The sequence below is a fragment of the Clarias gariepinus genome, chromosome 9, assembly GCF_024256425.1.
Source record: "Clarias gariepinus isolate MV-2021 ecotype Netherlands chromosome 9, CGAR_prim_01v2, whole genome shotgun sequence".
Classification (NCBI taxonomy): domain Eukaryota; kingdom Metazoa; phylum Chordata; class Actinopteri; order Siluriformes; family Clariidae; genus Clarias; species Clarias gariepinus.
The window spans coordinates 10117633-10261811 of record NC_071108.1 but is presented as its reverse complement, the minus strand read 5'-3'; the positions used below and the strand labels follow the sequence as shown (position 1 = coordinate 10261811).

Here is a 144179-nt window from a genome sequence, read left to right as displayed (position 1 = left end):
ACTTTCAATTTTCAAAGGTGTCACATTCTTGCAATGTTATAACTTATTTTGGAAAGTGTGCCTGTGTGTTATTAACCTACATCAAAGTTTTTTTCTTAAACAGTGAGATCTTTAAAAAGTATTTCCTGACAAAGTCCAATCTTGATCTTGATAAGCTACTGTCTTAACACAATGTATCATGGACGAAATGGAAGTGGTATATTGCCTTTTTTTGCTAGCTGGCTTGTCATGCTAGCATGTAAATGCATCAATGTGGCCTCAGGCTTAATTTAATTGCTAAATCCTTTGATGGATATATATTTTTTTCTGTCCGAAAATATATGATGGATATATATATGGATATATTTTTTTTAACATTAAAAATGTTAAAAAAAAAATATATATATATATATATATATATATATATATATATATATATATATACAGTATATATATATATATATATTTTTTTTTTTTTTTTTTAACATTTTTAATCTAGGTTAAATGGGTTTAGCCACTTTAGATATCTTTATTATCTTTAACTTACACACTACACACATCAAAAGGCAAAAACAAGACTATTACTACTTAAAGCTAGCAATTAGTAAGCACTTTTGTTGTTTTTAGCTAAGTTTGGTGTTAGTTTTCTGTCTGTTGGTGGTGGTTTTATTTGCTCAGATCACCTATTTAAGTCCTTGTAAATATGAAAGTACTTTCCAACCAAGTGTAACTTAAAGCTCATGTATTTAGAATGGCTTTTGGCATTTAATAATTGTATGTGTTTTGTCTATTTTATTGCTATTTTATTGTTATTTATTTTAATGCTGTGAAGCACTTTGGTTCAACTTATGTTGCTGTAAGGTGCGACAGTATATAAATAAATGTTGATTGATTGATAGCGACACAGTCAACAACATCTTTCCTACTTACATGGGAAACTTATAATGCAGCACGTTCACATTTAATATTGGTTGTTTTTTTTCTATTCAGTACTCTGAGTCTTGAGTTACCTCTCATTCATTTAAATTTAATTAAATTATATTATATCGATTTAATTTTAAAAAAGGGAACCAGCTGTAAAGTCTCAAAGGGACAATTTAAGTGGATGTTTATGTATCAACCTCAGCAGCAACCCCATTTCCCCTCTCATCCGTTCCAACTGCTCAGCATTCAGCATCACAAGTATACTAATCCCTAGCCTGATCTGTTATCATCGGCACCTGTTTCTCGCTTGTTTATGATTTAAGTTAGATGGATTTTTTTTTTTTTTTAATGCTTAAATGATTCATAGGTTACTGTGTGGCTTAACATACAGAAGACATTCCTCTGAAACTGGACTGAAAATGAATCCTTCATGAAGCCTGAAGAACTGTTCCTCAAGACTATATGAAAAATGCAAGTTAGTCTGGTTCTTTGGAAGCAAAATATGAAAAAAGGCAGGTGGCTCAAGACTTTTGCACAATACATACATACAGTACGTTTTGCATAGTACTGTACACTAAACAACCATTATACACACAGAACTCAAAACTGTATACATGCACTTTAATGCAATTATCAAATAAGCCAAACATGCAGTCACAATGCAATGCATAAAATCATGAAGTTAAAGGTCTACAAAACCAAGCAGTTGATGACTGGACAAAAACAATACATTTTCCCAACACCACATGTTTCCAATACCACCCAACAAATTTTATTCAAATCAGTTAAATTAATTCAAATTTCCAATAATCAAATGCCCAATATCAATTTAGCCTTAGATTCTTGTCCTTGGCTCTCAGCTTGAGCCTGTCTGGCCATACTCCCCTAAACATACAGTAGTTATCAAAGGAACTTTTATTCCTGCAGTTTGGAATAATTTTTTCCCCTTACCATTCTCCTTTCTGTGTAAATCCAGAAATCCTTGGATCCTTCTAAATTTCCTCAAGCCCACTCATCTTTTACCAACAACCATGCCATGGACAAAGTCCCTGAGATTTCATTTGTTTTCCCTTGATTCAGTGTTTGATATGAACATTGACTGAAGCTCTTCATCTGACTCTGCATGATCGTAATGATTGATTATTGCAGTAAGTAATAAAGTACGGTAAGTAATTATTAGACATGTGAGGAATTATGTAACTCATGTAACAATCTACATGTACAGATATTTGGATAAAAGGTATCACTTTGGGAAGTGCCTTGAACTGCTTTGAATAAATGTGCAGTTATGCTAGACAGTAATCAAACTGTGGGACATAAGTATTCAGAGAGGACTGGTGTCAGACTCACAGTCCTCAATCTTATCAACTTTGATGAGCTTAGATTCCCAGAAAAAGCTTCATGCATCACATCTGGGTTGATTGCAAATCATTTTGCTTTATATGCTGGTTCAGATAAAACCAACCAGGTTTTATTCGGGGCAGATAAAAGTCCAGTTTTCACAGTGGATCTGGAACTACAGTTATATGTAAATGCAAACATCCCCAAAGAGATAATAATATTTTATGACACTAAATCTGTGGTATGTTAAATGCACATAATAAGATATTTGTTTAAAATACTTAGTGGTACATTAACTAATTTTTTTTTTTTTTTTTTTTTGCTATGTCAATCAGACAGATCTTATACATGATTGAAACTTCAGGATTTTTTTAATACTAGCCTACTGACACACATTCTAGAAACTCCAATGAAACTAAAACCTTTGTTCATTGATTTGTATGCTATATGTGTTACTTTGAATGAATAAGAATGGTTTAGGTAGAATTTGTACTACTAAAGGGAAACTGAGGTGTAAACCTTTTTCTCTATTTATTTACTCTCCACAAAGTCTGAATCAGAGATGACATAAAGGATGAGTGACTCTCAGCAAAGGAAATGCAATGAACTAGTTTCAGTCATTTGATTAGTTCAGGTCTAATAATAAAGCACTTATTTCCACCTTTTCATCAGTGTTGTATTAAATGTATAATGAACTGGAATCACTACTGTCATGTGAAAAGTGTCAGAATTCACTTACAGGAAACTGAATAGAGGGAAATCTCATTAATGCTGTCCAGCATGATCAGACAATAGTGTCCACAATGATTGTCGGCAATTGTAAAATGCTGTCTCTTGCAAAATTGCTGCATATTCAGCTTTCTGTTTTTTAACTAGCTAAGCTATTAGCAACGAAGAAGCTGAAAGACAAATCATGCTATGGGCAAAGTGGATTTGTAAGAATCTGCTTAGTCATTTCTGAGGTATGTGATTTGCATTCAAAAGTCAATTGAAAGCCATTTGATTAATTGAACAATGTTACGTCCCAAAATGGAAGAATGAAGGCTGCTTGGTGTGCAGCTAATCCAGCAGATAACACCGGGCATGAAAACTGAGACTGGAAAATGCTACAGACAATTCGGGTCTTCCATAGTTTGAAAGGCATGTAACAGCAGGCGCCTACGCACACAGTTTAAGCTCTTAAAAGCCCCTGGCACATTTTGTCGTTTTCTGCTAGACCTGACAACACAAATTACTCTTTGACTGTAATGGACAGGGAAAATGAGTAACCATAGTGAATGAATCATCTGCAAGGCTATCTTAAACTAAGCACCTTGTTTTTCAAGTCAATGCAGATGAATGCAGGTAATTGTGTCCAACATACTATACTAAAGACCTAATAAACCTGGAATAATAGTATTGAACCATCAGCTTTGAAACACCAAAATGTGCTGTGAAAAGTGATCAACAGGGATTGGACTTGCATCATAAATTTTTTGAGACTGTAGTGAAATCAAGAGCATTTCCACACACACACAACGTGATAAGAACTCATGGGATTGGAAATAAGCAGCTGTGTGGCTATAAGAAAATTACTTGTTAGTGAGCCCCATTTGCCAGTGAGCATAAAGATTGGACTTTGAAGCAATGGAAAAATGCCATGTGGTCTGATTAATTTGGATTGATCCTATTTCAGAGCAGAGGGTGCATCAGGATGAAAAGGGACATGCATGAAGCGATGCACCCATCATGCAAAGCCATCATGCACACTGTACAAGCCTCTGAAACCAGTGTTATGATCTTTGCTTGCTTCAGTTGGTAAGGTCCAGGCTTAGCAATGTTACATGGCAGTAAAATTAAGTCAGCTGATGACCTGTATGTACTGAGGTTTTTACACCAGTGGTCTTATTCTTTTCTAATGGCTTGGGCATGTTCCAGGACTCATGTTCTGATAGTATGAGAAATTATTTTCATAAATGAACTTTCATATGTAATCAAAGCTAATGGTGGTTAAATTAAATTTAACAGTGTGTGACCTTTTAGTTTTTGGCCACTTATGTAGGTATTTTATGATGATATGATATGATATCGTGAGGTATGTTGCAGTTGTCAGTAAATTAAATGTGTTGAGTGGTATTGGAAAAACAAATGCAAAACTGAAAACTGTCGCATATAGACAACTGTGCTCAAAACTCATGGCTGTTAGCTATTAAAACCTCTCACCATGATGAATAAGACCGTGTGTGTGTGACAGTTGTGTGTGACAGTTACCAGTAGGTGTAATGGTTTAAATGTGCTTTGGCAGAGGGTGGACTGCAAATAAGGTTGCATTGAATGTAACTTATATGTAATTCCAGCTACTCATGCAGGTACAGCCCAGACCTGTGTTATTTTCATAATTTGTTTGGAAAACTATATATATTTATATAAAATATATTTTCGTTTCTGATTAATTGAAATAACATTTGTCACATCCTTAAGGGATTAATGGACTTGAGCCTCATAGATTAAAGTTAGATAATATATGCAGATTTCTAATTTACTCATGTTATGTTCCAAGATGTAGAAGTGATTTCTTTTATTAAACATTTTTCATATCTGCTTGATGGACATCACTGTGATCCATGTTGCCAGTTGGAGAAGCTGGAGAAGCTTCATTCAAATTAGCCTGGGAAAAAAAATGAGCTATTTTATCTTAATACTCGTTTCAAGAATTTAAAAAAAGTAATGCCAAACCTAATTGCTCTGAGTTCTCGGCTTATTAAAGTGATTCTACTTGAATCCAGCCTCTGTGGAACAATAGAGTTAAAATGAAAACAGTTCCACCATAAGGAATCCATAAGGTTTCCACATAGAAACCTTATGGATTGCCCAAAGTGGGGCTATTAGGAATTTTTTTTATTGAGTGTATGAACTTAGTTTAGAGCTTGTTTATCTGCAGTAGATCTGAAGTCTGTCTGAAGCCTGAATATATACTTTATTGACTGCCAGTTAATCACAAACCACACACATACTGTATACACACACACACACACACACACTCATTCTCACCAATTCATCCAGTTGGGTGAAAAATAAAGGACTTGAAAAAGCCCACATAGGTATCCGGAGAACATGGGAAATGCCACACAGACTATAAGTCAAACCCGGGACCCTGAAGCTATGAGTTACTCTAGTAGCAATACTGGATGCATATTGGTATCACACTTCAACTGGAGTTAAAAAAAGAAGACAAATAAAAAAAAAACAAGGTGCAGCCCTTTTGAATTTAATATAACTTTTTTTGCCTAATGGTGCTAAGGGAGTTTTGTAATATTTTATTATTTTAGTTTAGTTAATACAATATAAGTTAAGCAGTTGGTGGTAATAACCTACATCAAATCTTTCTTTCTTGTTGCTAGTGTACTGTATGTGTGTGCATACTCTAAGATTTAGTGTTACCGATTTTGGCATTTATTGTTGCATGTAATTCATGTGTAAAAAATATTTCTCATGCTCCCAGAACCACATTTTGAGTCATGAAGTATGCCAGTGCCATCAGGAGAGAAAAGAATTAAGGGATATTATATGATTATTCAGTATATAGCATTGTTGAGCCAAGACCACAGATGATTATCCTCACCAACAAGTGGCTTTCCTTAAAAGCTGGTTAAGAGAGAGAGAGAGAGAGAGAGAGAGAGAGAGAGAGAGAGTGTGTGTGTGTGTGTGTGTGTGTGTGTGCAATGCAACTTCAAGCATTTTTTTTGCAATGCAACTTCAAGCATTTCTCCATTCATATTTTTTTTTACAAAGTTGACAGTTCAGCATTATCCTTCCAAGTTTTAATAAAGTGTTATACAGTCCTTAACCAGTATATGTCACACCTCCTTAGTGGTTTTCTTTGACCCTTCTGAAATGACACCTTTTTTGGCAGGGAATTTTATAACTGCAAGTACAGGGGTGGAGAAATGTCTTACATGGACATGCAAACAAGCAGACATTTTTGTTTTATTCCCAGAACCATGAATACTAAAAGACACAGAGTTTCTGATTCACTGTGTGATTCATGAAACTGTCATATGACATCAAAGCGATAGTGAGACACCATAGTGAGACTGAAATGATCATTTTAGAAGAGACACCATAGCTCATGACCAAAATGTTAGCCAAAGGCCTTCTGCCATTTTGTCAAGGGTGCAAAAGTGATGCTTCATCACGACCGGATTGAGACTGCTGCTACATTAAGTCACCCACTCTTGGGGAATCAGACAGTTGTTAATTTACCCTTGTCTGTATTAACACACATAATTAGATGGTCATATATTTGAGTTAAAATGTCAGGTGTTGCTTACGAGAATAGCTAATTGAACTGCTGATTAAGTATAGCATGGGACTGGGCAAGAAAATTACAGCATTCGTTCCTAAATTATTGCCAACTATGTATTTATTACTTGTTCACCCCTAAAATAGGTTTGTAACTTGGGGGGGCTTGAGACAACTCATATTTCAAGTGGAGATAATACCCTTAGAGACAAAATGTACTCTTTTACATGGCAGTATGACACGATTTGGAAAGCAGCCCAGTTTTATATGCCACAGGATGACCACCCCTCTGTGCGCTGCTAGCTTTCTGAATTCTTACATAAATTCCTAGTATACGCTTTCATCCAGCTTTAGGTCGCTTTTAAAAAAAGAAAAGAAAAAGACACTGATTACAGGTAATATAGCACCTGACTGACATTTGTTCTGCCCTTACAGCTGGTTTAAAATGGAAATCACTGCCCACAGCCTTGACGTCCAGCAGAGTCAGGACGGCAGGGACAAGTGAGGCTGAATTTCAGCTCCAGCTCGTTTTAGACAGCTCGGGGGCTTCACTCAAAAGACGTCGGTTCTGTCTTTCACCCTCTGTGTGTGATTTTCATAGATAAGTGAGGTGCCTGGTGAGATCTGGCTTCTTAATAATTCATTTTGGCACCTCCGAAAAAAGAAAGTGTTTATCTCGTTTATCATGTCCCTATGTCAAGCTGAGGCACAGAGGCAAACTTATTACAGTCTGCGTATGAATTATTAGCTTTAAACTCAGTTAGGATGTGAAACACACCCCCTGATATATATGCTTAATGTACTGGATTTTAAATACTGAATGAGAAACTCGGAAGGATTTTTTTTCATTACTCATAGATGTAGCCTTCAGTAAGCATATAAAAATAAAAAACAGCACAATGGGCTGCGAATTCTAGTGTGTAATGGGGCAATTCCAGTCTTATATGGATGTGACATTTGGAATCATTTTTATATATAAAATGTCTCAGAGCAAGCACAAGCTTAACATCGATATAACAGTCTGAATATATTTGTCTAGAATGAATGCTTGTGATTTAAATACAACTTTCAGAGCTACGGATGATGAATCAGAATCCAAAATTGCAGCAGTAAATAAGATTTTGAAAGAATTGGTATTAGACTGCAGTGCCATGTGGCCTGGAATCCCATCTACAGGACATAGCAAATGTATTTTTCATTAAAAAGTCTTACTTTATAATTAGTCAGTTCTGCTTCGTGCTGTTGGCTACTCGTCAACTTCATTTCAGGAACATATTCTCCTAATATTTCCAATACGTTATGTAAGAAAATTCGTTGCTAGCATTACCGTCGAATTAAAAGCAGCCCGCTTTATTTGTCAGTCATCTCTTTGGGCACTCAGCGCGCATGCTTGAGATGGAAATTGCTCTTATGTGTTGAAGGAGAAATCAGAATGAGTCAGTGAGACATGTGGCTCAGAGTTAATTCAGAGGGCAGGTTAATCATGCCGGCAGCTCTTCTACAGACGTGCACCTGCTCACTCAGCAACCTGTTCTCTTCCAAGAAACCTAGTCATTACCCTGTCTGTGTGGATGTATGTAGGTGTGTGGAGGTGTCTGTTGGTGTGTGTGTGGGTATGCATTTCGGTGTGTCTGGGAAGTCTGAGTTCATAATTCTTGTTGTTTCCCCCATGCACGCTTTTATTTCCTCCCTTTTGGCTTTATTATTTTGTAATCCTTTTGCTTTCTTTTTTTTTTTTTTACATGTCTCCTCTTTCTTTCCCCTCCTCTCTCTGTCTCGCTCTGTTTTTCTAGGGCAGGCAAAGCTCTTTTAGTGATTGTTGATCAGCTGACTGTGTGCCATCCTCCCACGTCACAGTCTCATTAAAGCTCCTGTGAGCGAGGGTCGCTCTTTCTCTGCCTTTTCCTTTTCTCATCGTCTTTGTTTTTCTTTTCAGCCAGCCAGGTGCTCCCAGCTAATGCGCACATCACAACACATACACACACACACACACACTTCTTCCTACCTCTGCTTCCAGCCTACCAGCCTGCCACAGTGCCAGTCTTATCACTTTGAGAAACTGCTGACATCTGATCCAACTCTGTCTTGGTGCAAAACTCCCTCATTATACTACATAACTGATGCATAAGTCCTGATCAGAGACAGATAAAGCCGGGCTTACAGCAGGTCTGTCCATTCTCTGTAAATTGTAACAGCATTTCGATCATGTTGTAGCCAGGCAAGCCACGATTTCTGATTTAACTGCATATTTAATTTTGAAGGCAAATTCCATAAGTACATCACTGCACTGTGGAAAATGTCACAGCATGACTGAATTAAAAACATGTTCTTATGGAATCGAGGTAACGGTTCCCAGAAACCATCTTCCCATTAATACCTGGTAATTTTAATGGATGATTGAAACAGTATATGATGAAATGTATAGTGCTATTTTTTAAGCAGACTCATAAACCATAAATCAGCCTAAACACCTTCTCTGAAGGCCATATTTATAAATTGTTATAACTGTGCTTCTCATTATTTATATATTGGTAATGATTCATTGTTTGCATGATTATAGACTTTAACATTGCCCTATTAAGCTTATAGTGTGCTATAAGTAATTCCTTGAGAATTTAATGTCATAATGCCAACGTTCATTATAATGCGTTGTGTTGCACTGCACAACCTTAATCATTTGTAAATAGTTATATAATCAACCGTAATACATATTAACAATTAACACATTTAAAAAACATGGTTTCTGATTAACTGCAAAAACACCCTGGCAAAATATGGCAGTTTGAATACTAAAGTCATGTTACAAAACATTTTTTTCCTAATGCTACATTCAGCGTAGCTTGGAAGTTGTAAATGGAAACTTAGAATTACATAATAGTCAACCTCTGTATTAGCACTTAAAGTGGAAAAAAAGTGGAAAAAACATGGACGTTTCTCTATATTTATCTTTTACTTCCACAATAACAGCAACCTCAGTGTTATGGATTTACCCATCTCTGAGCCACCCCTCATTTTTTCATATTTTGCCTCCAAAGAGCCAGACTTTCTTGTATTTTTAATGTAGTCTTGAGGAATAGTTCTCCAGGCTTCCTGAAGGACTTTTTTTGGCTCTCATTTTTTCTTTTTTGCTTGTTAAGCCACACAGTGACCTATGAATCATTTGGACATTATTTTTAAAAATGAAGGTATGAACCAGTAAGAAACAGGTGCAGATGATGACAGATGATCAGGCCAGTGATTATTATTCATTATACAGTACTGGTGATATTGAATGCTGGGTGGTTGGAAGAGACGAGTGGGGAAATGAGGTTGCTGTTGAAATTGTTACATAAACAACCAATTTTTTAATTGTATCTTCAGGCGCTTTGTAGTCTGTAGCAGGAAAAACCTTTGTTCCAATTTCTTTTATTTAATTGATTAATTTAATGTGGAGGCGGCATGGTAGCTTAGAGGTTAACACTGTTGCCGTGAACCGCCAGGGTCCTGTTTCGATTCGCACCTTAATTCTTTCTGCATGGAGTTTGTATGTTCTCCCTGTGCTTGTTGTGTTTCCTCCGGATGTTTCGGTTTCCTTCCACAGCAAAAAAACCTGCAGATTAGGCTTATCTGCATTCCCAAATTGCCATTAGTGTGTGAATGAGCATGTGAGTGTGTGCAAACAGTATGTGTGTGTGCCCAGAGATAGATTTGCACCCTGCTTCATGCCCCAAGTCTCCAGTGATAGGCTCCAGGCCCCCCGCAACCCTGCATACAGGATAAAATAAAAGTATAGACGATGTGAGTGAGTGAGTGAGTGAGTGAGTGAGTGAGTGAGTGAGCGAGTGAGCAAGTGAGTGAGTATAAGGAATGAGGGGTGGTTTAAGATTTCTGCTGTATGTGTATGAATGGTTTTTTAGCTATAAAGTTTTTGGAGTATTGTCTATTGTCATTGAATTACTTATGAGCCATGTACAGCGTTCAATAAATGTTTACAAGAAATTATTACCAACTTACAAAGAATAAGCACATTTCTTTTATGATGTTGATAATAATATATCATGAGACAGAGGAAGAGGTGTGTGGAGGGGGGGGATCGGTGGATTTCAACAGATAAAACCCTTAAACAGGAATATTTAAAAAAAAAAATATGGTACATTAGGATATATGTATCTGACTTCACACTGGCTGTATAGAATTCACCACAGTCTCATTCAGCTTCTCTGATTCAAAAACTGCTACAGTGAGGACTTTGAAAACAAGACTGTACTTATAGAGAGAGGAAGGAGAGTGTTTCATTATGTTTTATTGTTCTCAGGAGACACTGCTGCTTTTTTATTGCAAAGCAACACAGGGGAGAGAGAGGGAGAGAGAGAGAGAGAGAGAGATTACCAAGATGAGTACTGTGACAGTATAACACTGATAATAAGTCTCTGAGTGTGAGACTGAGTTGCTGGCAATTTCTTATTTTAAATAAATTAGTTTGTGTGAACATAAAAAAGAAGCATGGCAATAAGATATATGTTTTTATTCAAATTCACAACAGTTACACACCATAAAATACACACAACAATATGACACATTATCTCCAGTTAATCTTCATGTTACTGTACACCCATAGCCAAAAATTTTGAGTAGGTTTTGGATCTTTTTGTCAGATGGTACTTTGGTATACGAAAATATAATTACGAGCATTTTGCAAGTGTCACAGGCTTTTATTGACATTTTAATTTATGCAAAGAATCAATATTTACAGTGTTGACCCTTCTTTTTCAAGACCTCTGCAATTCACCCTGGCGTGCTATCAATCAGCTTCTGGGCCACATCCTGACTGATGGCAGCCCATTCTTGTATAATCAATGCTTTGAGTTGGTCAAAATTTGTGGGGTTTTGTTTGTCCACCTGTCTCTTGAGGATTGACCACAAGTTCTTAATGGGATTAAGGTCTGGGAAGTTTCTTGGCCATGGACCCAAGATTTAGATGTGTTGTTCCCCCTGCTACTTAGTTATCAATTTTGCCCTATGGCAAGGTGCGCCATCATGCTGGAAAAGACATTGTTCATCACCAAACTGTTCTTCGACATTTGCTCTCAAAGGATGTTTTTCTACCATTCTTTATTCATGGCTGTGTTCTTAGACAAAATTGTGAGTGAGCCTGCGCTCTTGGCTGAGAAGCAACTCCACACATGAATGGTCTCAGGATGCCAGAAAACTCCCTAGAACTTAATCCCATTGAGAACTTCTGATCAATCCTCAAGAGGCAGGGTGAAAAACAAAAACTCACAAACTCTAAGCACTGATTGTGCAAGAATGAACTGCTATCGGTCAGGATTTGGCCCAGAAGTTGATTGACAGCATGCCAGGACAAATTGCAGAGGTCTTAAAAAAATAGGAGTCAACACGGTAGTTATATTAAATTAGGAAAAGATTAATATTATATTGCAATTATACATTCACTATATTGAATTTTCACATAAACGTAATTTAATTGTTTATAAAAGGCCTTTGACACTTATGAAATGCTTGTAATTATACTTCACGATACCATAGTAACATCTGACAAAAAACCTAACCCTAACCCTAACCCAGTGGTCTAAAACCACTGAAGCAGCACACTTAGTAAAAAAAATATATATTTGTATCATTCTCAAAACGTTTTAGCCACGGCTGTATACCTGGACAGCAGATTTAAGGTAGTGTTTTTTAACCAAAATGTTGATCTTAGAGAATACTCTGTATAATAGAAATGATATATTGAGCCTGAGATCAGGTTCGCAAGATCTGACACTTTTTGAATATCTTCAGAAAAACACAATCTGCCTGATTCATGTTGTTCATAAAAGCTGTATGAACAGAGGGTTTTTGCAGCTCTTTAATCAACCCCATACAAAAAGAAATGTTCTATTTGTTGTTAGCAAGCATGTAATTGTGCCATGCCTGTCTTTTTTTTTTTTTTTTTTGCTTAAATAATATGCGAACACTGCCATCTTATGGTTTTTAACACTGCTGTCCAGTTCACATTCTTTTAAATAGGAGTTTTCAGGGATGTTAGAATATGTTTTAGAAATGTTTTGTTTTAAAAAAAAGCATATTGTAGTAAGTAAATATTTAATGTAATTAGTTTAAGTATAAATTAATAATTTGATTAAATGTTAATTATCAGTAAATAAAAATTTAAAATTCTAATATTTTTGGGTAAGCTAAAGTGACATTTCTGGTTAAACCTTAAGCAACAGCTTGTTGTGAACTGTATAAGAACTAATTTTATTTTCCTTTAATTGGAAATTATCTGTAATGGTTTGTACTGCCGCTTTGCACCTTCAGGGTCCAGGTTTGATTCCCGGCCAGGCTCGATTCCCGTCTCTGTGTGCATGGAGTTTGCAAGTTCTCCCCGTGCTTGGTGGGTTTCCTCCGGGTACTCCGGTTTCCTCCCACAGTCCAAAGACAAAGAGTAGGTTAATTGGCATTCCCAAATTCCCCTTTGTGTGAATGAGTGTGTAAGTGAGTGTATGTGTGTGTGCCCTGCGGTGGATTGGCACCCTGTCCAGGGTGTACAAGACTCCTGGGATAGGCTCCATGCCCTTATAATAATCTATACCTAATCAAAAGCTTGTTGTCTCTCATTACAAACTTAAAGTACACTTTCACTTGTATATATATATATATATATATATGTTTGTGTGTGTGTGTGTGTGTGTGTGTGTGTGTGTGTGTGTGTGTGTGTATACTGTATATATTAGTCCTATTTTTAAGCTTTAGGCAGCCTTTTATTTAAATAACAGAGAGCAACCAATTATTAGGTACGTAAATGTGAAATTTGAGCATTTAATAGAATATTTGTTTCATATTTTCCTGATTTAATTGGCTCTCTGTGGGTTTTGTTGTTATTGTTGTTGTTTGTCTGTTTTTGGCACAACTGTAATAAACCTCCAGGCAGTATATAATGAATAACACCTCAGAACCATACAGAAATAAATTGGCAAGAAAATGGAAAGTCCAATGAAAAAACTTTTTTTAATGGTTCTCTCTGTCTTATTCATTATATTGTATCAGGTTAGAAGGGCAGGTAAGAACAGTATTGGAAATGTTGGAACATCACAATGAAAAAAAAATGGAAAGCTTGGGATCACTTAGCTAGCACAATTCAATGTGAGGACATGATGACAGAAAGGGCTACTCTAAAGTGTTCCAAGATGTGACCCTCATGCCAGGTATTCCTAATCATTGACCTCAACACTGGGGGTTCCTGGAGATAAATGAATGAAATCGCAATATGTTGTGTAAAATTAAAATATTTGATTTTGTAATATGTTGGTAATGAAGAAATATAGCAACAGCAAAAATGAGGCCACGGTAACAAATAACTTCTTAACCTCTTTAGCAGATTTGGTTTAAAGCAAGTAAAACTTATCATGCCTTTCAACTGACAGCTGTTACTCACAGTAAAGAAGATTCTCACCTAATCTTAACCCGAACTTTACATCAAAATGTTCAACTTTCATTAATACTTAAATTTACCCCTTGGTGGCTAGAACCTGAAACTTCAAATCTTTCACCTTCAACTCTTTCTGTCTCTCTTTGAGGTTCATCAGGTGATCTTTCTCTCCCCCCAGGCCTGTGCAGCTCAAAGTGTACCACACCAATTCGGTACAGCTCTAGCATGACAATGAGGATATTTTTACATGTAAAGAAGATCATCAGCTGGTTTAGAACCTTTTCCCTAAGCATCAGATACAGGCGGTAAACCAGGAACGGGCCATCCTGAAGCCCAACAGTAAGAAGAAGGCTCCAGATTTCAGTGGAGCAGCAAGAGATATAGGGGCAGGGCAGTAACCCAGGTGTGTTGGGTTTAAGATTGATGTTTGTGTGGGATTTAGGGGGATTTGTTTGTGTCAGTACCAAAGGGAATTGCATTAAGGCCCAGGAGAAGAGACTCAGTCCTACAATAATTACAGCATGGTTGGTTTTCACTTCAGGCTCCTTGAAAGTGTCAAAAATGTCCAGGATGTCCGCACCCAGGCCCACATAGACCATAAGGAGCTGTGAGAGCTGGTCACGTGTCATGTCACCCTTGGGCATAAGCCAGCGTCCTAGTACCAGTACAATGAGCATGGTCTGCTCCAAACCGGCCACCCAGTTCTCAGGTTCCAAATCTGATAAGTCCTAAGACAAATATACATGTAGAGAACAATTATAAAACATGTTCTTGCAAGCAATTTGGCTGAAGTAGAAAACGCTCTTTTATTATATATATATTTTTCATTAATTATGTTATGGAATTCTCACTTACAAGCTATATATGGAAAAACAAGAAACACCAAACATTCTGAGCAACTTACATATTAATTGTTTTATACAATCTTTAGTGGTAACCACCATTTATTTTGTAGTGTAGTTTAAATTTACTTCCATTAAAATATTGATCTAGTCTCACTTTGGTTAAAAGTTTCCTACATAAATTTCAATGTGTTCACCTATGTGCAGAAAGTGGTGCCAGTGGGATTTAATTTAAGAACATAAGAGTTCTTTAGTCCTGGTCTAAGTGCATAAGTTCCTTTTTCCAGAAAGATTTTTTGGCTTTGAAAAAGCATCATGGTGACATTAACGTTATGAATATGGGGACAATAATGATATTAGGTTGTTTTTGTTTTGCTTTTGTAAAGTTAGAATTATTTTCATGAAATGACATCAGAATAACATTAAGCACATGATACTAGCATAACACTGAACGAATGCCAGTAACACAGTGCTGTAAATACGACTTCTAAACAATATTAATAGCAATCCTACCAGGATGAGCGGGATTCGAACTCCGGGCACTGTGGAAAGAGCACTGTATGATTATTACTGGACCACTAGAGAACATGTTGTTGATGCTACTAAATACATGTACACAATACAAAGACAACATTAATTTGCCAAAATATTACATTAGAAATCAGTATGTTATTACAGTAAAGTAAATTGGGAGCTAAGATGCACCTCACAGTAATACTTCTGATAAAAAAAGTGATGCGTGACATGAGATAGACACGCAGTGTGTGGGAAACTGTTATGTCCATTTCAATCCCTGGTCTAAAATATAAACCCTGTTAGAAACGTGAGAGACCTTGGATGTGGTTGGATATTGTAAAACAGGATCTTAATCAGAATAATGCTCCAAATAAAGTTTAAAATTTCCTTTTGTTGAGGTAGTATTTGCAGCACTGTGTTTGGGACATTCATTCAACATTGTGTCAAGGTCATTTTAACAAGTCATTCTAACTTTCAAAAACATAATTCGACGTCATTGCAATGTCATTACAATGATAGCATAATGCCTGTGCTGAACTGGGCTTCATGTTAATTTAAATAACTTCTGTTATATTACCTGCACAACACACATGGTGTTATATCATTTCTATTTGTTATCAACCAAATGAGGATGGGTTCCCTGATTGAGTCTGGTTCCTCTCAAGGTTTCTTCCTATTGCCATCTCAGGGAGTTTTTCCTTGCCACCGTCGCCGTCACCCTTGGCTTGCTCATCAGAGAAATTTCATTCATTCATCATTCATTCACCTCATTATTATCTAGGCACATTTTTCTCACACATACACACTTCCAAATATTTTATTTTCTAAAAAATTATTTCATTTTTGTGAAGCTGCTTTGAGACAATGACCATTGTTAAAAGCGCTATATAAATAAAATTAAATTGAAATAATGCTCATCCAGCATTACTGTTCTGCTGAGATAGTCTGTCCACTTGCTCACTTATTCATCTGTATTAAAGAGATAACCAAACAGACCAAATTCCAAAATTTAAAACTTTTTTGCCAATACCACCATCAATACTATCTTGTTCGTAATCTTTATAGATAGTGAAAACCACCCATATTGCACCAACAGAACTCCTGTTACATTAAACAATGCCTTTTTGGAATAGAATGAGACCTCGGCATACAAATGCCCCGCCTTAGGAATTTTCACCTTAGAAACTGAAATTTTGCAAGAAATTTGACTCAGCATGCCAAGCATTTTTATACAAAATACATAAAATGTCTAGTCCAATGTTAATCCATAGAATCCTAAATCCTTGATTTACATCTACAGGGCTTAAATTCTATGAGAGCTGACTGGCCTTTGCTTTAGCCATATCAGCACCAACATGCTAACCCCATCACACAGCAAGAGCCAAAAGGCCTGTGATGCCTCTCATTTAATCTCACGTTGACAGTTTCAGATCTTTCAGCTTCTGAAAAGAGATCAGAGGAAGGATTCGGAGGTTGGGAGCTCTGCTGCTTGAAGATATCAGCAGCTAAAGTGATTATTAGCTGCTTGTGAGAATAATGCAGGCTACAAGCAGCCCACAGGTTAATCAGACAAACTTAATTCTTCTAGGAAGAAAAAAAAAGTGCTAGGTGGGCATGGAAATGAGGTGAAATTATCACTTTAGCTCTAATCAAATTGCAGTGTTGACAACACAGAACAAAACACATACACTGTGTATATTTGATCCTGTTTTGTGATTCAAGTGTCATTGCTCTATGGCTGACAGACATCATCGAATATCCAAGAGCACTCTGTATCAGCTGCACCTGCTTTTTTTTTTTTTTTTTTTTTGAACTCCACTTTGCCTTTCATATCCAGGACCATAAGAGCACCTATGAGACTGGATAATCATTTTGAGATCACATGCCCATACAGCACATTTCAAACAAAATTGAAAACTGATCTTTTGCACTGTGAAACTTGACAACACCCACCACTGCTAAGGGGATATGAGACAGGAGGAGAAGATCAGGTGAAGATGAGTTGATTGGCAGGTTGAACTGCAGCAGGTTCAGCTCCAGGAACCAGATGGAGGGAATCACAGTACTGAGATAAAGAAAGACCATAGGAGAAAACCTGCAGAAAAGAACATCAGAGAGAGGGAGTCATTGGGGGGGTTTCAGCACAATCTTTCAGATTTAAGCATGGATTGATCTGTGCTTTTTTTTGACAAGGCATGCAGGCAAATTGCCAGATTCATATATATATATATATATATATATATATATATATATATATATATATATAGATAGATAGATAGATAGATAGATAGATAGATAGATAGATAATCGTGCTGTTATACTGAATATTGACATGGCTTTATTGCCTAGCCAATGGCATAACCAGTATTACCACACTCTTGCCTGTGTGATATGCCTTAGACAAATTTTTATTTCTATTTGTCAAAATAAACTGCCTGTTTTGCATCAAGCAAAGAAAACAAATAAGGAGTTTGCTGAAATTTTACAAAAGAATTGTGGTCAGAAAAAAATGATTGACTGTGATTAGAAGTCACGTAAATGTTGGTGAAGGTACATTGTAAAAAAGAAATAAAAAAAAACAGTCAAATCATAGCTACAGTATGTTTAATAGTGAGCATTTCTAGTAAGAACATTTAAGAATTCTATGGATTAGCACTAAACAGCTGTGTGTCCAAGAAAACCACTTGTTAGTGACAATCCGGAATTTGCCAGAGAGCATAAATATTGGACTTTATAGCAATAGAAAAAGATCAAGTGGTCTGATAAGTCCAAATTTACTCTATTCCAGAACAGTTGGTAATGGGACATAAAGTGATGTACTGATCATGCATAGTATCAACTGTTCATGCCTCTGAGGGCAGTATTATGATCATTGCTGTAGTTGCTCAGGTCTTGGCTCATTAACATCATGTGATAAATAAACTAAAGTCAGCTGATTACATAAATGTATGGAATGACCAGGCTTTCCCATTAAAGTGGTTCTGGGAGCATGAGGAATCACGTTCACACATGAATTACAGTATCTACCATTTTGCCACAAGGTGGTCAAACAAAATAATAAAACCTATAGCCTTAATAGACCTTTATAAATCTATGGGCAACTTGTAAGCACATTTGAACCACCACAACCCTGAACAAGCAGTTACATATGATGAATAAATGAATGCTAAATATCCTCTTCTATTCTTATCTTTATCAGTTTAAAAAGGATTTTATTATATTTTCATTAGAAATAATTAGACTACATGCAAGATAGATAGATAGATAGATAGATAGATAGATAGATAGATAGATAGATAGATAGATAGATAGCATTTTTTATTAAAACCTACGTACAACATAAAAACAGAAGAAAAAAAATTAAGGATTAACACTAAGTTAGACCACAGAGGCTCTTCTTGCCGCCAGAAGGGACTCAATTCAGACTGCAAATTATTCCCATCAGCTATGCAAATCCCTTTCGATATAGCCAAGCCTCTCTAGAGAAGAAAAGCAAGACTTCAAAGTGTGTATGGGAGAGAGAGAGAGAGAGAGAGAGAGAGAGAGAGAGAGAAATGGAGAGAAAGTGTCAAGAAACCAGAATGTAAATAAAAAAGAAAATGAGTAGGAATAGAGGAGCAAATGAAGGCCAAGAACATCATGAGCTATCAGTTGGTTACAGGCAAAAAGACAGTGGAGGCGGTTAGGATCTAGAAATATTTTACACTGAAATCTGCAGTGATTTGATTTTGCATGGCAGATTTTTAAAGGTGATCAAAGAAGATCATGAGCTGATTATGTAAATGTTGAGATTGTAAAGACATTGTGGGCTGAAATATTAATAGCAGTATTAAAAGTAGCATTACTTGGACAAAAAAAAGAAATCAAGAGAAAGGAATTCACAAGTCTGTATCAGAGAACAGGTACCAAGTGGGGAGGGTAAAGGGCAGTGTGCTTCCTCTGAGACATGAGAAACCATCCAGTGCATCCTTTTTGAAGTGCTGCTCATCTAGTGCTATATAACGAGGCATTTAAACACCCCCAGAGGAAAGGGCTATCTGCTCTCATCCATATACATGAGCCCACAGATGGCCATGATTGGCTAGTGTCACACTGATTGATAAGGAATACAGTAATCAGGCAGCATGGCCAATTTTGATCTTATAGATTCCTCACCACAAATGATTTGGGATTTAAACTCATGATCTCTTAAGCATTCAGCCATTTCTGACATCCAGGCGAGTATGTGGTACAGTTTAAAGCATTCAGTAAGATATGAAATGCTTTATTAACAAAATGTGGATTGTAGCTAAAGGTAGAGTTATTTAAATATAAAACAAAACTTAAATTAAATATCACCATTTCCACTCTGCGTTGCGAGTGCATTTGATAGTAACGGCCATCTCTACACCCAGCAATGCCACACCGATCAGAAGCAGCCAATAGCAGGGCTCTCCCTTCACCACCACAACACGCCACACAGTCACAATTCCATGCACCGCGAACAGAAAACGACTTAGCAGGGCCAGGAGGACGTCCAGAACTCGGCACATTGCCCCGTCTCTGCACTCTGGGAGGGGGAATACATTATTGTCTCTGAGATGCATTATGCCTAGTTAATACACTTCCAGCCAGAAGTTTTTGAACACTTTTATTGCAGTTTTAACATTATTAGTGACACATATAAAAAGAAAACTTTGCAGAATGGCAATTAAATAAGGGAATATATTAAATAAATGGTCAGCCAAACCTCTCATTCTTTAAAATATAAGACTAAAGGTCCACTCTAATGGGACTTTAAATTAGTGCTTTATTAAAAGGTGCACTTGGAGGGTAAAGCAGTCAAGCCTGTAGATGAAAAAAAAAAAACTTATAGACAGTGCTGGAATTAATTATTTTGCGTGTTTAATTAGAATGATCAAGATCTAGGGCTTTTACAATTACAGCCAGTTAATTACCAATTAAATCAAAAAGCCTTTTTGTTCACTTATACCTATTTTTCCTTACTTATTTTTGTCCAGAATAAATAAATACATAAAACCATCTCTAATAAACAAACAATGTATGTTGTATCATAGTAAAGACAAACTAATTAATGCCAAAAATGTATATAAGAACAATCTCCAAAACTTAATTAGCAAGAAAGTCTAATTAAATAATCATAGAATAGAATGAAAAAGTAGAAAAATACATAGAAGATATATATAATTGAATATTTTGTAGGTAATAGTTGAACAAACAGTATAGTAACTGGTCAATCAGAGGATTATCTTAACAATACCGTAAAAGAAAATGATAGACACCTGCCTTTGTCTATACTTTTTCATCTTTAGTTTATTAAATAATTGTAAATTAGCAGTTGAATATAAAATTCATTTACTCACCAAGTAGCTATCAGAAAAATATAACAGTAAGATTGTAAAATTGGGTCAAATTAAATAAGTAAGACTGAATACTCACCCAATAAACACTACACCCAAGAAACTAAGATCAGAAAGCAAGCAAATGTTCCTCTGAAAATGTCTCTTTCCTTTTACATCTGTCTACCTTTAAAACAACATACCCTATCTTACCCACAGTGAAGTGAAGTGCGTATGGTTGGAGGAAAGCATTATAGTGGTTCTGATAACATTTCCTATAGTTGAATGACCTCGTGTCATGATGTCATCTTTAAAAGCCACAAGAACAAAGTTATCATAGTATGGAGCTGGTTTGTAAGTAAGCATTATAAAATAGACATGTTTTCATAGCAGCATGACTGGGTGATAAATAAATAAATAAATGAGTCTGAATTTTAAAATGAGGCTATTCTGAGCTTCTTGTTTATTTTATGACTGGATTAATTACTTCTTGTGGTTACAATGTATGGAAGTATAATTGTACAAATAAAGGTTCAATACTATGTATTATATGCAGTATAAAGTACAAAATACTATTTATTATTAATATCACATAAGCATGTAGTACTTAAGCATATTTAAAGTACATATCCAAACTATATATATTAGAATATTTATTAAATATACAGAAATTAATCAGAAAATTATTATGAATTAGTTTAATGAAGTGAGTTTTTATTGTCATTTTATTACAGTACACAGACAATGCACAGAGTGTATAGCAACAATTCTTTTTGTGTTTCATAAAGGGTTTACCTTTTAAAGCATCTTTTTTAAACTGCTTTAATCAGCATTTTAAATCCCACTGTTAGGTGTTATTCTTACAGTTTTTAGTCATGCATTATATAATTATTATGTTTGTAACAAACAAATGCAATTACGGCCTATTTTGGAAGCTGTTATATCTGAAGAAATATCTGTTTATAACTAGTATAATGTAAGCAACTGACACTTAAACTGACTTCATTGCAAAATGTTAAATGTTGTTATATTCTGAGAAAAAGTATGTGTTGTTCTTTAATTAACAAAATGTATACCCTAAAGAATTAATGTAGTAGAAGAATAATGGGGGTGTGCTGTTACAGTAAAACTAAGTACATTTATTTTGTGTTAGGCTGCATCACAATACTTCGCTCTTGATTATTTTCCTATAACCTTATCTCCTGTTTTATTCTACACATAAATTCTGTGCAGTAAGACATCCTGTGAATCTAGTGTTCAAATTTCATTGGAAATGCATTTACAACATTATGTAACATAGACACATTCTAACATATTATTCATTATTCTGTATAAAGGCTCTAAAGGTATAATGTCAACTTAAAAATGCGCTGTACATATTAATAAAATGCAGTATAACACAATGTAGTTATGCATGTGCTTAATGACTTACTCATCTGGAGATACAGTATATATATATATATATATATATAAGTGTTTAGGTGTACAGGACAAAGTAATGCATTTAAAAAGTTGTTTGGTATAATCTAAAGGCAGGCACAACTGGCAGGATGTGATAAAAAGCTCTGCATTCAGCCCTAAAATGTAATGGAAAAATGGGTGGAGGACTTAAAAGAGAAGGAAAAAGGAGGAGATTTTTAGCAGAAAGAAGAAAGTTAAGTTAAAACTATACACCCTGATTATCTTAGGCTCTTGTTGTGATTTCCTATCAGATTTTACTATGTAACAGCTGTGTAACATGTCTATTAAGTAAATGAGCATTTTAGATCAGGTGCCTTAATTTGAGTTACCTTTTAATTCTTAATTCCTAATTATTAATTCATATAGCTATCAATAAGACAATATCACAGTGGCACTTCATGCTACCATTTTAATTAGCATGATGAATTTCACGTCTGTTTTTTTAAACCCTTTTCGACTGAAGCTTTGCCGAATCCCACCTTTTCCTGCAGTTATTATATTTGATTGTGCCCAGACATGAATTTTGTAACAAACTTAGCTCTGTTTCTTAAAATATTATTCTTTATTTTGTTCTTCTTATTATTAATATTCTTTAGCTGTAACCCAGATAAAGCACCTCTTTATATAACCGAACAAGTCTTTAAACTTTTATTTTAATTTTTAACTTTTTAAAATAATTTCATGTCATCATTTCACTAATCAGACTTCAACAGAGTAAGTAAAACAAACAAACATAAAAAGAACAAATAAAATGTTAAAATCAGAAAATGGTTTTAACAATTTACCACGTTATCATAGATGAGAAATCCAACTGTTAGATCATAATTCTGTTCTCAAAGTGACTGGCTTTTTTTTTAAAAAGAGCACAATTTAGTGTGGATGCCAAAAAATAAATAAATAAATCACATCAATAACCATGGACCAAACATTCTGATTGGCACAAATACATCATATTACATACATGCCAAACTGTAACAAATGTCTTTAAACCTTCTTTATACTGTATGAGAGAGTCAACCAATATAGAAATTCCTGTCAGTTAAATTCATCCATATACTGAAGCAGTGGTGCAGAAAGATTAAGCTTTAAATTGCTAGCCAATTACTTCCACAGTAATTCATCCACAAAAAAGAAAACTACCTTAAATTAGGTGTAAATTGAGCGTTCTGATAGTACGCCATCTACGGGAGTGTGGGGCACATTCGAGTTTATAACTCTGCAGTGCTGCTGGCTTCACGTGGGAACATTAGTTCAGGAAAAGACTGAGTGTCAGGAGAAATTTCAAGAGAGGACAAATGGTGTTTGCGCAGCGGTTTGAGTGGCCATTAATTCTGTCCATTAAGAAGCCCTTTGCTTTCCCACCCAGTCACCTCCAACTGCCTCTGCTGTTAACAGGCTCTGCATAAAATGGGGCAGTCACATCGTGGATAGAGTCATCAGCATTTTTATGAAGTAAGAGAATGGGAAATACCAACGTCATTATAACTGACTGGCAGACAGGCAGATATCTCTCTATGGATTTGAGGTGGTGCTTAAATTGGTCTTTCTACTACCACTGGAGCGGTTGTGGAAAGTTTTTGTCTATATGTGAGGTAAAGGTCCAAAGGTATGTGTTTTACTGGGTATTTGCACACATTTGTTACAGAGAATGGGTTTGTAAGAGGTTTTAAAATAAATTTCACCCAGTGCAAATGAGTCGTACAAGACAAAATTGGCATTCCTTTGCGTAAATCTGCTTAAACTGCTTTTATGTTTCGGGCTGTGCATAGTCCCCATACGTAAATAATGCAAAAGTAACCCAAACATGCTCATTCAAACTATTATAAATCACATATGCAGGACAGAAATCCAAGGGCTATCTGGAGATCCACTCATACACACATTCATATTACAGAATATTGTAACTACATATACAAAATTATAAAACACTCATGAGGCAAATACATACAATAAATGTATATTTGTTCATAATAAACCCTTAATAGGCATTTTCAGACAAAAATGGAATTATCCATGCCTTTATTAAAAGGCTAGTGTGTCTAATCTGTAAATGTGAATTATGTCATGAGAAGTAGGCATTAAAATTCTTCTCTCTATGTACTGATGTCTCTCTACGTCTCTCTAAGTTACCATGTATTTTAAATTGATCAATTACTGGATCAAATCTAGCATCGACTTAGTGCAACCAATCCAACTACTCTTTTTTTTTTTTTTTTAAACTGGAAAAGGCCACATAGACACAAAGAGAACACGCAAACAGACATTTAGCTGCACTCAGGATCAAACAGGGACCCTGGAGCTGTAAAGTGGCGAAGCTATCCGATGTACCAGCTCATGAAATATCCTTTCCTTTTATATTTTTCATGTAAATTTCCAGGATGACAGGTTTTATTTTGCATGTTGTTACACATGATTTGTTGACCATTTGCATACCTATTTGCATATATTATCATTCCAAATAGGTAACTTGCTGAGAAAACGCCTGATGTGGTACATCAGCTCCGACCAACATGTATTTTAGATTGATGAGTTTTTATATACACAATGTGATGCTTCTCTAGATACTTTGTAAAAAAAAATATATTTGCATGCTTTCTTTAGCTACCAGAGAGTATACTTTAGTTACAGAACAAGAAACTTACAACAGAATCACTGTTTCATAAGGTGAAAGTGTTCTGACCCTGCGTCTGAGGGACACAATGCCTGGCTAAAATAAAAGTCCTATTTGGTGTGCATTGTTTTGACAAGCTTATGCACTATAAAATTTACTTCCATTACCTAAATTAAACAAATTGGCATTGTATTGATGGCAGGAGAGTTGAATCACTCCATCACAACTGAGAGACTTTTCCATTATTTAAAAGTCCAATCTTTATGGTCCTTAGCAAATTGCGGCCTTTCCTCTGATTAGCCACACTAACAAGTGGTTTTCTTATGTCCATGCAGCTGTACTTTTGGCACTGGCATTAACCATTTGTCATGATGCAACTTTAACAAGAGATTAAGTGTGTTTTGTGTTTTAAAGTGTTGTAATACATTAAATACTTTTCTATGACTATGATACTTCTTCCAATATTGTTGTATTAGAAATGGGAAGCTATTCACTGAACAACATGAGGACAAACCATACATGAGTGTGAACTGACTTAATGTTAGATCCAATGTCAAGTCCTTGGACCAAACAAAATACACAGTAAACAATCATTTGCATTCATGAACGTGTGGAAATTTGTCACAACCCGTCAAGCTACAGCTCTGCCATGATCATATAAGCACTCCTGCTCCACGTTCCCAACCACTCCTTGCTTCTTGCCACCTCACCTTCCGCTCTCAACACACCTGTGCATTATCTGCAATCATCCTCCTTACCTATTTAAACCACGCTCTGCCACAGTCACGTTGCCAGATTATTGTGTGCCTTTCTTAGCCCAATTTTCCAGCGTTAGTTTCATGTCTCGATTACCTGTTACCGACCACGCTTCGTTTCTTCTCGACCACGCCACTGTCTCACGTTTGGATTTCACGCTCACGGAGTTTTGTTATCGACCCTTGGATTTGCCTCAACGACCACGAATTCGGATCACGGACCTTCTCTTGTCTCTCTGGCTCTGAACCTTGCTCACCTTCGACCACGATAAAGCTTTGCAAAACCAGCCACCAACCTGTGCGGCGTCTCCATTCGCCCGCCGGTTCTCCACGTCTCTGCTACACTGCGCGAAGCGCGCTGCACACCAAGTTCCTCACCGGCTCCTTGCACTTCCGCATTCCTGCACAGGACACACAAGGCGCTCTCGCCGACTCGCGGCGCTTTAGCATTCCTCACAGGTCCACGCTGCACACAGAGCGCTCACACGCGCTTCCGCATTCCAGCGAGACTCTGCTCACGCCACAGCACAGAGCTAAACCGGCACTTTCTCTTTCATCCACTCGGCCGGCTCAGTCTGCTACACAAGCACTCCCACAAATCAGGTCTAACTCTGCGCTTGGATCCATCACGCCCTCTAGCGCCCCGTGACAGAATAATCTGGCCAAAAGGAATGGATCCAGCAGAGGCTGCTCGCCTGAGGGGGGCATTAGAGAGCCAAGGAACCCTCTTAGGTACACATCAGCAGGAAATCACACAAATCACTACTACACTTCAAACCATCACCGAAACCTTGCAGTCTCTTTCCATTCAGATTCAAAATCAGCCACCTCCTGCACCCGCTCTGCTACATCCCCCCCCGGTGCTCTCTCCAGTCCATGAGCCACGCCTCCCTGCTCCGCCTACCTATGACGGGAATCCAGCCACATGTCGCTCTTTTCTCTCCCAATGCTCGCTCGTTCTGGAACTGCAGGCCACGTCATTTCCCACAGAGCGCTCTAAGGTCGCCTACATCATCACTCTCCTCTCTGGAAAGGCGAGAGAGTGGGGAACGGCACTGTGGGATGCTCAAGTTTCATGTTGCTTCACTTATAGAACTTTTACTGAGGAAATGAGGAGGGTTTTTGATCGTTCCTTCACAGGACATCAGGCAGCTAACCAAATACTTCAGTTACGTCAGGGAGCACGTTCTGTCTCTGACTATGCCATTGATTTCCGGACTCTAGCTCCCTCTTGTGACTGGGACGAGAAAGCTCTTTTTGACTGTTTTCTCCATGGGCTTACAGACTCAGTGAAAGACGAGCTTGCAGCTCGTGAACTCCCCTCGGACCTGCAGGGACTCATTGACCTGGCAACACGTATTGACGCTCACAAGCGGATTCGACGGTCTGAACGGCAGCCTTGTTTCACACCATGCACCTCTGCACCAACCTTAGACACTTCCGAGGCACCCCCTGAACCCATGCAGATAGGCCGCACACGCATCTCACCCAAGGAACGCCAGCGCCGCAGAGATAACGGCGCCTGCTTCTATTGCGGCCAGACCGGTCACGCTGTGCGCTCCTGCCCACTAAAAGGGCAGGCCCCCCCGTAGTTCTGGGGATGCAGGGGGGCCCCGCATCTGTTTCTTCCCCGGACCAACGATCATGTTTTTCCGTGACTTTGACCCATGACGACCAATCCCACGTCACTCACGCACTAGTCGACTCCGGGGCCGATCAGAACTTAATCTCCTCTTGCACTGCCTCCAAGTTCAATATTCCTCTCACACCCCTGCATCAACCCTTCGTGGTTCAGGCTCTTGATGGCAGCAAATTAAACCCGATTACCCACCGTACTGCCCCCATCACCCTACAGTTTTCAGGAAACCACACAGAGCTCATTTCGCTCCTAATTGTTCATAATGCTCATGCACCCATTGTTTTAGGCCTCCCTTGGTTAAGGCTGCATAACCCACACATTGACTGGGTCAAAAGAAGGGTCCTGGATTGGAGTCCCACCTGCCTCTCTTCATGTCTACGCTCCGCCCCTATGGGCCAAACCTTGTCTACGCCACGAGAGGTGATCCCCGACCTAACCAGGGTTCCCACAGATTATCATGACCTAAGTCAGGTGTTCAGTAAGTCACGGGCTATCTCTTTACCTCCACACCGCCCTTATGATTGTGCGATTGACCTTCTTCCCGGCACCTCTCCCCCCAAGGGGCGACTTTACTCCCTCTCTCGCCCTGAGAGAGAGGCCATGGAACAGTACATAAGGGAGTCACTTGCCGCAGGGATCATCCGCCCATCCTCTTCGCCAGCAGGGGCAGGGTTCTTCTTTGTGGAAAAGAAGGACAAATCCCTCAGACCCTGCATTGATTACAGAGGGCTAAATGAGATCACGGTCAAGAACCGCTACCCCCTTCCTCTGATGTCATCAGCCTTCGAACTTCTCCAGGACGCCCGTGTCTTCACTAAGTTGGATCTGAGAAACGCCTACCACCTTGTCAGGATACGGGAGGGTGATGAGTGGAAGACTGCCTTCAACACACCCACCGGCCATTATGAGTATCTAGTGGTTCCTTTTGGCTTAACCAATGCGCCGGCAGTGTTTCAGACTCTCATAAATGATGTTCTCAGGGATTTTCTCAATGTCTTTGTCTTTGCCTACCTGGACGATATTTTAATTTTCTCACGCTCAGTCAAGGAACACAGATCCCACGTTCGCCAGGTCCTGCAACGGCTACTTGAAAATAAACTTTACGTCAAGGCAGAGAAATGCGAGTTTCATTGCTCGTCCACATCCTTTTTGGGATATTGCATCTCCCCTGAGGGCATCCAGATGGACCCCACCAAGGTGAGGGCAGTCACCGACTGGCCAGTACCGTCATCAAGACGCGAACTCCAACGCTTCTTAGGGTTCGCCAATTTTTATCGCCGTTTCATCCGGAGCTACAGCATGGTCGCGGCCCCACTTACGACCCTCACGTCGTCCAAGATCTCATTTAAATGGAACCACCAGGCAGACTTAGCTTTCAGGGATCTTAAACAGCGCTTCACCACTGCACCTATCCTCATCTTTCCCGACCCCTCTCTCCAGTTTGTCGTGGAAGTAGACGCGTCCGAAACTGGGGTGGGGGCCATCCTGTCCCAGAGGTCCACAGAGGACAACAAACTTCACCCATGCTCCTTCTTCTCCCGCAGACTCACACCCCCTGAACGCAACTACAACATTGGGGACCGTGAACTGTTGGCGGTCAAATTGGCCCTAGAAGAATGGAGGCATTGGCTGGAAGGGGCCGACCACCCCTTTCTTGTGTGGACTGACCATAAAAACCTAGAATACCTAAGAACGGCAAAAAGACTCAACTCACGCCAGGCACGGTGGTCGTTATTCTTTTCTCGTTTCCGCTTCACGCTGTCTTATCGCCCTGGTTCCAAGAACGCTAAACCTGACGCCCTCTCTCGCCAATTCTCCACTTCTCAGGACGCTTCCACAACGGAGACTATCCTTCCTCCCCAATGTCTTGTGGCAATAACCCGGCTTACTGTGGAGCAGCTTGTCCAGCAGACCCTCGAACGGGAACCAGGCCCAAGCACCGTCCCACCTGACAAGCTCTTTGTTCCAGTCTCTGTACGACCACAGGTGTTGGACTGGGCTCACAGTTCCAGACTGGCATGCCATCCTGGGGCAGCACGCACTCTCTTCCTCCTTCAACAGCGCTTCTGGTGGTCCACGATGAAGGAGGATGTCAAGAACTTTGTGGCGTCCTGTGACACCTGTGTCAGGAACAAGGTAACCAACCGCCCTCCAGAGGGCTTCCTTAGACCGCTCCCCATTCCCCACCGCCCTTGGTCCCACATCTCCATCGACTTCGTCACCGGCCTACCACCATCCCAAAACAATACCTGCATCCTGACCATTGTGGATCGCTTCTCTAAGTCTGCCCATTTCATACCACTACCGAAACTCCCGTCTGCGAAGGAAACGGCTGAACTGCTAATCAACCATGTCTTCCGACTTCACGGACTCCCAGTCGACATCGTCTCGGACAGAGGCCCCCAGTTTTCTGCCCAATTCTGGAAAGCCTTTTGCAACCTCGTCGGTGCTAACCCCAGCCTTTCTTCCGGTTTCCATCCCCAAACTAACGGCCAAACGGAACGAGTCAACCAGGAGCTGGAGAAATCTTTAAGATGCATGGCCACCCGGGATCCATCCTCCTGGAGCCGCTTTTTACCCTGGGTCGAGTACGCCCACAACTCGCTTCCTACCTCCTCCACAGGCATGTCCCCCTTCCACTGTTGCCTGGGCTATCAACCACCCCTCTTTCCGACCCAGGAAGAGGAGGTAGCCGTCCCCTCAGCCCAAACCTTTATCCGGCGCTGCAAGAGAACATGGCAGCGTGCCCGCAACCAACTACGGCGCACCGTAAGTGCCTTCCAAAGCCAGGCTAATCGTCATCGGTCACCAGCCCCTAGATATCTTGTCGGCCAAAGGGTCATGCTGTCTGCACGTGACCTCCCTCTCAAGACCACATCCAAGAAAATTTCACCAAGGTTCATCGGACCTTTCACCATCACCCGGATCATAAATCCATGCTCCGTCCGACTAGCTCTACCACTCTCTATGCGCAGAATCAATCCTACATTTCACGTTTCCCAGATCCGCCGACTGGTCCCCTGTCCACTATCTCCACCCATCCAACCCCCTCCCCCCCCTCGACTCATAGACGGAGGTGAAGCCTTCACAGTCCGTAGACTCCTCAGGTCTCGCCGCCGCGGTCGTGGTCTCCAGTACCTGGTGGACTGGGAGGGCTATGGCCCTGAGGAGCGGAGTTGGGTACCAGCCAAATTCATCCTGGACCGCTCCCTAATCGCTGACTTTCATAGACTTCACCCTGAGGCGCCTACTAGAACGCCAGGTGGCGTTCTTAGGGGGGGGGGTACTGTCACAACCCGTCAAGCTACAGCTCTGCCATGATCATATAAGCACTCCTGCTCCACGTTCCCAACCACTCCTTGCTTCTTGCCACCTCACCTTCCGCTCTCAACACACCTGTGCATTATCTGCAATCATCCTCCTTACCTATTTAAACCACGCTCTGCCACAGTCACGTTGCCAGATTATTGTGTGCCTTTCTTAGCCCAATTTTCCAGCGTTAGTTTCATGTCTCGATTACCTGTTACCGACCACGCTTCGTTTCTTCTCGACCACGCCACTGTCTCACGTTTGGATTTCACGCTCACGGAGTTTTGTTATCGACCCTTGGATTTGCCTCAACGACCACGAATTCGGATCACGGACCTTCTCTTGTCTCTCTGGCTCTGAACCTTGCTCACCTTCGACCACGATAAAGCTTTGCAAAACCAGCCACCAACCTGTGCGGCGTCTCCATTCGCCCGCCGGTTCTCCACGTCTCTGCTACACTGCGCGAAGCGCGCTGCACACCAAGTTCCTCACCGGCTCCTTGCACTTCCGCATTCCTGCACAGGACACACAAGGCGCTCTCGCCGACTCGCGGCGCTTTAGCATTCCTCACAGGTCCACGCTGCACACAGAGCGCTCACACGCGCTTCCGCATTCCAGCGAGACTCTGCTCACGCCACAGCACAGAGCTAAACCGGCACTTTCTCTTTCATCCACTCGGCCGGCTCAGTCTGCTACACAAGCACTCCCACAAATCAGGTCTAACTCTGCGCTTGGATCCATCACGCCCTCTAGCGCCCCGTGACAAAATTAAACATTTGGTCCGTAGTCATTGTACACGATGCATTATACATTATGCATTTCCATCATACAATAGACTGCAAAGAGGAAATGTGCTGTTTTTTAAATATGACACAACTAAAGCAAAGAACAAACAATATAGGAAAGAATTTCGGACCCAATACTGACCCCTGATACCTGCAGATTATAATTCCTCTTGCAAAGTAATTTTCAATTCAATATCATTTTCTGGCGCTTTTTAAAAAGCAGGTTTGCAGAATCAAAAGAAAATTATGGAAATGTGTATGAAAGGTCTAAGACAGTATATATCAATAAAAATTATAAGATTGTGCCTGATGAGCAAGCCGAGGAGGACAAAACTTCCTGAGAGAAACCAGACTCAACAAGGAACCTATCCTCATCTGGGTGATAAGAGAAGGAAATATTTTGTAGTCATACTGTGTGTTAGGCAGGTGGAAGTTCATATGGGTCTAGTTTGTAATTGGAGGCACATGTACAAAACTGTAGGAAATTCCAGTCCTGAACTATTGATTGACATGCAGTCACAAGTCTTTAAAGAACATCTGTCTGCATCAGCTGAGGCCAGGACCGTCTTCATGGTAAAATGGAGCCATCTCCAGTCGCCAGATAAATCCCAAGTAGACCACATGGGCCTCCATACAGTGAGATCTCCAACAAGTATCGGGGCACCAGGATGAGTCTGACAGGTCCAGAGGAAAGAGGGATCACTGGCAGCTTAGGTGTGGCATGTGTAGCTTGAGAGAGAGAGAGAGAGAGAGAGAGAGAGAGAAGCAGAAAAGAGAGCAGTTAGGCATGGTCACAGTCACATAATGTATAAGGTGAATGCATGTTTAGGGCAGAGTGCATTTAGGGACTCTGGCAGGACTAACTATGACAGCATAACTTGACACCATGACACCACCATAAAATGTGATTGGTCATATCCAGGTAACCGGGAAAAATCAGTGGTCATATTACAAACTAGGTTCAACCAAGAAAAAAGGCAAAGTGACATCTAGGATCTGACTCTTTAAAAAGGTCCTTGATTCCCAAGCCTAATACTTATGCCTACAACAGTGTCTGCCTAGAACTTTTTGTCCAATAGTTTTGTAGTGCAAATACTCATCAGGAATTTTAATTGGGTAAACTCTGCAGTCATATTTCTACCTTTCAGTCACTTGTTTATATAGAAATCTTTGTAAAACTGGAAATATTTGATTTCTTTATATATTGCTTTAGATTCTTTATCAACAGTGGAACCAAATTCAGATGTTTTGAAACTACACCACCACAAAATTTGACTTGTACATTCCGAGATGCTTTTCTGTTCACCATGTTTGTAATAAATAGTTTTCCAGTATATCCATTCTCCTTTGACACTTGTACATGAGCATGTATGTTAAAAGTGCAACATGAAATGAATGGCTAATTCAAAGTTTCAAGAACAACATTATTAATGAATATATAAAACACTAAACTGTAGTCATATCATTTCCACAAGTATTGATTTTAGTAATCAATACTATGTAGTCATATCATTTCCACAATTATTGATTTCCACAAGTATTTCTATTTTATTGTTTCCAGGAAAAGATTTGAAAGCTTTGAGTTATTTATCAATGTAATCAAAGTAATGTCAGAATAAGAAGCAGGCACCAACTAAAAATATATTGGTAAACACACTCAAAATTTTCACTTAACCCATTTCTTGAGGGGAAAAGATCCCTGCTCTTCAGGATTTTTGTCTAGCTGTGTCACTGGCGCGAAGCCATACATCTGAATAGAAAAATACTTTGTTTTATTCCTAACTCATTTTGTCTGGGGAAGGTTTTTAAACAGGGTAACTGGCTAAGCAAAAATATTTAAAATGTTTCCTACATTATCAATTTATTATAAAATTTTGCTAATATTAACTGCCTTGGTTTATGCCAGCAATTTGTTAATTAGGTTTATTTGCTAGTTATAATATCAGTACAGTGTGCCAACTAGCTAAGACATCATGATGCGCAACATGGCATCCACCCCCCCCCCCCCCCCGCCCCCCCATTTAACATTAAATACCTACCATAAAATGCATTTATCATGGATACCGTAAGTAGTATCAAAAAGTTTCGAGACTAGTTTTGTCGGTGTCACTGAAATACCATTTTTTTCTCAATTCCGTATCTTTGATGTGAACATTAACTGAAGCTATGTTCACATGACCATATTGTTGATGACCATATTGCTATAACATGATTCACTGATTGAATGATTGCCTGCAGTAGGTGTAAAGTGTTCCTAATAAAGTGGACTCTAAATGTGACATCTCATTGTAAATAAAAGCGTTATTTTGTAGGGTAACAAGGAAAATTGTCCAAGTAAAAGTTGTATAAACTCTAGTTCCCAGTAAATACTGTAATGTGACTCAGTAACAGTTGGTCACAAGCATCACAGTCTGGATATAAAATTTGAAAAAGGAATTAGACAGTCCACAGCCTAGAAGCAAATGTCTAAATACAGATTTAAGAAAATAATGGAGGGAATGGTAGGGCCTGTAGAGGAAGAGGTTGGAGACTGTAATGTTGCCAGACTCTCTGATTGGACTCAGGGGATTGGCTAAAGGGCTGAAACCTGAGCTCAGCTTTAGCTCCCTGACAGCAGCGCAAGTTAATTTCCAATTTTTTCCTCAGCCCAACTTCCTCTTTAATTCACTTTCATTAGACTGGGTTCCCTGAGAGCTTGTCTTACTGTCTACCCCGGCATGAGCGAATGCACCAGGGTCAAAAGACAAAAGACACGGCACATGCAACAACAGCGTATGCACTTCTGTGTAATATGTTCAATTAACTCTGGACAATGCAGCTTATTTGAGCACCCCACTACAGGAAGCACTCTGTCTTCACATATTTGTATTATAAATAAGGAGCAGGTGTAAAATATAATTATATGGTTGGAAATAAGCAGAAGGAAATAATGAACAAAGATTATGTTAGAATGAAAGAACGCTCCTGCAGTATCTGGTGTAATAGGGCTAAATCTGTGAAAAAAAAATTTAGTATTGTATGGGAACGTCAACCACGAGGCAAGGCCATGTTCTGAAAATTACATGATAAAACAAGGCTACTGCAGTCATGATTAGCTTCAAATGACTGGGATGGACAAACATGCTGAAACCTTTCAGGTGCTTTAACTGCAATGCTGTCAAGTTTTTATTATATATTTTAGTATTTATTTATTATGTTTATATCTACATAAAATAACTATGTTTTAGTCAAGATTTAGGATGTAGTAGGAATTAAGGGACCTTTCCACTCAGATTCAATTTGACCGATCGTTATCAGTTTGTAGATTTACAGTAAATTGTGACCATTCTGCATGTTCTCAAGTGGAGTTTGGTGTTCCACAGGGTTTAGTTTTAGGCCCACTGCTTTTTTTTCTTTTACATGCTTCTCTTTGCTCATTATAATTTGTAAGCATGGTATTAGTTTTTATTGTTATGCTGATGACACAGTTATATGTCTCAGCTAGGGTTACTTTAAATGGCCTTTCTGTTCCATCAAGTGCAAAGTGAGCAAAGACCTTGCTATGATTATCGATTCTAGACCTTCATTTGAAGCTCATGTAGATAATATTACCAGAATAGCATTCTTTCACAATTCTTTATATTGACAATAAGCGATACAGAAAAAACTAGTTCATGATTTTATCACTTCTAGGTGGGACTATTGTGACGCCTTACTGTCTGGTTGTTCAACTAGGTGCATAAACAAGCTTCAGTTAGTCCAGAATACAGCAGCAAGAGTCCTCACTAGAACCAGAAGATACAAGCACATCTTATTCACACCGCGTTGGCTCCCTGTGAAATTTCGCATGGATTTTAAAATACTACTATTGTATAAAACATTAAATGGTCTCGTGCCACAGTATGTGAAGTGGTAGTGTCTTATGATTCGCCACGACTATGCATTATGAAGACTACAGCTGGGGGCAGAGCTTTTTCTTACAAAGCCCCAAAGTTATGGAATAGCCTTCCAATGAATGTTCGGGACTCAGACACAGTCTCAGTGTTCAAGTCTAGGCTAAAAACCTATTTATTTAGCCAAGCATTTTTGCAAATAGATTTGCCTTGGGTAAAGAAGCAGATCTGGGGGACTCATGGACAAAGAGTATTATTGTGAACTGGCATGTTTTAATGCTGTCTTCCCCACTCTCATTGATCACTCAGGTTTGTTGACAGTGAAGTGATTAGTTGCTTTACATCTCAGGGAACTTTCATGTCTGTGATTCCTTCCGGCTCTTTCTTTTAGTTATGCGGTCATAGTCTTGCCGGAGCCCCTGCTTGCACTCTGCACTAAATATACATTCATTACACTGTACATTGTTTGACTGTGACCATACCTAACTGCCATCTCTCCTTCTCCTCTCCTTTCTTCTCTCCTCCTCTCTCTCACTCCCTCTCTCGCCTCTCCCTGTCTCTCTCTCACTACGCATATCGCTTCTGAGATGCCAGTGATCCAGACCCCCCTGTCCTCTGGCGCAGTCTGACTCGTCCTGGTGTCCTGCTTATGGTTGGAGATCTTGTCGCATGGATGAGAAAATAGTCTCACACAGTATGATGCAGATCGATCCTGCTATCCGTTATCACCCAAATGAGGATGGGTTCCCTGTTGAGTCTGGTTCCTCTCAAGTTTCTTCCTACTGCCATCTCAGGAAGTTTTTCCTTGCCACTGTTGCCATTTTCCTCGGCTTGCTCATTAGGGACAATCTTATCATATTAAGATTATGATCATATTATAACTCATATTATAACTTATATTAGGTTATACACATTCACATTTCATAAAAACTTTAATAATTCTTTTGATTGTGTAAAGCTGCTTTGTGACAATGTCGCTGGCAATGATTGGGCGAGCTCTCTAAGAGGAGAGGGATGAGAGGTACTTTGTGCTCCCATATTAATCACAGCTCTACAGCTAATCAGGGGTGTCTAAATTCGTGCAAGCGGAAGGAGCGAATAACACTGTCCTACGAGTGAGTTACGCCACCCCCAACGGTGCGTGTTCAAAAAGATGCGGTCGGCTGGCGTCACGTGGTTCGGAGGAAACACGTGATAGTCTTTGGCCCTTCCAACTGAGTGGTAGTAGTAGCCTTAATGTGGGAGCCCCCTAGTGATGGTAAGAAATTGGACACGACTAAATTAGGGAGAAGATGGGGGGGGGGGGATTATATATATATATTCTATAGTACAAATGAATTTTTTTATTTGTAACGCGCTTTATATATATATATATATATATATATATATATATATATATATATATATAAAGCGCGTTACAAATAAAAAAATTCATTTGTACTATATGCCAAAATTCTGTATCTCAGAGTTCAATATGGGAGACTCACGGTGTCATACTTTAATTAGCTAATTAACTTAAAACACCTGCAAAGGTTTCCTGAGCCTTTAAATGGGCTCTATGTCTGGTTCAGTAGGCTGGGTGTTCTTAGAGTGCTGTATCCAAGTACATTAATGGAAATTTTAATGGAAGGGGAAAAAAATGGGGTAGAAAAAGGTGCACAAGCAACAGGGATAACTGCTGCCAGGAGAGGTTTGTAAAAAACAAAGAATTTAGGGGAGATTGACAAGGAGTAGATTTCAGCTGGAGTCAGTGCTTCAAGAGCCAGAGACAACATCAGAGGCGTCTTACCTGGGCTAAAGACAAAAAGTACTCTACTGTTGCTCAGTGGGCCAAAGTCCTCTTTTTAGATGAAGGTAAAATTAGCATTTTGTTTGGAAATCAAGATCCCTATGTCTGGAGGAAGAGACATAGTCGCTTTAGGTCCAGTGTAAAGTGTGCACAGTCAGTGGTGGTTTGAGGAGCCACATCATTTGCTGGTGTTGGTCCACTGTGTCTTATCAGGTCCAAGGTCAGCACAGCTGTCTATCAGAAGGTTTTTAGAGCACTTCATGCTTCTCCTAACCAGCTTTATGGAGATGCTGATTTCATTTTTCAGCAGGACTTGAGACCCAGCAGTGTGAGAGCCTGCCCACATTGCCAAAAGTACTAATACCTGGTTTAAGGGCCATGATATCCCTGTGCTTGAATGGCCAGCAAACTCCCCTGTCCTAAACCCCATAGAGAAACACCAGACACAACAACACAAGAACTGAAAGATGCTATCAATGCCACGCTACATTGCTGCAGTAATTCATGCAAAGGAAGCCCCAACCAAGTATTGAGTGCTGTACATGTTCATACTTTTCGGTTGTCCAACATTTTTGTCTTAATAATCTTTTGTTTTATTGTTCTTAAGTAAAATACTGAATATGATATGACACTGAATTTATACTGCATATAAATGATACTGAATTTTTGGTTTTAATTAGCTGTAAGCCATAATCATCAAAATTCAAAGAAATAAACACTTGAAATATATATCAGTCTGTGTGTAATTCAATAAAATTTTATTTAAATAGCGCTTTTAACAATTGACATTGTCGCAAAGCAGCTTTACACAATTAAAAGATTTTTTTAAGTCTGTATGAAATAAATGATTGTAATGAATTTATACAATATATGAGTTTCACTTTTTAAATTGTTTTCCTGAAATAAATCAACTTTTCGATGATATTCTAATTTACTGAGATGCACCTAATATATTTTGTTCTTCTATCAAGCAACTAAAAATCTTTTAACATCAACGAAGACCAAGGCCTGGTAGAACATCACAATGCTACAATACAGCAGCTTCGCTTGAGTGCTTGCATCCAGCTTTTTAGTTGGCCCAGTGTCTGACAAATATTAAAAGACCTAACTGCTCATGTAAAAACTTTTAAACACTTTCAGAAACAAAGGCCATTGATTTTTGTGAATGTCCAGGATACAGAAATCGATGTCTCTTGAAATTCTCACAAGATTCATCCTAGATTTCACTCTACATTTACAATTGCAAGTGGGAACAAGAAACATTTGAGCTGAGATTCATTTCAGACAGGTTAGGTAAGATGTACTAAAGCAATAAATCCAAACAAATTATTCCTTTAAATAATAATATTGCAATAATCATATACTGCGTAAATGTTTCTTATTTCATCACTAACAATGCTTATAGTTAGTTTACTTTTTGCTGCACAAAAATTGAGGAAAAACATGCAGCGTTTATGGCCTCTAATTAAAAGTGTATAGAGACATTATGAAGTAAAATAAAGCTTCTAGTAATAGAGTAGAAATTGTTGGTTTTATTTTTAGTTTTATTAGCTTTTAGCACTGTAATTAGTTTCTTTAATTAGTACTAGCACTTTATTTAGTTTTTGCTGATTATATTTACCCATTATACGAGAGGGTATCAAAATGTCTTGAGATTACCTGTCTTGAGATTACCTTGTACGGTTTTTTCACCGTACAACCTCCCTCAGATGCTTGAAAAACTGACAGTTAAATTCGCTGTTGATGGTCTGGCCCCTGGGGACAATTTCTCAATGCACAATGCTGATGGTCATGCACTTTGTTGAGCTGTGGACCTGCCTCGCTTTTTTTGTTGTGGAGATGACGGGTTCTTCCATTGTAAAGACTTTTGCTTAGTCTCAGGGTCGCACCCATACACCCAAGTTTTGTCACGATTATCATGCGCAAGTTTCAGAATGCTTTCGTCATTTTCGCAGATTGAGTTTTTTGAAGATCTTCCTGATCGCTCATCGTCTTCCAGTGACGTTCTTTTGCTCTTTAGCATGCGAATGAGTCGAACGACTTATTGCTGCCAACTCTCTGGCAGATTTGCCTAGATTTACATAGAATTTCACATTCGCTCTTTCTTCCAACTTGTTGTCCATGATGAAATAGCATACGTGGTAACATACGTGGTCTCAGTAATACAAGTCGACCAATGTCATTTAGCACACTGACTTATGAAGATCTGTGCTCCCTGTGACTGTGTGTGCAGCCTTGTGCTGCCATCTATTGCCATGTTACAAAACTAGTCTTGAAACCTTTTGATATCACTTTGTAGTTTGCTTGCTTTGCTCATCTACCAACAAAGTACACAGCTTAGCATGTCACATTAAACAAGAAATTTTCTACTACTTACCTTTAAAAGGCTATATATATATATATATATATATATATATATATATATTGCGCTAGTGTCTAGATGCTCATCACTGCCTGGGATATTTAAAACTCACAAAGTTCCCCTGTGTGGAACAGAGCAGGTGAAAAGGAGTAATAATGACAAATATAGACATTTTTTGCAGGATAATTCTTGTTTGGAGCTTGAAAGCAATACATTACAAGTTTGTCATATTCAGAGGAACTCCAGCTGGATCATATCTGTCTACTGAATCCTGCTTCGCATAAGCTGTTAGTAAGATATGCTTCTCACAGTGAGGTACTCCCTTTCTTGTCTCTCTTTTCTCACTCTTTCTCTCTTTCAGCCCCTTACTGCGACACAGTCATCCATCTCCATCAATCAGCACCACCAGGAGGAGGTGGGGAGAACAAGAATTCTATGGTATTCTATGCTTCTAGGTATGGGCTATTGAAGAACGAATGAGCAAGAGACCCAGTTGGACAGATGGGGGTTGGATGGAGGGAGGGAGTGGGGGGGGGGGGCGGGGGGGGATGAAATAATGAAGGGAGGAAATGATAGAAGATTCAATTATTTGACAGGCACTGTCACAGCCGTTGTACATCTGCCTATGCAGAACAGAGCAATCAACCAAAACAAATACACACTTTTTTTGTCAGAATAATAAAACTCACTGCAAGTGATCGTAAGTTTGATGACGTCCAACTTTATTTAAAAAACTGCATAGATAAATAATGTATAAAATATTTCAGTAATCATTGGACTTTGTTTTATATTTTATTTTTCTACATATTTCAATCAAAATTATCCAAACCAAGTGGTATTACTGTTATGAGGGGGCGCTCCAATATGGCGCCACCGAATATGTTGTTAAGAGTGGGAGCACAAACACAGGAATTATAGCGAAGCATTAAAACATGGGGTAATTATGTGTGCTTTGGCGGAAATAAATCGATTAGGGCAAGCACCTCGCACTGCTAAGGAAATGGTGCTTCTACACCATTTTGTAACTCAACTAAAGAACGGGAGTGTCTTGTGAACCATGTGCATGTAAACCTAAATATTTGCTCCCCTTTCTTTTGTAAAAGGAAAAATGCTTATTTATTTGTTTATTTATTTATTCATTTTTCTCCAGACCTTTATTTCTATATCTCTAGCAGGATATATCGTTTATCTTTCAGGTTTCTTTTCAGTTTTCTTTTCACCTTTTTGCTCAGTTCTCTCCTTTCTCACTACTCTTCCCACTTCTCTTTTCTTTATCTTTTTATTTCTATTTTTAGCTTTCTCTTCTCTTTATCTTTTCATTCCTCTTTTCACTTTTCTGTTCTCCTTTTCTTTTCATTTTCCTCTTTTCTGTTCTCCTTTTCTTTTCATTTTCCTCTTTTCTGTTCTCTTGCCACTTTCACCCCCCTCTCTATACCAGATCACCACTCTCATACCTGGTGCTATTTAATGTTCGCACACAGTCCTGGTTTCTTGGGGGGGTTAAATAACCTGCCAGACAGGTGTAGCGCGTCTGCTTTGATTGGCAAGATGGAGAGGTTGCCTAGCAACCACAGCTGTCCGCTGCTCTGCCTGCCTATAAATCTGCCTAGTTGTCCGCTGATTTGCCCTTCACGCAGGTGGCCGTGGTACAATTACATTTATATTTACATTTTCATTTAGGCATTTGGTAGATGCTTTTATCCAGAGTGACTTCCATGATCATTAAATGATTTTTTTGCACTGAAAGATGTCCCTATATCTATAGGTCATCTATTAGCCATTTATCGAAAAACCAAAATTGTAAATGATTAAATGCTTACTATAAAGAAATCCTATTACTCATCATGTCATCTCCATTTACTCCTATGTGTTTTTTATTTTTTTGGTTTAAACCCTATCCATGTCCCATTTGTTTTGACTCTTATGTCTTTTTCACTGTCTTTTCATTAGTTTGTTACGCTTTTGTGCCCTACCTTCCATCAGTATCTCCATATACTGTAAGCCTGTCTGCTTCTAACAGTATTTAACCTGTAGGAAAATCTGGTCGAATGACCAGTAACTCTAAGCCTCTTTTTTTTTCTTGATTCCACATTTCTTTATCCAAGTTTCCTGGTATTGACCCTCACTGTTTATTCTGTTATTATTTTTCTGGTACTTGATTATGGATTATTTCTGTGTTGTGTTACATGTGATTGCCCTTTGATTATCACCAGTCTCTGTCTCATGATATGAGATAAAAGCCACTTGTGGTGTAACACAAGCCCCCTCATCCTCATTTCTTCATTCAAGTGACCTCTGTTCACACTAACAGAAATATTTCTGTGGAAATAATCACTGATTAATCTAGTCTGTTCTGTTAAGAGCATGTTTCTTAGGAGCTTTTTTGGAAAAGGGTATGAGAATGCAGGCAGCATTTTAAATATGCATATCTATGGCTCAAACATGTACATGAAAAAGAGTCCAGTCAAAATTGATTATAATCCATTAGCAGTCTGCAGCAAGCTCGCAAATAAGTTATGCATTTATCAGAAATTGAGGCAACTTAAAGTATGGGCGTTAAATTCTAAAAACTTCAGTACTTTATATTGTAAACTGCTTCTCAAAAATAAAAAATAATATCACCAAGGTCAGGATAAATATAAAACAGAGAAAATTGGTTAATTGTTTTTTCTTCTGTGTAAAAAGGACAGGAAGCCACAGAAACCGGAGAATTTCCTAGAACATATCTTATTGGCAGCTACGAGGAGAATTTAACCAAGTGATTTTTCTGACTATGACCTCTGTGTGTGAGTGCATTTGGGAGAGAGAGAGAGAGAGAGAGAGAGAGTTGTTAATAACCATCCATTATATCCAATCTGTATTTAGTGTATTTTAATAACACTGTGATCTCGCGATAAAAGCCGGCTATTAAGTTTTGATTTAATAAAGAGTTGAACACTAATGAACGGTAATTGCAGAGCTACTAAATCAGCTTCACTGTGCCTGTGTTATCAGTGAAGTAGTGCAATTTGTTCAGTGTATGAGTAGATAATCTTATTCTGTAAATATTTTGGATTCATGATAATTTTTTCCATTAACTGATTAAATCAGCATTAATAAAAGGGTGAATCTGAACACATTTGAAGGGAATTTGCTCATGCATCTGCAAATACACTCACCTAAAGGATTATTAGGAACACCTGTTCAATTTCTCTTTGCAATTATCTAATCAACCAATCACATGGTAGTTCCTTCAATGCATTTAGGGGTGTGGTCCTGGTCAAGACAATCTCCTGAACTTCAAACTGAATGTCAGAATGAGAAAGAAAGGTGATTTAAGCAATTTTGAGCGTGGCATGTTTGTTGGTGCCAGACGGGCCGGTCTGAGTATTTCACAATCTGCTCAGTTACTGAGATTTTCACGCACAACCATTTCTAGGGTTTACAAAGAATGGTGTCAAAAGGGAAAAACATCCAGTATGCGGCAGTGCTGTGGGCGAAAATGCCTTGTTGATGCTAGAGCAACTCTGACTGAAATAACCACTGGTTACAACCGAGGTATGCAGCAAAGCATTTGTGAAGCCACAACACGCACAACCTTGAGGCGGATGGACTACAACAGCAGAAGACCCCACCGGGTACCACTCATCTCCACTACAAATAGGAAAAAGAGGCTACAATTTGCACGAGCTCACCAAAATTGGACAGTTAAAGACTGGAAAAATGTTGCTTGGTCTGATGAGTCTAGATTTCTGTTGAGACATTCAAATGGTAGAGTCAGAATTTGGTGTAAACAGAATGAGAACATGGATCCATCCATGCCTTGTTACCAATGTGAAGGCTGGTGGCGGTGGTATAATAGTGTGGGGGATGTTTTCTTGGCACACTTTAGGCCCCTTAGTGGCAATTGGGCATCGTTTAAATGCCACGGGCTACCTGAGCAGTGTTTCTGACCATGTTCATCCCTTTATTACCACCATGTACCCATCCTCTGATGGCTACTTCCAGCAGGATAATGCACCATGTCACAAAGCTCAAATTATTTCAAATTGGTTTCTTGAACATGACAATGAGTTCACTGTACTAAAATGGCCCCCACAGTCACCAGATCTCAACCCAATAGAGCATCTTTGGGATGTGGTGGAACAGGAGCTTCGTGCCCTGGATGTGCATCCCACAAATCTCCATCAACTGCAACATGCTATCCTATCAATATGGGCCAACATTTCTAAAGAATGCTTACAGCACCTTGTTAAATCAATGCCACGTAGAATTGAGGCAGTTCTGAAGGCGAAAGGGGGTCAAACACCATATTAGTATTGTGTTCCTAATAATCCTTTAGGTGAGTGTATTATGAAACAAAAACAATAATAAAATATATGGGATGGATGTAAACTAAAAAGATGCATTACATGGAATAAACAGTTGTTCTAAAAACAGATACTCTAGATATAGAGATAAGAGTAGGTAAATACTCAGTTTGGTTGTTTTTGAAAGCTTGCAGGCTTTATCAGGCATCTGTCACTGAAGCTGAGTGTAGGGACCGGAATCTTAAGAGACACCAGCAAAAAGTCACTCAAATTAAAGTTTTAGAGAGTATAAGGTTTTTACTCATAAATAGTTTTTAATTTCAATTTTCCAGTCATGCCCCGTGGGGAGTGGGGTGGGGGGAGGGTGAATTTCAGTTTAGGCCATTCCAGAATACAAATCTACTTTTAAAATTTTTTTAAACATATTTTGACACAAATATTCATTTTTACAAAGTCTGTCACTTCAGTGTTTTTAGATCTTTTTATTAGATGCTACTGTGGGATAATGACGTATAATTACGAGCCTTTAATAAATGTAAAAGGCTTTTATTTACAATTACTTTAAGTTGTTTTTTTTTTTTTTAAGATTTAAAGAATATTTGCAGATTAACCTTATTCCTTCTTAACCCTTTTCAAGACCTCTGCACTTCACCCTGGCATTCTATCAATCAACTTCTGGGCCACATCCTGACTGATGGCAGCCCATTCTTGCATAATCAGTGCTTGGAATTTGTCAGAATTTTGTGGGGTATTGTTTGTCCACCTCCTTTTTGAGGATTGACCACAAGTTCTGAATGGGATTAAGGTCTAGGGAGTTTCCTGGCCATGGACTCAAAATTTTTATGTTTTGTTTCCCAAGCCACTTAGTTGTCACTTTTTCTTTGGCATCATGCTGGACAAGGCATTATTCGTCACCAAATTGTTCTTGGATGGTTGGGAGAAGTTGCTCTCTAAGGATGTTTTTGCACCATTCTTTATTCATGGCTGTGTTTTTAGGCACAATTGTGAGTGAGCCCACTCTGTTGTCTGAGAAGCAACTCCACACATGAGTGGTTTCAGGTTGCTTTACTGCTGGCATAACACAGGAATGATGGCATTTCCACCCACAGTCCAAAACCAAAAGAAGGATTGGCACCCTGTCCAGAAATTGTACCCCAAATTGTGTCCAAAATTCAGTGACCTTGTTTGATTTAAGAGAAATGCAGCTGAAAATCTGAGAATTTTAAATATTAGATAGATAGATAGATAGATAGATAGATATGACCTTTCACAATTTACACAATTACGTGAGAATAACGTGCATCACAAAATTTTTACTACATTTCCCAGCAGCCTTTGTGCCGAGCTGCCGTAAAGCGCCGCCGTTGTGGGCCGACGGTGACGTTTGCAAATCTGGCGTTTGTGCTTATCGCAGTGTTGGGTACAGCTGGGAGTGCCTTGCAGCAGAGCAAGCGTATTTTCCTTACACGTCAACGTGTAGCTTACGGAATATATATATACGGATGTATAGTCGTTGAGACATTGGACTGACACGTTGGACGGGTGTTTCGTGTTTCACGGACGTCCAAATCGATCAAAATTCTTTCTCGAGGCCTAGTGGAAGAAGTAAATCCTCGGGCTAACCTGCGCGCTCCGGTCGGGATGACAGGACATGTTGCCGGTGAGAGCTGTTGAAGTATGTGGCTAATTTTGCCAATAAGTGGGCAAGTAGCTGAACTCAGACCGAGAGGTTGCTTGATAACTGATTGACTGTCAGCTGATAAAAGAATGAAGCAACATGTTTTAAACCTGGTTTGTGAGGGACAAAGTTCCCTGCTAGCTTGCTGGCTAATCAAACTAGCAGGCTAATAAATGGATTGAGTCATAGGCTGTTTTGTAAGTGTTACGTTTCTGTCGGACAAGCCTTATATTAAGACATATTAATTAATTAATTATCAGAGTGATTAAACCAGAAAGACGAAACCTGGTTCACTTTTTTAGCTAGCGAGTTCTAGTGACGTCTCTAGGGTTTCTACACTTTTCTGTTGCTTAATTTAGTACTATTTCGTATTTGTATTATATTCTCTCTCTACAAGTCAGTCAAGACAGAATTTTTGTCACTTGACTTAAAAGTCCTCTGCCATGAAGACTCTCCCACTGTGGGTTACTTTCTGTCAGAAACTGTCCCTGAAGACTCCTTCCATAGTGTTACATTTGTTTGATTCAAAATTTTCTAAGATGAGATCAGATTAGATTAATGATTAGATTTGTTTGTTTCCTATATTTCATTCGTTCTCAGTGATTTCACACTTAGTACTTAGTTACGCACCCGAATAGCCAGACTTTCTTTATTTTAATGTAGTCTTGATGAATAGTTCTCCAGGCTTCTTGGTTTCTGATAACTGTAAAACCACTGCCAAAATATGCAAATTTGAACCACCATTGCTAAACTTTTTTTTCCCTCTAATGCTGTGTACATGAAAGTTGTCAATGGAAACTTGGAATTACATTATAGTCAGCCTCTGTATTAGAGACCTAAAATGGGGGAGAAACATAAATGCCTAAATATTTATTTGGCAGCTAATGTTAGCAACAAAAAAAATAGTACATTTACTTCCACAAAAACAATATCCTCAGTGTTATCCTCATCTTTTGCAGTACTTTGTAGAAGCCGGCGCCACCCCTCATTTCCTCATATTTTTCTTCAAAACAGCCAGACTATTTTATTTTTTGTGTAGTTTTCTGGAATAATTCTCCAGACATCCTGAAGGATTTTTTCAGCCCCTTATTTTCACTCCAGTACCTGTACCCAAGCAGTTTCAGAGGAATGTTTTTTTTTTTGGTGTGTGTGTGTGTTAAGCCACAAATTGACCTATGAATCTTTTAAGCATAAAAATATCTTAAGTCTAACTTAATTTGTGAACCTGTGAGAAACAGGTGCAGATGATCAGGCCGGTGATTAGTATACTGGACTGGTGATGTTGAATGGTTGGAACTGACGAGAGGGAAAATGAGGTTGCTGCTGAGGATGTTGCATAAACAAAGGATTTTTCTTTTTTATTCTATCTTTAGGCACTGTCTTTGGCAGCAGAACATTTGTTCCTGTTTTTTAAAATTGGATGTAATATTATTTTATTTTGTTTAATATGAAGAAATGGGGAGTGAATCAAGATTTGTGCACACTACTGTATATAATTGTTTGTTTATAATGTTTGTTTGTTTGTTTGTTTGTTTGTGTGTTTTTTCTACACCACAGTGAAATATGTGTATAAATTTCTTGGTAATCACACATATCCTAGACCATAAGAAGTAGATAAAGGCTTAGGTTAAAAAAAAAAAAAAGTCTGTGGTGTTTTAAATATAGGATTAATTTTGCTTTATCTCCACCATACAGGAAAAGTATGCTGTTTTCTGACGGGGCTGTCATGCTGCTTATGGATGTCAGGGTTTAAACTCATTGCGCTCTCCTCTGCACCCTGTTGATAACCCTGCTCCTCTAAAAGGCGCACCCTTACAGCTGAAGACAAATCAAACCTGCCAAACATGAACCGATATTTGCCGGTGGCACGGCAGCACTTCCTGACTGCTCTAGCCAGCACGAGTGTGGTGGTGAAATGTATATGTGTCACCGTGTTTGTGCTTTACCTCATCTCGTGGCTGGCAGACACACACGTGGCTCTCGGAATCACGCCTGGATACCTCTTTCCCCCCAACTTCTGGATCTGGACTTTATTGACGCATGGCGTGGTGGAGCAGCACATGTGGGACGTAGTTTTAAATCTGGGAACCGTGATCATTGCGGGGAGACTGCTGGAGCCTCTCTGGGGTGCTCTGGAGTTACTTGTCTTCTTTGTGGTGGTGAACATTGCTGCTGGTTTGCTTTCAGGCCTCTCCTATGTTCTCGCCTATGCTGCCACCTTTGACCTAGGCTACCTGTTTGATGTCCACATCAGCGGCGCTCCGGCGTTTCTCGGCGCCGTCCTGGTAGCACTAAAGCAGACGTCAGGTGACACGACTGTGCTCCGAGTGCCTCAGATTCGTCTGAAGGCAGCCCCAGCACTGGTCCTGCTAGCCTTAGCTATCTTGCGGCTAGCTGGGCTGCTGGAGAACTCTGCGTCTGTGGTGGCCTGCAGCTATGGTGCATTAGTAGGCTGGGTATACTTGCGCTTCTACCAGAGGCACAGTCGTGGGCGTGGCGACATGTCGGACCACTTTGCCTTCGCTTCCTTCTTCCCAGAGGCACTTCAGCCTGCAGTGGGCTTCATTGCCAGCCTGGTGCATGCTGCCCTTGTCAAGATGAAGGTGTGTCGCAAGATGGTGAAGCGCTACGATGTCGGCGCACCGTCATCCATCACGATCAGCCTGCCTGGCACAGACCCACAGGATGCTGAGAGGAGACGGTAAGGGGCTCAAATAGTGCAACATGTAAACAGTGCCATATTCTGCCAATAGAAGGAAATTAAAAAAACACAGATAATTAAGAAGCAGTGACAAATATAGTATAAACTGCTAAATGTAGCAAAACTGGCTTTGTGCTTTTTTATAGTTGATCTGGGATCTTTGGTAGATGTTCACAACAAGCCTTGTTTGGCAAGAGGGCATGTTTGCATACAAAAATAAGTATTGTTCATCGGTGCATTAGTGCACATTCCTCAAAAGCTGCCACGGCACAAAGAGGGGTTTTCAGGGCAGAAGTGTAGCCTAAACAAACAGAAGAATTTTCGCTAATTTCGCTTAGATTATTAGGAAATGAATGGTTCATGTTTGGCTTGCAGGGGGAAAACATATAAATATCATTTATCTCATGTTTTATCAGAAAACAATTTTATTTTCATTGTGTTTATTATTATTATTATTATTATTTTTATTATTTTTTAAAAAGCAGTCACTATTTTTTTTTTATCAATAGTGTGGAATTCTCACACAGCATTTGTTTTTGATTTGTTTGCTTTTTCAAGGTCATATAAAATATAATTAACTTGAGATCTCGAAGTTTTTTACTTGTAGTAAAATAGTAAAACATAATAGTCAAACTTTTTAATTTTTTCTGATTTGATTTTTTTTATTTAAAATCATTTTAAAAAAGGAATTTAAAAAAATGGATCATGCCATCAGGAAAATAATAATTCCAGGACATTTATATAAGTTTCATTTAAGAATAGCACATGACTCTTTCTATTTGTACAGGGGTACCTCGGCATATGAACCTTGGGAACTTTGGCCTTAGCAACTGAAATTGTGCAAGAAATATTCCTCAGCATGCAGAGCATTTTCGGCATACGAGTGAACATATCGACCCAAAGGTGTAGGAGCCTTGCTCTTTTTTTTTTTTTTTGCTTTTTGTTTTTTGTGCAAGTTTTAGTGAATACAGCACCATGTTACAGTTGCATATCTTTTCTAAATATTGTAATTGTTTTTATGTGCAAAAATATGATTGTAGTGTTGGAAATGGGTAATATTGGTAACATTATTGGATGGTTGGAACAGATTGTTTGCATTTACATTATTTCCTATGGGAAAATGTGTAGAAGCATGAAATTCCCCCATAAGAACTTGCCTCCGGAACTGATTAAATTTGTATGCCGTGGTACCACTTTACATTAAATATCCAGTCCTACCTTTTACTTTTACAAAATTGCCATAAATCTGTGGATGTTCAAGCTGCCTCTTACTTGTGCGTGCTTGTGACAAAAAGCACAGCTTGTCTTGTTTCTGTCAAACAGCTAAGGACAAGTGCTAACCCTGAAGGAATGTTTAATAAACACTTCTTTACCAAGAACTTCACAGTCTCACTGATTTTAATTAACTGATTATTTATTTGTTAAATATGTCTATAGAAGAATATTTTTAAAAGTAACCATTAGTGTGAGAATGTGTAAAGATTTTGTCCCTGTGAATGATCTGTTACTATAGATACAATGACTTTATTTAAAAGTGCACTAGTATGAACCAGTGAAACTGCTCTCTTGAACATTTCCTTCTGTGTGATTGACATGCAGGCAGCTTGCGCTGAAGGCTCTGAACGAGCGTCTGAAGCGAGTGGAAGATCAGTCCGCTTGGCCCAGCATGGAGGACGAGGAAGACAACGACGAAGACGAAGTTCGGACAGATGCTCCCCTGCTCCCAACCCGTGACCCGTCGCCACCGACTCCCAGCACTACCCAGAATTCCACAGGGCAAGAGTCGAGCATCATAAGCTTTGAAGACGCCCCCACTCACTCCTAACAGACACGTGCGCGCGCGCACACACACACATGTACACAGGTACAGCAACTGTCGAGTGTGAATCGGACAAACAGGATCACAACGCCTGCCAAAGAGGCGGTGATGATTTACCTTTTGAGGGCAAGATGGCTTGCCATAGGTAGTTTATAAATCTTGCTCTGTTCTGATAAACGCTCTTACACAATCAAGACCACGCACACACTGATGTGTTCAGCTTAGACAGTGTACAGATGAACTTTTCTAAAAGTGTGGAACCGTGGCCCTCCTTTTTTTTTTTTTTTTTTTTTTTTGTTGCTATGTTCAAACAAGATCTTCACATCTGTGTGTGTGTGTGTGTTTATGCGAGTATGTGTGTGTTTGTACTTGTATGTGTGTGCATAAGGATTCAGGAAAGAGTTTGTTCTAATTAAGTATGTCATCTGCTGCTGGCAAAAACTACTAGGCTGTAGAGTTGGCTTATGGGTAACTCCTAGCTTTTTAAGCTTTTACCCCCTCCCCCCCTCACCCCAGCAGCAGGTTACAGTTAAGCACCCCCCCCCCCTTTTCTTCCCTTTTTTTTCTATTTTTTGGCTTGGAAAATGAGTCGAGATGCTATTTGTGCCTGTTTCTCACTGACGGAGACTTTCAAAACTCAATATAGACATCAGCTGGTTTGCCAAAGGTGGACACTTTTAGACTGATTTGACTTTGTCTGAAGAAAGGAACGATAAAACCAAGTTGTGCTTCGCATTCTATTGTTGATAAATTCCTTACATTGAGTTAATAATCACAGTGGCATCTTTATTTCTCGTGTTTAATTTTTTTGCTCATGACCACACAAATTCAAACTAGCCATAATTCAAGGTAATAGCTTATAAAGATAATTGGAAAGGCGTTAAGAGTTGCGCTTTCAGTTGCCTGAAAGTGTTTGCAAGCCTGTAGGATGCAGTACGTTTCAGTATGTGACATTTAGTCATGATAACCTAGGGTTTTTGTTGTTGTTGTACTTTTTGTTTCCCTGCAGCGAGGATTTCCCCTCTGAAGTGAGGATTAAAAATGAACATGTTGACATTTTACTGACATGAGGGGCCGAATTTCCAAAACCGACTATTTTGAAGCCACCAGCCATCCAAAAGCCTTAAATATAATTGCAATGATTGTGACCAGAGCAAGAAAAAACTGATTAAAGCATGTTTAATACGGTGTAACATGAGAAATGAGTAAGATATACTTTTTTATGTCCTCTGTCTGTGCTGTTATGTGTCTTGAGGCTCTTCGCTTCATCATCCATGGAAAAAGGAACACGCCAGCTGTGGTCCATGCACATGTTTGTAAAAGATGCACCTCTAGGCTACAACTCTATGATCGTCATCCATTTTCTGTGTGTACGTGTGTGTATAATTTGGATTGTAATAACTAATGATAGCAATACAGCCACATACTCCAGTTCTACTGTACCACCCTCCTTTTTTTCATTATTTATCAAGCTTAATACACTAAGAAATTATTTGAATATGCTGTTTTCTAATCTACATGGTGTAAAACTGATCCTGAATCAGTAATGTACACTATAACGCTTGGTATCTATTGTCATCATTCCCTATGTTGAGCTGCTTGATTTAATTTATTATTTTTCCCCCCAGTATTTTATTTTAACCCAACATTTAGATCGGGACCTTTCTGCTCTGTCAGCCTGAATGTGGGAAAGACGTTATTATGTTTGAATGAAAGTGAATGTATTTGAAACGGGTGGGAGTGGGGGAGTTGGGCCTGTTTTTATGAAGCAGTTTCTTTTCTTGACTGATTTGCCTGTGATGTACAGAGGCAGAATAGTAAAGGCTTTGGAAACAGTTTTGAAGTCTGGTTGTATTTGCTCACTAATTAACAGCAACAACCTGTAGAAGCAAAAAATAATCTGTCCCTCCTTTTCTTTCCAGCTGCAAGTTTCAAGTTTTGTCCTTTGTGGCCAAAACGCCATGTGTCCTGAGTTCCGCTTCAGTTTCTCTCTCTCTTTCTTTCTTTCTTTCTTTCTTTCTTTCTCTCGCTCTCTCTGTTTCCAATAAAAGGTTGTCTGGAGAACACTTCAAAGTTGTCAAATCATTCTGTGGTGAATTTAATTTTTATATGTTAATTGCTAAAACCTACCATGCGAAAGGCCTGGGGTCAATTCCCACCTAATGCCCAAGTTTGGATAAAGAGGGAAGGTTGTAAAAAGGGCATCAGGCATAAAACCTGTGCGGATCAGGTGGTATATGCCCCCCTGCCCCACGCACACATAATCGCTATCAAATATTATATATGACCATAAATTCATAGGTTTATTGTTATCAAATATGATATTACTATTATACTAAACCCTAGACACGAGACAGCCGTCAAGACCATTTATACAAATTCTTGTATAATGTTTATTTTGTAACATTTATTTTTTAGGGGTTTGTCATAAAAATATGCAAATAAATATTTATATATATTAAAAATAAATATTTTATAATGATTGGACGAAACTCATTTTATTATAAAATAAACAATATAAAAGTTTACATGTTGTATTTAAAAAATATATTAATATTTAAATGTTTTTATATACAACATTTATTTTCATATTGCTTATTTTATTTTATTGTCTCATGTAATTTGTAAACCATTAACCTATGAATTTATGTTCTAATATAATATTGCCATGGCAGGGGGCATTTCAGAGCATAACACGTGTTACAAAAAAAAGTTGAGCTGCTCTTTTTCCATTTCGTCAACCAATCGGAGGGCTTGTGATCAGTGTTTCTACTGTCGATGCATATCGCCTTAAACCAACGCACAAACGCACAATAATCCTAGACAACTCAATCCAGCTATACTAATCATTAACAATAGGTCTGCTCGAAGAACCAAATTGGCCGGATCGTAATTAGCACGATGATCTCATCTTAGATGTGTCAGTTTATCTCGGATGTGTCAAGCGACGTACGAAGAACGGACCCCAGGGTGCCAATATCACCAACAAAGATAATTTACAGTTTAAAAGCAGCATAAAACCTGATTGTGGTTGGAAAATTAGTTTGCTTGCATGAATCAGAAATCAGATGGTTCTGTAGTACAAAACTTTATGAATCAGTCTCTACAAAAAAGGGTGGTGATGGTACATTAAGTGTATGTGAGGATACACATAAATCCTGGAATACACCCGTGCCAACGTAAAAACAATGCGTAGATGTGATACCCTGGTCATTCAGTACATTAAGGTCATCGGCTGACTTCATTTTATTGCCAAATACCATTGCTAAGCCTAGACCCGCCAGCTAAAGCAACTCCGGATCATAACCCTGCCCCAGCGGGCGCTGTGCATCGCTACATGTGCTTCCCTTCTTACTCTCATTCGCCAATAGTTCTGGAATAGGGTCAACCTAAACTCCTTTTTCCATTGCCCTGAAGTCCAATCTTTATACTCCCTAGCAAATATAAGGCCTTTTTTTCTGATTATCCTCACTAACAAGTGGTTTTCTTTTTTTTATTATTAATATTATTATTATACTGAACATATAACACATAAAACAAAACAAAAAAAAACACAAGTAAAGAATATGACAATATTTAAATAAAGAAGCAATTTCAACATGTATACTGATATCTAATATTACAAGTGCATTCATGTAACAGTGTATGTATTTATGTGTCTGAGAACATTATAATCATGTGTGTATGCAAATGTCTGTGCATGTGAGCCAGTTATTGCATCTTGGGGTGGGAGAGATAGCACATAATTAAAATAATATCTACCAGATTATTAACAAATATAATAATAATAGTAATAACAAAACAATATATATATATATATATATATATATATATATATATATATATATTTTTTTTTTTTTTTTTTTTTTTTTTTTTTTAAGCCATTGGAGATATCATATATTAATAGCAATATTAATAACCATAATACCTACAACAACAACAACAATAATAATAATAATAATAATAATAATAATAACAAGTTGGGGATGTAGAGAGATTTGAAAAGATTTGGAAAGGGTGGAGAACAATGAGGAAGGCAAGTAAAATTAACAATTGTATTGAATTATAACTAAAAAATAATTCTAAATAATACTAAAAAATAATAAAAATAAAAAATAAAAAGAAATAATACTACTACTGATAATATTAATTATAGTAATTTTTAGGCTTGCCTCTGATCCCTTCATGGCCACCATGGTCTTATTATTAGTACTGGAGAAGAATGCAACAGGGCCCAAAGGAGGGTAAGAAGAGATGACCAAAAAGGGGAGTAATTCTTCTGTATTACTGTAAAATGAACTAGATAGATTTTCTATTGAAATATAATCAATTAATAGATTTTTCCTGGATGTAATATGTATAGAATTTCTAGATTTCCAGTTTATAAGGATAGTTTTCTTGGCGATAGCTAATGCCCCTAGGACTAACTGGCTGTTTATGTTATTTAAACTGATTACGGATATATCGCCTAGTAAACAGACTGATGGAGAAATTGGGATGTGATGTCCCATAGTGCTGGATAGTGATTTAAAGACATTTTCCCAAAAATATTTAATTGGAGTACAATACCAAAGGGGGTGTATATATGTGTCTGGGTTATTTTGAGTACAATGTGAACATGTTTCTGAGGTGAATCCCATTGTAAACTATTTTTGTCTGGTTAGGTGAGATCTGTGAAGTACCTTGTACTGTATAAGTTGCAAGTTTGGATTTTTTGTCATGAAATAGATATTTTTGCAGATCTGTGTCCAGAAATTGGCATCAGGAGTGATAGATAGGTCTGATTCCCATTTCGTATTTGGTAAACTTATTGTGTTGTCTGATTTTATTATTATTTTATATATTTTGGAGAGAAGCTTTTTTGAGGATGATATATTAATTAATTCCAAAGTTGATGGTGAAAGGTCAAGATTAACAGTCCAAATATAGATTTTTGATTGGATAGATGATTTGAGTTGTAGATATTCCAGGAAACTATTACTCCTGATGCCGTATCTCTGGACCAAGTATGAAAAGTAAGCCATATTATTACTATGAAAGATGTGTTGAAGTTGTGTGATGCCCTTCTCAGCCCATGTGCGCATGTTAAGTTGCTTTTTATTAATTGTAAAATCTGGGTTATTCCAAATGAGGGTGAATGAAGATGATACAAGTGGATTATTTGTAAACTGGTAAAATTTCCTCCAGTCTGTCAGAGCTGTTGCTATTGTTGGTGATTTAAAACAGGAGTGTTTTTTGATTGTCTGACTCAAAAACAGTAAATCTGTAGTGCCAGTGTCTTTACAGATTGTTTGCTCAATATTTAGTCATGTGTAATCTGATGTGTTTGGGTGAATCCATTTATATATGATACATGAGTATATATATATATATATATTGAAGCTGATTAGCCAGAAAGTAGTGGTAGACATGTGGTGCTTCCAATCCTCCTAGTGTTTTTGGTTTCTGTAGTCAATTTAATTCTTGGGGTCTTATTTTTCCAGTAGAATTTGGTGATGATTAAGTCCAGAGATTTAAACCAGATGAGGGTGGCTTGTATTGGTATGGAGAATAAGGAGTTTGGTTTAGGGAGTATAGTCATTTTAATTGCTGATATTCTGCCCATAATGGATAGTGGTAAGTTCATCCAGCGTTAAAGATCGTCATTTATTTTTTTGAGTAATGGGGTGAAATTCAGACTAACTAGGTCTGACAGCCTAGGGGAAATATTAATACCTAAATATGTGATATGATTGGTGCAGAGAGGGATAGGTGATATTTGGGTGGTTTTGGTAACAAGTGGTTTTCTAATGGACACAATGATTTTCACAGTTTAACACAGTTGTAATAATGTGATGGACAGTTCTTTACCCAATTCTACAATAGTAACTTAAACAACTCTCTCTTGATAGTTTGTTTGCTTGGTGAAAGCAAATAATTTGTCTTCTTTAATACTGATAAAGAGCTGTTAGTGATGAAAATTGCAAACCAGTGATTTCCATTGATTGATTGTTAGTAGGCGGCATGGTGACGTAGTGGTTAGCATTATGCAAATTATGTTATACAAATCTAAGCTTATTCCATTATAGTACAACATTTAACTGGGGACACACCAGGGGTGTTTTTAACTCAAGTTCTTTTCAATAATTTAATTTGTAGTGAAAGCTATTGTATTAGGTTAGAAAAGAATGCAAAATCAAGACACTCATGCTCTTGTTTTGGACCCCACTGTTTTTGTTTGTTAGTTAGTTAGTTAGTTAGTTAGTAATTGTAAGTAAAAATGTGAGGAGTACAAAATAAACCTTTTTAAATGAAATTAAGAATAAGAGTATTCATTTTTATTAATAAAGTATTACTACTGTATGGTGATATTTAAAATGTATTAACTAAGTACATTACTTAAGTATTTACTCCTAGTCACTTAAAATTTAAACCTCTATACAATACAGCAAATTATAAACAATGTCTCATATAACATACACCTTAACATAAAGTGTTCAATGGACACTTACTGTTCAGATGAAAAGGCTGTATGGGTCAAATAAAATAGTGAAATATTATTGTATACGTTTAAAAGCACTGTCAACTTGCATCTTCAGGTTCCGGTTCAATTCCTGCCTCAGGGTCTGTGTGCTTCAAGTTTGCATGTTCTCTCTGTTTCTGGTGGGTTTCCTCCCACAGTCCAAAAGCATGCTGATTAGGCTAGTTGCCATTCCCAATTTGCCCGTTGTGAGAGTGTGTGCCTAATGATGGATTGTCCAGGGATTGTACCCACCTTGTGCCCTAAGTCTGCTGTGGTGTCTGAGACTATGTATACAGGATAAAGCAACATAGATGATAAGTGAAAGAGTAAGTGAGAAATTCTGTGAAATTTTTAAAAGTAAGGATAAACTCTGCCCTTCTGTTTATATGACTGTAGTGCTAGTGGTTTAAGAGTGTAATGTCCCACCTCGGCCACTAGATGTCACCATTAACATGGCTAATGGTGGGAAGAGCTTAATACGAAGCCGTTGTTGGTCTGTTAGATACAGTGTTTTTGCTTTGGGGTGAAATCTTATTTTCTACAGGTTTTGAAATTTTTAAAGATAAATTTGTTAATATTGTTGATTTAAAAAACAATTCTACACACTAATGTCTCTATATTCAGACAACTTTTTCATTACTCAGACCCACCTGGTAGCTGATATAAATACATCACATGAATAATATGCAGTCATTAATGGCTACGAAAATGCAAATAAAATAGTATTTGTGTTTATGTAAAGTTCCGATGACGTTCTGTAAAGAGGAATAAAAAGGGTTAAATGAGGTAATTAGTCCGCGTGCACGCGCAGGCGTGGCCCTCGCACGTGCACGCGTCCCTTTGCTCCTTCTATGAGCGCCCGCCCTGTGCGCGTTCTCGAGATTAATTCATTGTATCTGGTAGGAGAAGAGGCTGGCGCAAGACTGCTGGGAAACGACGAACAGAAACTTAACCTTCAAGTAAGAATTGTTTGTTTTTAACAATATCTGTTTACTGTAAAGTTTCCTTTTTTGTTTTCTGATTCGGTGATGGTTTAAAACTTCTTATTTGAGAGCAGAAACAAGACTTATTTTAGTGAGCCAGACCGCAGGAGCGTTAGCCTGTTTTAGCTGACTAGCTAACGGTTATATTTCGGTCAAATAAATAGAACTCGCTTACTAGTTAGGCTTTTGGTTTACATGATATGAGTTATCATTGAAATATTTTTCTTAATAGTTGTTAAAACATGTATGTGAAATGTTTAAAAAGGGGTTCAGTGTTGTCTTTAGGGTTTGCTAGCATTTTAGCTAAAGTTCGTTCATTGTGAATGTAGCTGGATGCAGCAGTAGCGTTTGCGCCTCGCTATTGTTACCTCTGTTTGTGAAGACTGTACGTTATTTTTAACACCATTAGTTTAGACCTATGTGTGTATGTAAATTGGACCCAATTATCCAAAAGATAAACTGTTGTAAAAAAGCGAGTTAGCTACGAGTAATAACGTTCGTTAATCCGGACTGATAAAATGTCCGAGTCTGGTTTGATTTAATTTATTTAGTCCAGGAAGTTAAATTACTTCTTGTCGCGTCATTCTGGGAGGTGTTTCTCTTTTTACCGTAAAGGGACACTAAAACTTGTATCTAGACGTGTAATGTAACAAGGATTGGTTAGATCGCTGAATGTCGGCTAATTTCTTTGCTACGCATGAACGCGAAGATAAACACGTTTATTAGTTTTTAGTTGTGCAGAACAAAAAGCATTCGACTTCTGTGTGTGACTCGTACAATCACGCCACTGTGTCGGTTTGAGTTGAAATGCAGGTTAATGTTGTACTGCATCAGATCACCAGAGACACCGCCTTACTGACATTTGTGTATAACCGCTAATCATTTGTACACCATCGAGCTTGTTAAACTAAGCATTAAGTACAGCACAAGGTTTCAACCCGTTACTCACTACTAAAGCCCGGATAAGAAAAGGTGTGTGTGTTCGTTCGGTTAGCGGTAACACACAGGACAGCCATCTGTTGCGCCCTGACGCCATCTTACAGCCGGAGGGGTTTCTCAGACCCACCCAGTGTGCTTTAAACGCCTCAACGTCGATTTATTTTTCCGACTTCCCAATGTCAAATAGAGACACAACATGTACTCTGTTCATTCTTCAAACCATTAAACAGACCCGGTCTTGTTGAAGTACTCCACACTGAGCTGAATCTGAGTGTTTCTGGTCCTCAGTGAACAAACCTGCTCAGTCTCTCTCAGCTGACATCAGACTCTTTAGATCATATTTATTCTTAACAGTATATTAGTGTACACAGTATGCTGCTTTTTGTTTTTATTTCAAGTGCCTGCATTGAAATTTATTTTTGCAAAGCAAGGTTTAGCCGTTCATGCATTATTAATACTTTGTTGACTGTGCTGTAGCTGCTTTAAAGGGCAGCAGCTCGCCGGGGCATGGAACGAGAGTCGTCCTCAATAGATATTTAAACAGCACAAAAGTCTTTCAGAAGGCTCCGGTCATGACCCCAGTGATGTTTTACTCTTTTCTTTAAATTGAACTATAATTCTGGTAACAGTTTCATAGGGCTGTTTTAAGATTCTGAGGTGTTTGTCTCTTATTAACCAACAAGATGGTCTTCTTGGGAATCAGAATTTTTTGTTTCACTTCTTAAAGATGAGTCTATTCCAGTCTGAAAAGAAGGAAATGGTGCCGCGCAGTTAATCACACAAAAATAGCATAAAATTGAAATTGCTTTACGGACCAGTGCAAGTATTTAATTTTTTTAAAAAGTGCTAATTTATTTCAGGTAATATACAAGTAGTCTGAAATTTAAGTGGTTCAGATAAGTATGTTTTAATACAAAATGGTTCATCTAATAGTTAATTTTGTATTAAAACATATAGGGGTATAGAGTCATCTGGGACAACATGCCTGTATGTCTTCTGGGTTTTTTTTGTTTTTTTTTTTAGGTTAGGGTTTTGTTTACATGTAACATTGAAAATCTTCAGAAAGGCAACAGCTTGCATAAGCCTTCAGAACAGTGTGAGAATCCTGAGGCAGAAGATGAGGTGCGAAAGTGAACATTTTATTGTCGGATTAAATAAATCTGTTCAGCACAGAGGGTGATGTAAGCAGGATGATTACACAGGATCCCATCATCCAACAGATTTTTTATTTTTATTGAAAGCATAATTTGAGGCTTTGGACTTTTCTCAGGCCTATTAAATCCAAGTGCTTGTGTAAATTTTCTCCCAACAATAGACACTAATGGCCGGGCTCAAATTGGATATGTAGTTTGTTAAAATACATTGTCTATGAATGCTGATTACTTTTTTTTAATTTGAAATATGTCTTCAGCCAACCACATAGGTAAAATCATTTAAAATGCTTGGTCATTTAATTTCTAGAGACATCCATCCATTGGTAAACCATTTATTCATTAAGAAAAAGAAACAGTGTAGTACAAATTTTCACTTGTGTAATAAAAGTTTCACTATTAAGTGGCCGTTTTCTTTAAAATTAACACTTCTGTCCATCTGTGAAAAATGAACTTCATCTAATGCATTAGCTTCAGTCAATGCTTAGTGTGAAGAGGATGTGAGAAATGATTCTGAGGATCCTGCTGATTTCCACTTCTCTTTAATTTGCATATCTCTAGCAGCCAATCTCAGTAGAATAAAGTGGCTTCAGATTTGAAGAGCCACCTTTTAACACCATTGCATTCTGTCATACAGAGCTGAAGGGCTTGGAAGCCTGTGTGGAGTGCTTTTTATAAGTCTTGGTTTTGCCCATAATAAGAAGCTGTGTATGTACGATCTTGTCTTTCAAAATGGAAAATTTGAATGGCATTTGCACTTTAAAGTACAGAAAGATATTTGTTTTTGTGTCTATTATTCATACGTTGTATTGAAATGAGGTGTAGTCAAGGAAAAGTCCCATATTACGAACTACTTTCATGTTCCTCAAATATTACTGTTTAAAATTCTTTGCATCATCTTCAATGTTTTCCATTTAAGTTACTCATGGTTGATAGTTGACCTAATAAGATATGCTTCCATAAAAAGTTAGGTTGTATTTATGAGCTAAAGTTGTCCAATTTAAACCTCATAAATCAGTTGAAATGAATGAAAAAAGTTAATAAAATGTGTTCATTATAGGTTTTAAGTTTGTCATATGTACATTAAAGAAATGTCTCCCTTATACAGTAAAATTTTTTTTTTGCTGTCCACAATAAATGACACAAAAATAAACATAGATGTAAATAAACAATCAGTTTAAATAAAGTAATATTAATGTAATTGGTTACCCACCTGCTGCATAAAGAGTTAGGCTTTGTAAGATAAGTATATGTTCACCATGGTAAAGGTCATTATTGCATAGGTGGGTTTCTGATATTCACCCATCACGTTGGATGAAACAGACCTGGGTTTGTATTTTGTTGTCTTGTGTGTAACTATAGTGACTATCAGCAGTAAGATAACGCTACAGCATGTGCATGTAACCTATTTCTGTGTTGTAGGCATGGCAGCAATTCGTAAGAAGCTGGTGATCGTTGGTGATGGAGCATGTGGTAAAACCTGTTTACTGATCGTCTTCAGTAAAGATCAGTTTCCAGAGGTCTACGTCCCCACCGTGTTCGAGAACTATGTAGCAGACATTGAAGTGGATAGCAAACAGGTAAAAAGCAAACACACCCATGGACATTTAGCTTTACTTAAACTGAGTTCCTGCCACAAAATCCACTCTAAATAAGCACACACTACCCCTGAATATGGGCAAAGACCTCTTTATTGCACCTTTCCACATGTTAGGAACATGTGTGGTCTACTGTATGCACTCACAGGAAGAATTAATCAGTGTTGATAATTTTTTCAATTAATGAGGTCAGCATAAGACTAATTTATAATGGATGTGTAATAATTCTTGAAATGAGTCAAGGTTCATAGTGAATTGAGCATGTAGAAGGTATGGAAATAGATGCCGGTGTTCTGACCCACAAACCTAGTTTAATTAACCAGAACTGTTTTCTGGAACACTTTTTTTTTTTTTTTTTTAATATGAAATCATGTTCGTGTGCTTCCGTGGTTTAATAACCATGTTTCAAATTATGTTCTTATTTCCCTTTGCAGCAAGTCACTAATATCTTGAATGAGTGATGTAACAAATGTTCTAATATTTCATTACACTATTTGGCTAAAAGATCATAGACACCTGACACCCATACACACTGTCTGGGCCCTGATGCTTTCCTGATAATTGAGAATAATAAATATACCAGAAATCTGGTACTTGTTCCCTCAACAAAGCCAATCAACGTGATAGTTTACCACATATAGGCAAAGTGTGTGGAAGAAACAGAACTGAAAAGTGCGACAGAGCATGGCTTACTCCAAAAAAATGAAAGTAGACTATTAAAACTGAACCTGCAAAGATGAAAGGAAAGATCAAAATGTTTGTTTTTCCTGCAGGAAGCTTTAAAACAGTTTGTCTTATATGTTCCAAAAGCGGTCTGTGGTTAGAGCATGTAAAATACCTGAACTGAGCGGCTGATGTAGTTGAGCAACCAGATTTCTTTTACATTAATTTACAGCCCAGCTGCATACAAATAAAGATTCACTAAAATTGATTAAAATTTGCTGTTTGTGTTCCATACAAATGCAGGAAAACATCTGACTCAGAAAGATCAGACTATACACGCACTTAATGTAGTTACTGAAAATCGACAAATACTATTGAAATGCTATGAAAGGTTTTAAGACTTGCAATGACTGCATATATAGAGATCCATATCTGAAACTTAAGATCTAACATTTGAACATCAGCTTAAAGATGATGTTGATCATCCCTGGTATAGGATAATGCCTGATATGAGAACTAAACCTGTTTCAGCATTGCATGAGATGTCCTAAGCACCTATGGGTATTGTGCTTAGGTGTCCACAGACATTTGGCCATAAAGTTTAGAAACTGAGAACTAAATCCTGAAGAGACAGTATTCGTTAGGTAAACTGCAGAGTAAATTGTGTAAAACTTGTACAAAAGTGATTTATTTGTCTTAACAAAACAACACAAGCTAGCTCACTTTGTAATTTAAAGTAATATAAATTAAACAAAAAAGATGAAATTCAGTTATCTTATTTTAGGTTTTGAGCATCTTCTGCTATTTTCATGTTACTCTTCTCATTTGTTTAAGTGAACATGTAATACATTACAACCTAACCATTCACACAAGCATGTTGCACAAAAGGGGTTTTGTGGCAGAGAAACTGCAGAGAGACTGGCTGTTCATTTGTCTTCTATGTGATAGACTGTTAAAGCTAACCAAATCAAGTAAAAATGTCCCAACGCACATAAACGCTGTCAACATAAATTTGATCTCAATGTTGATTCAAGAACCATTTTGATTCATACACATTTTCTCACATTTCATACACATTTCCATAATTTTCTTTTGCTTCTGTAAAGCTGCTTTGTGACATTGACCATTGTTTAAAGCGCTATACAAATAAAACTGAGTTAATGTTTAAGATTGATAACCCAGTATATTGGTGTATAAGTATAAAAAATGCAGCTGTTCAGCGCTAATTAAGTAATCCTTCTATTTGGGTTTTGATTATTATTATTTTATTTTATTTTGATTCAAGGAATGTGCCAATAGTTTTACGTAATTTCTTTTTTGTATTTCAGGTGGAGCTTGCTCTTTGGGATACCGCAGGGCAGGAGGACTATGACAGGCTCCGCCCACTTTCCTATCCAGACACTGATGTCATTCTCATGTGCTTCTCTATTGACAGTCCAGACAGTTTAGGTAATTGTCTTCAGTTTCTCTCCTAACAGTGGTGTTAGAGATTCGCTTTAATGCTTGCTTTAACGCACAACTTATTTATTATGAACAGTCTAGGACAAAAGGATAATAGTTAATCTAGATAACTGGGTCCAGTAAGAGAATGTTTTTGTTGTTACAGCAGTAAGAATTTTTCCACCTAAGAAGCTATCCTTTATAGGAAGACTGCTTAGCTTGCTTATTTATTAATGTTTTAATGTTGAAGTCAGAGATTTGTTTTGCAAGTTTCGTTGCTTAAGGGAACTGTTTAACCTCACAGATTTAAATAAAAGTTTTATTTATTGTGTTCAGAGTTACACCCAGCAACCTTAAAACATTTTAGCATGAAGGGTTGTAAAGGTCTGTGTCTGACCTATGACCTCTGTCTGTACAGAAAACATTCCAGAAAAATGGACACCTGAGGTCAAACACTTCTGCCCAAATGTACCCATCATCCTTGTGGGCAACAAAAAGGATTTACGAAATGATGAGCACACACGCAGAGAGCTGGCCAAGATGAAACAGGTAAATTTCTATTGTTGGATGGTTACACTTACTACTACTAATGCAAACTCCACAAAACAATCCTGATTCAAATGGCATTTCAGATGTGTAAAAAAGCATGGGTCTTTACTAAAAACTATATATTGATGCAGGGGTGTAATGATTAGTATTTTGTAAATCTTCTTACTAAAGTCTGCCTTGGAGAAAGGAAAGTAACTGTTTTTCTGTCATTGAAATGTTTATACCCAGTCAAGAAACAGCAGAGGGTGGAATTGTCCAAAATTAGCCTTATATTTCCATGAAAAAGTGCTGAATACCTGATTCGCGTCAGTAAGATGTCACTGACACACTTCCTCTCAAACAGGAGCCAGTCAAAGCTGAGGAGGGACGGGACATGGCTAACCGGATCGGAGCCTTTGGATACATGGAATGCTCTGCAAAGACGAAGGATGGTGTGCGGGAGGTGTTTGAGATGGCTACCAGGGCAGCGCTGCAGGCACGCAGGGGCAAAAAGAACAGCAAATGCCTTCTCCTTTGAACATCCAGCACTGAACTCTAACCCCAAATGGGGTGCAAAATGTGTGGAGATGCACACTCATTCCTCAAACTCGCCAAACATTTTGGAAGAAAGAATAACTGCTCAGAAAATAGTTTTGTTTTGTTAATTTTATTTTTGAATTTTTTTGATTAGTCATGGAAGTGTTTTATCAGTATTTAAGAAGTTGCAAAGGACTTGGACTTTTGCCTGTTTTGTTTGTTTTTTGATGTTTTACCTGAGTTTTGTGATATTATCAAAGACACCCACCTGCTGTCATGTGACTCAAAAGCCTGCCAATCAAGTGCTCACCACAATTGCTGGGATTTCTTTTTAATTCTCCTCATAAAACAGGGCTGAAAAGTGAATGATTTTGTAATGTGCGTGAGTCATTTTTATGGTTAGTTTGAGCTTAAGAATTTAAACGTCAACTTTCTTTGGAAGCAAAAAAAAAGACGTGGGGTGGGGGTTAGATATGTATACATGTACATATGTAACACGTGTGTGGATGCACACAGTCATGACTGGAAATCCATTTGTAAACTAGACTTGGTTATCTTATGTAATAAAATACTTTATAAGGAAGAACATGAGTCCGAATTTGCTTTATTTGACTTTTATACTACAGGTTGTGTTTGGTGCTGAGTCATGCACATGTAGTGTGGAGCTGGTACTAAAACTTAATAGATCTTGAACTTGGAACTATGGAATGCCATTTAATGCCTACACATACACATGTTTTTGTGAACAATTCTATTAATAATGATATAATATGACCTTAATTGCATTATCCAGGAAAAAAGAACAGTTTTTTTTTTCGTCTCTCCATTTTAAAGGTGTGGTCCTCTAGGTGCTTTTGAATTCTCCAGCAGCCCCTTGGGATTTTACCAATTTGAATGGGCCACACAGAAAATCAGCATCTGTGCATTAATGCACATCTCTGCATTAATGTTGACAACTTATAAAGTTACGTACTCTGAATACCTCCATGTTCTTTCTTTTTTGATAATTTGAGCCAAGCATACAATAATACACTAATAATTACACAATAATTTGGTCTAGTCTGTACACCACTTTTTTTTTTTCTTTTTTTTTCTGGGTCATGTATTATTCTTAGAATATCAGTGCAGTGACATGGTGTATGTAACCTTGATATACCCAGCTGTACCCCTGAGGGTTATAAACAACTCAGTTAACAGCAATCCTTTGGTCAGAATGCTTATAGATAACACTTTAACATGTATGGAATAGTTTGTAGTCTTTGCTTATACAGATAAAATATTATGCCCACAATCCTGGTACCAATGGCACAACACAAAAGTCAGTCAATCAGAGCAAAGGTGTATTTGGTAACATGGAAGTATTCTAGTAATTGATCTGTTAAGATGTGTACATGATGTGGATCAGGATATTTTGAGCAACACTTGGCTGAATTGCAGAGCAGATGCAGGTACAGTACCAGTCAAATGTTTGGACAGAGGTTTGAATATTTTCTACATTCTATAACAATAGTGCTAGTATGAAATACAACTATGAAATAACATGGAATTAAATAAGTAAGTAACTACAACATTCATTTGTCAGCTGTTCTGGAGCAGTTCCTTCAAGAACAGTATTGCTCAGTGAAAACTCATCAAGCACCATGATGAAACTGGCTCTCATAAAGACCATTCCAAAAAAACTATGCTAATTAACAGCACCTTAGTTTAGAGCTGTTATAAAGGCCTTACAGAGCATAAGAAGCAGACACATCTTAGTATCAACTGTTCAAAGAAGAGTACTGCATATTTTGGATGCCTTTAGCATTGTTTTACGATGTAGGAAGTAATAAAAATCAGAAAAGACATGGATTTAGAAAGGAACCTGGACAGAATGTACACTACAGGCAATTTGGGAACACCAATCAGCCTAATCTGCATGTCTTTGGACTGTGGGGAGAAACCGGAGTAACTGAAGGAAACCCATCAAGCACGGGAAGAACATGCCATCAGCACACGACATGCACACGGAACACAAGCAGGAATCAAACTTTAATTTAGTTGGTAAGCACTGGGGTGGCACAGTGGTGTAGTGGTTAGCACTGTCGCCTTGCATCTCCAAGGTCCGCCCCAGCCGAGTTCAATTCTCACCTCTGTGGGCATGGAGTTAGCATGTTCTCACCGTGCTTGGTCCAAAGACATGTAGTTTAGGTTAATTAGTGTTCTCAAATTTCTCAAAAATGTGTGTGCCCTGTATGGATTAACACTGTCCAGGGTGTACCCCACCTCATGCCCTAATTCTCCTGAAATAACCTCCAGGCCCCCCTGCGAATCTAAATACAGGATAAGTGGTATATGAGTGAGTGGTTAGCACCTCCGGGTTCGATTCCTGCCTCTGTGCACATGGAGTTGTATTTGGTGGGTTTCCTCCAGTGCTCAAGGTTATCTCCCACAGTCTAATGACATGCTTATTGGGGTTCCCAAATTGCCCATAGTATATAAATGAGTGTGTGTGCCCCGCCATGGATTGGCACTCAGTCCAGGGCGACTCCAGGCCGCCCCCTGACCCTGTATACAGGATTAAACTGTATAGACGATGAGTGACTCACAAATGCAGTTCGTGGGACGAGCTTTGGATGAACAACGACCAATGATCTGAGTAATCTTAAACCTCGATGTGACAAAAGGATAAGAGACTGGTAACTTGCAAACACCTTGACTAAGATGTATGAGCTAACAGCAAACACTGAGCGGTGGACCACGCCTAAACCCACTGAAACCTTCTGCCTGTGTCTTAACAAGGCTTATAATTCATATTTCACACTGTCCTTATCCTTAAGTATTAACGCGAGTATGACTTTATTGTGAATGTGAGGGCTTGAAGTAGTTGTAGTCAGGCAGAACCGGGTCTTTTAGTAGTGACAAATAAAGGGGAACAAAAAAACACTTGAGGAAGGAAGTCGTCACGCTGCCGCCTGCGCAAGCGGCGTTAAAAAGCTGCTCGCGTTTACACACAGCGTCTTTCCTGAGCAAACCAGTGAGGACTAAGACCGACGCCCTTTCTCTCTGTCTCTGTAACCTCAAACCGCTCCAACAGCGGACTGCGGCGCGCCTCTGCGAAACTCTCAGCCTTTTATACGCGGCTATTTTTAGTCACCAGCGAGTGGAACTATTTTTAACCAATGAGCTCATGGGTTTCCGTCGCGGCCAATCAGAGAAGAGAACACGTGTTTATGAGCGCGAGAGGGATGAGCGGACAGCTGGTAGAGGGCGTGGGGGCCGGTGGCGGGCGCGCGCACGGCTCACTCACGTTAACGTCACGGATTTTCCTCGCGTGCCAGCGGAAACTAGCTTTTGGCGTGGCCCCGTTTCTCAGACAGAAGCCAGTTTGTGCTGTGTGTGTCCCTGTCAAATCTCTCCCCAGGTCACTGCACCGTTAATCTTCCATCAGTTCACCATTAATCAGTTGAAAAGTACAAAAAGGATGCGTCCTAAGCACGAGCTGTATAACGGCTCCAGATAGTCCTCATGATCTTGTGACAAGTTTCGTAACCGACGTGTTTCTGATTCCTTTGTCCTAAAGCGACACCTGGTGGTGAAATTTAACACTACAGTATCATACGCTACTCTATAGGGACGAAAGTATTTGGTCAAACTTGCAATTACGTTGTGTCTAAATACATGTACTTTTATATGGAGTTGGCCCACCTTTTGCATCTATAACAGATTCCACTCTTCTTGGAAGGCAGTACGCAAGATTTCGAAATGTTTCTTTAGGAATTCATGCCTATTCATTCTGTAAAGAATTTGTGAGGTCAGGTGCTGATGTTGGATGAGACGGTCTGGCTTGCAATCTCCATTCCGGTTCATCCCGAAGGTGCTCGATGGGGTTGAGGTTAGGGCTCTGTGTGGGGCCGGTCAGCTTCTTTCACACAGAACTCATCAAACCATGTCTTTATAGTCCTTGCTTTGTGCACTATGGCACAGTAATGTTGGAATAGGAAAGAGCCTTCTCCAAACAGTTGCAAAGCATTGTCCAAGATGTCTTGTCAGGCTAAAGCAGTAAGATTACCCTTCAATAGGGATATTCTCAGTACCGTGACTCTCATGTGTGCAAATACAGTACCTTCTTTGCTTTCCTTTAGATTTTGAATTTGTACCTGAAGAAATTTGGTCTCATTTGCGCGTTAGGGAGCTCAGGCAATAATGATGATAGTAAAGAGCTGAGTCAGCATTCTGTCATCCCAAAAGTGTTCAGTAAGGTTGAGGTCAGGACTATGACATTACTTTGACAAAGACAAATAAGACTAATGGTTCTGAAAATGGTCGTGGCTTGTTCCTGTGGTGCTGGAATGAACTTTAAATCTATAACATTTTATATGTTTATATGAAAACTGATCCTGTCTATTATTATTTTTAAAATAAGAGGTAACTAGTTAGTAGCAAACATTAAGTAAGTTAATAGTGGATCTATCCACATGTACACAATATTATATATACAGTACATGTATAATATTATATTTATATGCACATTTTCTTTGTTGTTTTCATTATAGACTACTATAACCTTAGTTTTTAGTGGACAAAAACAGTTTGGGTATTTTTCAGGGGAAATAAGAGATAACATGGACCCTGGTAATATTTTTTTAACGTTCAATGTCACTGAAGTTTAAAAAAAAAAATTCCTTTGCATTGTGTCTCTGCCATCCAGTGGTAAAGAAACATTGGTTTAATAGTTACCATGGCAAATATTTTTATGCTAAAATATTATACTGTAGATCCATTAATCCTATTTTTTCTATTAAAAAATTGTTTAAAAAAAAAACATATATTTGATTTTCTATATCACAATGTTTGCGCTTAATCAGGTGTCTTTTTCCCCATAGCTTTTTATACTTCACTGCATGTAAAGAGAACTTTATGCTACACCAGGTCTGTATCGGTATAGTAACAGTATAGTATAGGGATGATTTAGAGATGTGGCCTTAACATTAGAGGAAAGTTCTGCTTGGGTTATTGCAAGTTTCCAAATAGGTTTTTAATTATTTAAAGGTTATGAGAAATTGAAAGGTTATGAAAATTGTCAGAACCATGTTTAAGCAAAAACAACAGTTTCTAGATTATTCTGGCAACCAATAAGTCTTAGCTGGTTTCCCTTTTATCCAGTTAGCTTCCTTGAGCGTTATATTTTACATAAGTGCATGTGACAGAATTATGTTTTTTTTACTGCACCATCCTGAGTTAACTCTAAAGGCTGTTGTTGCACAGCCAAAAATCATTCCAGACAAATCCCTGAAATCTCTCCCCACCCCCTATTTAAATGGTCGATGTGAAGAAATGGTGGTATTGTGCATTACACTTCTGCCACAAGATTGGCTAATTACAACATTGCACGAATGAGTACGTGTACTGGTATTCCTAATAAACTGCTCTGAGTGTTTGTACATGCAGTGTCCCAGGGCTGTCCCTAGAGGGCGACATTGTCAAGCGTCAAATTTAGTCCTTAATAGTATTGTCTTTCTCACAAACTGTCTCACTCTAATTCAGATTAAATGTGTCCCCATTATAGATTGCCCCTTATTTTAAAAGAATTTTTAAATTTCTTTTTTAGTTTTTCTTTAGATTCTAGTGAATTAAGTTTCTCTGATTTACCTCAGGTGGCACAGTGGCTTAGTGGTTAGCACTGTCGCCTTGCACCTCCAGGGTCTGGGTTTGTTCCTGCTTCAGGGTCTGTGTGCATGGGGTTTGCCTGTACTCCCCGAGTTGGGTGGTTTCCCTCTGGGTGCTCCGGTTTCCCCCCACAAGTCCAAAGACATGCAGGACATTGTATCAAATGGGCATTTGGATGGTACCCACAGTGTGCTAAAGAGTGTCTGTATGTGTGTGTGTGTGGCCTGCGATGGATTAACGGCCTGTACAAGGTGTACCCTGCCCCATGCCATACATCTCCTGGGATAGCCCCCCTATATCGGCCCGAAAGGATAAAGCAGTTAAGACGATGAGTGAGTGAATGTGTGAGTGAGTGGTTTACCTCAAGCGATGTCTTTCTCTTGCCTGTCTTTCTGCTTACTCCCAAAGAACGTCCATTTACAAATGTGTCTGCATCATCTATTTTCCAAATTGTATTTTAAAGAGTCCTGCTAGAGATGTCTATCTCTCTAAACATGATTATTTATTTCCTCTATAAGACTTTTTTGACATCTGAGACGTTTCTCTCACTCTCTCCTTCTGTCCCTATCCCTCCCTCTCTCCCTCTCTCTCTTTCTTCTTTAGTTTCAGTTTCTCTGAAAGGTGTTTCTCTTAATAGTCTTAGTTGTTCCTCTCCAATATTCTTTAAAAGATGTCTCAATGATTGCTCTGAAATTGTCCCATCCTCATACTGTCTATCCAATTTCTCTGAAAGTGTTTCCCCTTTAGACTGCCTCTATGATTCCTCTGAAGACCTCACCCTCAGAAAGTCTTTCAGATTTTTCTCAAATTTTCACCCTCTTAGATTGTTTCTGATTCCTTAAAAAAAATACATATATTTCTTCCGACTTTAAAAGTCACTAGGATTGTTCCGTGGTCTGTCTCTTTGAACACTAAACCTGTCCAAAGGTGAAGATTAATCTCAGCACAACGCAGATTTTCAGGGGTGAGTTCCTATTGATGAGACATTTTAGTGGGAGATTAAGTTTAATCTGCAGCTGGACCTCCGCTTTAAATCTCTTTTCCTGTCGCCTCTGAGGAGCCGCACCACCCGCTGCCATGTGGCTCACTTCTCATGACTAATCTCTCTTTCAGAACCTGTTTGGGTATTAAACGCTCTCATTGTAAGTGCAGATGGGCTCACTGGAGTTTTGTGTTCGTACCAGGGAGTGATTTTGTGTGCTTAGTTCGTAAGTGCTTATGAAATTCCGATAAGAATACAAGGGAAATGAGCAGAGTGTCCAGAGACGTAATCAGTCAGAGAGGAGTCAGGAGCACAGGCAGACTGAGAGAAAGAGAGATGTGGAATGAGATGAAAGGCACACCAACTGTCATCTCCCTCTTTCTGAAAACACGCTGAGGCGGGAGAGAGGCGTGGAATAGGTCCCTCCTTCTTTACAGAAGAGTATTTGGATGTAAGGAGAGAGGAACGGCTGAAAGAGGAAAGAGAGAGAGAGAGGAGGAAACATCAACTGCAAATAGAGAATTAACCAACACCACTAGATATATAGACCAAGTGTGGGTGAAAGAGAAAGAAAGAGAGAGAGAGAGAGGAAGAGAGAGAGAGAGAGAGAGAGACTTATCTAGGAGCTGCTGATACTGTTAAATGAGAGACAAGAAGAAATAGCAGAGAGATATTTAATCAGGTTGGATTATATTTCTCTATCTCGTGGAGAAACACACACACACACACCGACACAGAGGGAGGTGTGTGATGCCCCCTGCATTAGCTGTATGCTGTTTGTTTGTGTTCAGGGTATTTAGAGTGTAAAGTGCACAGCCATGAAAAGGATATTATCTATCACCTTTGTGTCGCTGATGGCAATTTCTTTAACGGGAGCATGGAAACCAGCTCAGCCCAGACTGCAGTTCACACACGCAGGTAAGAACACACAGCTTGAACTCTCTCTCTCTCTCTCTCTCTCTCTCTCTCTCTCCTTGCACAGTTCTTCTTTACTGTTAATAAGTGTGTGTGCGTATGTGTGCATTAATGTGAGTTTAACAGTGAGAAATTTTATTTATAATTAGTGCAACTTTTAACCTTAAGGTCTTAATTACTTGTTCCATATGGTTATGGGTGTCCATGGTCTGTGTATGTATGAGTGAGCAAGCAAGTGAGTGAGTGTGTGCACGTGTGTATGTGGGGCTCTAGATTATTATCCAGGGCATTTTTGGCCTGATTTCCTAATTGATAAATGGCACCTTGTGGTTTGCGTTATGCCACACACACATACACACACATACACAGTCACACATGCTCAGAACACTCATTCATGCTGACAGCGTTTGGACGGATGGTTGTGTCATGACTAATCACAAGGGAACTCGTGGCTGTTATAAAGGATTTTCGTACCCCATGCAGTTGTCTCTGTCCCCGCAGCAGCAACGAGCACTACCTCTGATACTATTTCCAATTCTAATTCATGTTTGAAATCTAAAATACTGTTTTTGAATTTGAAGCTTGTATCAACAAACAATTGTAATTACTATCAACATACGTACATTGTGCAACAGTGTAAACTGAGTCTCATGTGATTCGGGCAGAGCAGATACTCGCACGGGATTCTCCGCAGCACCATCTTCTCAAAGGCACCTTGTATTCATGAATAGCGCAGCTGGACAAGTGAAGACACAGAGATGTGTTGACTTGATTCACTGTCTAGGAAAAGACATTATGTGCGCTGTTTTTTAATAAAACCATACCGTTTATGCCATTTGTGTTTACTGAAGAATGACACATCATACCTTTAATCTGTTTCTAGATCTGTGTAATAGCATGGAAGGTCCTCAGAACTAGTTAGTTTCTGTTATCCCTTATGTTATCATAGCGTTCCTCTTACTCATCCGATCCTATCCTATCTTACTCATCTGTTCCATCTTCTTCTCTCCTTACTCAATTACTCCTGTTTTTAATCAATGTGATTACTCAAACAGCTTTACAAGTTTCTGTCCATGCTGTTACTATAAAAATGATCATGTATGAACAAGCACGTAAGAACAAGCTGATGTTATGGGAAATGCATCAACACTTTCCAACCAATCAGATTCAAGGATTCAAAAACACGTTTTAACAGATAACGTCTTAATTCTGGTGGTATGGTGGTGTTGTGGTTAGCACTGTGGCCTCGCACCTCTGTGGATGAGGGTTTGATTCCTGCCGTGTGTGTGTGTGTGTGTTGAGTTTGCATGTGCTTGGTGGGTATCGTTTGGTTTATCCGGTTAATTCCCACACTGTGCAAAGACAAGCAGATTAGGCTAATTGGCATTCCCAAATTGCCTGTAGATTATGTGTGCCCTGTAATGGATTGGCACCCTGTCCAGGGTGTACCCTGCCTTGTGTCCAAAGTCTTCTGGGATAGGCTCCAGGCCCCCCACGACCTTGTACAGGATAAACACAATAACAGTGGAAAAAAAAAAAAAGAGAGCAATACTAAAGTAGATGTCCATCAGCAGTGAAACAGGTATGATCTCGTAACCATGATACGCTCTCACGGAAACAGAGTCCATAGCTTTATCACTGATTGACTGTTCATGATTAAGTGCAGACTATCGGTGTGGTGGATTTTTTAGCCATCAGTTTTTACCTAAGGGATGTCTAACATAATAATTATCAATTAAAGCAACACTCCTCATGTCATATCCTTCATATAAAAAGTCTTTCTAAATTTGTATTTTTTCCCCACTCCTGCACTGTGCATATCACTTGCTTTCCCACACATGGTGTAAACCTCTGCTCTGACTCCTCCATGCAATTACTGCTGATTATCCATCAAAAATCTTTCGTATTCCAAACCGGACATGATGCATCCCCCTAGACATTTCAGTAATGCTTTAATTAGCTCGGTTGTCTTTTATCAGTAAATCATTATATTCAGTTGCCTAGGTAGCTGTGGATAAGAGATTAAACTAGTCAGGTTGCTTTCCAGTTTCAAAATAATTGATTTATTTGTGTTTAAGTTGCTGGGCATTTCACTATTTATAAGCATTGCCGAGTGTTTGAGCCCACTCAGAGAGCTATTAAAGCTCAGTAACCCAACAGATGGATGATTTGCAGCTATGTGACAAAGTCACTGGGGAAGGTGCCAGGATGCCAGGGTTTACTGGCCAGCTGGCGAGAAGCCGAGTTCAGCTTTCCCAACTGCAGAGTTCAACAGCAGCACTTTTACAGAGTTCATGAAGCACTGAGGGAAGGAAACGAGAGCAAGCGAGCAAGAAACAACATAAATATATACCAATAATATAATGTATACATATTTCATGTAATACAGTATATGTATTGAGTTGTTTATGCTCCTTTCCATTTTTTATTAATAAAATTGTTTAAAAAAAGTTAGATAATTGATTATTTTCTATTATACAATTATTTTATATTATAATAGACACTTATTTTAGATTATCCATATCTTTGTGAAAATCTGTTGAATATAATAAAAATTAATCTCATTAGCAAAGTATGATAAATATTATGTTTATTTCTAAATATTTGTATGAAATGCAACTTTAAGGTTAGTATTATGTATTTTTATTTAATAGAAAATTATTTTAATATATTATATTTAATATTATTAGTTCTAAATGTAACAAGACCTGTTAATTCATAATATAGTAAATTCCATATTAGCTTTTTGTAATCGGTTCTTATAGCAGGCACCTATGTAGAAACAAATAAAAATCACTTGCAAAAAAAAGCTGATAATTTGTTTATTAAAAAAAGTTTACAAATTGAATTAATAATCTTATATTTTATATTGTAGGGTTTTTTTCTTCCAAGAATGAACACATTTATTTATTTATTTCTCTATATATTTATGTGTTTTACATTTAACATATTTTATCTAGAAAACGACCTGCAAAAAATAATGCAAGCTAAATTACATTGAATTTAATTTAATTAGCCCCATTCTATATAATGAAAATGAGGTTACACAAATGTGTTACCACATACAGTTTCAGAAGTAAATGCAATACTTGGGTGTGACAGATACCGAAATTTAACAGAGACCTCATTATCGTAATAATATGGTGTGTGGGTGTGTGGGTGTGAGGCTAGTGTGTGAGGACTATAATTATGATGTATGCTCATATTTAAGAAAGGTTGCAGGCAATGTTTAAGAGGTGTTAGTGAGTGACATTTGACAAATTCCAGACATGAGCAGTGTGTGTTATGATGTTTGCGTATCAGGATTTGTTTGTGGCTTATGCCTGGATATATTTGTGTAAGTGTGTGTGTGTGTGTGTGTGTGTGTGTGTGTGTGTGTGTGTGTGTGTGTGTGTGTGTGTGTGAGTGTGTGAGTTAGTGTGTCCCTTTCCCAGCCCTGCTAGCCAGACCTCTTTTCTCTAATTAGGCCATAATTGTGGAAATGATAACCCCATTTCCACAGGAAGTATGTGCCGCTTCTATTGCCCCCCTACTGCACAGGAGGGAAACTCTTCCCCAGGGGAACACTGCCCCAGACAGGGCTATCCATTCAGATACTCTCTCTCTCTCTCTCTCTCTCTCTCTCTCTCTTACAAACAAACACACCTACACACATGTTAAGCAGACGCACTAGTCCATTTCCACATAATGATATGCTTGAGAGTGACTGTGCCACAAACTGACTTGTGCTTTTTATTTATGTTCGTCTGTCCTTTTGGCTAGCAGATGACACTTGTGGTTGAATTAACTGTCAGGAGGATATCATCTAGGAGTTCATCTGGTTAAACAGTGACATTGTGTTTTTGTCAGATGTCTTGCATGCACGTACACAGGCATATTTTCCCCTTTGAATAAACTTAAGTCAAACAATGCATCTCTTCATGATAATATAATGTGCTTGTAGGTGTTCTTTGTGATTATGTGACAGTTTTTTTTCCCTGAAGACAAGAAAGAAATCAGTTCACTGAGGCCCTTCTGTCGAACACCATGTGTGTCTGTGTGTGTGTTTTCTCTGACACAGGAATGTCTTTAGCATTATCAAATATTTTAAAATGAGCACCTCCCTGATTATGATAATCTAATACACACACAAACATGCAGGCTGGATGTTGTATTAAAAGAACTGATAAATGCTTGATATGATAAAAGGACAAGTAGATAAGTTATGATGGATGGCTATGTAGTGGTGAATGAATGGATGGATTGATTAATGTCTGATTATGTAACATGGAGATGGATGGATGGATAGAAGAGAATGGATAAATGAACATATACTTTAGATAATAAATATAAAAGTGTTTGGATGGTAGATGGATGGATAAATAGGTGATGAACAGACAGATGGATGGATGGATGGATGGATGGATGGATGGATATGTGATGGACAGATGGATGATAGATGGATGAATGGATAGGTTGGTTGTGTAGGGATCAATAGGGGATGGATGAATGAATGGATGAATAGATGGATGGATGGATGGATGCATGGTTTATGAATGGATAGATGGATGGAAAGATAAATAGAATGTGTGTGGATGGATGGGTGGTAAATAAATGGATAGATAGATGGTTGTATGAATGGACAAGTAAGTAGTGTAGGGAAGAAGGATGGATGGATGGATGGATGGATACATGAGTATTACATGGAAAAGGTTACAAAGGTTAAACATGAAGCCATTGGGGGTCAAAGGTTAATTGGCTTTAGTAATTAGTCATTAAGGAGTAATATGAGACGGTGCCTAAATCCCAGGCGCCCCACACACACACAAACACACACACACACACACGCACATACACTAAGAGACAGGTGGAATACCAGTCCTAATCCTCTGGAGGGTGTTTTAGTTTACACACTCATGCAGGACTGAAATGTTCATTGTTGCTATAGCAACTGCCCCCCCATACCACCCCCCCAGACATGGGTGGAGTGGGCGCAGCTGGTGCTGTTCTGACTGAATCAGGACTCTGTGTGTGTGTGTGTGTGTGTGTGCGTGTGCGTGTGCGTGTGTGTGTGCGTGTGCGTGTGTGTGTGTGCGTGCAAATGTAAGAAAAGAAATTTATAAGGGCAATACAGTTCTGTGGGCACCCAAGAGTCTGGGAATAATTATAATTAAGGAACTATGTTTGTGCACTTTTAAGGTGTGTGTGTGTGTGTGTGTGTGTGTGTCTGAGTCTGAGAGAGAGAGAGAGAGAGCGAGACGATCTGCAAAGGTCATATTCATCAGCTTAACACAAACCTAAGGTGTGTGTGCATTTTGTATGTGCATTCTTATGCATATATACTGTAGGTTGCATTACTGCTGTCTAACTCTAAACTAAACTCACCACAGTTTTTTTTTTCTTTGTGTGTGTGAAATCCCAGTATTGTGCCATCTTTTTATCTTTTAGACTCATTAGTTTATCCTTGGGTCATCAGCAGCCAGAGTGAATCTGTAGATTCTTGTTTTTTTTATCTGGCCTGGCCGCCTGGCTTCAGCGTATGTGTTTGTCAGTGAGCATGTTAGTGATGTCTTCTTTTACCGTCACAAATCCATGTAGTGTTACAGGGAGACGTGGCACTGAAAAGATGCATGTTTTTGGAAGAGGTTCTCTCGGGTTCTGTCTTGTAACAAAGACTAAACAGATCCAGATTTTTTAACTGTCCACTTTTGATCTAACAATTATATTGTATTGATACATAAGCTCTGTGTTTTATAACTAGTCCAATTCTGGACATTTTTCCGACTCCACCTCAAATCTTCTTCATATTTCAGGAACATTTCCTTTGCTCAAACCATTTGTACTAGATAATATTGAGTTGTCTATGTGAAACATGTGTTAAATCTCTCCCTCTTCCTCGTTTTTCCTCCTTCCTGTCTTATGACACATGCATCTGGAGTGTATGGGTAATTTCCATGGACAAGAATTTTAACACATTTCTCTATGTTGCAAAAACCAGACAAAACCTGTTTATAATATTTAAGAGTAGTCAAATTCCTTCAATAAAGTAAAACACATGACTATTAAAATTCAAATCCAAATCTAAGACTTTAGAAGTTTTTGTTACACAATAACAGTAAATGCATGATCACGTCAGTGAGACGAAATCTTATCAACCTTGTTTCTGTGTAAATTTATTCAACTAGCGCAATAAGCTTTAATGATATCTGGTTTCTAAACACACAACCATTCTTATATTGTAAACTACAGGGTAAAAGAAAAAGAACAGCATGGTAGCAATGCGGTAAGCGAAGCGGTTAGCACTGTGGCCTCGTACCTCCTGGGTCGAGGGTTCGATTCCTGCTTTGAGTCTGTAAGTTTGCATGTTCTCCCCATGCTTGGTGGGTTTCCTCCCATGATCTGACTAATAAAATGATTGATGAAAAGATTAGGTTAACTTGCGTTCCCAAATTGGTCGATGAATACCTTACCTTCCTAATCCTTCAAAAGATTTCTGTAAAGTTTTAACTATATACATTATTTTAAAGAACTTAAATGAACACTAGCTGGTTACTCCAGTTGGAATAGACAAACATGCATTTTTCAATATAAACCCACTCTATTGGCGACATTATTTTCATTGATAGTAGGAAAAATTCTAGTGACAAAATGAGGCTGAGGGTTCCATCTTTCTTATTATATCACCAACTCCTTATATAAATATTCTAAAAATATGAGGCCCTCATCATCTGCAACCGGACCATATCACTGCAACCGGACATGATCCAGTAATAAGCTTGGTATCAAAATAAATTTATGGAACCAGGAATTTAAAAAATATGCTTAATATATGGACGAATCACCCAAAATGCAACACAGTCCCTGATTTGGTGTTATGGGTCAATTTTAGAACATAGACCATTACATTCCCAGCACCTAGGTGAGCATACTGTATATACAACTTGTAATATGCTTTAGTATTGATAAACAAAGCCTTTACAGGGGCTCATTTACAAATAACGAATAAAATCCATTTCCTACTTTTATGATTTTTGCTACCAGTAACTGTGATTTCAATATCAGGGCTTGCCGTTGCACTACAATGAAAAATTTGCTGTGTTTATGTAACACTCTCAACAGCAACTTCATTTTTCCTCTTGTATGTTCCAACTACTCAGCATTAACACTCAGCGTTAATCACCGGCCAGGTCATCTGTCATCATCTGCACCAGTTTCACACTGGTTCATGCTTTAAGAACGATGCTTGAATGATTCATAGATCACTGGGTGGCTTAACACACACACACACACACACACACACACACACACACACACACACACACACACAAAAAAAAAAAAACACAAACCACAAAAAAATATGAAACTGGTCAGGTACAGGGACTGGACTACAAATAATAACCAAAAAAGCCTAGAGAACTATTCCTCAAGATTATATTAAAAACACAAGAAAGTCTGGGTCTTTGGTAGCAAGTTTTGAAGAAATGAGCTCAAGACTTTTGCTCAGTTTTGTCCAACATTTAAGGTTGCAGTTGCATAGCTGTAAAAGGAAAGTAAAAAAAAAAAAAAAAAAACAGCTTTCACTTTTTTCTAAGTATACATTGATTTGTTGATTTTCTTGTATATAGTAATTGCATATTGCACAGTGACAATACTGTACATTACAACACTGAAGTGTTTCTTTAAAGGACTTTCTGAATTAGGGTGTCAGAAACATTAATTAGGTTTTTGCCCCAAAGCTTTTAACAAACTTTTCTAAACATCTTCCCTGATCTGTCTACGTCTCTCAGAGCTGGTCCGTAGCAGCAGATTGATGTCTCTGCCACTCCCCGCCGGGGACCTGAATTCTATGCTTCCTGATGAAGATGGCCGCCGTCTGTACATCAGCATGAAGGACTATTTACTGTCAGCCAGCCTGGATGATATTACACAACCCCATCGCAAGGTGATTACGTATTCTCACGTCCTCACTCTGTCTCACACACAGCTCTCAGTGATAATGAAAGGAGCATGACTTCAGGCTGTTGCTGTCACATTACATCAGTTTCACCACCTTGTGCTGGCCCTGTGTATGCGTCTGTATGAGGTGGCATTCACACAAACAGTACTGTTTACTATAGGGAAAGAACTCAGGCATCTTTGTCTGAAGAAATAAGAGTAATGTCAGTAAATGTGACATAATGTTTATCTAAATGGTTAAATCTAAATGAGATATTGTATAAATAAAGACGGAAACACCAGTTTACACTGCGGTATTTTGTTGTAAAATATTCACACAAGCACACACGTACACACATCCACACACAGACGTGGACACAGACATCTATCTTCATAAGCAGTCAAATATGTGCAGGAATCCAGAAGCAGAAACTGCTTTATCTTATCAAAACTGCCATATCAGACCAGCCCTTTCCATTTAAGTGTGTGTGTGTGTTTGTATGTCCCTACCCTACATGACTAACTGTACATTTATGCTGATTAAATCTGAAAGATGAAGGAATGCCAGTTCAATAAGGTCTCAAGAGTTTGAACTGTTCATTGTACACTGGCTCCTGTAGTTTTAATACATAATCCAACAAATATTTAACCAATCAAATTATTATTCTTATTATTAACATGAAAAACGTTGGACTGTGTGTATTATTTTTTTAACTTCTCTGTATACATGGTTGCATTGCAGATTTACTGGCCTGCAAATCCAGATCGAATCCAGGACTGTTTGATGGCTGGAAAAGACCTACAGGTAAAATACACACTTAATATATCACTAATAATAATAATAACTTACATGCAATATATTTGTAGACCTATTTTCTGTTTAATTATGCCTGGTCTAGCTGGAGTGTGCCAATTTCTTGCGTGTACTAGAGCCTTACAACCAAACGCACCTGTACGCCTGTGGGACAGGAGCCTTCAACCCTCGCTGCGCTTACATCCCTACACGCCTCTTTCTCAAGGTACTGAATGTTATATTATGGCTGTAAAATATACTGTATATGGTCATATACACTATACTGTATGTTATTAAACACTTTAGAATGTGTGTTATAGATGGTGTCAAACCTTATCAAGTGTTTTGAGATCTTCCTGTAGCACTTTAGCAATCATACCAACAACTACAATTTTGAAATTAATTAAGAAGAGCATGATATACGTTTAATTTGTTTATAATTACATTTATTTACAGTACATCCATAGATTTCATAGATTTTGCATGTGGTTTAAAATTTATAAAACAAAGTAGTTCCTTTTAATACATATGATTAATTTCCTCGCCTATATATACTTGCCTGCTATTTAATTGCTTAATATCTACTATAGTAACATTGGCAAAATCAGTGGTAGCAACTACAGTAACAGTATTATGACAAGTGTTAATGTAACTAGTGATTACTACTATAGCAAGAGTGGCCCCAGCATTGTAGCAATATTTTAACAAGTGGTACCTGCTATAGTAAGAGAAGTATAACTGGTGTTAAATACCACAGAGTGTAATGTAGTGCATGTGTGTGTGCTTGTTTGTTGCAGGGTGAGGATCAGACACTCCAGTATGAACAAACAGAGTCTGGAAAAGGAAAGTGTCCCTATGACCCAAACCAAAAGACTGCTACTGCCATGATTGGTACGTGTGTGCGTGTGCGTGTAAAACCTTTAACCCTCATTTTCAAGGTTTGTGCACTTTAACCTTAGTTTATGTATGTGTGCATTTGTGTTTTTACAGATGGAGAGCTTTATGCTGGTATCACATCAGATTTTATGAGTCGTGACTCTGCATTCTTTCGTAGTCTGGGAGAGCGTCATGTAATCCGCACAGAGCAATACGAGCCAACCTGGCTTCAAGGTACACATCCTCCCACACTTTCACATACACATAAAAACCGATAGATCAATATAAACTAATGCAGAGCTGCAGGTGGATGAAAAGGCAAACACACATCTCTTAGGAATAATCAAAAGTTGTTGTTTAGTCTGATGTCTGATGTTTGCTCTTGCACCAGAACTGTGAGAATGAACAAGAATTGTTATTGCACAATGCTAATCTGATGGCTACGCCTTCCTTCCTTGTAACTATAGTGTGTAAATAAAGAAGCAAACATTAGAGTCCAGACAGGTCTAGTATGACAAGTTACTCACTTTAATATTACTTTAATATATTTTATCATAATATTGTTAATTCTCAATATTGACTCCCCATCATCATTTTTGACAGTGACTTTATATATATTTTGATCATCAAAAGTGACTGTGTAGCTATTTCATTGGGAATGATAACAGGAGCATCAAATGAATCAAAACTGTATTGATCTAAAGGATAAAATATTGTTCCTTTAATTGTTCCTTTAAGTATTAGTGGTTCAAAAGAGACATTGGAATGTGCCGTGATAGTAAACATAATCACATTAAGCAATAACAGTTACCCCTTCTTCATATCCGACCTCATAACTGCACACCATCATCGATTATGTTTTTCTAAACCAGCACAGGCACCTTGTTTAATCCATGCATAAGTACTTCGACATACAAAGAATCTGCCATATCAAAAGTCCCGTTCCTGCTAAATCAATGAACCTTTTTATTTCTTTTTTTTTCTTCCCTTTATCTTTGTGTGTGTCTCACTCTCGCTATGCCTCAGATGCTGAGTTTGTGCGTGTGGCCATGATGAAGGAGAGTGATAATGAAGAAGATGATAAGGTCTACTTGTTCTTCACTGAGCGTGCTCAGGAGGCTGAGGGGCCCGCCGGCAAAGTCCTGTACACTCGAGTCGCCCGTGTCTGCAAGGTGTGTGTGTGCACATCTGTTCGCTTGCATGCCTACCTGCATGTGCAGAGGTGGACGTGCTCGTCTGGATTTCTGCCTGCTTGAGCCATACATCTCCGTACCTTAATCAAAGCTGAAAACATAGATTACATAACAAATGTGATTATCTGATCATCTGACTATGGTATGTATTTTATGAACTTCATGTGTCTGTCTATGTGCTTATGCAGAATGATATCGGTGGTCAGCGCAGTTTGGTGAATAAGTGGAGTACGTTTCAAAAGGCTCGGATGATCTGCTCTGTGCCTGGACCTGATGGCTTACAGACACACTTTGACCAACTGCGTAAGTAGTGTATATAAATAAGAATTAACATGACATCAAACTAATGTTAAGCGCAAAAAAATAAAAATCACGTTAAAGTGTATTTTTGTCTGAAAGAAACACCACTGATTCAGATAATGTTTGGAAAACATACCAAGGCGTATCAAAGCTCTGTGATCAGTGTTTACACACGCACGTGCATGCGCACACACATGCACATATATTCACACAAACGAGTTTCTTATCACTCGGCCTGTGTAAGCAAAAGCTGTCCAATGAATAAACAATTCTTCTGTGATTTGACTAAATGAACTATATCAATTATGTACACATATACAATCAAACACACAAACTCACACATGCAAAACACAAATAGACTCCCAGCAAAACTCTTTATTATGTCTTTACCAAACAAATAAGCTCTGGTTTGTTATCCAGAAACATCTCTCTATGTTTTCCACTTAAATGTAAAGGAATCATGTAGTTTGTGCAGAGGCATGGTGATTAGCATGAAAAGAATGTGACCATTTTCTAGCAGGTTCTAAATGAATGACCTGTTTTGTGTTTATTTTTCTGTTTCAAGTTTAGTACCACAATGTTTACAATATGCCAGAACCCATGAAAGTAGAAGCTAATTGTAATTAGCTTCAACACTCACAATATGGCAGAACCTATGAAAGTAGAAGCTAATTGTAATTACAGTGCTATTTTGGTCATGTAAAATCTTTTCTTAGTAATTTGCCAGCACATTTGAGGTAAATCTTAGTATTACCTATTATTTTGTTATGTTTTTATTGTTATTTTTCCTCTATTTAGCAGCTAAAAGCTACCTAGCTAATTCAATAACCTTAGGTGTTAGCTTTCTAACTCATTATCAGCTGCTGTATTTCCCCAGTTGTCTAGCATTAAGTGTTCTCACAACTTGATCCAACTGTATAACAACTTCAAGTCTTGCCAAGTTAAACACACAAATTTACTATTCGCAAATGCAAAATGATGCGTAGCCATTATGATTAATAGCCATTTGAAGGTATCCAAAAGACTAGCACATATGGAAACCCTAATTTCTTACAAGGTTGATGTCTGTGGTTGTCTGTTTAAACATTGTTGTACTTATCTCATGAAGGACCGTTTTTATTACTCATAAACCGCTGTAAGGAAATGGCAGTTTTAAACAATTGAAAAGGCTTCCAGGACGATGTATTAGCAATGTTCTAGCTATGTGTTAATTACATGAACTCTGTCAAGTCTTTCTGGTTTGGCTGATTGCGTACAGTAACACTGAGTAATGAGCACTGATCAGTCAAATAACGCCCAGTTACTAAGTAATATAACCAGCATTAAGTGATATAAACCTTTCAACTTTTTAAGCTTTTTAGCTTAAATTGCATTGTATAGGAACTTCCGATTTTATGAAACATGCTAAATCTTAGTGAATTTTATTTCCGACACACCAGCGTCTAGTATTCCTAAAAGCATTTGTTGTTTGCATGTGGTGAGTTTACTATAAGCCTGAACTAAACGATTTAGGGTTAAAGATCTTAAAGCAGGTCTGAGCAGCTTTGACATACCCTTTATGATGATAATATAAAGACTAAAGAACATCTCATAATCTTGCCAAAGTTTCCATGACCAAATAATCCAATCAAATCAACTCACAGATTCCAATCGCTTAATCTCATATAGCCATGACAACATTATTACAACCATCTTGTCCTCACGGCGCCATCAGCGGGTCTGTAAAAATTCCACCAGTGTGATATTTACACCATGCTCTGTTGCTTGGAACAACTACATCTCCCAGCAGGCCCTTGTGGCTCAGGGTCCCTTATGGAGAAGAGCTTGATGTGCAAAATAAAACCACACTATCCTCAGTGTGTGGGCTATGCTACTGTAATGACTGTTATGTATAATATAACATAATATGTCTATAACCATTTCCTTTTATTAATTAACACAAATCTATCAATGTAGTACACTTTAATGTAATTATTTTCATGTAAACCTAAACAACAGATACACCATCATCTAGCATATCCTAATAAAAATGAATAAATAATAAATACATTTGTTGAATGCGTTTTATAATAAAAAATAATAAATAAAGGAAAAATTTCCACATTTTTTAAACAAAGACTCTTACCACAGACAAGAAATGTAATGTTGTGTCTCTGTACTGAGAAAGAACGGAACATTTGTTAGAGTAGTCAACATCTGCCCTAAAATGTCTTGTGATTAAACATTGATTGAAATAAATAAAGTAGGTTTTGAGTAAACAGCCTAATCAGACTAATTTGCTCAGTACACGGAAGCAGATCACACATATTATAGACTATGTAGAAATGTAGTAAACAGAAATTTTTGGAAGTTTAAAGGTTGAAAGAGTTCTTTAATCTTGAGCCAAGTGTGCTATACAACCAGCTTTTCACTGAAAAATGTACTAAAAGGTCCCTTCAGTTCCCCTCAGCAACTTTATAAATAGTATTTTAAAATACATTTGCATGTATTTAGTATAGTATATATTTATGCCTGTAAGGAGGATTTATCAGAAAACCTACAGCATGGTTAGTAAAAGCCTCACTAAAATCAAATCTGCTTGGCCCCTGAAGCGGCATCTGTGGGCTGATTCTTTCTTAAGGATTTTTCTACTGTAACAGATTGTACCTACTTTATTTAGTTTCACAGATTCATTATTTCTCACTTGCATTTTTAATTAAATCATGATTGAGTGGACTCATTTTCTGCTCCAGTTTGTATAACAATGTTCTTGCTGATGCTATTAAAAGCAGAACCACGGTTTAGTGTGTGTGCTTCAGTGTCTGCACTTCAGTGCATATAGTGTTTCAGATTCTTGTTTCTGATTGGTCAGAAAGTGATAATTAGTTTTAATAACAGCACAGCTCTTCCATGGGTAAACAGATAGAAACACTGGAGCATAGTCATTTAAATGGTGAGGAAAAAAGCATAGTCATTTAAATGGTGTGGAAAAATTTGTTGAGCTTGTTTAGCATTTATAGAAGGAGTCTCCAGTGATATGGGACAGGTTTGAAGAATGAAGGTGCAGATTTTATCTATCTATCTATCTATCTATCTATCTATCTATCTATCTATCTATCTATCTATCTATCTATCTGGAGGCAGTGTCATGATCTGGGGTTGCTTCAGTTGGTCAGGTCTAGGCTCAGCAATGTTATGTACCTATAAAATTAAGTCAGCTGATGACCTGATTGTACTAAATGACCAGGTTATAACATTTATGGAGTCTGATAGTAACGGTTTATTCCCGGACTCCCGGAGAGTGTGAAAGTGTGGCCTCAGTGGGAGCATGAGAAATTGATTTTCACAATTGATCTGGCTACCACATTAAACAACATATTCAAAGCCAAAAGCCGGCCGATAAAAATCTACTAGAGTATGTGTCTTTTTGTTTTAATGTATTAATGTATTTAATGATAAAAATATAATTTATTGACTTATGACTTATTTATTTAGTTGTTTTTCATACAAAAAATGTTTTCAGTTTCTGTTTAAGGCCTTTAAGACTGGACACATGTGTAACATCTGTAAAATGTGCAAAACACATTTAAGGTTTCATTATTAGCCTAAAAAGTATGCACTTTGTCTGGCTAACTGTGAGACCTGTGGTGGCTTTGTGTTTTTGATATAGGTCCATAATATAAGTGAATATGTCAAGGACATTATTTAGCCTTAGCACAAAATAAATAAAATCTGCATGATGTGCTGCAAAATATGATTATGATTAGAAAACTGCAAAGAGATTTTCCATCTAAGAAAGTGATTTGAAAATATTACCCAAGTGAACCAGTTCTTATCATCTGCTCCTGCCAGCCCTCTATATTAAATTGTGAACAGAAAGAAAGAAAGAAAGAAAGAAAGAAAGAAAGGAAGAAATCATATTAAAATGAACTTTGCTTATTTTATCTGATCTCATTTTAAAGTTATTAGGTTTAACCTTTCCTTTTATTTATATTTTATTTTGCCTCATTTAAATGCTTATTTGAAGCCTAGTGTTTGTTGTGTGTGGTGTTGGTATGTGTCATGCAAGAATATTTGCCATTGTCTAAGTTCGCAGAGTTTACCCTGTTTGTGTATTTGAATATGTGTGGTTCACGATAGCACAAATGTTAGTGGCATTTAGTGGCTTGTGGTTTGGAAGTGGTGAGAGTTTTAGTTGTTTGTCTGAAACATGTCTGGGATTACTGCATTGTCAGAAGCGTTTGTGTCCGTGTGAAGGTTTGAAGCGATCGTGAAGGTTTTGCAACTGTTTTATTGTGTGTGCGTGTGTGTCTCTGTGTCTGTGCATGTGTGCAACCCTCATCCTGTCTCCAGTTTGCCTGGATGTGGGGCAGATAGATGAGCAAGGACGGGAGGGAGGGAGAAAGAGGGACGAGGGAGAGAGTGAGAGGATCGAGAGGGTTGTTTACAGCGACAGTAGAGAATAGGGGCATCCTGGAGGGGTAAATGAGTGCGGGTCAGACAAAACTATTTTACTTTTAGGAAGAACTGGGCTTTTTGTTTTAGAGAATCTGCCACAACTATAGCTTCCCAAGAAAAAATAATGGGTGAGAGAGGGGAAAGGAAGGAGGAGAGAAAAAAGAAGTTGAAAAAGTGGGAGAAGAGAAAGACAGCATTAACAATTGATTCATTTGCAAATGAAGCATGGAATTGAGGAGTCTCATGATTTGAATTATTTCGAAATACCAAGCCACCACTTTACAGCAAAATCCCCAGACTTGAATTACGACCCTACAGTGTCTATATACATCAGGTCAAGTTAGACTCATATGAACTCTATAAGTGTTAAATCAACATTGGGATTTTAATGGTTCTCATGATAAGAGAATAAAATAAAACAGTGGATACAAAAAGAAGAATGATGAAGAATGTGAAAGAAGGAGGATGAAAAAAAAGGAAGTGAGAGTTGTAAACTTGATAAATATATAAATCAATGCTATTTTTAAAGGGATAAAAATGAAATACATTTTTAAAGAAGAAGAAAAGCATGAGAGATCAGGAGGATCACAACTGTCAGCACCAATGAGCTAAAACTATAAGAATCATTGCACTTCAGTAGAAAAAGTGTTCACCATTCGTTTCAGTCTTATTTCAGGAAAGAATGAAAACACAGCTGTAAATGGTTTAGCCCATCTCCCGAGGATTTATCTGAGACCTATCTACTTTAATTACTTACAGCTCACCTGCATGCAGTTCACCTAAATCCATAATTAATGTGAAAGTGTTAAGCTTGGCATATATACACTACAGGTAATTTAGAAACATCAATCAGTCTACATCACATGTCAAAAACAAATCAAATTCAAATTTTATTTGTCACATTCACAGCCATACACACGTATGATACGCAGTGAAATGCTTATACGACCACCCAGGACCTAAAAAAAATAAAAATAAATAGAGTATTCAAATAGAGAAATAAAATATGAAAAAAAAATTTATACAAATCTATATAAACCTAATCAATGCATTCAATGTTGCTTATAAAATAGAGTTAAAATAGAAGTGTCTGAGATGTTTGGTGTATATGTTATACAGGATAAGTTACAAATGCTGAATGTCCTCATTTGTGTGAAAAATGTGCAATGTCCAAGCACGAGCAGGACAATCTACAAAGTCCCAGAGGTGTGCACCATGTAAGCCATGTGCAAATGTGCGTAGATGTGCAAATATGCAACGTGATTGATTAGAGTAAGCAGGAATGTAGGGAGAACAAAGGAAACATATCAGGTTGTTTAGTCCTATGAGGTGTTCTGGTTGAGAGCCTGTATAGCCTGCGGGAAGAAGCTCAGTCTCTCTGTGTTGGCCTTTAGTAAGCGGAAGCGCTTTTCTGACTGCAACAGAGAGAACAGTCCATTGTTGAAGTGACTTTACTATCTCCCTGGCCTTGGTCAGCACCACTAGCTCAGTGCGGATGATGTGCTCAGCCTCCCTCTGTACCACCTTCTGAAAGCTCGTCTGTCCTGCAGGTGGCTGTTCTCAAACCAGGTTGTGGTGTTTTCTCTTAAGGATGCTATCTATGGTGCAGGAGTAAAAGTTTCGAAATCTCTTAAACCTCTGAGGTGGTAGAGTTGCAGCTGGGACTTTTTTTTTACCAGGTCCTGGAGAAAACTCAAAAAGCATATGCATATATATAAATATATTTTTTATGTCATTATATCCCTACTTTATCCTATAATTAAAAGTAGGTTATGTTTGTTGAGGATAATGTTGATGAATTACTCTGATCTTTAAGCCATCAGGCCAATTCACACCATCCATTAGACATGTTTATCACCATGGATAGGCAGTTAAACATTGTCTAAAATGAGCCTCAGTATCAGTTTTTGAACAAACGAGGAAAACGGAACATTATGAGCCAAGTCTGTACAGTTTCTTTTGTAGTTTACATTGGTATGTAGGTGTGTTCGGTGTTTGAGGGAGGGAGAAAGAGAGAGAGAGAGAGAGAGAGAGAGAAGGTCTGATTACATCTAAAATGGCATCATCATGAGAATGTGGATATGTACCAACGTGCCTTCTGATCATACAAGTGTGTGTGGGTGCGTGTGTGTGTGCGTGATATACACCACAAGTATGTCAGATTGTGCATGTTTATTTGCAAAGAAAGAGAGTGTGACAGAGGCAAGAAAGCTTTGTTTTCCTTTCACATGCACTGTACATGCAGGAGAAATGTCTTTGCATTCAACCACATCCTACTGTCCTCTACTCTATTGTCCTCTACTGTCTTTCTCACACTGACTCATTCCATCGCACTTTTTTACACTTCCTTTTCATTCACTATACCTGCATTGAACACAGGATGTAATTTTTTTCTCCAATAGGGGTTCATTTAACAGAAAAGTATTAATATGGACTTTTATTTATTATTATTATAAGCATGTGTAATAATAATAATTATAATAATATTGCTAATATATTGTGACATAAAGACATTTTGCAGGAAATAATCTATATTTTTACAACTAAATCAAGTGTTTTTATTTTAATTATGCACTGTTTTTTTTTTTTTTTTACAGAGGACATTTTCATTCAGCCTGGCAAAGACGAGAAGCACCCACTGATATATGGCGTCTTTACTACCACCAGGTAAACTCAAAAACAACTTGAGCTCGAGCAAAATATAGAACGATTTGAACAAGGAGTGGCAATGTGGTCGGATTTCCTTTGATCTATTATGAATGACTTGTGTATATGCTAACCTTGTCTTTCACACTTACATTCAATTTTCATGCAAATTAAGTTTGGAACGCTTAGTAGGTGTTAAGCATGAGCCCTTGTTTTCTTTTTCTTTCCTCGGCTGCAAATCCCATAATTCACAAAAACAGGTGGCAGTGTTTTTGTGGCCCACATACAAAAACAGGACACTCTGACTCAATCCTTGTTTTTCACTCCGGTCTGTCAGAGGATTACAGCAGGCGTGTAACACAGTGCCATTATACGTAACTGTATCTCTTTATGCTTGAACTATCTGTATCTTAAGTTTCAGTTTGAACCCTGAACTGGGTGTGGCATCTACCAGGTTTCTTTCCTTGACATGTCATGCCTTAGGAAACACTGGATAAATGCCAAACCTTTCAGCATGGTGTGTAATTCTGGCTCGGGCAGTTCTTCAGTTTTAGCCCTCTTTTTTTTTGTTTTTGTTTTTTTACATTTTTTTTTACATTTATCATGGTTGTTTCCTCCCATGATAATGAATGAAGTTGGTTCTTGTTCACAAAGTACAGTACTGTTTAAAGGTCTTGAGCCACCCCTTGTTTCTTTCCATTTTTACACTTCTATTAGTCTTAAGGAATGGTTCTCTAGGCTTCCAGAAAGACTTTTTGACTCAACAAATTTTTGGCTTTTATTTTCAGTCCAGCCCCTGCACCTGACCAGTTTCAGAGTAATGTATTTTGTTTGTTAAGCCACACGATGACATATAAGCGATTTAAAGATTAAATAAACTACTTAAGCCTTGAACCAATAAAAAACGGGTGCGGATGATGACAGATTATCAGTTTGATGATTAATATGCTGAGGGGTTGGAACAGACGAGAGGGGAAATGAGGTTGGTGCTGAGGTTGATACTTAAGCAACCAATTTTTACATTTTAAACTCTTTGCAGTGGAACATTTGTTCCCATTTCTTTCATTTAATTTACATAATTGAATTTATTGTAATTTATTTTGAAGAAATTTTTGTACACTACTACACATACACTAGACAGTAAATAACCTAGGATAACCTATATAATAACCTTATTTAAACCACTGGAACCCTGAGAGTGCAGTTACTAAGGAGGCTGTAAATGCATTATATAGTGGAGTAGATTTGATTCAATAACATAGTTGTTGCCCTGCAAGCTTAATATCTACACATGTGACCATGTGTGCCTAAAGTGAATACTTTATGCTGCATATATAACTCTCATGTTATCTAGTCCCATCCCGAGAACCAGCAATATAAATAAATATATTAATAATTGATATATTAATTAATTAGTTAATTAAATTATTGATTATTCTTATACTTATTATTATTATTATTATTATTATTATTAACAACAACAACAATAATAATAATAATAATAATGCTATTATATAAATTATTAATTATTATATTAAACTAATAATGCTATTTGCTACTTTTAATTACTATAAAGTGTGTGTGTGTGTGTGTGTGTGTGTGTGTGTGTGTGTAGATGTAAGCTCAGCCACATAAATTTTGTGTGTGTGTGTGTGTGTGTGTGTGTGTGTGTGTGCGTGTGTGGTGTGTGTGCGTGTGTGGTGTGTGTGTGTAGATGTAAGCTCAGCCACATAAATTGTGTGTGTGTGTGTGTGTGTGTGTGTAGATGTAAGCTCAGCCACATAAATTGTGTGTGTGTGTGTGTGTGTGTGTGTGTGTGTGTGTGTGTGTGTGTGTGTGTGTGTGTGCATGTGCAAATGTTCCGCTTTGTTCTGGATCACCCAAGTCAGGCGATGGAATCAAGCAGCAGGGTGGAGTAAGGTTTTAAAATATAACTTCAGACTTAAGCAAATGGAAACAGTGAGTGTCGTAGTCAGACCGATGGTAAAACACACCAGACTCAAGTAACAGATGAAATAACTGACTACAATAGCAAAACTGTGTTTAAAACAACATGCTGTACTTTTTATAGAACAGAGTTGTTGAAGTCTCAAATCTGACTGGTCAGTGTTGATTTATTTTCTATAATAGCAGCTCTGGTACTAGTCCCAGCTGTCTGACAAATCGTAGGTTTTATTCCAATGTGCTTGTGCTTGTTCTAATATGGTATTGTTTTGATAATAACAGCTAATTCATGACTTGTCCGGCTTGTCCAGCAGAGTCTCCACATAATCTAAGACTAACACGAACACTAACACATAAGAAGAATAACTTAAGAATTTGCATATGATTAGAAAAAAAAAGATTTAAGAAACAAAAACATAGAATCATAGTGTTTATGTAAGGAACCTCCAGTATCCACACTTTCACACAGGCAGTAGGTTTTCAGCCTTGAGATAATCAAGAAGACTTTCCAGTTTTGTGGTAACATGATAATCTGCATGTTTGCAGCTGGTGAGAGACTATTTACATCTGATGCAGTGGAACTAATAAGAGGATTTAACTCATAATGTTGTGAATGCATAAAAAGTTGGATACTCTTAAATAAGAATTAATTCAAGAATTCAAAAATCGAATGTTCTAGAAGTCTAAAATATGCAATTTCCTGATTGTAATTCAGATCTTCCCATCTCTGGGGAGACTTGTGTCTATGTGTCGATGTGCATTTGTGCTATTCAGTCAAAACAGCATAAGTGAGGTCAGGCACTGATGTTAGCTGACATGTTATGAAGTGCAGTCCTGGTCTATGTGCAGGCCATGGGAGTTCTTCAACACCGCACATGGTATAACCATGTCTTGGTAGTAGCCCTTGCTTTGTTTGCAAGAGGACAGTCATGCATTCGAGAGAAGCAAGATGGAAGGTCCCCAGTTCAAACCCCAGACCCACCAAGTTGCCATTGGTGGGCCCTTAACCCTCACCTGTTCTTATGTGTAATAAGATAAATGTAAGTTGCTCTGGATAAGGGCCTCTGCCAAATGCCATGAATGTAAATGCTGGAGAAGGAAGTAGTATTTTCTAAACTGCTACTACAAGGCTAAAATGTTCTTGCATGCTGGTGCATTAACATTAGCTTTCACTGGAAAGCTAGTTTTTCCCTGAAAATCAGCCTATTATCTCTCTTCCACTAAACTTTCCTCTTTGCAATGTGCATTCCGATAGGTAGTGTTTTCCTGGCGTGCACCTAATCCAGATTCATCAATGAGACTGTCAGTGAAGCGTGACTCATCACTCCAGAGAGCACATTTCCACTGCTCCACAGTCCAGTGGCAGCATGCATCAACACAACTCAATCTGATGTTTATGATTCTTGGGCATGTGTGCATGTTCTTGGCCATGGAAACATATTTCATGCACACTGCAGCACGGATGTTGGTTTCAGAAGCAGCTTGGAACTAAATGATATAACAGAGGACAAGATTCAGTACTACAGGCCACACTGTTCTTTGAATTTGCTTGGGCTTCTCAAATACTATTTGTATTTGAGCTCCTAGACCCTTGCATTTCCCAATAATAGCACTTACAGCTGGCTGGGCAGCCCATTCTGCCAAGGTTTGCCTGTGGAGAATGCATAGGGGATATGTGCTTGAGTTTATGCACCTGTTAGTAGCGGACATAGTTGCGAACATGTGAAGTCAATAATTAGGACGTGTTATTCCTTTTATGTTTCACATTACAACTGCAGAGATTAACTTGGTGCAAATGTTTGGACACACCCTCTAACGCCATGGTCTTTCATGATTTGTATTTCTTCCTACATTGTAAACAATGCGGAAGGCATCCAAAATCTGCAATTATCTCCTTTGATATTAAGATGTGCTTATGCTCTGTAAAGTCTTCATAATTACTCTAATCTAAGGTGCTGTTAATTGGTGATTTAGAGGTAAGTTTTGGTCTTGAGCTCCTGGAATGGTCTTTAAGAAAGCCAGTGTCATCATGGTGCTTGATGGGTTTTGCACAATACTGTTTTTGCAAAAACTATTCCAGAACTGCTGGCCTTTGTGTCTTAAAATAACAGATGACTGTTATAGTTGTTACTTAATTACCTAAGGCCATAAGTGTTCATTCATAATTTTAAGAAAAAGATCTATAAATCCAAACTGGTGGCCTTGCACCTCCAGGGCCCGGGTTCAATCCCCAGCCAGGTTTGATTCCCACCTCATGGAGTGTGCATGGAGTTTGTATGTTCTTCCCGTGCTTGGTGGGTTTCCTCTGGGTGCTCAGTTTTTTCCAACAGTCCAATATGCAGATTATTTGGCTAATTGGCGTTCCCAAAGTTGCCTGTAGTGTATGTGTGTGTGTGCCCTGTGATGGATGGTCCAAGGTGTACCCTGCCTTGTGCCCTATGTTTCCTGGGATTGGCTCCAGGCCCTCTGCGACCCTTGTGAGTGAGTGTTCAAGTGAGTGAGGCTCCCAGTATTAGGCTGTAGTTTCATGAGTTTAAGGGGTTAACAACCAAGGTATTAGCTTACCCTAGACATTAATAGTCAGTAAGGAGCCATCTGTTAAAGCATATGTTTTCTGTCTCACACACAGCGACGTGTTAAATGGATCGGCAGTGTGCGTCTACCGCATGCAAGACATCATCCGGGCCTTCAAAGGAAACTTCTACCACAGGGAGGGGCCACAGTATAAGTGGACGGAGTTTACAGGCAGAGTGCCCTATCCCAGACCTGGAACAGTGAGTTCTCCTTCTTTCTTTCTTTGAAGATTAGAATAGTAAGACGTAATGTGACCATGATGTGCCTTTACTGGCCTTGTGGTTTACTCTTGATTTGTCATGTGTGACATTTGACTGCACCTAATTAAGAGACTCAGAGTCTGCTACTTTTCTTAACGCTCGTCATTCTTCGCGCTCCGTAACTGTGAAATGTTATGAAGTTAGATTTTTAGGTTATGAGGACAAATCCTTTTTTTTGCATAACAGTTCTCCATGCTCACAGTATATGCCAATAAATAACAGTTAAACCCTGGGGCCACCAAGCTGCCACTGTTGGGCCCTTAACCCTCTCTGCTTCAGAATCACTATATTATAGCTAACCATAGCACATTCTTCATGTCCCCATCTAGTGTCCAAGCAGCACGTACGGAAGTTTCCGTTCCACACGGGAGTATCCTGATGACGTCATCTTCTTTAGTCGCACCCATCCACTGCTGCAGGAAGTTGTGCGTCCTGTGGAGAGTCGACCTTTGCTAATTAGAGTTGGTGTTGACTACAAGTTGACACACATCGTTGTGGATAGAGTGGAGGCTGTGGACGGACAACATGATGTTCTGTTCATCGGGACAGGTGCGTGTGTGTTTGTATGTGTGTCTGTGAATGAGTGAAGGCTCCGTATGTTATTATATCGGGAAAAAAATCATTTGTTGTGTCTGTGCACGCATGTATTATGTAGATTCGGGCCTGGTGCTGAAGTCCATTCACGTCCCGAAAGATCAAGGACAAAGTCGAGAGGTCACCCTGGAACAGCTGCAGGTGTTTAAGGTACGGTGTGTGTTTGCATTCGTAATGTGATTGGATGACCTCAGTAATTTCAAACTCTTAACCTTTTCATCCGTCTCTCCTCATACAGCACAAGTCACCAGTCACCGCCTTGACGCTGTCCAAGAAGAAGGTACGGTTACTGTGGATTGTGGACAAACACACATACACAGAAGCACATACAGTACAATAGCCTATTTCCACTAGCTTTTAAACAGTGTTTCTATGGCAACGTGAGACTAGGCAGATGAGAGTCAATTCCAGAAGTGTGAGTTTTCACACATTTAAGTAAGGAATCACACACGGCAAGGCACTTGAGACAACACAAAGAGGCAGTGCATTTTCACTGGGTTAAGGTTAAACATGGAGAAAATGCTGCAGTGAGTCTGGCATTTGCAGCATATAATCCTTGTCTTATATTCTCTAAAATATTTCCCTAAGGTTGTGCACTGCAAAGCGAGGGTTAGGATTTGGCTGAGATGATAGCATGGAGATGTTGTGTGTGTGTGTGCGTGTGTGTGCATGATATATAACTGGGCACAGCATAAAAGCAGATAGCTTGAGTGACAGTAGATACTGTACATGTGCGGAGCATTAGCAGATGTACATATTTTGTCGATTTATGTGCACATTTTCATGTGTGTGTTCTCTTGAGCAGTGGCTGTTCGTGGGATCTGCAGAAGGCGTGTCTCAGTTGGCTCTCTATCAATGTGACCTATATGGTCAGGTGTGTGCAGAGTGCTGTTTAGCCAGAGACCCATACTGCAACTGGGATGGCCATGCATGCAGCCCTTATATACCAGTTGCACGCAGGTAAGCACGTAAACACATGCATACTGCATATAGTGCATGCATATACTTCTTTTTTCCTAATAACTCTGGTTTATATATCTGTTTATCTATCTATAGGAGGAATACTCGTCATGTTGGTGATTTTAGGAATCCTTTAACTGAGTGCGTCAGGCAGGGAGGTAAGAGACAGAAAGCTCTACAGGTCAAAAAAGCTGTTTTTGTGACAATGACTACTGTTACAAATACAATTCAAGTCAAACTGATTTGAGTTGTTTTATTTTAAGTTTTCAGCTGTTTAGATGTTCATTTGTTAATCCTAACCCCCAGTATCTAAATATGTGTGATGTAAATCAGACAGTTGGTTTGTACTAAAGAAAGCTTAGCAATAAGCAAAATGATGAAGTCTGATTCATAATTCACAAATGTATTTTATGGTTGGTTTTAGGTTTTGTTCACATTACAAGCCACATTGCTCGATTAAAATTTTTTGGTCAGATCTAATTTGCATGTCATGACGGTTCACGTTCATAATTACAAGTGACTTCTTTCTGACTCTAACGTGAATGAGTCTGTCCTCTGAAACTGCACCCATACGCACATCAATACATCTTTGCGTCGCGCACCATCTAGACTAAAACAGGTTATAAGTTTGTGCAATCCATTCATTTCAAACAATAGATGCAATTTTAGGAAAATATGCATGAGATTTTTTTGGGGGGGAGAATAGCAAGCAGTATGAATCACCATATGAATGAGCCTACAGTTCAATCAAATGCATTAATATATCAATTAAAGCTAGCCACCATAGCATTTTAGCTAAGTGCTTGTGGATGGTAACTGAATTAGGTAGTTGGGCTGCAAGCAACATCCAGTTTCAGTTTATAGATTGACCCATATTTAGGCGGAGTCAGATCCTGCCAGGGCAACCAGAGCTCCCAGAGTTGAGCTTCAAAACCGATCTTTGGAAAAACCTATGGGTGATGTCACAGAGGGTTTGTCCAGTTCTTTTTATACAGTCTACAACCACAAAACACAAAGACATTCCATTTCGGAGCAAATAACAAAAAAGTAAGCGGACAAAATAGTACTTGAAAAAAGTCAGATTGTTGTTGCATCATGATGATGGAAGCATTCGAATTTAGTATGAGGGGCATTTGTGGTATGGTTAATGTTTTCCAGGCAGACAGGCTGCCATTAAAGAGATTTTTTTTATAAAGCACAGGCAATCAGAAAAAAAATGTTACATGGCTAGTGTTTATCATCTCTAACATGGACATTTTAACAGTCTGTTAACTTGTGCAGACCCTGCATCTTTGGAATGAGATGGACAGAGCTATTATCAGAAACACATTGTGACTGTGCAAAGTGATCATTTCCACATGTTAAAATATTCCTGAAATAAATATTCATCTATTATAAGAAGAATCCATGCCTAGTCATATCCATGCTGCGAAAGCCGTAGCTGGCACAACATGTTATTAGACTGTAGTATGTAATAAACTGTCTATATGATCGTTAATATAATAATTAAAAAAATCTTAAAGCCCTTATCTAGTTTAGTATAATTATGATATCATTCCAATATTGTTGTAAGAGCCTTATATTAAAATATAATGCTGTTTATGATTATATGATTATATGATTATATAATTATATAATATTATATTAATTTCATTTTTATGTTTGTTTGCATAGCTGGCCTGGAGGTGCAATCAGAGGAAAAGGAAATAGTGGTGGCTGTGGGAAACAGTACCTACCTGGAGTGTCTGCCTAATTCACACCATGCCACAATCACCTGGTTTAAACAGATCGGAGAGAACAGTCTGGAACAATACGAGGTACAATCACACCTCATAAATGTGCTTGCATTATAATGAGGCCAAATGTTTCCATGCAAACCAGACTCAAGACGTTCAAACTCCAATTTTCCATTCTTCACACGTTTCATCTTACCATACACACAAATGGGCCATCTATTTCCTCTCACTAACAGGTACTTTCCAAGGAATAGCTAAGCAACAGATTTGTTTTCATTTACTACAGAAATGGTTCAAAATATAACATACGTTTTCATTAGTAATTTATAGCATTGCCTTTTAATTGTTTGAACATGTATCAAGATGTAATTTGATGTAATTTTCCACAACCTTCTCAGAACACTTTCCTCATTCCTTTTGATAGAACTTGTGTGAACTCCCATCAGGTTTATGGTTTTTCATGCTCATACATGCTTTTTTTTTAACTTCAGTCCAAAATCCAACTTTTAACTTGGCTGATTCCTTGAGATCTTGCTTCACGGTTTCAAGATAATCTTCCTTATTCACGATGACATGATGTGGAATGGATACCTTTTCAGTCAACCGTCTCCATAACACATTGCTGCCTACACAGTTTTCGTTTAATCTGGCCAGCGTACACTCGTCCAAAAGGCTGGTGATGACCTGCAAATCTCAGTATGGGTTGTATGCTGCTCTTAAAGTCTTGCGCAACAGTCTTCCAGACTTTGGACATGTAGAACTCTCTTAATGAATTCATACAATACTTGGCTACCTGATGCCTTCACCTGTTGTTGTTGTTGTTGTTGTTGTTGTTGTTTGGGATTCAGTCAAAACTTTCAGACCAGAGTTCATTCCTGGGATGTTTTATTCATTTCTTTGTGTTTCCATGATATTAATATTGGAATGCAATTGTTTTTACAGATGGTCATAAAACTTTCAGTGACTTCAACCTGAAATAAATCTATCTTTAATTGTGTGTTTTAAAACTCTCTCTGATTGCCTGTTTGACCTTCCAAAATGGTAGCATGAATGGTATCATTAAATGCAGTACCAGATGTAATCGAAATATATATAAATTATATAAATGATCTGCAAATGTGAAAAAACTGAATATTTTTCACATCACTGCATGCAAAATGTTGGTCTTATCTATATACATGTAGGCAGACAAAATACATGTGCATAAATACAAACAATATCTCCTTCTCTTATCTAGGTGACCTCAAGGGATCATCTGGTAGTAATTGACAGGGGCATTCTGATTCCGAGGGCGGAGCTTAACCATGGGGGGATTTATCACTGTCAGCTGGAGGAGCATGGGTTTCGCTGGACGGCCGTAACAATTCGATTGAGTGTGTGGAGTCCCAGCCAGCATTCCATCGCAGACTCCTCCCAGCCCTGGCACCAGGATGGAATGACTCTGATTCGCCACAAGGACTTGGAGCACTACTGCAAGGAACTCGGCAAACAGCGGCATGATCACAAAAGGTCCAGGGAAAAGGAGCAGGCGAAGGAGAAAAAAAAAGCAGACAGACAGAAACATGGAGGAGAACGAGGAGACAAGGAACGGGGAAAAGGCAGGAAGAACAGAAGCAAAATGGGGAGCTCTGCCCCAAGGGCTCCGAGGAGCACCTAGAGACATTCTACCAACAATACAATCAATACAATATCAATACAATAAGAAAATGAACTGAACACATCTTCACAAAATCAAGCATGAACTTGCATATACATGAACATAAACTGCTGACGATATTGTTTGTTAAGGCTAAATATGAGGACTGTTGCCAAGCAGCTGTGTATGAATGACAGGGGGCGTGGCTTTTATGATGGATGATCTCAAAGCCAAGGGACATATCCTGAATATACTAAATGGGGACTGAGCCCTGCCAAGCTGAAATTTGAAATATAAAATGTCTCAGACATTCTTTAGTTTGTGTAAATAGGGGGAAAAAAAGACTCCATTGTTTTTGGAGCACCTGTAAAGGCTCTTTGTTTTAAAAAGACTGTTGGCTTTAAAGCACAAATGTTACAGTTATTGCATATAAGCTGCATCTAAATGTATTGTTCTGAATGTTATTTCTCCCTTTTTTTCTTATTTATCTTTGTATTTATTTTCACTTCTTTCGAGTGAAGCAAAAAGCTGTATATTTGCAGTGATTATCTTCTTCAGTCATTACAAATGGACAAAATATATTCCTGAAAAGGCCCTTCTAAAGGGTTATGTTTTTAGATAAAGCTTGTTGTTGCAGAGCATCACCTTTAAGTACTAAGTCACGTACATGAAAACTCTTGCTTGATGTTTAGCGTAACGTTTCCTGTCATTGAGGCTTCTGTAAAATGGAGAAAACGTATAATTCATTTTCTACTTAACTGTGCATGAACTGTTTGGTGTAAGAGCACGCCATGCAAAACAAAACATATCTCATTGCAACCATGCATAATAGACATGATAACATCTAGCTGCATGATGACAGCAGGGCCAGCAACCGAACCATTTCACTAACAAAGGTTAAGCAGGGTCATCTCACACAGGTGCAGGCTGCTCTTATGAATCTTATGAATTTATAAATAATAGGATCCTGCTTTTCCAAGTTATCAGTTAACTGTTTTACTGCAAAACAACAGTGCATTCACATGCTTATAAAACAGGATTCATTTTTTATTCTTTTTAACAGCTTAAAATAACACTGAAGACATTTAAAGCTACATTTCATATTTTTTACACCATAAACGCATAAAGGAACCATGATCAAATCCCTTTATGAAGGAGCCATCATTCTGACAGTCTTAACAAACTTCTCATGTATGCATTCATCCATCTTTGTAAAGCACTTGATCCTGGTCAAGTTCAATCTGGAGTCTGTCGAGTGAGTGGGTGGGATGCCAAGCCATTGCAGAATAGAGCTACCAATCCACCTACTGGCATGTTTTTGGAAAGAAGAAGGAGGACTGGGCGGAGGATGTGTTTATTTAGCAGTACACTTATTATTCTTTTTTTTTTGATCCCCTGACCTTAATAGGGAGCTGAGGTCACAAAATAAGGTACCATGCTCAGCGGTCCAACAGTTGGCAGCCTGGCAGTGCTAGGGCTTGAATTCCCATCTTCTGTTCAGTAAACAGAAGCCTTAACCACTGAGCCACTACTGCCCCGACCTGCTATTTAGTTCTTTCCCCTTATAAGCAACAGGTACAAACTCACTTGATAGGAAGGATGGAAGGATGAGGGATAGCATACACTTTCCTTTGAGAAAGTCACTGTATCACGGAAAGGCTAAACACATTTGGAAGACATCACAAACCTTGCTAAAATGAGTGAATCAATTATTATTATTATTATTATTATTATTATTATTATTCATCCATCTTCTATACCACTTATCCTGTAAAGTTTTACTGGGGGCCTGGAACGTATCCCAGGAGACCTAGGGCACAAGGTGGGGTGCGACACACACATAAAAATTAATTGAATATCGACCATGAAGATGCAAGTCACTGTGCTAACCACTAAGTTACCATGCTGCCATTATTATTATTATTATTATTATTATTATTATTATTAAAATAAATTGATATCAAAATATCAAACAAATAAAAACATATGTACATATTTACATCCATACATACATGTATGTTAAAACTAAACACCACATCTGTTCTTTATCAAATCTATTCTTTAAACCCATAAAGGCATTAGTTTAATCCCTCCAAAAGAGGCTTCTTCAAGTACACCATCTGTAGAGAATGTTTATACAGTACTTGAGCTTGAAAACATTTTTAATTGACTATCTGTTCCATCAGATTTAGTCAAACATTTCATCCTGTAATTATGTCAAAATGTGTAAACACCATACAGATCCACTGTAACTATGGAAGTTTTGCTGTCTGTAATTTATATTAAACGTACAGTATTAATAAAATTGCACATTCAGCTTTGATTAAACCACATCACTGCTTGGTTAAAAAATAACCTTTTACTTCTTCCAGGTTTAAATTATTCCAGAAAAGTCGGTCAGGCTGCAACTCAGCCTCTCCCCAGCACTGGAATTCTCAGGCGTCATTGAGGTAGAACTGCTTTGTACAATAAACTGTTTTGTGGATTCATGAGTAGATTTGGTTGAACCTCCTTGTACATTTGGGCTGGGTGGCGTGTATCAAGTGTCTAAGTCAGAATACCAATGTTCGGCTCAGTTTTCACAAAGGTTATGGAAAAAGACATAAACTGGGCTTACATTCATGCTTTCAATGCAAACGCCAGGACAGACAAACAGTAATTTATTCATTCTCTTTCTTTTTCTCTGTCTTTCACTCTATCATGAATGTGATTTAAAATTGTTATGAATTGTGAAGTGTGTATAACGATGCCAGCCAAAAGAAACGTTTACGCCCTTAAACACACACACGAATCACAAAATATTAGGAATCATAGCGAGAAAAAAGCGAGTTATGAATTTTGATGTGTATAAACACACAGTGGGCCAGAGGAAATGAAAATGTGGTCAGAGGCACAAAGACAGATTTAAAGATAATATATGATAGATGGATGGCGGAGATCTTGTCCTTAAGCAAACTCTAAAGACAAATCATGCCAGTAATGGTGCATCATGATGTTATTATGTGTGGTTAGCACTGTCGCCTTGCACCCCCAGGGTCTGGGTTGAGATCCCGCCTCACGGTCTGTGCGCGTGGAGTTTGCATGTTCTTCCTGTGCTGGGTGGGTTTCCTCTAGGTACTCTGGTTTCCTCCCAAAATCCAAAGACATGCAGATTATTCTAACTGGCGTTCCCAAATTGCCCATAGCGTGTGAATGTTGGGAAAATGTTCCTAGATGGTTGTAATAAGGTGTCCAGGATTTGCGTTAAAAAAAGCAAAATAACAACAATTACTGCATACCAATCTCTAAAAAGACCAATTTAAGGCAGCTTCCCTTAATCTTTGGTTTGCTTCCTTGTAGGATGTTCAGTATGATGTACTTATTATGTGAGCAATCCTACTCAAACTCTTTTGTTCAAATAAACACACATTTTTTAAGCCTTTTTTAAACACACACACACATACACACACACAAACAGTTTGATCAGCCTAGATCACTGTGCGTCACCCACAGGATCCGCAGTGAGTGGTGTGTAAATGACCGGGTTGTGCCTGAGGAGGCAGACTTCCTTGAACTTTGTGTGACCTACCGGAATATGATGTGGGCTCAGCTTGCTGCAGTGAGATTATATTCTCCCGCCTTCAAAAGACAAGACTGTGAAATGAACTAGGCGTGTTGCCTTGGATACATAAGAACTCTATAGGAGCATGCGGACGGATGAATATTAACTGTAGTGCCAGGAAAAGAGAGAAAGGGAGGTTATTGCATCCAAACATACATAATACAGCATTATATCCAACCATCAACAACAATACAGTTTTAGAATAAATATAAATGTAAATATATATTTTTTTATTTAAAGTACCCTATCTATCCTATCTATAATCATATGTTAATTTTCAACTCTATCGCACCTGCCCACACCATATATCGTTGATGAAGTACTGCTGACACTTGTTAGCAGCTGAAACACACGAACACACAGTGCAGAAAGATGAAAAAGACTTACAGATCAAAAGGAACCTAAAGACGTGATGCCTCCTTTCATCTTCCTGCTCCAGTTTATTAAGTACAGTGTGTGTGTGTGTGTGTGTGAGTGTGTGTGTGTGTGTGTGTGTGTGCGCATGCCTGTGCGTACACCAATCAGCCATAATGTCTAATCATGGGCACTCAAGGCTCACCCATGCCAGCAGGGACCAAAGGCCATCCCATCCAGTCTGATCCCACAGAAAAGCAGCACAAATCGCTGTAAGAAAAAGAAAAAGTCAAGGCTGGCCACAATAGAAAGGCACAAAACCACCCAGAGCACCACAGCCCACCGTGCACAGGGCTCAGCAGGCAAAGGCACAAGGCCACTGCCGGATGCTCCCGACAAACAAGTCCGAATCGCAGAGGCCCCTCCCGATAACCCACATTACCCAAAGGATCTGGTGCCAATGTCCTGGTGCCAGACACCACAGCACACCATCAGAGACCCTGTGGAGCCACACCAGAGCAGAAGGAACCTAAAACCTACAGTTGGTAGGTTTAATGTTAACAGTTTAATGTTAATGTTATGACTGGTATGTGTGTGTGTGTGTGTGTGTGTGTGTGTGTGTGTGTGTGTGTGTGCGACGACCACAATTTGTGCAGTTTTTCAAGGAAGTTAGGTGTTTATTTTTACTAAACATCCTGCAGAACCAGCCCTAGTCCTTCTGAGGACTTTTGTCACACCTGCTTCTTTTTCTTTTCTTTTTTCATGAATGCAAAACCCAGAAGCTTTCTTTCTTTTTCTTTTTTTTTTTTTTTTTGGATGAACAATTGTCTTTTACATAACATGTTGCTTTTGTTTCAGGTCTAGAAATATTTTCCTGTAGGATTATTTCTTTATTAAAAATCAGATTTTTTTTTTATTTAATTTTTTTTTACTGAATAATGAAATTATTACATATAAAACAAATATATGTAACAAAGTTGCATCCAGGTTGCCGAAGACTTTTTAAAAAAATATATGTATACAGTACCAATATGGTGACGTTATCTCTGACTCTTTTGAATCTATGACCTATGAGGACATGGGGATGATCCCCAGTAAAAAGCCAGGGTTTCCTTTTGGTTATTGAGTTTAATATTGCACTTAGAATGAATTATTTTGATTAACAATTATCCTGTATCAATTAAAAGCCCTCACAAGAATTAAAAGGCAAACCTAGTTGTGTGGTCCATGGGTTACAGTCACCTTCTGTCTTCTACAGGAAGGATTAATGGTAAGAACAGTTTCCTTTTAAAGTTTATGGTCAGGTACAAGGATCTAGACTAAATACAAAACGGACCTATGGCTTGGAAAGACTGGGTAATGGGTCTAAAAATATCTCAAATGTTTTTTCCTCCTTTTTTTTGGTTTTAATTCTTGCCAGGAGCTGTAGAACCAACCAAAACACTCCCAGTTTAGTGCTTACACTATAGGTAGACACTGAGAATACTGAGTTTTAGGATAAGGCAAGTGGTTGCCGCCATCTTTGGCCAAATTATGATACTACAAGTAGAATATTAAATAATGTTTTAGGATACTATCTGTCTGTTTCTGCATAGAGTGTAATAAGTAAATTTGTGTGTGTGTGTGTGTGTGTGTGTGTGTGTTGGCGTATTTGTTGATAAGTGCCCAACATCCAGATGGCCACCCAGCAACCTGATTGGGATAAAAAACAACTAAATTAAATTTAGATTTTTCTTTTTTTAATTGACCAGGTTTGATTAAATGTGGAACATGCTGATGCAGCTGGTAACATTCCTGCCTCACAGCTCCAGACTCCATGGGTTTTGACTGCGTAGAGGTTTCTCTGGCTTTCTAACACTGTTTAAAACATTCCAGTTGGCAGACGTGCTAATCTCAATTGTCCTTAGCCAAGAGGGACAGTTGTCCCTAGACACAAGTGTGCATGTGTGCATGGTGCCTGGCAGGTCTGGCATCTCTTTCAGGGTGTATTCCTGACTTTTATCCCATGTTCCCAGAATAGGCTCCAGATCCTCTATAGCCCTGAGCAGGATGGAGCAGTTACAGAGGATGAATGAATAATACATTCATTTTCACATTGTTAATTTAAATGGTTAGAATCAGAAAACTTCAAACGGCAGTCATGTACAATATAGTGGGAATTTTACTTTTTTTTTTTTTTACTATTAACAAGGGTTGGCCATTTTGTGTAAATTTCAACCAAATATGTTTGGTTTTGTCTTGTTTACATGCTTGTATTTTGTACTGTTATGGAAGATTAATATATGACATCTAGCAGAGGTTTAAGCCACTCTGCCCAAAAAAAAAAAAAAACTAAGAGAATAAATACAGCCAAGTACAAACGTTTGCATACCTACAAAATATCAGGCAATCCTAAAGAAAACTTAGCACAAGAAAAACAGGAGAATATATAACAAATGGGGTTTTAAGTCCATGGCAGTGTACCTGGACACCTTCCTACCGTACATATACTATTTATTGTAACCAAATGGCCTGTAGTCATTTTGGGCAGGAGAAGAACCTGTGAATCTTTACAAAGAAAGTAACCTGAGCTTAGGAAACTAGGAACTGAGGAGCTGGCTAGCTAGACAGTCAGACGGACAGACAGACAGACAGACAGGCAAACAGACATAACCATAACAGTCATAATGTACTTGTTAAATCCCATTTCAGGTTTAGTCTGACTTCGCTTGCATGACATCCTCCAGTCTCCTGCAAAGGCTTTCCACTAGATTAAGGAACATGGCTGTGGGATTTTTTTTGCCCATTCAGGGACAATAGCATTAGTGATGCATGCTAAATCTTCTCAAAGGTGTTGTGGGGTTGAATTCAGGGCAGAGGTACCAGCAGCCATAAAAACATGCATTTTTTAAATATTTCTTGTTAGTTTAGTTAGTTCTAGTTAGATTAACATCAGTGGTGTCTGGTGGTCATTGCACATTTCTATGTTGTTTTTTTTTTTCACATTTAGCTGATAAAGAACAGCCTGGAAATGATGAAGCTAAACTGAACATTTTAAAGCTTTTAAAAATAATAAGCAACCTGTTGTACGCAGTAAATATTCTGCTAAGAGCAACAGTAGCACAGGGTCGGGTCTGAAACAGATCACCAGACAACTATTACATTTTTCTTATACAGCCGTTTTTATAGTACAGGTTACTCACCCATTATCCCCCCACCCCATCCGCAAAAGTTACTGTATTATAAGCATAAACACCAACATAGGTTCCTTCAAGTCCTTATGCTTCAGTCTTTTAAAATCTGTAATGTGCGGTCCAACAAAAATATTTTACAGATATAATATGCGTGTGTATATATATGCTATCCACTCATCCTTTGTTGGTGGAATCTCTTCCAACCATGTCTTGGTTATTGCTTTTTTACTAGCTACTAATAGTATTTTAGAAGGTATTTGTCTTGTGCATTAAAATCAGTTTGTATGTTTCCTAAATATATAGTACCAAAACTATGATCAATCTTAAAACCCAGTATTGATTCAATTTCAGTGATCACAATTAACCAATAAGATCGGATTGCTGGGCATCTCCAGAATATATGATAATAATCAGCCATAGAGTTGTTACATCGTCTCCAGCAACGTGCAGAATCTAAGTTACCATTTTGTGAGTATATAATATTTGGAGTAATAAAGAATCTAATCATATTTTTCCATGAGAATTCTCTTTATTGACCAGAACTGGAGGTAGTGTGTTGTGTTTTACAAATAATAGATGATTAATAGACTCTATTAATAGACTAGAGGGTACCTGCGACTACACATTCTACCATTACAGTACCTGTTGTATACGCCATCACTGTAGACGCTCTGCAGTTTGATCCGGGGATTCAGTAGCCCTGAGCCCGTCCTGTCGGGAACCTTGGATTACAAGTAACGCGGTTTACGAGTGTTCCGCAAGACTTTTTTAATACATTTTGACTTGAAAAATGAGCATTGTCTTGATTTACGTAGAATCATGTATCATGCATGCGCTTCTTGTTTTGACACTGAGCATCACGTAATCACAACTGAGACAATGGTTTTCTCTCTCTTGCGCTGTGGAATTGTAGGTAATCATCTCCTCTGTTGGGTGAATAAACACACACGCACGCGCGCATACTCTCTGCCTCTCTGGTGTGTGTGCGTCTCTCTTATGACGCACACACACTCTCTGTCTTACACAGAAACTCTGTTGTTGCGATTCTTTTCAAAGATAAAATGTGCAGGTTTATTTGTTGTTGTTTTTTTTACTTTACAGCAGTGATTCCATTAGTTTGCGCTCACGCGAGAGTGACTAGCGACGTTCCTTGCTAATTTTTCGGATTGCACGCACATTACACACACACAAACACACACACACACACAGAGCCTGTCTGCACAAAAGGAAACACTTATCTATCAGGATTTATTTTTCTTTTTCCTTTAAAGGTAAAGTGCAGGGTAATTTGTTTTGTTTTTACTTCATATTTTGCATAAATTATTTTTATGTATTATTTTTTTTTTTTGGCTGTAGAACGAATAATTTGAGTTTACATTATTTCTTATGGGAAAAATAAATGGAATACGAGCCTGCTTCCGGAACGAATTATGCTCGTAGTCCGAGGTTCCACTGTAGTAAGAACCGCCTGTGACGAAACGACAGTACTTGCGCAAACACACAAAGACACAAACAGAATTTCTGTTATAAATAGATAGACAGATTTCTTTATGATCCAATTCACAACCATATATTCATTACATATATAGACATCTTTTTTTAATCAAAACTAAATATTTTATATACCAGAGTACACAAACCTTTTTACAAAAAATAAAATAAATAATGACACTAGTTGTCAGTAACATGACCAAGACGGAACCAACGTTTCACACGGCGGGTTTTTGCACGACGGATATTTATAACGGACCTAGTTTCCTGGCAACCTTCATCCTCCGGAAAGAACTGAAGAGGTAAATATTTATCTGGTTTGTCTGTCACAACCCTGCGTATATGTAACGTTTTCCTAGTAAGTAGGGTTTAAATGTTTTATCTGGCAAAAGACAAACAGCCACTGAGTGTCTCATAAAGTTAAAGAGAAGAGAAGTTGCAGGCCCGCTTAGCGCGCTAGCTACCAGGAGCTATCCCTGCTGTACTCCCTCAGTCAGGAAGCGTTACTCAGCGTCAGGTGGCAACACTCACAGAATTCTCCTAATTCTACGTGAGGAAGTGAGTTTATGAAAACAAATACGTTTTTTATTTGTTTTGTTTGCTATTATTGGCCAGCTTGTGTGTTCTGTTAGCTCATGCTAGATGGCTAATGTCGTCATGTCGATTTCAGTTCCTCAATCTGGCTAACTGTAACCTTAGCTGATTAAGAAATCCCCAGTCACGTGAAATACTGTCGGAAAGCCCTGTCGGTGGGACTTGTTAAACATTTTTATCACAAATTTTGCTCTGATTCAAAGATCTCCCCATGGTGGATGATGTTAGCTGGCTGTGGTTGAGTGGATTTATGTGTCATAATGATGTGATTCAGAATTCATGTGATTCATCCTATTACACATAAGCTGTAGCAGGAATAGTGCAGTGTCATTCATATCACGTATGTTTTTCCAGGTTATCTGTATATACTAATTATACGGATCTAAAATTTTTGGGTCAGAAATTTGTCAACACCCCTCCTCTCTTTTTATCGATCAATATGGACAGATATAATTCGGGTGGATTGCAGTGGTCATATGTCATTCACATGTATGTCTCTTCTATTCAACTTGGAAATGCAGAAACCATCATGGAAGAGCTCAATCTGGACAAGACAATTATTTGATTTTAACATCACCAAACTGATACACAGATGACATTCTGCTGTCAGAAAGTGCCCAGGATCTGGAAAAAATTATCCACAGAATGAAGGAGGAAAATAAACCGATAAACCTGTATTTGAACGTAAAAAAAAAGACAGATCATGATAGCCAGCGATGGTTAAGTCCGTATTTAGATCACTGTCGAGGAAATCTAATCAGTCCAATATTACATTTTTGTTAGATCAATGATTGATTATCACAACGACTGCATGGGCAAGACATCGAAAAGGAAAGACATGAGCCTCACCATGAAGTCCATATTTAGGATATGAGCACGGGGTACACATTCACACATTACGGGGCGATTAGGGAATGCTAGTTAGTTTAATCTGCATGGTTGCACCCAGACATGCATGACACCCTGAGGAAACCCCCCGAGCACAGAGAGAACATGCAGACTCCATGGACACAGATCCGAGGCAGGAATTGAACCTCAACCCTGGAGGTGCAATGCGACAGTGATAAAAACCATGCCACAATGTAAAAATGTAGCTTTTAAAAATTTCAAGATATTTATGTAGCTGTGATGGTTACCGAATTGCGATACAAAATGAATTGGCACCTAGGTTTTGTGATTATATCGTTTCATTGTATATACCCATTTTACTGTTAACGCTGTCCACTATCCCTATGGTTCTGCCATATATTTGGTTGTCCTGCTTATGTTTTTTTTTATTTATTATTTTTTTTTAGTAAAATATATTAATTCTGACATATTGTGCAGAATATTTGTCTTTAGTCAGTGCTTGCACATATGGTAAGAGTATCTATTTTAAACCATTCCAGAAGGATGTTTCGTCTAAACTGGAAACTCTGTGTTGACAAAATATTTGCTTGTTTCACGTTTCTTGTGGTGTACATAAGCGAGATAAGGATTTTTCATACATTTGTTTCGAACATCCTAGTAAGGATGATAATGCGGATGTGCAGAAGTAAACTGATAGAAGAGAGAGAGAGAGAGAGACAGTGATTACGTTGATAGTCCACTGGTGATTTTATTTTTTTTCTGTAGCAGGTTAAGGGATGAGCCACTCCTCTGGGATTGGCCATGATGTGCTACAGGAGGCGACCGATGGGATGGACACCCCTGACTCTCCTGAGGCCCGTAGTTGGACAGCCGCTAATGGATCCGCCTCTCAGGTGCAGAAGTGTCAGGATGGAGTAGTTTGCCTGGAGCAAGGCAAACAAAAAGGAACTCGCACACAAAGAGGAACTCATCAGAGCATGGACCCCGCGTACAGACAAATACACACAAACTCGGCGCCTCACACCAACGCTCATGTCTGTGAAGATGGCCCAACACACACAGATAAACACTTTACTGCTGTAACCAAAGACAGTCTGTACATGGAAACTACCAACATGCCAAACGCAGGACCGAGCGATGGGTGGGGAGGAGCAGAGGACAAGGAAGTCAGAAATGAGAATAATGAAAGAGATGTTGCAGAAGTGGAAAACAGTGAGGAGAATCAGCAGATGGCTGTGCAGGTGAGAATTTACCAAACTTTGTCTGCTGAGTCTGATCTAATTTAAAAAGCCATATATATTACACATCTTTATTACCTAATGCATCTTCTGTTTACTATAGCACATTCGCTGCACAATATTGCACAGTTATACTGTACATCATAACTTTATTACCCAATGCATCTTCTGTTTGTATAACACATTGTATATATTTATTGTAAATAGGCCACTTATGCACTTATGGTCAGATGTTAACTGCATTTCATTGGCTCTGTACATGAACTTTGCACAATGACAATAAAATTAATCGAATCTATTCTAATCCAATCAAACTAAATCCCAACACTTAGAGTTTAAACGTTTATTTATCAGGGTCAAGAGAACACCTTGTATTTTTAGAGTTTTAACTTGTGCTCCAAGTCTCTTGGGATAAACTCCAGACCCCCCACAAGGGTAAAGCAGTATAAATGAGGAGTGAGTGAGAGCAAAGACCTATTTGTTTTTTAGGTATTTGGGTTAAGTCCCAACCTCCACCCGAAAAATAAATAAATAAATCCTTCCTAAAGTGTTTGACTGATGATGATTCTACTTAGTAACCTGATCTACCTGTTTATATAAGTAATGATAGAAACATATGGATAAGAGCGTCTGCCAAATACCTAGATGCTAATTCAGTACGCGTCACCTACTGCTATTGTTTGAAGCAGGAAAAAAACATCACATTGTATGCAACTTGACATTCACGCAATCAACAACACAGTTACACAGCATTTTAGTGCTTATAACATACTTATAATGGTTTTTAATACTTGTAACATTTACAGCTGGGGTGTGAAACTGGATTCAGAAAGGGCCATGTGGGGGCAAGCTTTCATCCCAACCAAGCAGAAGGCACGCCTGTTTAATTGGTTGTTCTTGGCTTTCAACAGGCTATCAGGTGTGGCGTCTGGTTGGTTTGAATGAAAGCCTGCCTCCACATGGCCTTTTCTGGATCCAATTTGACACCCCTGCTGTAAATAATATTATAGCTGCTTGAGACAAATCTGAAAATGAACATTAGTGTTATTGGATTTAATTTAATTGAATCGAATCGGAAAACACAAAGCCCAAAAATGTTTATAAAATGAAATTGACTGTATGTCTATAATTTCCTGCTTTACTTTCAATTAGTGTTGGCAAACCAGTGGTTGTCTAATTCTGTGTAGGAGGCCAATGGTATATAGAAGTTCTGACAAAGCAAACTTGGAAGAAATTGAATTATAACCATAATTACAAGGCTTAAGACAAAAACTCTTCCAGAGTACCGCAATACAAAATATTGATGAGACACCTTCTTGTCCTTTGTGGTGCACAAGATATATCAGTTTAATATTCGTTACGAGCTCTCATTCTTCTTACACGCAAGTCAGCAGCAGATGTAGTAGCCCACAGAGCATGAAGTTTGAGAGAGAGAGAGACGATCAGAAAATAACATTCTGGGTCATGGATCAAATGTAAGACCTGCAGATTCATCAAGAGAATAATACTGTATTGGATCATAATACACTAATGGTTAACATTTTTACTCTATGCAGAGATGGCCACCTGAAGGGCAGTCACTGTGAACTGGCTCACATACTGTACATGCACCCTGGTTTCGACGATAGCTGGGCTGACTCTCTGTAGTGTATCGCCTCTTGCCTAATATTTACTGTTATTTCGTGTCAGTCATGTACATTAAACACCAAAACATTGAGTCAGGTCGAGAAAAAATGGCGTCTATCTGTAAAGTCTTTTGTGCATTTAAACTTCATTGTCTCCTCAGCCAGTAAAAGAGATCAACAATGAAGACTCAACCACTTCACAGACCCCACCTACAGAGCCAGTCGACTGTAACTCTTGCGACGATGGCCATTTGTCTGGTTCCACGCCGCCTGACCAGGCCCCTCCTCTGGTCCCTGCTCCTCTTCCAAGTTTAGTCCCTCTGCCCGTGGTGCCAGCACCTGAGGATTGGCCACAGCCGACGCACGTGATGGCAGAAGTGCGGGTGCGTTCTGCTCCTGGACGCAAGCGGGTAGTGCGGGGTATTCAGGACAGTAAAAGTCTGGATGGCATCAGCGAGGCGTGTGGAGGCGCCGTGCGTGCCGTGGCAGGCGAGGGCCGCAGGGCAACTATCTCTAGCGCTCTGGAACTGGAGGGCACAGTGAGCCATGATGGAGATCTCACCCACTTTATCACCAAGAACTTGGAGCAGAAAATTAAAATGAGTTCACGGCCCAGCCTCGACACCGACTGTGAGTGTGTGACAGTCCCTTTTCCTTTCTGATTTTTCTTTATTGTTAAAGCATACTGCCTGCAATGTTATAGGGCTGTAGTGCCTCTTTCATGGTGTTGGTACAGTAGCATTTCGTCCTCCACAATACTTTTTTATTTCTCATTTAAAGCATAAATAATGAAGTAATAACAAAGTTTTTTTATTATTATTACATGGTAACATTTTAATCTGATTACTAAAGCTGTACTGATTAGTCAGTTCTCTGCATGCGTGTTGTGCACAGCGGACTGCTCAGGCCCAGTGGTACGAGGTCGTGGTTCATTGCGTCGGCCAGCTGACATCCCGCCCATAGACCCCAGTGTGCTGGTGGACCTTCACAAACACACGCAGGAGGTTGCACACAGTGTGGAAACGATGCTGCGCAGCCTCAATGGAACTATCCAGAATGTAAGCTCTAGCACATTTGAGCATAAACACAACCCTGATATGCACACACACACACACACACACACACACACACACACACGTCTTTCTGCTTAAACATAGGGGTTTATATTTCACTGACCTAGTTTGACAAATGGAAAACCAGCTGTGCTATACTACTCTTGCAAGATGACATCATTACTTGCACCCAGTCTAGACTGCACCTAGATAGATACATTATAGATCGTTCTCCACAACATGGTTTAGTCTCATGTAGCCCTACGGACGATATGGCAAAAATTTATAACACAATATATTTCTTAATTTTGGTCGATACGATATAGTTCCGATATCGATATGGACAATATTAAAAAGCCTCAGGAAAAAAGTGCAGAGGACACAAACAATGGATGTCAAACTGAATTTGCTAAGTCTATAATACCTCCAGGCTCCTCATATATAATTTTATTTTTTTTTTTTTTACTTAAAAAAACTTTTTTTTTTTTTTAAACTACAAAAAAAATAAGGTTCACTAATCAGGATGTTGATTATACCAGTGAGAGATGAGCACTAAGACCCAGCAGGGAAGACGATTTCCGCAGCGCAAGAGAGAGAAAAACCGTTGGCTCATATATTCAAATGTATATCGAAATATCGGAAATGTGTTTAAAAATCATATCACCGTTATTAAAAAAAATTCTATCGCAATATATATTGATATCGAATTATTGTCCAGCCCTAGTCTCATGGTTATTAATGCAATGCCAATAGCCTTCAAGGCTAAGACATTTTGCACAGCAATTTGAACTACATAAGGTGCCTTAAATAGGATTCCTAAATAGTTATGACACCAATGACATGCTGCTGGCATACTATTTAATACTGTAGCATCCCTGATGTTAGTAAATTTCATTATGATGATACAAGTAGAACATTAGCATGTCTGTCAAACTTACTGATTATTAACTCTGTATTAAGCTCACTTACTCTAACGAAAATGCAGTATACAGAATAAAAGCAGAAAAAAAGACAAACACAAGCCCACTATCTCTTTAGCTGAAACACATTTGCAACTGGGCATTGATGCGAATTCCTCTGTAAGGATGTTTTATATGAATATCCACTTGCAATCCACCAAATTAAAGAAGCCTCATCTGTTTGGCAAGAACAGAAGCCAAAAATCCATTTTCTCGCTAATGTGATTATATTAGACGATTTATTCGGTCATTTTCTTGCTTTCCCACTCTCTGTCTTCCCCAGTTTATTTGTACACTGCCAGGTCTTGATTATCGCTCTGTAGTCTGACTTATTTCTGTTGCTTGCATGCTAAACTGGCATATAATGTATTTATACAAACGTCCAAACATCATTTTATTAAAAATAGTTTTGTTTCCTGTCTAGATAATTCCTTTTATACAAATTTTACGCAATCTAGCATCCACAACAATAGCACTATTGGCTGCTCCACATTCTGGACTGGATTACAGTCACCCCTGTTTACTTACCTGACTCGTCTGACACCTTTCCTTGGTTTACCTCTGAACTGTGTGCCGTTAAATCTGCAAGTAGGCGTCTTGAGCACTGGTCTTACTGTACATGTATATGCCAAGACCTACTGCAACTGTCCAAGTGCAGCTTACTAAATCAAATCCCTTTATCTGACATCACCTGCTCATCTGTTATTTAATGCCCTTTTGCTACTTTATTTTTAAGCCTGTTGCTGTTAATTTCTACCTAGATTTCATTGTAAGAATGAGAGAGTTACTTTTTTGAGCATTTTGAGCCCTTTCAGTGACTGTGTTGCATCAAAAGGTCTTGCGTAAAAATCTATAGTGATTCTCACTCTGCTGAGATTATTTTTTTTAGAGCAGGCTTTGACACAGTAAATCATTTCTTATCTGTTGTCTTTTTTTCTAGTGGCATGTCAGACACAACCCTTACATAATTTCAATCTTATCTCAGTGGGAATCTTCACTTTGAATTCATGATGAACATAAATCCGTATTCCCCAATTACACAACGAGTCCCTCAAAGTTGTGTTTTCAGTCTGCTCACTTTGCTGAGACAGTTTGATGACCCTCTGGTCTTGAATCAGATGCAGTATTGATATCAGCTCACCACATCTGTAGGCTATTTAAAATGGTTGAATTCCAACATTCCTGAAGTAAAAATAAGATTTTCCTTGTCCATGCCAAAAATTTTGTGGATGATGGTTCGGACAGTCAGTTGTCCCAGCTGCCTGTAATATTCATGTAATTTTAAAGCACTGCATGCACTCCTTCTCCTTGTTTTTGCTGAGCATTTCTACCTCGTCAGCTTACCCTGTAAGGTCCAGTATGATTAAGGATGAGACTGGTCATAGTGGGCGGCAGATTGTTCAGTGGCATGGCCTGTGGATGTTGGAATTCCTTCCCACACGATCGCAATGACTGTTTCCTTGTCCTGCTTGAAACACTTCAGTGCATGCTGTTGTTAAAATAAAAAGACAAATTTATAGTCCGGTTACAATCATGAAATTGGCAACATTTTTTAATTAACTAAAGACTAACAATGTCTTACATTTTACACATCTACAGTATATTTCCGTTTATTGTTGTAACATGGGCGGCACAGTGGTGTAGTGGTTATCACTGTCACCTTGCACCTCCAGGGTTCGGGTTCGACCCCCGGCCAGGTTCGATTTCCATCGATGTGTGCATGGAGTTTGTATGTTCTTGTTGTGCTTGGGGTTCTTCGGTTTTCTCCGGCAGTCCAAAAACCTGCAGGTTAGGCTAAATGAACTGATTTTATTTTATTCATTTATTTCCTACTATTATTATTTTTTTTATTTGTTACAGTTGTAAACATCTTGACACAATTTTCTCATACCATGACCCACCAGTGTGTCAATAGTTTAGAGTGCACCACCTGTAGGATTACAAAGGAACTGCAACATTTTACCACCTTAAATGCAAACATACTGTACATAAATGAATAATAAGTTTTTTGTACAGTTAAAATAATGAAAATCACTGGGTTGATACTGCTAGTCCAAATATTGGTGTTGAAGCTGAACGCTGAAGTGTCCTACAACATGGTGTTGTTGTGCAGAGTTGTGCAGCTTTTAAAGTACTTTCCTTTCGGGGTTTTTAGGAAAAGGAAATGTAATATTACATGTAATTGTGCTTCAATCTCTATACTGCTTATCTGTTTAGGGTTGCAGGAAGCCTGGAGGCTATCCCAGGGGATGCGGGTTACACCCTGGACAGGGTGCCAGTCCATTGCAGGGCACAAGCACACACACACTGGCACACTTCGGGCAGTTTAGAAAGGATGAATAGCCTACCATGCATGTTTTTGAACAGTGGAAAGAAAAGATCCACCCAGAAGTAACCCACAAAGCCAAGGGAGAACATGCAGACTGTACATATTTCTATAAAGAAAGGGCATCCATTTTCCACCCATGTCAACTTTTAAAAGCCTCATCCCCCACGCAGTGGCTAAAGAAATAGTTCCACTTTTTATCCTCTTATCACAGAGCATACTTGTGTAGTGAGCACCCAGCTCTGCCATAAGGCAAAGCTGGTACAGGAGTACCGAAACTCCTTGAGTGCCTGTTGTGTATTAGCTATGGATAAAAATGTATTATAGTAATTGTATTATTTGTTAATTATTTTTACTGTAGCATGATGGCATTTAAATCAAAGACAGGACATCAGGATGCTATCAAATGTACTCTGTTTTCGACTCTAATGTTCCCCTCAAGCTTTATTGTGACCCTGTGGTAATTGAAAGTATTTGTTTAACCCTTTCTTTTTCCTTATATAGATGACAGCACTGAGTGTAGGTTATATTCAGACATACAGAGACTCTGTGGACAGTTTGGGGGAGTCAGTAGATATGAGCATAAAGGTATAGGAATTCTTTTTAAATTATCTATTACTCAACTCATTATCTATGGTTTGTTTTTGTTGATGACCTATTTTGTTGTGCTTGTGTATTTAGGGAATGTACACACTGATGGCACGTTGTGAGGAACTGGATCGCTCCATGCAGCCCATCCAGACGCTCGCGGCTCAGATCAGAGACATCAAGCGCACGCTGGACGCTCTGGAAGCCATCTGCAAGTAATGTCCTTGAGCATGACTACGCCCTGTAGCCCCAGGAGACAGTCTGTGACAGCTCCGCCCTCTGCTAGTTATCAAGCGACCGAATCACTTTGCTAACGATCATTTCTCCTAGAAACGCTCCGTGAGCGCTGCGCTCCTACCCTCTGATTCCTCTTAGTAGCAGTGATCCTCTTGTTGTGGCTCTGCACCTTTTTAATATTATTATTGAAAAAGAAACAGACTCCAGATTGTGAGCTCACACCGTCCAGCAGATTGACGTCACAACTATAGGAGGGCTCTCTCTGTCTTTCTTTTTCTCTCTTTCTCTTTCTCTCGTTCTCTTTCTCTCCCTGAATGCATGGTACTGGAATTATTTATAGTGTGTGTGTGTGTGCGTGTTAACAGATGAGTTGGTGATTGGTGGCATTAAAATCCTTAAATTAGTCCAGATGCGTCACATCTGTATTTGCCACTGTGAAAACGTGTTCTAGAAGCCATTCTCTGTTTCTATTTTCCTCCCTTTGGGTGTTTGTGTGTCTACAGATTGGATGCTATGTATCCCCTGTTTCTACCACTGATCAATTCTAACACGTGTGACCTATTAATCGTCCTGAGAGCTTTGGACCTTCTGTTGCCATGGTAACAGTCATGAGGGATATAGCACAGAGACTAAGCATACCGTCGTTTGGAAACGAGCTGTCGGACTGAAGAAGGGCGTAAGAGTATAATGAGATTTTTTTTTAAATTAAGAGGAGTGCTGGACAGTCCCTGATCTCCAGCCCTCGTCCGTTTCTTTTCTTGTCTGCTTCCAATGCACCCGATTTATTAAACTGTCTGGCAAATGTGTCTGTTTTAAAGAATGCAATATAACAATAAATTTACTAGAGTTATCCAGTGTAATTGTATGCTCATTGTATTTAAAGTGCACCAGCTGTTTGTTTTTAAAGTTTTTAAATAATTGATGCTTAAAACTAAATGTGTGAACAGGATTGGAGAATATAAAGCAAAGAACATTTATTGTGAGATGAAGTTTTCTACTTTTAACAGGGAACTGTGCTGTGAATGATGTTCTGCTTCCCCAATGCCATCCAGGTTGTACTCGTTTTTAAGAATGGTATGTTTTTGCACATGTATTTGGTGCAAGTATGGGGTGATGCGCAGGTAATTTTTTCAGATATAAGAAAGAGTCCTTAATGGAGTTCCTGGAAGGCCATTAGTATAGCAGGGGATTATATAGAGAAATTAAAGTAGTTCTCCTCATAACCATGTTCTGTTTTACCAAAAAAAAAGTCCCAGTTTTGACTTGAACGCCCTTCATATTTTCCCTTTTACTCCCTTTTTACTTTAATTTGTTCACTCGTCTTTAGTAACCACTTGGTCCTGGTTAGGCTCATGGTGCATCTGGAGTCTATTCTGGGTACACTTGGATGCATGCATGGAAAACACCCTGGATCGGATCCAAGTCCATCACAAAACATAAGTGGTGTTTTTTTATTTTTATTTTTATAATGTTTAAGATCATCACAACAATAATTGAAGTTGTATGTTTACTATATTGCACCTGTAAAGTTTCTCTGTCATTCATAGTTTCAGGAATCTGACACATGAGCACGCATTCCAGATGCACAATAAGGATGATGGTGTGTTATGAACACTATAAATAGTTGATCATTTGGGTTTGCCTCATTTTAATTTTAGCTACAAAACACCACGTGCATAGCAACAAGCTGTTCATAAGATTTGCAAACGAGAACAAGTATCATGGGAACTACAGTTGGAATTATATGATGTGGTTAGATGAGAACACAATTGGACCCTTTGGCCATGCAGCTGGCTCAACCAAACCAGCTTAGCTAACCTTTAAAAAACAAAAAAATATGAAGGTCTTATAAAACCGTAGCCCTGCAATGGACCGTCTTCTGCATGGTGGATTTCTCCTTTGTGCCAGTGACCTTGAGGAAAGGCTCTAAACTGGTTACTGAAGATGAATAAATAAAGCCATATATAGTGCCCTCATAAGTTAAACATTACAACTATTGCACAAGGCATGTTGTATATAGTTATGGGAGTTGGTAACCATTCCATAATCAATCATCCGTTTGAGTAAACCAATTGATGATCTAGTAATTGCTGGTACATTTCTTCCTACACCTCTAGTGTTTCCTGAAAATCAGTCCCACCACCACCATTGACTATTACTCTACCCAGAGTACATTACATTCACATACACCAAGTAGGATTACTCACATAAGACTCTTGTAATCAATATATTAACATTACAAACACGACACAGCTGTCAAAGCAGAAGTACATTGTCCATATTTCCCACTGTATGCATGCTCCTTCGGATAGATTTTGCATATTGCAATCTTTATGTTTTTGTTGGTGGTTTACTTGTATCGATTTTCCTAAAAACAAAGTACACACATCTGAAAGGGTTTTTTTTTTTTTTGTTTAAGAAAGCAATCACTTTGAGATCACCCTGATACCTGACAGAATACCTGTCGCTGCTGCTGTGAATATTTTACACTACGAACATTAAATATTGAATATTAATTGAAACAAAAATTATAACATAAAACATATACCATTGAAACACATAGAAGATAAATATTGATTAATGATAATAATCTGTCCTCAATAATAATAATGATAAATATAAAAAAAACAATTATTTATGGGAAATTTGTGAAGACCTGTTGTTGAGTTCTTCTGTACACCGTTTGCAGTTCCCTTTGTTGAACTGAACAATTTCGCTCTCTGCACTTTGGAATCACACTTAACATGGCTAAACACTCTGTGAAGTATACTCGCACAGTACTTCAGGCCGATCAGAACGCACCTATGATGTGTATATACAATAAAAGAGAAGTAACTCATGCCAGTTATACTCCAATCTGTCAAAGTTCACATTTGGAGGCTTTGTAATGTATGCATAATCAGGAATCTCAAGAGCTTTTGTTGCATATGAAGCTCAATTTCCATAAATATTATATTTTAATACTGTCGCGAATGAAAAGATTTGTATCGGGTTTGATAAATGAGGCCAGCTCTGTGTCTGGTCTTGATCAGGTGGCATGAAGCGCTACAGCTCAAATGACTCTACAGGCTGAAGTGAGACAACACAGACGGAACGCTCGTGGTGAATTTTAGCTGAGCGCTCTATACACGCAGCACATTCCTATCAGCTGACTACTGCTTCTGCCTCATGCTGCTCTGCATTATAATGTCTTAATTAGAGATGACCGTGCGTGTGTGATCGAGCGAGTGTGTGTTCTCACTTGGCCCCTGGATTTAAGGCAGGTGGAAGGCCACAAACTCCCAGTGAGAGAACAAACCTATGATTGAGAGTTTATATTTGAAAGCGTCATTGTGTTGCCTCCATATTGAAGCTGACAGCACTGTTAATCATCCACTTACTTTAACCCGGTTCACTTGCCGAATGCTCGTAATTTAACGTGACGTTTTATAATAAGGCACATATTTTGCCTTTGAGAAAGTGAGAGACTCGGCTGTATTTCTTTTCTGATTTTAACCCTCTGTTTATTGTTTACTATTGCTCAGTATTGTTTCCTGTTGTTTTGTGATGGTGTAGCAGATGGTTCAGATTTGCTGTAAACATGGCTGTCCCAGAATAGCGATAAGACGAAGACTAAACATGAGATTAGAGGTTAGTTTGGACAGCTTGGACGGATGAACTGATAGAGGTGATGGGACCAGCTGACCGGCCCTACAGCATTCTGTAAATCTGATGATGCACTTATCGTCCACCATATCCGGGTTTTACACTAGATCATGCACGTTTACATGCATCAAAGAGGTTTTTCATACGCGCAAACGTATGCTTGCGCTTACTTTCCGATCGTCAGAACAATCATGCATGAGCAATTGGAACATTATAAAAAAATAACTATTCAGTCGTAAAAAAAAAACACTTTAAAATGGCCAATATGAAAATAAAAAAATGATTTTTCCCCTGTATAATAAACTCTTTATGAAATTCTTCGACAGAGGTGCAGAGATGTGTGAGTGTACTGTATGTGCAAACTTATGGATGTATAAGTTATGCAATATTTGGTTACTTAAACACCTTTTAGGATATTTTTGTTCCCAAACTTTTAGAAAATCTTTTCCTAACCTGCATTCCTTCGCAGAACAGTTCCTTTGCAGTTCCTTCTGTAACTCTGTGTATCTTTTGCACAGATGGGATTTTATGACCCATGACCGTTATCACGTGATCACATGACTTTCATCTAGCTGAAATCAGCATTGCAGCCATACACTAAGTAAAGCAAGGTCATAATATAGATTGTCACTATGCAGATAATACAAAACCTAGTGCAGCAGTTGTTTATTATGCAAGCCAGTGCAGTTCTGCTGTTTATTGCTCCCAGACGTAGCCATAGATTAAACTGCTCTTTGAACACAAAACTCAACAGAAAATCACAATGCAGTTCAATAGACTGTGTAGTTTAAACTAAAGGTTCAATTTTAGTCTAAGGAAAGAAATGGGTCATTTGGACTATGCTGATAAATATGAATAGACAACAGTTACAAAAATGAAAGTTTCCAGGCTATATATATCCTTTTCCAAAGCAACTTAAATTTTGATCTCATTATACATCTGAGAAGTTGAAGTTGCTCAAGTTTCTAACAGCAGCAACTTCGTGGTGGTGGGGTTTTGAACTTAAGCCCCTTTCGAAGCGCCTTAACCACTAAACTACTATTTTAACTTGTCTATTTCTGGGCATGAATGATTACACAACATCCATCTTAAATAGACGAAAACACCAAGAATTTGGATCACAAAGTTTTATTTATTCCGGGTTTCCTGAAATCACCACAGGGTTAAAATTATACATACAGGATTAAAATTATGTATGCACCCACCTCAATTCAATGGTGCTAAAATGTCATTTAGTTTGCCAAGCCCAAATGCTCTCAACTTCCTGTTAGTGATCATGACTGGCTATAGCTAATAGCGTCTCTGTGCTAATGAGAAAGACAGCACTCATTTGATTGAAAACCATACAGTATAATGGAAAAGTCCAAAAAGCTCTATGGAGATCTGAGAAAGTTGAACAAGTCAGTGTAGCCACTTTGCCAAGGTCTGGATAAAGACCCAAACTGTCACCCTCAACTGGGAGGAAATTGGTTCTGATTGTCAGAACCAATCCAGGAACTACCAGGACACAGATCTGACATGAACTGGAAGTGTCTACAGTCAAACAAGACATGGACTGAAAGGCTTCTGCTCCAAAATCAACACAGTCAAGCTTGATTAAAGTATGCGTCTGAGCACATCGACAAGGAAAAAAAACCCTTATAGAGGAAAGTGGAAAGTTTTGACAAGAGATATGTGTGTGGAGGATTAAAGTTGAAGGATTTAACCCCAGGAACAACTGTTAACTGTTAATTATGGCAGGAGTTGTTTGGCTGACAGTGGAAAAGTGACTGAGATTATAAAGAAGGAAAAATGGCTCATCATTTTTTAGCAAAACCTTAAATCAGTTGAAACTACAAAAGAAATTGTGTTTCGACAGGACAACAACCCCATATATACTTTTTTTTTATAAGCTGGTTGTTGAACGCATAAAACACACTAACTTTAAGTTTTGGAGCTTCAACCTGAAAATTTGTGGACCATAGTCAATGTTAGTAATATTGAATAAAACTCAACCCATTCCCCCAAATATAGCAGTCAAATATTTAACAGATAAGATTTGCCAAGAGATATTCAACCAAATATTTGGTGTGCTTTATGTATATTTTTGATCCTGTACGTACAGTATAATTTTGATAAGTCTTTTATAAGAAATGCCAAATAAATTAAAACTTGAGCTCCAAATTCTTGGGGTTTTCTTCTATTGAAGACATATGTTAAATAATCATTCTGCCCTAGAAAAAGAGCAATTTTGTCATGACATTCACCTTCATGATCACATTTGAGTCTAGTTAAACCTCTAGCTGCAGCTGTAAATTTAAAGCAGTAATTTTGTTACTTTAATGCTGTGAGCCAAAGATAATAATTCTCATAGCTTAATGTTTTTTGTCTGTGGCATCTTTCATCATGGAGTAGTAAATTATGTAAAGTTGTTCAAAAAATTCTGGCTCCCTGAAGCATCATCACATCCTACAAATGTCTATGAATATTAAAATTCCCTATAATAAACAGACTGTTTACATGGATTCCTTATTTCATAGCCCTATATGTCTTCATGTAACAAATTTTCCAATGTGGTTAGCAGTGGGGCCTCCATGGATCATGGATATTTGTCCATTGCATCTTATGGATGCTTAATTAGATTGGGATATGGAGAGTTTGGAGGCCATATCAGCAGCCCTGGGCTCTTTCCTTACTGGTCCCTGTGTGCAGTGGGCTGTGGTATACTGGTTATTCTGGGGCCGTGCCCCGAGGTTTTTTTTTTGGCAATTTGTGTTGCATTGTCTTTTCATAGATGAGGCATAGATGAGCCTTGGGTGCTCATGATCCTGTCACCAGTTTACTGGTATATAATTGATAATCAATGTGAGTGTGTTAAAGTTATGGTGTATTATTATCTGACTAAATTACTGTATCTTAGACATGTATTATAAATGAAACATTACTTTCTATTCTCATATTCATGAGCCTACAGAAGATGAATGTTACTGTATTTGTTTCTTAATTTGCATACATTTTCAAGAATAACTCTACAAGCCTACCATTATCTAAACTCTATACTGGTGATACTGTGTGTGCCATCACAGGCTGTACAACCTGTTTATCTCCCAATGCTGATGGCTGACATGATCAGGACAGAGCAATTGCTGGAAAATTCATAATCACCATCCTAATTGTTCCTCTCCTTATTGAAAGCAATCTCTAAGTGACCAAAATCCATTAAAATATGAACAGGTCCATGATAATGTCTCACAAACACTGTTCTAAACAGCCATTAGTTACTGCTCACTGAGCAAAGCAATTTCTTTTAGCTTTTCAGGGCATACGTAACTGCATTTTTGTCTGGGTTTTGTCTATAACAAGCTTGTCTTGTCTAAGGTCAAACTTTGTGATACTCTGAATCCTGATTATGTCATAGCTACGTAGCTAGGGGGTCTTAGACAGCATAATTGGCCTTGCTCTCTGAGTGGTAAGGATTGGCTTTTTTCAAACATACAGAAATGGCAGCCGGTGTCACCTTTTTTGTGGCATTGCAAAGGGAGCTTTCTGTTTTCTTGCAATGTAATGTAAGGAATCACATGTTCCTAGATTAGTTGTTGACATGTAGTGGGGAGATCTGGATAGAGATTGGTAGGTGTAAAAGCTAAGTAAGAATACAATGGCAAAAACAAACAAGCTGATGGATCTTAAGCTAAATGGACCCGTTCAACATAAGCCATAATGTTCAATCCCTATTTTTTTGTTCTGATCAGATTGCATTCATAATTACAAGTGACGTTATCTGACTCTAATTTTGGATGCATCCGTCCTCTGAAATAACAAATGCGTACATTGGTAAATCTTTGCTCGTGCCATCCAGAGTAATAAGCATGCACAGATTTTAAAAAATCGTAATAATTCTGATCTGACCATCCTCATTCAAGTCCATGAACATGAAAATAAGATTTTTATGTCGCAGCTATTTTTAGTTTTGATAGACATTTTAAGTAAAACAAACACAATTAAGGCAAAATGATTCCTCTTGTATGCCCCATCTGACAAGAAGACCAATTTAGAAGTCTAGGTTTGTGGGGCTAAGGAATGGCAGAACACAAAAAAGCATGATGGTCACGAAGTGGGCAGGGCAGCCACTTTTTGACGGTTCTTGTCCATCTGGCATCATAGGAGCCTCTATCCCTTTAATTTTCTCCAGTGTTTTCTCCGTCCCTTCATTTTGTCCATGTGTTCCCACAGTATGAACAACAATACTGGGTGGCCTTTCAGTGGGCATGGACCACTGACCACCACTCTCGGTGCCAATTGACTCCTGATCAGCAGCTGCTCCTTCCAAAGCCTCAAACCAATGGCACTGAAAGTCTCTTCTCCACCCATCCAGGTAGTTTGGGGGGAGTTGCCCTGTTGCTCGGATGCTGTCTTCATCCTGGCGCTGCAGCAAAAAGTGAGCAGGAGGAAGGTGAAGGTATATAGGGTCTTCTGATTTCTTGCGTACACAGCGCCCCCGGCCCTTGCAAAGTGACATGCTGCAAAGACGTGTCGCTGTGGTTACGTTGACAGCATAGGGGCCAAGAACCTCTCGCACATACGAGGTAAGATCAGAGCACAACTTCTGGAGGACAAAAGACATGCATAGATGATGCATAGAATTAGAATATGCATGTTTGTGTAATAGAAAATTACTAATGACTGTTTAAACATCTACTTTGCACAAGGATAGAAAGGGGAGAACTCATAAGCATATTATCTAAATCATCGATTAGCTATACTAGATGTGTGGGGGTGCAACAATATATATATATATATCATGTGTCATATCTTTGTGTCTAACACTTAAGTTTTGTATTTTAATATAAAGAACCCATGAAGGTAGACATATTAGATAAAGAAACCAATGGAAAAACCAACTTTATATTGCTTTGATTACTGCTAAAGTAAAGTGCAGTATGCATGTCCTGTCTATGACTGGAGTTGAAACCCCATGGTATAATAATGGATGGATAAATGGATGGATTTATGGATGGATGGCCTAAACTAAGGGATGGATTGTGAGACTGGGGGACAGTGTTGGGTGTTACTTTGTAACGCATTCGAGTACTTGGAATATATATATTTTTTTATATAACGAGTAATCTAATGCGTTAGGTCTGCCATTTAAGTACTCAGTTATTTAGTTATATTTTCAAAAATGTAATCCGTTATTCAGACAATTTGTGTAATCCATGAGCAAGACAGCAGTCATTCCGTTATTGTGTGTGTGTAAAAGTCATTCTACAAGCCCCGCCCATAATAATCTTCCCCCCACTGTTATTCCAGCCGTTATACCCCTATCTCACCTATGCGGTTTGACTCGTAATGAAAAGTGGTATTAGGCACTGTAAGCCGCTGCAAGTGACCACCTGACGTTCTGCGAAGTTCAAGGATGGATAAATACCTGTGTTTTAGTTGTATGGAATCTGTCCCAGATAATGACTCCTGCTGCACCCATAGCAGCACTTTCTCCTACAGTATTCACCAAACAAGCCTGACACATATACAAACACACATTGTGACAACAGTGCTATATTGCATGTTCACAGTTACACCAAAGAATAACTAAGTGACCCATTAGCTTTAAAACATAAATCATATTAATTTACTCTCACTTATTACCTCAGAGAGAAAGTCACTGGAGGAGGTGTACATACTCTTGACCAGTGGAAAAACGGGAAGCTCAAATGTTGTCCCTGCTAGAGCAGCCACTCTTAATGCTTCCCTGATCTGATTGGATGCATACAGCCATGCACCCTTGGTTCCTTCAGGGAGTTTCTCCAGTGCAAGGATGGGGTAAAGTGCATTGCTTTGCTTCCATAACCACATTAGTTCATCGTTTAGTGCCATCTCTGCAGCAGGGCAGTGGCCTGTGTAATTAGCTAGCAGCATCTGAACAGGATTAGAGTTGTAGCAGCTTGGGTACGAAGCCATGCCCCACAGTCTCTGTGGGCGGAGTCTTTTTAGCTCTATCAGGGTCTCCATGAGAATAAATTGGGCTGCAGCTTGAAAGTCCACCTTTTAGGAAAGTACATCAATGTGTCAACTTTCTGCTCAAGACAAAATGCGTACACCATTTCAATGAGAAATATTGGCACAAGATATATAACTTTGTGTTTTATTTATGGTAGCAGTTTCACCTGAGCCCATTTCTCCACCTCGTCTGTGTTCCAGTCTGGGAAAAAACCCCGAAGCAATGCTCGCGATGTCTCCAAATACCTCCGCTGATTACCCCGGTTTCTGCTCCACTGCGGCTCCCACTCGTTCCACCTCAGCACCCCAAGGCCAGGCGCCCCAGCCTGCGGCAAAGTTGCTGTAAGGTCCCATTCCAATTTTTGCAGGTGGCGCTCCAGGCTGGTATGCTGGGGCAGCCCACCATTCATAGGCACTCCCTCTGAACTGAAATATGGGTATAGTCCCAATGAGTCCTCATTAAACTCAGCCACGCGATCCTCCAACTCCATCCCGAAAGCTGCTGGGTCAGGGCGACCAACACAGTCCTTGTTTGGTACAGCCCAAAGAATCAGGAAAGGCTGACCAGGCAGGAGAGGAGAGCGGGCTGGCCCATTAAGACACAAACAGGAGGCAAAGAGGAGCAGAATAAAAGGGATGAGGGGGTTGAAGGATCCTTTGTGATCCATTGGGATGAATGAGAAGTATCCGCAACCTCATCCACACTCCCCCTTCAACTCCACCTGAGACAGAGAGAAAAGGTCCAGGTATCTTTTAATTTTTTGAAGAAAAAAAACTCTTTATATTTACCAGATGACCTATCCAGAAGGACTTATAATTGCTTTGTAGTCTCCAGCCAAAACATATCCTAATGTTCATGGTTATTCTAAGAATACCATCAAACAAAAATTGGTACAACAATTGATACAACAAACGACAAAAACACATTTCATTATTGCTTATTTAATTATTTGATGAAAAGATTGATCTCAGTCATTATTTAAAGACTGCCTGCTTTCTGGGCAGACAAAGAAAAAATGTTGAGTTTTTATGCATGTCTTCATTAAGGACTGGTGGGTCAAGTCAAGCCTGGATTGTCTTTTGCAGGGAACATTTTTTGCGAGGGCAGGGGTAGCTCAGTGGTTAAGGCATTGGATTACGGTTCAGAAGATCCCAGGTTCAAACCCCACAACCACCAAGTTGCCACTGTTGGGCCCTTGAGCAAGGCCCTTAACCCTCAACTGCTCAGATGTACTGTATAATGAGACAAAAATGTAAGTTGCTCTGAATAAGAGCGTCTGCCTAAATGCCTAAATGTAAATGTAACATTGTGCTGTGTGGGGTCTTCAAGTAGGTGAGGGCTAGTCTGTTTTTGGCTTTATATGCGAGCATCAATGGTTTAAATCTGACCTGCAGCTACAGGAAAGCTTATTATATTTTTAGCAGCCACTATATATAAAAAAAAAATAAACACACCACAGGTGCTCCCTAGCAGCTTTTATCAAGCTAGGAAACAAACCTTTACTTTTAGGGACTTGATTGTTAAGACAAATATTGTGAAATATACGTATTTTGAAGGTTTGCTTGGCATGTGCTTGATGGGTTTCCTCCAAGTATTCCGGTTTCCTTCCCCAGTCCAAAGACATGCAGATTAGAAGAATTAGCATTCTCAAATTGCCTCAAGTGTGTAAATGAGCGTGTGTGTACTGTATGTGTGTCCTTCAATTAAAAATTGGTACTCTGTCCATGGTGTATTTAGCCTTGTGCCCTAAGTCTTCTTGGATATTCTTCGATATTCTTTACAGCAAAAGCACAGAAAAAGGAGCAAGCCTCTGACTTCTTGAGGATATTTTCCAGTACTTTGATGAGATTAATCAGAGCTAATGACTCTACAAAGATGTCCTTATGCTTAGGTGTTTGTTCACAGCTAGCTGTAGAGGGCAGCAATGTGCCACACAACATTGTATTATACACTAAGTCTTGAACTTTTACATACTGTATACTGCAGGGGAAACATTTTGTATGTAATGTATGTAATAGGTGTCATTAAAATTGGAGCATTCATAAAATTTGTCATTTTAATCCTCTGAAACATTAACCTCAACCCTATTCATCTAAATGCTGCATTCTTAATATAATTGTTTAAAACCATAGTATAATGCTAAATTAAAACCCAAAATGATTAAACATATAGGTTTTACCACTGAAATATCTCCTCTACTGTAAAAACAACCTCACTCATTCGTAATATTTATGTTCAGTAACCATCTGTCCTGGTCAAGGTCATAATAGATCCGGAGCCTATCCAGGGAACACTTGGTGCAAGATGGGAATGCACCCTAGATGAGATTTCTAATGTTTTCCAGAGCACCATCCACATGTTCATTCACCACAGGGCAAAACTACCTACAGGCTGTTTATACAAAGGGAAAGAAAACCAGGTGGATCTTTCTAAAACATGCAAATCTCTGAACAGACAGTAACTTAAGATCAGGGTCAAACTAGTGATCAGGTGTTATGCGCTAAACAGCCCCCCTGCCATGGATCGCCCCCCCCCATACATAATCGCTATCAAATATTATAGTAAAACATAAATTCATAGGTTTATTATTATCAAATATGATATTAATATTATAATAAACCCTAGTTATGTGACAGCCGTCAAGACCATGAATACAAATTCTTGTATAATGTTTATTTTGTGGCACATTTATTTTTAAGGGCTTTGTCATGAATATACAAATAAGCATTTATATACAATAAAAATAAATATTGTTCATGATGAAAAATTAGGGTAAACCATTTTTATTATAAAATAAACAATCCAAAAGTATACATGTTGTACAGTATATGAAAAAAAAAATCTATTTTTTCATATACAACATATTTTTTTTATATTGCTTATTTTATTTTATTGTCTCATGTAATTTGTAATTTGTAAACCATTAACCTATAAATGTATATTCTAATACAATATTTGATAGCGATTATGTAGGGGGGGCAATCCATGGCAGGGGGGCATTTTAGCGCATAACACCGTCAACATAACAACACATACTAATTCACATCTGGGGCACCTACTGTACCTGCATGTTTTTGTGAGAACCTAGAGGAAATCCCATTGTAAGATTTAATTCATTATTCCATTAATGGCATATTTCTAGGTCGTATCAGATGCCTTGGATAATTCCAGTGTACATATTACGTGCATATTTACTCTGCTTTTCTAATGCAGAAACTATTTCACAGACCTGTGTGAAAGGATCATATTCAGAAACGTAAGGTCATAAATCAGCATTGACTTCCAAACACTTGCTGGATGTTGTCACTAAATCTCACTCTGAGCCTCTCTTTCACGCTAACTTAAACCCCTGAGTTTAGAGCAAGAGAACTGAATCTAAAAACCATAAAATATTGCTAAATTTGGCGCACAAGACCCGATCCTCGAATCTTTTATGCTGAAGTAAGTTTTTTTTTTTTTTTAAACGTATGCCTAGAGGATTAAGTCTTATGAGGAAAGAGTAATAGAGCCAGCGCCTTTTGGTGCCAGCAAACCTAATGAACCAACTACAGACGCTGAATGAGGAAGATATGTGCATTGGGAACAGGATTTGATCTCTGTGGGCCAAACATCGTCTCTGTGAGCTGTCATGGCTTTTTTTTCTGGCATGCCCATTTTAAACTTGGCAGGCAGACTCGCTTTTGTTGATGCTAGTGATAGTTTTAGGTCACTTCCCTTGTCTGCTAGCAGAAAATCTAAAAAATAAAAAATAATAATAAAACTATCACAAATTCTGACTTAAAGCTTTGATCTAGACTGATATTAGTTTATTGCACAGTGCAAAGTATAGACTTTTATTACAAAAGTCACTTTTCTGCTGTAATGTTTCAAGACCAAATCCAGTCTCACTACATAAGCAATATTGTTAGTAAAGATCCTGTGAGGAAGAGGACGGTGAGGAACATTGCAAAGTTTGAAGGTCAAACTTACCTCCATGTCCGTACTCGGCTCTGGACCAAATCACACAATCTGTAGTAAGGATGATGACGATGATGATGATTGTAAAAGGTTCCTGTAGTTGAAGATGAGTACAGTAGATATCAAAAGAGAATGTGTGAAGTACGAATATGGATGGGTAGATGGAAGAGGTTGCCTCATTCGCTCCTGCATAATCTGGGTAATAAGCAGGGTCACTGCATGTCACATGACCAGTCTGATTGTAATCCCATAATCCAGGAAACAACCAAATGCTCAGATGCACTCTTTCGAATCTCACAGACACACAATGCTTGAAAATTGGGTTCCTTGTCCTCAGCAGCAGCAGTTGGTGACTATAGATTTTGGTACGTCGGAATGACATTAATGATGATTTAGCTTCAAATACAATTAAGTCAAGAGGCGATCTCAGTTAATAGAGGTCTAGCTATTACAGGCAGTTGTGAGTCGACGACCTACAGTCATCCATCATACAGTCTCTTAGTGTGTTTTATATGGTTTTATACTGGTGCCCCATACAGCAGCTGAATATCCTGTCACCAAGGAAGCACGCACAGAAGAGCTTATAACAAAACCCTTTTTTTTCCGAATTCAGCTAAATTTCCAGCCCAACTCCATCTCAAAAACCACATGAAATACAGTACATACAATATACATTGTCTATTCCTTAACATTAAAAAGCTAAATTAAAAAAAAAGATAAATCATTCTGGCATGGTGGCTTAGTAGTTAGCACTGCTTTCCTGAACATCCAAAGTTGGAGGTTCTCTGGTTTTGGTGAGAGGAGTTTGCATGTTCTCCTTGTGCTTTGTGGGTTTTCTCCCACGGGCCAGTTTCGTGCTGTAGGCCAGCTGGTGTAGTAGTGTGTGTGATGCATCTGTGAACTGAAATGGGTTGGCACCCCCATCCAGTGTGTGACCTGCTTTGTGCCCTGAGCTTCCCTCATCCATCTTCCTCCACCCCATTACCTTATGAATGAACACATGATATGGATGAATGTATCATAAAATAGCCCTGTGATGGATTGGGCCCACATCCAGGGTGTACCCTGCCTTGTGCTAATAGAAAGGTTAAGTACATTTAACTCCAATAAGAAAGTACACTCTTTTGATTGTAAACAGTGTGTAAAACCTGTTGTTGTTTTTTATTTTTTACGTTAACTGGTAATACTGGAAATTCTAGAGAGCGCCTAGGACCGTTTTGATCTTTGCGTGTCACCATTAAGATTGGAAAGTTTGAGTAAGATTCCTGCACAGCATTATTTATCTACACTAATGCACACGTTAATGAAAATGCCCCACAGTGATTGTGTGTGTGTGTATGTGCGTGTGTGTGTGTGTGTGTGTGTGAATTGATTTGAGATTATCTGCTTGAGGTATCTGAGATGATGCCTACTCCTCATGTCCTGTCGTCATAGAAACGGCTCAGATAAGCCTGACCGACACAGCGTTAGGGTCCACGGGATGGTGAGCGAGTGAGTGTGTGCCTGTGGTAGGGCAAGTCATAACTGATTTTATGTCCATGGACAGTGTGTGCAGTCATACCCAGTTTTGTGGCCTCTGTGGTAAAGTTAAGACACACATGGCGTGTGTATATCTTGCATTATCTTGGATTTGGGGTACGGGTGACGGACGTGCGGTTTGGCATCTCTGACTGATGCAAGCACAGATTGGGCCCGTACCTACGCGCAGAGTAGATAAGATTTATAACTGATTTATACAATGAAGGTAAATGGAACCCATTGTTGCAATATAAAGTCTGCTGAATTGAACCCTGTCACTGTAAATGGCCCATTTACTGATCATCAGATTATCAAAGAATGTTTCAATGTCATAGATTAAAACAACTCACACTCTCATTCTTGTGTGACAATTATGTGTGTTTATGATTGTATGCTTTATTACTAATAGTCCTGGGTCAGTCTGGAGTGTTTCTGGTGGGATTTGGGGTTTATGGAGCGTCCCCTTGGGTAATTTTACTTTACCATCTCAGATCAAACCGATTAAACTTCAAGCAGAAAAAAATATATATACAAGTGGCGTTCAAATCAAACCGGGACTTCAAGGCGTGCATGAAGGTGTAAAAAAACTATTGACAATTACAGAAGATTTCAAGCAAAGAACGGTGATGAGACTCTTACTGTAGCTCATCGTTCAGCGAGTGGAACGCCTGATCCTTGGAAATCGATGGATAACTTGTCACTAATTCGCGACCAAAGCACTACACAAGAATCCCCCATACAGTCCTGACCTTGACCTACATGTCTGGGCCATTAAAGGAATTCCTTGGAGGCCGGCATTTCAGACGTGAAGCAAACAGTCCGATCATGTCTCCAGCGCACTAAGAAAAATAAGTGCAATAGTGTAGCAGGGGCATTATATAGAGAAAAACAACTGTGGAAAGATAACTGTGTTCTCTTGTTCTGCACTATCAAAAGTCCCGGTTTGATTCGAACAACCCCTTGTAAATAGTTCTAGACTAGCGTTTTTGCCACATCTAGAAGAAATCCATGTAATTTGTATAAATTGTGGAATCATTTTAATAAATTGTGGACTCGTTGATTACAGCCTAGTTTTACTACTTTCGCCCGATACTAAAGTACTGATCTAGACCGTTCAACCGTGAGCCTGGGAGCAATAAAAGGCACAGCACCTCCCTCTTGTGGAAACAACGCTCACACCTGGAGCTATGAAGCCACTTCCCAGGATCCCAGGACCATGCACACAGATATACACACCTTCATGGATTCATTCACACTTTCAATGAAAACAATGGAAGAAAGTCACACGGCCATGTAAAACTCTGCACAGTAACCAGAGCTCAGGATCAAATCGGGGATGCTAGGGATGTGTGGTGGTAACACTGTCACCATGCCAGAAAGCAATTTCTGTATTAGAAAGAAAAAAAAAAGAATGAAAAAATATTTGCAATAAACCTACTTATAACTGATAAGTCTAGGTGTAGTTGTGACAGTTTTGGAACCAATAAAGTTTATGTCCTTTCTCAGACAGAAGTACTTTTTCAAAGGGAATAGCGCATGCATTTCTGTGCACGCTGAAAGTCACACACTCATATACAGTCATATTCATTCTTATGAGGTTATTCTATCTATGCCATGCATAATTTTATTTATTTTTTTCCTGCTAGGCCTAGTTAAAATTTGCACACATTACTATTTCATTCAACTGCCTTTAGCTTTAATTATGTGTTGGCCAATTTTTTTTCTTGGCCTTTTTTTCACAGGATTGCCAGAACAAATGACTTACTCACTCAGTCATCTTCTATACCGCTTTATCCTGTATACAGGGTCACCTGGGGCCTGGAGCCTATCCCAGGAGACGTAGGGAAAGAGGCGTGTTACACCCTGGACAGGGTGCCAAACATCACAGGGCACGCACATGTACACCCACTACGGGCAATTTGGGAACGTCAATTAGCCTGACCTGCATGTCTTTGGATAGTGGGAGGAAACAAGAGTACCCGGAGGAAACCCACCAAGCACATGCAAACACAGAGACCCGAATCAAACCTGGTTGGGAATCAAACCTGGACCCTGAAGGTGCAAGGCGTCAGTTGTAACCATTACACCACCATGCCGCCCACAACAGATTATTCAATCCAAATTACTGGCACAGTTTTTCCTGCAGGAACCCTCACACATTTGTTTAGGCTTGGGACTGGCACTGAGGATGTCCTGCATCTCCAGTTCATGGGTACTCTATATGAGCATAGGGTTAAGGTCCTTACCCAAGGGCCCATCAGTGGCAATTAGGTAGTGGTAGGGTTCAAACTCAATTAGCTGAGCCAAATGCTGTGGGCAGTTCATGTGTGAAAATGATTGGTCATGATCCCAAAACCACTCTTTTACAGTTTGAGTCATGGAATATGCAGGTGCCATCAGGGAAGAAACACTTAATTGATGTAATAACCTGTTCATTCAGTACATTCAGGTCGTCAGCTGACTTCATTTTATTGCCACATAACGTTGCTGAGCCTAGACCTGACCAACTGAAGCAAAGTTCATGCACTTCCCTTCTCAACTGATGCGCACATGGCTCTGCAATGTCATGTGACTCTTCAGATCACATGACATTTTTCCATTACTCCAATGTCCGATCTTTTTGCTGTATAAACAGATGTGTTCATGAAAACCAAACTAGTGGTCAGACAGCCAAACTTTCTCACTACTACTACTGAAGTCCTGACTGTTTCCCTCATCATCACTCAGGCTTTGAACTGTACCGCTGCTAATCCTCCTACTCCCCAGGTGGTTCGTCCCAGCGCTCTGTGTGTGTGTGTGTGTGTGTGTGTGTGTGTGTGTGTGTGTGTGTGTGTGTGTACTGGGCCAGATGACAATAGAAGAGTTTGGACGTGGCATGAAACCGGAAAGAGTTACACAAAGCGAGAGTGACAGAGTGAAGGGAACCATAGCGTCTGGAGGAGGCGGAGGTGGGGATGCTTTGATCTGTCCGTTACTGGAAGAGGAGGAGGAGGATCACAGAGGAGCAAAAGGAAGAGAGAGAGAGGGAGAGGAAGAGAGAGGGAGAGAGAGAGCAGCTATGGATTCCTTCATCAGGCTAGTGGACGGGATAGGCAGGTGAATCAGTCAGGTCTGTGAACAGTAGCCATGATAAGAGAGACACGGAGAGAGAGATGACGGTAAAGAAGTGCAGAGAAGAAATCTGTGGAATTTCCAAATGAAAGAGTTTTTTTTTTTTTCGACTTTAATGCGATTAAAGTTTTCCATCTCACTGCATCTCTTATGCACAATAATCTGAACTCTGAACAATCTGTGTGTGAGAGAGAGCGTGTGTGTGTGCGTGTATGTGTGTGTGTGTGCGATTTGAACTTGTTAAACCGAGTCTCTCAAAGTTCAGAAGGAACTTACAGTCAGTCATTTCTAAAGTCATCATTAAAAATATTTTTGACAAGGAGATGATCATGGTTCTAAAGCCTCTGTGATACCTTATGGGGTGGGGGGGGGGGGGGGGGGGGGGGGGGTAGTGCGGTGTGTTGGTGCATGGCATATGGCCTTTGCTTTGAGGTTGTTGGTCATTGCTAATTATATGCTGATCTGCTCTCCTCTCCAGCTGCTCTGAGACAACTCCTCTCACATACTACACAACACTGAGCAATTAATTAACACCAAGCACAGGCGACCAAGCTCCAGCTCCAGCAAGGGTTAATGTAGATTTTTGCAGGTTCTCCACTGCCTGTGTGTGTGTGTCTATGCTTCTAATGGCCTTACAGCCTCTCTATTTATTATTATACAACAAATTTAATACATACACTTGCCTGCCACTTCATTAGGTACATCTTGCTAGTACTGGGTTTGACCGCCTCTTTCCTTCAGAACTGCCTTATTTCTTTATGGCATAGATTTAACAAGATGCTTAAACCATCCCTTAGAGATTTCGGTCCATGTTAAAATTATTGCATCATGCAGTTGATGCAGATTTATCTGCTGCACATCCATGATGCAAATTTCCCGCCTCCACATTCCATAGATCTATTGGATTGAGAAGTGGTGACTGTGGAGGCCATCTGAGTACAGTGACCTTATTGCCATTTTTAAGAAAACAGATGATTTTAGTTTTGTGACATGGTTCATTATCCTGTGGTCATAAAGGGATGGACATAGTCGCAACAATACTCAGGTAAGCTGTGGCATTTAAATAAGGGGACAAAAGTGTGCCAAGGAAACCCCCCCCCCCCCCCCCCCCCCCCCCCCGCCCCCCGCACCAGTACAGCACCAGCAGCCTGAGCCGTTGCTACAAGGCAGGATGGATCCATCCTTTCATGTTGTTTACACCAAATTCTGCTTCAAAGCCCATCTGCTTCAAGGCTCGACGTGTTGTGCGTTCAGAGATGCTCTTTGGCATACCTCGATTGTAATGAGATGTTATTTTTGTTACTGTAGCCTTGCTATCAGCTCGAACCAGTCAGACCATTCTCATCTAAACCCTAAATATGGTGATGTGGGAAAATCCCAGCAGATCAGCAGTTTCGGAAATACTCAGACCAGCCCATCTGGCACCAACAACAATGCCACGTTCGAATTCTGACGCTAGGGTTGAACGTCAGCAGATCATCTTGACCATCTCTATATGCCTGAATGCATTGAGTTTGCTTCCATGCGATTGGTTGATTAGATGTCTGCGTTCTTGAGCAGTTGAACAGGTGTACCTTATGAAGTGAGTGTATTTACTAATATGAAACTTATATAAGTATTATATTTCATTGGCAGATTTTACTTCTTTAAAAAAAGGAAAAGAAAAAACAAAACACTTACAAGCTCAACGTCAGTGGGAACATCAGAAAAAAATTGAGTATTGAGTAATAATGAGTATTTATTTAAAAAAATCTAATTAAGAAAAATGTTAGGATTGGCTTAAATTTATGACCTTGTAACTTGCTAAGATGACTTTGGCGACAGTGCTAACCACTATGCCACCATATTTATATAAGGAAAAAAAAAAAATAAAAAATAAAAAAAAAATATATATATATATATATATATATATATATATATATATATAGAGAGAGAGAGAGAGAGAGAGAGAGCGTTTTAAAGTTTAATAGAGATATATATCAGCATAAGGCTTGACCATAATTGTGTTTAGCTGGATGTTTTTTTTTTGTGGTTGAGCGAGACCAGGTTGATGATTAGGGTGAATTGTTCCCGTTTCCTTTCCTTGCTTCCTTTCCTGGTTGCTTAGCTCCTCCCACTGAAGAACCGAGGGAAGGGTCAAGGAACGAAAACAAGGGCAGAAGAAGAGAACCAACGGATTAGCCAAATAAAACGTCCAAGTTCACTGAAGCGTCACTTCAAAGCAACCTCAGTGAATTCGTTCTTTTGCCCAGTGGTGTTAGGATAACTGTGAGCAAACCTGCAAATATACAACAGTGGTTACACTCTGAGTTTGCAACACACATCACACTGTTAGATCCTGATCAAACACTTAACTTACGACCATTTTTAAAGCAGTGCATATTTTAATTGACTTTTCTGTCCAGATTTTTTTTAGGTTGAGATTTGAGATGTTTAGTATTTATGCACATCATCTTTGTTAGAAATGTACTGCATATACAAGGGCTGTTTTAAAAGGAATGCAAAAGTGGACATAACTTTTATTTACTGACATACAGTAGATTGTAGAAAATGCACATGTTGGTAGAGTAACTCGTCCTTCATACTACTCAAGGTACTACTCAACATAATCTGCATCACAAGCCATGCATTTGCAACCTCGCTGAACCCAACTCTCAAATCTTTGTTGAAAATCACCTTTGTTTCAGATGATGGTCTCCCACTGCACTACGGAATATTTACGGAGGTGACACCATTGACAAGAGCAATGTGCAAAGATGGATGAAGAAGTTTAAATAAGGGAAACCAGCCATGAAGGCAAACCACACAGTGGGAGCCTGTCAAGTGTGCCGAAGGGGGGGTTTCAAAGTGGATTCGAGAGTTGGGTTCAACAATGGTGCGGAGCATGGATTGGGATTTGAACAACAAACTGATATACGGTAGGTCATATAAATTGCACATGTTCGTACAGAACCTCACCCACTATAAAAGATACTACTCAACATGGTGCTTAATGACACTGTGGTTTTTGTTCAGTGTTGAACTTCTCAATCCAGTCAAATGGAGACTAAATGCTGGTAAACAAATATCACAAAACCCTTTCCAAGGATTTCAAGTTATTCTAGCAGTAAAGAGGGGGTCAGGGATCGGGATGTTTACCAAACATATACAGTATCAGTGTGCTTCTCATGGATTTCTACAAACAAAGAGTTTGAGGTGTTGACTTGGCCTCCAGACTCCCCAGATCTTCATCTGATCATGTATTTGTTGCACATGCTCAACAAACAATGGAAATCCATGGAGGCCCAACCTCTTGACTTAGAAAACATCTGTTATTAGAAGATCTGTTACTTACGTCTTGGTGCCAGAAACCTTCAGATGTCTTGAGGAGTCCATGCCTTGGTGGGACAGAGCTCTTTTGGTGGCACAAGGGGGAGCTATAAAACATTAAGTAGGTGGTTTCAAAGTTATGGATGATTAGTGTGTAATGTAACGTTGCTAAATGCTGTGGCTGGAATCATGAGCTCTTTATTGGAAATGTGGTTCTCTGGCATTTTCTCCCTTGTTTGGGCCAATTGCAGTGGTCAAAATAGTGATATATTGTGTTGCTAAGGTATCTGACATATTGGCATAAAAAAAATGGTGTACTTGTTTCTGTCTATAGCATGTTTTTGTCTTTTGTTTACTTCCCCTGCTGGTTTATCTCCTAGCAAGTTAAGTAAATTGTGATTTCTCTATTGCTACTCACAGATGTTTAAGCAATATGGCCGCATGCAGCTGGTGCGAAAAGACTGAATGTAATAGTTCTGGTGTAAAATGGACAGAACTAAAGAATGCAGACGTGTATAATACAAAAAAATGATGATGGGATGAATAAATTTTTAAAAATGATATGCTTAATGATTCATGATTCATGTCAGATATACTTTTGGTAGTGAAATTACTTAGTAGTGACTTCACAGTTCATTTCTTACTGTGTTTGTGTATGTGTGTGTGTATGTGTCTATGTGAGATGGGCCATGTAGTAAATAAAGCTTGATGTGTGCTTTAATCTAACATGTGCGTAATTTATTTATTTTTTTCTCAACACTTCAGAAAACAGTCCCGGCCCTCGTTTCACCTCATTGTAACGGCAACATCATGACTCACACACTTACACGCTTACACACTCACACACACATTCACAGCGGGACTCTCCTCCCAGCATGCACCTCTGTGTGCAAACACATTCCTGTGGCCGCTGACCCCCGGCCCAGCGGTTGCCATGGAGACCACTGCCCCTCTCCATGGCGACGGTTCCCCCCTCCGTGCAGCTCGGCCCAGGCCAGGCCGGCATCTCCAGGTGACCGCCTCTCTCCTTGTGCTCTCTTCTTTTCTCTTTTTTTCTTTCTGTCTTTGTTTAAACCTCATTCCTGCTTCTCTGTGTGTGTGTGTGTGTGTGTGTGTGTGTGTGCGTGTGTGTAAGAAGGGGAAGCTTCTCTTCTCAAACAACTCTGATCACCACCCACACACCCTTTTTTTTTATCTTTGTTTCTTTCTCTCATGCTAGTGTCACTGATCTGAGTGCAAAAGTTTTGGCACTGCTTGTAAATATTAAGCAGGTTTCTTGCCCATGTGGGGTTTATTGTTTGTTTGTTTGTTTGTTGTTTATTTTTCAGTGACCTTGAGTTAAAAAATGTGTGAACACATCAATATTACAAAAGTTTGTAACAGTTGCAGTACGAGGATTACTTCCTTCTCTCTTTCTTCTTTCCTGTGTGGTATAAAGTGACCCAAAGGACACTTTAAGGTCATATGTTTGAACATAGATGTGTGTGTGTGTGCGTGTGTGTGTTTGATGACAGTGGAAGGGGGTTGATTGGCAAATTGAGATATTTACCGCATTCCATTTCCTCTTGTAGTCATGACAACCTCTCAGCGGGCAGAGCTACATTTCAGCACATAGACACACGCGCTGGGATACACGTGTGTGTGCATCAGCCGCACATTAATGGAGAGAATTGGAGGCTCTGTGGGTTACTCTCAGGGTGTTTTCCCGATCGTGGATTTAGTCTAGTCCTTGTCTGAATTGCACTGATGTGATTCTCCACTGAAAATGCCCTTCAAATCACGGCCAGGTAGTTTCCTGTTAAAGAAGTACTCCAGCTTTCTTCACATTTATCTGTAGCACATGTCTGATTACTGGAATCTGAAGGAAACAAAAGGTTATGCATAAAAGAATTATGATATTTTAAAGCTTACTTTAAAAAATATACTTCTTTTAAAATACCAATTTTTTATCTTAGTGGGCACATATAAGCGTGCAGGACATTTTTGGGACCCTTTAAAGCCTAATTATGCTAACACTCCTAAAATGCCACCTTTAGAACTAATTTTCTAAAGTCATCTTTAGGGCATTTGCATGGAGAAATTGGTAATATTTTATTTTTGTTAAGATGATCTAACGACCTCTTAGGGAGTCCGGAATTTTAAAGATCTTTCTCAAATGATCCATCTGCGTGCCCACTGTGGGTAAGTAATTATGTAAGTAGGAATGTATATAACGTACAAAATTACATTAATAAGTAAGTAAGTAAGTACAGGAGTATGTAGATATGAAAACATATAAGTTAGTATGTAAGTATGTAAATAAGTAAGTAAGTAAGTATATGTTAGTACAGAAGTAAGTTTGTAAGTATATACAGATGTAAGTATGTAAGTAAATAAAAAAGTACGTACTGTAAGTAAATAAGTGAGTAAATACAGTACATAAGTACATAAGTAAATATGCAAGTAAGCATGTAAGGTTGTAAGTACATAAGCACATAAGTAATTATGTAAGTAAGTACACAAGTACATAACAAAATAAGTGCATTAATATTTAGGTAATCATGTAAGCAAGTACAGTATGTATGTAAGTACATGATTATTAAAGTACGTAAGCCAGTACATTTAATTTCTGTTGATTACTGCTCATAACTGCATTGGACTATCACATGCAGATAAACTGTATGTATACACAGAAATCACACACACACACACACGCACACACACATATACATATATATACAGTACACACACGACATGTCTGACACTGTCTGACACGGGAATGCATTTTCCTCTTTTAGCCAAGATTAGATGGAAGAGCAGTCAGTACTAGCTGTGTTGTGGACCTTAATGTTCTACAGTAGTGTTTTAATGACAATGACGTGTTTTTTTTTTTATAATAACAATTAAGATGAGTGTGTTATTTTATGCAATTATTTCCATACAGCAATGATTGTTTAGAATGAAGTCCTCTACAGTAAGTCCCCTACGTACGAACATTACGAGGTATGAATTTTTCGAAGATACGAACAAAATGACTTAAAGTGCTCATGTTCACTCACGGAAGTTAGATCACATGTCAGGTGTTCAGTGTGTGCGCAGTGTGCATCTCAGGATGCCCGAAAGCAAGCGTAAAAGCAGTGGTGATAAAGCTGGTACTGCTTAGAAGCATCAAGCAATAACGATGGAGACAAAACTTTTGACTGAAAATATTGTAACTAGACAGGGTTTTTTTTTGCACTTGAACAAATTGGACAAATGGTTGTGTAAAAACATAATAAATTCATCTGAGCGTGATGGGACTTTTGATTGTATTAGGCAAAAACAACCTCAGACAAACATATATCTCATTTCATATCTCATTTGTCCATAGGACATTATTTAAAAGGTCTTGTGATTTGTTTAGATTCAATGTTTTTTTTCGCTATAATTTCACCTGGCAAACAATCCATAATTGTTCAGTCTTCTTCTAATTGTGCTGTCATGGACTTTAACATTTACATGCTCAAAGAGGCCTGTAGGGTCTAAGATGTAGCTCTTGGGAGGTTTTTTTGTTTTGTATTTCTGACCTTTTGGTACAGTAAATGTGCTGGAATGTCCACCCCCCTGAAGACTGGCAACTGTCTTAAATGTCTTTCAATTGTGAATAATCTTTCTTACTGTAGAGTGTTGTCTAAATCGATAATGTCAATCGCCAAATTTCAAATTGTTTGGCAATGGTTTTATACCCCTTTCCAGATTGATATGCATCTATTGCTTTTCTGAGACCGTTGCTTATGTCTTTCCCTCTTGGCATTGTGTTAACACACACTTGAATGCTCCAGACCATCAAACTGCCAAAATGTCGATCACGATCAATAAATCAGGGACTGATGATTAGCAGCACCTGGCTACAACTTACCCTCTCAAATCCTGTAGAAACAGTACAAGGGATACTTAGTATTGCTCACAAGTTCTTTTTTTTCTTATTTTTGTCAAATAAATAATTACATGGTGAAAATATTATATATTTTTCTTTGTCTAAGGTTATATTTGTCTAATAGTGAGAATCACAATGATCAGATTATTTTGGTATGTTTTTACACAAAAAAGAAAAAAAAGAGTCCTAATACATTTAATAAATACTTGTATTAATAATTACTTAATTTATTAATTTATAAATAATTTAGTAATACATTTGGACATCACTGTAGATGTAGTTTGTTTAAGTTTATCTGTAATGCAACAATTAAACTTTACATTGAATGCTAAAAAAAAACTGAAAGCCAAAAATGGAAAATTCATCATCAGTCAAGTTCAAGAATTCAACCAAACTTTAGCGTGTTTTCTCATGACTGTCTCTCTCTCTGAGGATTGTGTTATTAGAGTGTGACGATTCAGCTTAGGATAGTTTTAGGTTCGCTGTACATAATTGTGTATTAATACTGATTGTTACAGCAAGTGCGTCTATTATGAGCAAGTTTTAGTAAACAGGAAAATATGCCAAATTCTTATCCGTGCAAAAACACACATACTTAATGTAGCATGGAGATTACACTGAAAGAAAACAAAGAATGCTGTAGTGTTTCTTTAAAGGTCCCATATTTTAGTACTCCTTTAAGTTCACAGGTTCTTAAGTCTTTATGCTTCAGCTGACATACCCCTCAGATAATGCGATTTTTTTTTATACCTCAAACTCCTATAAATTTACATCTTATGCCAATCAACTTATATTTATCTCATCATAAATCTGAGCAGTTGAGCCTTAAGGCCCTTGCTCCAGCACCAAACAGGGGTAGCATGGCGATGCTGGGGTTTGGACCCTATGACCTTCTGATCTGTAGCCCATCTTAACTACTGTTTGGGTATTTTCTTATATGAAGTCACATTAGGTGGAAACTGAATTGGAAAAAGAAGAAAAACCAAGAAACATATCTGAATAGCTAAAAATAGCTCAAAGTTTTTCTTAAGTTAATTTAAACAGGGAGAAATACTGTATATCTGTATGAGTAATCGAGACATATGCTAACCATATGCAGACTTCCGAATACATATGCATACACACACACACACACACACACACACACACACACACAGTATATACGCACATAGTCTAAACCAAAGGTCTGTCTAAAACAGGAAGCTGGACAGAAAATCATTTCTCTGTATT

General features: G+C 38.6%; 6 protein-coding genes across 9 annotated transcripts; 4 read left to right on the top strand and 2 right to left on the bottom strand.

Moving 5' to 3' along the window:
* Positions 1 to 13992: 13992 nt before the first annotated feature.
* LOC128530069 (transmembrane protein 26) lies at positions 13993 to 19853 on the bottom strand. Its single transcript, XM_053503788.1, has 3 exons — positions 19633 to 19853; positions 17248 to 17389; positions 13993 to 14664 (listed from the first exon to the last, which is right to left on the bottom strand). Exons 1-3 carry the CDS (start codon positions 19824 to 19826, stop codon positions 13993 to 13995), a joined length of 1008 nt encoding a protein of 335 aa, XP_053359763.1. The 5' UTR covers positions 19827 to 19853.
* Positions 19854 to 44898: 25045 nt separating this feature from the next.
* Positions 44899 to 50239, top strand: tmem115 (transmembrane protein 115). 2 transcript variants are annotated; one of them, XM_053503145.1, is made up of 3 exons: positions 44899 to 45165; positions 46879 to 47884; positions 49484 to 50239. In XM_053503145.1, the coding sequence occupies exons 2-3, from the start codon at positions 47028 to 47030 to the stop codon at positions 49707 to 49709; spliced, it is 1083 nt and encodes a 360-aa protein (XP_053359120.1). In that variant the 5' UTR covers positions 44899 to 45165; positions 46879 to 47027; the 3' UTR covers positions 49710 to 50239. The 2 variants fall into 2 exon arrangements, with proteins under 2 accessions (XP_053359120.1, XP_053359121.1); XM_053503146.1 differs by having other exon boundaries at positions 44899 to 45180.
* A 6777-nt stretch (positions 50240 to 57016) lies between these two features.
* rhoab (ras homolog gene family, member Ab) lies at positions 57017 to 64635 on the top strand. The gene is made up of 5 exons (XM_053504280.1): positions 57017 to 57164; positions 60701 to 60858; positions 62868 to 62988; positions 63398 to 63528; positions 63872 to 64635. The coding sequence occupies exons 2-5, from the start codon at positions 60703 to 60705 to the stop codon at positions 64043 to 64045; spliced, it is 582 nt and encodes a 193-aa protein (XP_053360255.1). The 5' UTR covers positions 57017 to 57164; positions 60701 to 60702; the 3' UTR covers positions 64046 to 64635.
* A 6507-nt stretch (positions 64636 to 71142) lies between these two features.
* Positions 71143 to 100091, top strand: sema3h (sema domain, immunoglobulin domain (Ig), short basic domain, secreted, (semaphorin) 3H). The gene is made up of 18 exons (XM_053504279.1): positions 71143 to 71354; positions 71464 to 71590; positions 79354 to 79508; positions 80244 to 80306; positions 80401 to 80520; positions 81092 to 81185; positions 81285 to 81404; positions 82197 to 82342; positions 82552 to 82666; positions 89698 to 89767; positions 94320 to 94464; positions 94854 to 95073; positions 95180 to 95268; positions 95357 to 95398; positions 95924 to 96078; positions 96175 to 96236; positions 97753 to 97895; positions 99052 to 100091. Exons 2-18 carry the CDS (start codon positions 71491 to 71493, stop codon positions 99469 to 99471), a joined length of 2259 nt encoding a protein of 752 aa, XP_053360254.1. The 5' UTR covers positions 71143 to 71354; positions 71464 to 71490; the 3' UTR covers positions 99472 to 100091.
* An 8189-nt stretch (positions 100092 to 108280) lies between these two features.
* On the top strand, positions 108281 to 118387 carry borcs6 (BLOC-1 related complex subunit 6). 3 transcript variants are annotated; one of them, XM_053504781.1, is made up of 6 exons: positions 108281 to 108371; positions 110278 to 110753; positions 112537 to 113005; positions 113270 to 113433; positions 117217 to 117300; positions 117394 to 118387. In XM_053504781.1, exons 2-6 carry the CDS (start codon positions 110289 to 110291, stop codon positions 117517 to 117519), a joined length of 1308 nt encoding a protein of 435 aa, XP_053360756.1. In that variant the 5' UTR covers positions 108281 to 108371; positions 110278 to 110288; the 3' UTR covers positions 117520 to 118387. The 3 variants fall into 3 exon arrangements, with proteins under 3 accessions (XP_053360756.1, XP_053360757.1, XP_053360755.1); XM_053504782.1 differs by having other exon boundaries at positions 108311 to 108371; positions 110281 to 110753; XM_053504780.1 differs by lacking the exon at positions 108281 to 108371 and adding an exon at positions 108423 to 108627.
* A 6359-nt stretch (positions 118388 to 124746) lies between these two features.
* On the bottom strand, positions 124747 to 127842 carry si:dkey-72l14.3 (Glyco_hydro_56 domain-containing protein). The gene is made up of 4 exons (XM_053504664.1): positions 127326 to 127842; positions 126808 to 127203; positions 126590 to 126679; positions 124747 to 125767 (listed from the first exon to the last, which is right to left on the bottom strand). The coding sequence occupies exons 1-4, from the start codon at positions 127824 to 127826 to the stop codon at positions 125213 to 125215; spliced, it is 1542 nt and encodes a 513-aa protein (XP_053360639.1). The 5' UTR covers positions 127827 to 127842; the 3' UTR covers positions 124747 to 125212.
* Positions 127843 to 144179: the final 16337 nt, after the last annotated feature.

Excerpts from the sequence above, each read along its gene's own strand:
- LOC128530069 (XM_053503788.1), bottom strand. The coding sequence starts at position 19,826 with ATGTGCCGAGTTCTGGACGTCCTCCTGGCCCTGCTAAGTCGTTTTCTG. Across the intron at positions 17,390-19,632 it reads CGCAACGCAGAGTGGAAATG|GTTTTCTCCTATGGTCTTTC; the intron begins GTGATATTTAAT and ends TCTTTTCTGCAG. Across the intron at positions 14,665-17,247 it reads CTCATATCCCCTTAGCAGTG|GACTTATCAGATTTGGAACC; the intron begins GTGGGTGTTGTC and ends TATTTGTCTTAG.
- tmem115 (XM_053503145.1), top strand. The coding sequence starts at position 47,028 with ATGAACCGATATTTGCCGGTGGCACGGCAGCACTTCCTGACTGCTCTA. Across the intron at positions 47,885-49,483 it reads CAGGATGCTGAGAGGAGACG|GCAGCTTGCGCTGAAGGCTC; the intron begins GTAAGGGGCTCA and ends ATTGACATGCAG.
- rhoab (XM_053504280.1), top strand. The coding sequence starts at position 60,703 with ATGGCAGCAATTCGTAAGAAGCTGGTGATCGTTGGTGATGGAGCATGT. Across the intron at positions 60,859-62,867 it reads TTGAAGTGGATAGCAAACAG|GTGGAGCTTGCTCTTTGGGA; the intron begins GTAAAAAGCAAA and ends TTTGTATTTCAG. Across the intron at positions 62,989-63,397 it reads TGACAGTCCAGACAGTTTAG|AAAACATTCCAGAAAAATGG; the intron begins GTAATTGTCTTC and ends CTGTCTGTACAG.
- sema3h (XM_053504279.1), top strand. The coding sequence starts at position 71,491 with ATGAAAAGGATATTATCTATCACCTTTGTGTCGCTGATGGCAATTTCT. Across the intron at positions 81,405-82,196 it reads CGAGCCAACCTGGCTTCAAG|ATGCTGAGTTTGTGCGTGTG; the intron begins GTACACATCCTC and ends GCTATGCCTCAG. Across the intron at positions 82,343-82,551 it reads GAGTCGCCCGTGTCTGCAAG|AATGATATCGGTGGTCAGCG; the intron begins GTGTGTGTGTGC and ends GTGCTTATGCAG.
- borcs6 (XM_053504781.1), top strand. The coding sequence starts at position 110,289 with ATGAGCCACTCCTCTGGGATTGGCCATGATGTGCTACAGGAGGCGACC. Across the intron at positions 113,006-113,269 it reads GCCCAGCCTCGACACCGACT|CGGACTGCTCAGGCCCAGTG; the intron begins GTGAGTGTGTGA and ends TGTTGTGCACAG. Across the intron at positions 117,301-117,393 it reads CAGTAGATATGAGCATAAAG|GGAATGTACACACTGATGGC; the intron begins GTATAGGAATTC and ends TTGTGTATTTAG.
- si:dkey-72l14.3 (XM_053504664.1), bottom strand. The coding sequence starts at position 127,826 with ATGGATCACAAAGGATCCTTCAACCCCCTCATCCCTTTTATTCTGCTC. Across the intron at positions 127,204-127,325 it reads AGGTGGAGAAATGGGCTCAG|GTGGACTTTCAAGCTGCAGC; the intron begins GTGAAACTGCTA and ends CTTTCCTAAAAG. Across the intron at positions 125,768-126,589 it reads TCCATACAACTAAAACACAG|AAGTTGTGCTCTGATCTTAC; the intron begins GTATTTATCCAT and ends TTTGTCCTCCAG.